The sequence below is a fragment of the Engystomops pustulosus genome, chromosome 1, assembly GCF_040894005.1.
Source record: "Engystomops pustulosus chromosome 1, aEngPut4.maternal, whole genome shotgun sequence".
Classification (NCBI taxonomy): domain Eukaryota; kingdom Metazoa; phylum Chordata; class Amphibia; order Anura; family Leptodactylidae; genus Engystomops; species Engystomops pustulosus.
The window spans coordinates 155,950,270-156,094,448 of NC_092411.1; the positions used below are offsets into that span (position 1 = coordinate 155,950,270).

Below are 144,179 nucleotides of genomic sequence, written 5' to 3' on the forward strand. Positions count from 1 at the left end.
AATTATGGTTAAAAAAATCCAGTTGGATCTGATTAAATCAGTACATTGTGCAAATGATACAAAAAGAACATGTAGATAATTCAGTAAAAACAATGCAAACTGCAACCGCATCAGATAAATCTACAATGGATTGTAAAAGCATTTATACCCCTTACAGTTTTTCTAATTTTTAAAAATTACAGTCACAAACTTGAAGTGTAACCGTTATTCTGAACAAAAAATAACTAAAATACATAATTCTGCTCCAGGCATCCCTGGAAATAATTCCTCAAAGTAATTTGCCTCTCGGTCTTCATTTAGTATATTTTTTGTGTCCCATAGCAACCATGGTAACCTGCCCCCTGTGACATCAACTACATACTGCTGACCAATGAGGCCTTTTGCATCTTAGACACACCCACACAGGTGTATCTATCTCATATGTATCTATCTATCTACCTACCTATCTATCTCATATCTATCTGTCTATCTCTCACATCCATCTCTCATATGTATCTGTCTATCTCTCATATCTATCTATCAATCTCTCATATCTATCTATCTAGTATATAGAAAGGTGATAACAGAACTCCAGACGTAGAATTGTGCAAAAAGATAAGTGAATTTATTCCATATTCAATAAAGAAACCTAAATATAACAGGTTTGAGTATAAAAAGTTTGATTTTGAGCGTTTGGCGCCGAAAAACTCCCTGGAAAAACACTACCTATCTATTCTTTCCCTGAGGAATAACTACTATCCAAGGTCCATAAAACTCTTATTGTCTTGTACATTTAAGAAAATCCACCACGACACCTATTTGTGATGAAACTTTATAACCAAGGCAGCCTGAATACACAGCTTTCCCAGATGCTCTACAACTACTTTTAAGTCTGTCATACGCTGTACAGAGAAAGTAGGGGAAAATCTGCTCATCTCTTTTCAGAAACACATCATCAAGCTCATACATTATAAATGTCAATTGGCAGCAGTGAGCAGGAAGAATGTAGCTTGACAGGCGCAGAAAGTAGCATTTTTCTCAGATGAGATGTATATCTAATATTCACCTTTATTGATTTGCACAAAGTTTGTTAAAAGCTTATTCACTATTAAAGACCAGTTTATACTCTCATGTTGCATTTTTTTTAGTAAACTATTCGCCATAATGGCCCTAACATCAATGTGAACGGTGCATTTAAAAAGAAATAAATGTTGAATAATGAGAAAGCAGCTAACCTTTAACCCCTTAACGACATGGCCCTTTTTTGTTTTTTCATTTCCATTTATCACTCTTCCCCATTTAAAATCTATAACTTTTTTATTTTTACACATAAAGAGCTCTGTGATGTCTTGTTTTCTTTGTAACAAATTGCACTTCACAATGCAGTGAAAATGGTGAAAAACCGCATTTGCACTGTTTCTTGTGGGCTTGGATTTTATTGCTTTCACTGTGTGTCCCATTCTTTGGGTCAGTGCAATCACAGGGATAACAAATTTGTATAGGTTTTATAATGTTTTCATACATTTACAGAAATTATAACCTCATGTACAAGAATTTTTTTAAAATTTTGCCATCTCCTGGCACTAATAACTTTTTCATACTTTGGTTTATGGAGCTGTGGGTGTTGTCATTCTGTGTGACTTTTAGGACTGTACAATCTTTTGATCACTTTTTATATTTTTCAAAATGGCAAAAAAGTGTCATTTTCAACTTTGGGCACTATTTTCCATTACAGGTTTAAATGCAGTGAAAAGCCATTATTATATTTTCATAGATCTGGCATTTTCGGACATGGCTAATGTATTTACGATTTTAACTGTTTATTTATATTTATATGACTTGTAGGGAAAGGAGGGTGATTTGAATTTTTAAGGTTTTTTAATATAATTTTTTTTAATTTTTATTTTTACTATTTTTCAGACCACCTAGGGTAACTTTAACCCTAGATTGTCTGATCAATACTGCCATATACTGCCATACTAGTGTATGGCAGTATATGGGGATTTTACTCCTCATTCATCACAATGTGCAAGTCACACATTGTAATGAATGGGTTAAAAGGAGACAACATTGGGTCTTTGGAAGACCCAAGGCTGTCATGGCAACCGATCACCGCCCCCCGATGACGTCACGGAGAGCGACGATCCTCACCAAAATGGTGGCGCCCATGCAAATGTGAATGTTGTAAAAATTATAACAAGGAGTTATTTTTCGTGTTCCAATTCTCTGAACACTCACGGTGTGCACCACCTATTAAGTTAAGTTTTCGCAAAGTAGAAAAAGAGGGTAGGGAATGTAGGAAAGGGAAAGGTGTGAGTGTATCTTAAAAATTAACTTTTATTTATTGCTTAAAAATCTTCAACGAGTATTTTTGCTCATATAAAACAAATTTTCTTATGGCAGTATTCTTATGGCAGTATACTAAACTGCTTGAATATTATCCAGGTCACTGGGGTGGTGTGTGTGCACCCCGGGATAGCACTAGGGTAGGGGCGCCCTTATATTTTATTGTCCCCTCCTAGGTTAAATATTTCTCCCACTTATTTCTGTTGTGGGTATCAAAGAAACAGGAACAGAGATTAAGGATTAATACAGTTCCAGTGTTGTCTTGCAGCCTGACGCGCTGCTATGATAGTAGTATATGTTTCACTGTCAGGAGAGCGATGCCGATGTATAATGAGATTTTTGTCGCTCCCTGACTAGTTGCACTGTGTCGCGCCAGCAGTAAATTGTATTGCTGGGATCGCGGCCATAAGGAGCATGTGTCGCATCTCCCTTACTGCTTTGGCGCAGACACGATCGTCTCGGCTTGCGTGCGTCCACACCGCCGGGACTAGCAAATATTTGGTGCACTGGTAACTGATTTCTATCACTATATTTATTGATTGCTACTGTCCCTGATTGAATCTGTCCCTAAGATGTGACTCTGGATAAGCTAATAGTGTCCCGACACGTGTTTCGCCGGGTCTCCCCGGCTTCTTCTAAGGGCAAAGACGCCCGGTTCCGGGCGCTTTTTATTAAGTCATTAATGATTGACGGCTTAATGAGCCAATACCAAACAGCTAGTACTTTTAATATGTTTGGTTAGTTAAAATAGTGACGAAAGTGTATCATTATCCTTTCTTCCAATGATGTCATTGTATTATATTGTATATAAACAATATTATCAGTCTCTTCTGTCCGAATCGTGATTATTCGGAAGAGACATGATATTGACAGTTGGGAAGGAGGGGCCAGTATAAAGTACAGCACTGTTGAATCCGAATAGAGGTAAGTCTTTTAGGTTATTCTTCTGCCTTAAAGTGATTTGTTATCACTAAATATTAGGAATGAATAATCATGAGAGGTACAGTAGGATGTTATGGATGTAAACTGACTATTTAATTATAGTCAAAATACGAGGGGGGAAAAAAGGGAGAGAAAAATTGTCCCTGTGAAATACAGGAATATCTGTGTCATTATACAGTTGTGTTGTCTAAGGTCCGAAAAGAGAGTAATACTGGTTTATGAAATCAGTTGGAAATAGGACAAGGAAAGGTGAATTATTTATTCCCATTTTATATGAATGTGCACATAGATGCTAACCATAATGAAGATCATAAGAAGCATCCAAAGCCAAAATTGTCATTCAGGCCTCTGGGTTTTAGGCTGCCCATCCTATAGATCCAATAACTCTCTTTCTGCAGAAGCAGAGTATCCAAATCACCACCTCTAATGCCTAATGTAACTTGGGTGATTGCCCACCCTTTGAGGCCCTTGTAGTTACAGTTATGGAATTTTCGAAAGTGTTCTGCGATGGGTGTGGGCTGGAAGATTTTTTTCCGTTTCTCGGCTTCCTTCTGCATTTTATCATAGTTTTTTATGGAGTATATATGCTCTCTAATCCTTGTTCTCATCTCTCGGATGGTTTTCCCCACATAAATCAACTTACACGGGCATTGCAAAGCGTAAATTACTCCCGGTGAAGAGCATGTAATATGCTCCTTGATGTCATAATTATGTCCATCCTTGTCCTCAAATTTTGTTGTTCGTACCAGAATCTGACACGCCATGCAGAGTCCACAGGGATAGAATCCTGCATATTTGTGGTGTGTGACCTTCTTGGTCTTACAGAAGTGACTCTGAACCAACATATTGCCTATAGAGGAACCCTTTCGATATCCACATGAGATCCTTTCCCCTACCACTTTAGCTAAGTCAGGATCCAGGGTGAGTATCCCCCAGTGACGGTTAAGGATCTGGTTCATTTCATTCCATTTATTATGTAGAGTGGTAATGAATCTGATTTGTGAATCTACAGTTTTAGGTTTTACTTGTAGCAAAGAGGATCTGTCGGTACGGAGTGCGACATTATATGCTTTTTTTATAGAGCGACCCGAGTACAGCCTCTGTCGTAGGCGTTCCTTCAGGGCTATTGCTCCGTCCTTAAACCTTTCAAGAGTGGAACAATTCCTTCTTAGTCTTAGGAATTCCCCTTTCGGAATTCCCTTGATGGTTCGGGGTAAGTGGGCACTCCCTGCGTGTAGCAGGCTGTTGGTAGCCGTCTCTTTTCTGTACATTCGTGTTTGGATTGAACCATCTTTATCCACCTCAATGTTAATGTCGAGGAAGGGAATGGAAGTTTTACTATGTGTGAGGGTAAGTCTAATATTGCAATCATTATTATTGAGATGCAATATGAATTCCCTCATACTCTCCTCTGATCCCTTCCAAATGAACACCACGTCATCTATGTACCTTTTCCATAGTACAATATGATGCGTGGATTCCTCTAGAGTGTCACAGAATACCCGCTCCTCCTCCCACCACCCAAGGAACAAATTGGCGAACGTGGGCGCACATGCTGCGCCCATCGCCGTTCCCTGGGTCTGGAGGAAGAAGCGGGCATCAAATACAAAGTAGTTGTGGCGAAGTACGAAGAGCAAGGCTTCCAAGATAAATTTTTGTCGCATTGGGCTTTTATCGTTGTTGCGTTCTAAGAAATACTTGACAGCCTCACACCCCACTTGATTTGAGGACAAGGATGGACATAATTATGACATCAAGGAGCATATTACATGCTCTTCACCGGGAGTAATTTACGCTTTGCAATGCCCGTGTAAGTTGATTTATGTGGGGAAAACCATCCGAGAGATGAGAACAAGGATTAGAGAGCATATATACTCCATAAAAAACTATGATAAAATGCAGAAGGAAGCCGAGAAACGGAAAAAAATCTTCCAGCCCACACCCATCGCAGAACACTTTCGAAAATTCCATAACTGTAACTACAAGGGCCTCAAAGGGTGGGCAATCACCCAAGTTACATTAGGCATTAGAGGTGGTGATTTGGATACTCTGCTTCTGCAGAAAGAGAGTTATTGGATCTATAGGATGGGCAGCCTAAAACCCAGAGGCCTGAATGACAATTTTGGCTTTGGATGCTTCTTATGATCTTCATTATGGTTAGCATCTATGTGCACATTCATATAAAATGGGAATAAATAATTCACCTTTCCTTGTCCTATTTCCAACTGATTTCATAAACCAGTATTACTCTCTTTTCGGACCTTAGACAACACAACTGTATAATGACACAGATATTCCTGTATTTCACAGGGACAATTTTTCTCTCCCTTTTTTCCCCCCTCGTATTTTGACTATAATTAAATAGTCAGTTTACATCCATAACATCCTACTGTACCTCTCATGATTATTCATTCCTAATATTTAGTGATAACAAATCACTTTAAGGCAGAAGAATAACCTAAAAGACTTACCTCTATTCGGATTCAACAGTGCTGTACTTTATACTGGCCCCTCCTTCCCAACTGTCAATATCATGTCTCTTCCGAATAATCACGATTCGGACAGAAGAGACTGATAATATTGTTTATATACAATATAATACAATGACATCATTGGAAGAAAGGATAATGATACACTTTCGTCACTATTTTAACTAACCAAACATATTAAAAGTACTAGCTGTTTGGTATTGGCTCATTAAGCCGTCAATCATTAATGACTTAATAAAAAGCGCCCGGAACCGGGCGTCTTTGCCCTTAGAAGAAGCCGGGGAGACCCGGCGAAACACGTGTCGGGACACTATTAGCTTATCCAGAGTCACATCTTAGGGACAGATTCAATCAGGGACAGTAGCAATCAATAAATATAGTGATAGAAATCAGTTACCAGTGCACCAAATATTTGCTAGTCCCGGCGGTGTGGACGCACGCAAGCCGAGACGATCGTGTCTGCGCCAAAGCAGTAAGGGAGATGCGACACATGCTCCTTATGGCCGCGATCCCAGCAATACAATTTACTGCTGGCGCGACACAGTGCAACTAGTCAGGGAGCGACAAAAATCTCATTATACATCGGCATCGCTCTCCTGACAGTGAAACATATACTACTATCATAGCAGCGCGTCAGGCTGCAAGACAACACTGGAACTGTATTAATCCTTAATCTCTGTTCCTGTTTCTTTGATACCCACAACAGAAATAAGTGGGAGAAATATTTAACCTAGGAGGGGACAATAAAATATAAGGGCGCCCCTACCCTAGTGCTATCCCGGGGTGCACACACACCACCCCAGTGACCTGGATAATATTCAAGCAGTTTAGTATACTGCCATAAGAATACTGCCATAAGAAAATTTGTTTTATATGAGCAAAAATACTCGTTGAAGATTTTTAAGCAATAAATAAAAGTAAATTTTTAAGATACACTCACACCTTTCCCTTTCCTACATTCCCTACCCTCTTTTTCTACTTTGCAAAAATTATAACAAAAATTAACCCCATGCTTGCATATTATTAATAATGATATTTATGAAAATTAATACTATATATTATTTTGTTTCATACCAAATGATTTAAACTGAACCTACCACCATTTACTGGCATCCTCAGGTAGGGTATGACATGCAATTTCTGGAATTCACTCTTTTATGTGAAATCTCATCTATTTACCTAAGGAAATCTTCCCCAAAGCTATATGAAAATAAGAGTCACATTTATTCATGTTTAGAGGCTGCAGTGGGAGCATCACTTCAGATGTCACTTGGTTCTATAGTACCCAGAAAGATGGTTTTGATGTCAAATTAAACATGAGGACCTCATTATCAGGCTTGTTCTGTGAACCAGAGATACAGAAAGATATAGTGAGCTGAAAATCAAATAAAAATCTAATTCCCACCTTCCACTTAACTTTCTACATCTCTGGTTCTGTAGCTCATGTAATGCAATTTGATAATATGATGAGATTCTTGTCTTTAATATGACACCAAATGTTTCTAGGGACTATGGAAGTGACACTTCCTTTCACCCTCTTAAACAGACTCATGTCAGGCAAAATATGCATTTACTCATGACTTTAAAGGGGAATTTTTGTAGGTAGACAGATGAGATTTCACATAAAAAGGTGAATTGTAGAAAATACATTGCATCCCCTACCTGATTTTAGTAAAATCTGGTGACAAAGTCCCAAGTTATAAACACATTTTCCTAAGGTTTCTCATTTGTTGGTTTGACAGCATATTCAAAAGTCTATGTCCATATGTTTGTTGGATTAATACTTGCATCTGGATCCTGACCAGGTGGAACATAATTCATCTTTTCATGTGAAGACATTTAGACCATTATATTGTATATAATTATATTGACCATTAGACCTTTATATTGTATTTTGATATACATAAAGTTAAGCTATTATTGTTCAGTACCATGGACAAGGGACACTAGAGAGTGTGCATGGTCCTCTGAATGACTTATCATTGTTAGCACTTCTAAATACTATATAACATAGAATAAGATGAAGCCTTGGTGCTGAGGACCATCTGACTATCTTACAGTCCAAACATTTTAATTGTAATGAAAAACAGATAGGAATGTTTGTGGCCACTTAACACAATGGGACACATTTACTAAGGGCCCGCGGACCGCGATTCTGCAGGAATCCTCGTCGGACAACGCACAGCGGGGATCGCAACAGGACCGGGTAAGTAAATCTGCCCCAGTGTGTAAATCTCTAATCTAATATATAAAGCTGAGTGTATGTATGTATGTTTGTATGTATGTCCACTAAAGGAATCTGTACCGTTGCGTTTACTGTCACCAAATTTTGCACAGTCGCTCTTTGTGACACAGAAAACATCAAAAACCAAGTTTTGACCTAGAATTTTCACCCCACGCTTTCCAAAATCCACTTATTACCCACCATATACAGGAGCCATTGTCTGTTGCTGCTGTGGCAGTCGGAAGCTAAGCCGTGATTGGTTGCTGTTCATCCACAGGTCATTAATATGAGCTTTGGTTACTTATGTGTGATAAGAGGAAATTTATCAGAAGTGTCTGAGGTAAAACTGTTCCAGTTGCCCATGGAAACCAATCAGATATCAGAATTTTATAAACAGCTGTGCAAAAATGAAACTTGAGCTCTGATTGGTTGCCATGGGCAACTAGAGCAGTTCTGCTCTCAGACACTTCTGATAAATCTCTCCATAGACAAAGTGACAGTCTATGGGAGTATCAGAGAGTATCAGAGACACAGACAGTAACTGTAAAGAGAGTATCAGATACACAGACAGTAACTGGAAAGAGAGTATCAGAGACACAGACAGTAGCTGGAATGAGATTGTCAGAGACACAGAGAGTTGCTGGAATGAGAGCAGATACATACACACATATGTATAGTGCAGGTGATAATAGTACACTTCATAATATACATAATGAAGTAAAGCAGCTTCTATATGTCTGTTTTCTGGTTTTCTTCATGCAGTTAATGAAATGAATGCTTCTGAGGCCTGTCCACTTCAAACAAATAAGGAGGCTAATACTTAATCCTTGATGATTAATTTGTCTGAGAAGATTAGACTGTCCTGTAAAAAGTTAAATGATTAGACACTGTACCTGGCTATTATATCTGTCTTAGAAGAGTATAGGACAGAAAGCAGATTTAAACAAACTGCTTAAAAGGGAAAAAATTGGGAAAAGGAGAACACAAGAGCACCTTTCTTGAATAAAGTATATTACAAAGTTTACTATTTTCCTCTGCACTATTTATTTACGCAATTTTGTTAAAAGTTTAGTTACACTTTAAGTGAATCAAGCTGGACTGAAATGCCAGACACAACCTTTGAAAAGGTGTGTTGTTATTTTTAGTAGAATGCAGTCATAGGATAGGTGCGATGCGATTGAGGCCATTGAGATCATGACTATGGACTGACACACACAAGTTCAAAACACGTAGGGTTGCTTTTTTATTAAAATGCAAGCAACATACCAAAGTCAACATGACATTTGGATACTGGTGAGCTGCTTGTTTCTTTTTTTCCTTTTTTACAATTTAGGGAGAATACTGGGACTCCAGTCATAAACCCAGCCCAGTGTCCCAATATTTTCTCCTGATCATTTGTACCAGTGTCTTTAAGACACCAATACTAAGGTGGGAGCTGACAGGTACTCCACAGTTCCCCCAAAACATTGCTAAATTGACAGCTGGTTCAGAGAACTAGACAAAAGCTGGGCTCTAAACCAGATCCCACCTTTGAGCTGTTGCAGTAAAGCATGGGTTCTTCCACCTGGTGGCCTGTGAGATGCAGTCCAGGTGAAATAAGGGCACTGTGACTATATTGGCTACTGTGGGGGGACCTGTAACACTATATTGGCATCTCTGGAGCCCTGTGCATGTGCAGCTTAAGATAGTATAGTGAAGACTATAGAAGTAGGAATCTACAATCAATTTTTATAAAACCTGTTTGGGGATATGTTGTTTATTGTCTGTGTGGACATGAGGGAGGCTGAATAAGGGTGTTTTGTGACAGGCTCCTCAGAGTTCCAGGTCCAAAATACTTATCCTGATGATTGTGTAGGCACTGACAGTCTATGACAAGATCGGCAGCAGGGGGTCATCTCTAATACACAGCCAGGCTACTGCTGCATCTGCTATATATGGAGGCAACTATGTTACAGGTAGCTCAAACCCATACACTTTGTGACTGCATCATTTAAGGAGCCAGACAGATGGAAAGTAGGAAAGGTTTGTCTTTCCTCTCCTTGGTAGAGGTTGAGTGTCAGTCTTAAACTGACAGTTATAATACTCTGTAATACATAAATCCTTCAATATATTACAGTAGCCTCCAAGTGGGACATTAATAAAAACATATCATGTGTGATAGCTGTATAGCCAAGTGTGCTGAAGCAAAATGGGAACCAAGAAATACAAAAGCATGTGTGGAAAATTATGCATTATCCATTGCAATTCCTTAATTATACGTAATGATTATCCAGAATATATTCAATACCTTATTCATCACCATCTGTTATATGCATAGTATAACAAGTCTCAAGGGCCTCAGGGCTTATGGGCTCTTCTGTAAGAGTTCAGCCCCCTCCCACATATAAGTGCTCACATCGACCAAAAAGGGGATAGGTGGGATCAAATTGTGGGCAACAGTGCATGGATTAATTATATCTTATTAAATTATTACGGTATGTTGTCTGATGTAACACCACCCCTCTACAAAAGTTACTCAACAGGTTAACTATCTCCACTTTACCACCAGCTTTTTAACAGTGGAGTTAACAGAGAAACAAATACTGTATAATAATACAAAACTTTTTTCTTAATTGCTCAAAGATTTCACACAAAATTGTGGCATTTAGGGCCTCATAAGTTACCTCCATTGCATTTTGGCATTGTGAAAGTATCTCTGCATTTGGTGCTTTGCTTTTCACTTGAAATATTGATAGTTTGGAGGAACTAGTTACTTACTAGTCATTAGATGGTGTTTTATTTAAATTTAGGTCCCTGACCTGGTATATACAGGTGTGTATTTTATGTTAGGCAAGCTAAGTTCCACATTGTCAATTGGTGTTGCCTAAATGTCTTACTATACCCAGTGAGTATTGTATAATGGCACCAGATGTCTATAGGTGATGTGAAGATCTGCATCTAACTGGTTTCCTTGTTAAACCTGCTTTAACCTGTGCTTCAATCTTGTGTTCTTGAATGAAATTTTGCGAATGCTGCCTCTGACTGGATATTTTATAAACAGTGCCTTCGTTATACGTCCTGCTTAATTCATACCACATGGATTTTATTTATAGTTTCCATGCATTCTTCAGGGATAATTAAAACCACAGGCACAATCAGTCAAACTTTCTCAAAGCACAAATAGTCAGCATAAGAAAATATAAAAGAAAATGTGAGAGAATTTCAATTACTTCAGTGCCAAAAATATGCATAGGTCTCACTATAAAAAATACTGGCGGGAAATGTACATAAAAATATGCATTGTTTTGGGCTACTTAGGTATCCTACAACTCTTATTATCTTTTCACATCCAGAAGGAGCCAGACAAATTTACAACAGTGCATTTTTGTGTTGTTTTTCTATCTCTTTTGAAATGGCATCTTGAATAAAATGTTAACCAATAACAATCATCAAAAGTATTAGACATCTTAAATTTATAGCCGAAAATTTATAGGCGGAAACTGAGGCAAGGCTGATTCTGTACAGTCCTTGTGTGCAGCATACCTCAAAGTTACCCGGAGTGGAATGGGGTTGAATAAAGGATGAGGTGACGATGATAGTTGTAGTAACATGGAGGCTGGTGGATTTAAATCCTCCAATGTGCCCAGTTCTGTTTTTATGATGTCATTGTGGCTAGCTGTCTCCTATATTTCCCTGGGTGTTCAGGTTGCAGTGATAATGGGGCTGCACTGATATTGGATCTTGGTGGTAATAGTGTCCCTGGCCTGATGGTGTTTGAGAGCGCACTTGATGTACTGGTGTGTTGGTGCAGCAGGGACACTGAAAAGCAGGAGGCAGTGAGGGGAGATGAATCAGAACTTACTAAAGAACTTACTGCTTTAAAAAAGAAAATAAAAAAATGGAAGATAAAAAATGGAGTCACAATACTTTGGTTACTGGCTGGTTCCTTGTCTGAGACCTAGATGTAGCTGATGAAAATGGTGAAAGTGGTGAAAATGCTTTTTACTTGTCCTCTTTAAAAACAGTTTTTTAAAAACTGAGTCCATTTGTTGGCATCCAAAATTTACTATCCAAAATCAATATCCCAGCTGTGGGGCGTAAACCTCTTCATATAAGAAACCCTTGTAGTTACCCAAGGATAACTCACATAACAACTCACAGAAAGGACATGGGGTCTTTCCTTGCAGAGTTCTCACACAAACTTTGCCACTCTATCACTATTACTAATACTCCTTTGACTCACATATTTTCCCTCCCCTTTCATAGGACCTCTACCTCTATCATCCATCAGATGGATCTCTACTCTCTATCTCCTCAAAAATTTCCACAGACTGAACAAAAACTACATCTGACAATTGGTTTTACTGATGGATGTAGCTCCTTCCTTTTTCTGGAAACATCTGTATGTTCAGCTCTCAGACCATCCTATATAAACAAGCCACTAGTGGTCAGCATTATATCCTAGGGACAAAAAACATTATATTACGTATCAGCAGATAACAATACATTAGTTATTTCAAGCCAATTTGACAGCACATCAGCAGTAAATGGTGGCAGAGGACATAGAGACTCAAGAAGAAATGGTGTTTTGGATAGATCTAATAACCCCAATCTTACCAGAAGGCATTGTGCTGAGCATTGATGCCAGGCTTCCAGTGGAAAGAAAACTAAAATGGTTTTACCAGGTGTGATCAAATGTAATCTCCTCTTCTCTGCTTAACCTACACTACCTCATCAGTAGTACTGTAGGCCCAGGCTCTTGCAAGAAGCATTCAGGAGTTTCTAGTCAAATCTTGGGACATGTTTCAGAGATCCCTCAACAGAAAATTTCCTGTTCCCTGTCAGCTTAACACTATCCTTTTGGTGGTAGCAGACATAGAAGAACTGTCCAAAGAAAGTTTATTAGAAACCCTCTAATCTGCTGGTAATTATAACAGAGGTCAGAAGGAAATGATTAGAAGCCCATTAATCAATTTCCCTGGTAGAGATCTTGTGTACGTACTTACCAGTAGCATAATCAAACATGAGGGACTTTCTAATATCAGCTTGAATCTCAGAGGTCTCCAATAAGGCTTGTACAGAGGACTACAAATTTCTAACCTCAAAGTCCAGCTTGCATCTCTTTCTGCCGTCCTAGCACAAAAACTTGCAGATTCATCCTTGGTTAAGAGGTTCTTTCAAGCAAATCAACCGGTCAAAAAAACAAAACAAAGCTAAAGACAGTCATTCTTCTTCATCTTGATCCCGGCACTGTCCTCCGCTAATCTTGACACGCCAAGACCACATAGAAAAAAACGTTATAATTAGCAGCTTGGAGCATGGGGACAAGATGTCCAGTGCTTTGGGCTGCTAATTATGCAATTATAAGTTTCTTTTTTAGGTGATCCCAGCGTGTCAAGATTAGCTAAGATAAAGATTAGGCTGGGATCAAGATGAAGAGGAGCGAAGGTGAGTATCTTTAGCTGTTTTTTGGTTTTTTGAATGGTTGATATCCTTTAAGAGGACTTCTAATCTAATATTGTCAGACCATACACAAACCCAATTTGAGCTTTTCCACAAGATTCCTTTCCCTTATCTTGGCATCAAGACATTTACCTTGGCCAGAAGGGTGGGGGAATACAGGCTTGTTGTTCCCAAGGTGAACTCCAAATTTCAGTATTATAAAGAGATTTGCCTGCCTTTTATATGTCTTAACCACTCAGCAGATAATCAGATAATTCCTCAATTGATTGATATTTGCAGGTGTGTCCTTCTATATCAGCAAAGGCTTAAGGAATTTGAAAAAATCAATCTCTTGATCCATTATCAGGGTAAAAATAAAGGGAAAGCTGAAAGTAAGGTGACCATTACCTGCTGTTATAAGGTTGTTATTTTGTCCGTTACTGGGCTCTGTTTTAGATTCAACTCATTGTTCAGTCAACTAGAGCAGTACTAGCTGCTTTTCAATGCATGGATGTTCATAAGGCATCACTAATTCTGTTTGCATCCTAATAAACTTTTGTAAAATTAACTGAGCATATTTTGCTTCCAGTTCATAGGGACACCCATGTAGTGCGGATGTGGAGGTTGATGGAAATTCATATTGCCAGAAAGTGTTATCATTAACTTTTCAGTTCGGGTCACCAATGGCAGGAGTCTTGCATTAATCTGCATTATGGTTTCCATTATAAACCTATTTATTTTTAACATCCTACATATTAATTAATGAAACATTTGTATCTGTTATGGTATTTGTATCCAAAAAAACATATATTTAAAAAGAACCTGTCATGCAAATTAACCCACTAAAAACTATGATTAAAAAAGCATTGCCCTTAAATGGTTCCTTTCTATGGCTGCAATGTTAAAAAATCTGCCAGATGTGCAACTTACCTGATATGAGTCCATCACACTTAGTCCAGTGAAGCCCTGCATATTCAGTGGTTGCTGCATTGCCCTGCCTACTTGTTCCTGATTGACAGGTCTCACTGCTACAGAACATGCTGTCATGTGAAACATTGAGAGAGAGCTCTGTTCATCTTTGGCCACTTCAAGTGACTAGGGTGATGTCATCTAAGATCCTGTTACATTTACACAGTCTAACCCATGTATGTATCTGATCACATGAAATCACAGCATACCTCCATGGAGTCTATGGAAGCATGCTGTGATAATGTCATGATATTTACATGTGAGTAGATACATACATGGGATAAAAGCTGCAAATGTAACTGTGTAAATAACCTTAGATGACATCACCCTGGTCACATGACATGCTGAGAAGAAGCATGGGACACGGGAAATTGTAGATGGGAGCAGTCAGCCAAGGAGGACACGCTCCCACTGATGCCAAGTAATATAAGATAATGTTGATTTATGAGAATTTAAGGGAAACTTGGCTAAATCAGAACTGCCTCAATTCTTCATGGCATAGATTCAACAAGGTGCTGGAAGCATTCCTCAGAGATTTCAGTGAACTCATTGTCATGTTCAAGAAACCAGTCTGAGATGATTCCAGCTTTATGACATGGCGCATTATCCTGATGAAAGTAGCCATCAGCCCTTCTGGCACCAACAACCATGCCACGTTCAAAGACACTCAAATCACCTTTCTTCCCCATACTGATGCTCGGTTTGAACTGCAGGAGATTGTCTTGACCATGTCTACATGCCTAAATGTTTCCGCCATGTGATTAGAAAATAAGTGTTAACGAGCAGTTGGACAGGTGTACCTAATAAAGTGGCCGGTGAGTGTATCAGTGTATATCTGTACATAATGGCCCACATATATTGAAGTGCTTGCACCAGTTTACTGTCTGACTTTGCACTGAAAAGAATGAGCAAACTGCTTGCACATGTATTTATAACGTGTCTTTGCCAGTTTTGTGTAATGGCTGCACTGTCCGACAAAACAGAAAAAAGTGCTTAGTCGGACTATGCGTCACAATTCTGCCCAACATGGCCCACATTTCTGTTTGCGCCACAATTCTGCAGCAAGAAAACCACCATAAATGTGGGCCAAGGACGGCATATACTGTATACAGCAGGATAAGCAGCCTCTAAAATAACATAAAATAAATCTCAAATCCCATAATGTTACTTATCCCATAAGGTTGAGTGTTATCAGTATAACAGTAGGGGTAGTAATAATAATAATAATCTTTATTTATATAGCGCCATCAAATTCCATAGCATTTTACAGATTATGGGGAGCATATAAGACATGTAATAAGATTGCCTTATGAAACAGTAGGAGCAAGGCCCTGCTCCCACATGAGCCATTCTTTATAAGTGAATGGAATAAAAATAATTTAATAAATAAAAATGCTGCTGCTTGAGCCAGTCATCAGCTGTCATATTTTATACAAAGTCCAAGGTGAATGTGACTGCAGAGATGCCTGTAGCTTGGTACCTTGCATTTGCTGGATAACAAATGAGAGGAGTACACAGAATTTGTTAATAAAATGAAAAGTTTAAATTGCATGCAATTAGGGAGTTCAATATGCCTGCCTAAACAGATTTTAAGAGTTTTAAAAAAAGTTTTAAAAAGAGTTTTAAGAACTTTGGAGGTTGGGTATTAGCCCAATAGACTGGTGTAGGGAATTCCACAGAATTGGTGCAGCTCGGGATCTGCAATATGCCATATGAAGATTTTACTTCTCATTTATATGCCAGTGGGACATTGTAACAAATGTCCAGAAAACCTAGCTTGTAAGACCTGAGGTTGTCACGGAGATAGATCGTCGCTAATATCACTGGGAGGGACGATCTAAGCCAAAATGACAGCACCAATCTCAGCCTGTAAGCCCTCTCCATACACCAACAGCTTATATGTGACGTACAGATACATCACATGTCATTAAGGGGTTAAATACATCACAAGATGGCCAATTTGCTGCGTAGAAAACAAGCTCTTATGTCGCTCTGTACACAGAAAAATAAAAAAAACTTATGGATTTTTGAGGGTGGGAAGCAAAAAATAAAAGCACAAAAATGAAAACCAGCAATGGTGTTAAGGGGTTAAAGAAGACCTGTTATCATGTACAAATGGAATTCTTTTTGCTATATTGCAATATTCTGATGACAATAACTTTTTATACTTCAGTGTATGAAGCTGTGTCATGTACAAGACAAGCTGACCTTTTCATTGCTAACATTTTGGAAGAACAATTAAATAGACCCTGACACTGGTATGGTCTAGTTTAGATCCTGCTATGACAGTCATGAGATCCTAGGAAAGGGTCCCAGCGACCATGGGTGAAGGGTGTCAATCGAATTCAAGGTGGCAACGCCTATATCCCACAGTTGAGGTTGCTATGACTGCAGGCTCTTTGCCTGCTATTATATTATCGCTATTGTATCTTGCCAAGAACTGGGGAAATAGAAATGAGTATATGTTAATGTTTTTGTACAAAAGTATTACAACATTCTTTGGGTCCTAAAAATGAAAACATTTTAGAAAAACTTTAACCCCTTCCCGACACGTGCCATACTATTGTGCTGAGTGTATGGAGAGGGCTCACAGGCAGAGCCTGTGGCGGACATTTACTGCACATTGCACCACCGGTAACATAGATTGCGGGTGTTAACTATTTAAACTGCCATATACTTCATTACAGTATTATTTCAATATATGGCAGAAGTAATTAGACCCCCTATGATTCAAGTACCATAGAGGAGTTAACAAAGTGTAAAAATAAAATAAAAAAACTAAAAGTTCAAATCACCACCTTTTCCCCAGAAACAATATAAAAATAAATAAAACAAGTCATACACAGTTTAGGCATCACCATGTCCTGAAAGTCCTGATGTAATAAAATATAAATTGATAAAAATTGATCAAATTGATTATCCCTGGATAAGAGAATTGCGCCCAAATGTCCTAAACAAAACACTTTGTTGCCATTTTGTAACTCAAAACAATTTGAATAAAAAGTAATCAGAAGATCGTACAGTCCCCAAAATTGTATTAATGAAGACGTCATCATGTACCGCAAAAAAATAACATATTACACAGGTCTGTGTGCCCGTATTTGTACCAAACCAAAGAATAAAGGAGTACATTATATACTCCAATTTTAGCTGAGTTTTTCAGCACAAAAAATGTCAAGAAAAAAAACTAAAAGTGTACTCCCAACGGCCTCCTGGCAGGCCCTCTTCTATCCATTGCTAGGAAGTACAATTGTTATGCAGAAAACAAGCCCTCATACAGTTCTTTACATGGAAAAATACAAATGTTACAGATTTTTGAAGGTGAGGAACCAAAACAAAGAGGTTTTTTTAATAGATATGCCCTTGCAGATTAACTGTAACAAAAAAAAAAAAGAACAATATATCAAATATTACTTAACATATTAACTTTCAATGCCATTTAAGAAACAGAAAAGTATTCCCCTGTGTAAGTGTTACACTTGAATAGATGTTTTCCATCAATCTGTGCTTTGAGCCATGTTGGAATAAGATGGATGAAGTAGATGCCTGTTCTTCTTCAGAAGATCTCTCGAACACACCTCGAACACACAGCTGGTTGCTATAGAAAGTAAGCACACACTGAACACATAAATTATGATTATTAATAAAATGGGTAGAACTAGCCTGAAGGAGGGGTGCTCTTAAATACTGCAATTAACACAGCTCGTGCTGGGAAGGTGTGTATCGTGATGACAGCTTGTGTAGACCTCATTACTCACCTTGAAGTGGTTGCCATTCTATGTAATCATCGTCCTGTTGGCTCTAACAGAAGGGGGAACCCACCTTACAGGCATGTCAAGGGCAGAGCTTTTGGAACATGTAGCTTCCGATTCACAAAGTATGCCTAAAGGCTTTTTTGCCTTGGTAAATTATTATGTGTAACAGCAATAAATGGCTGCTACTCTGTCTTGGAGAATACACAAGTAAACTTGATATGTATAATGGCAACAACCTGCATAGACATATGCAATCCACATGACATTTTGAAACAGCAATATGCAAATAACATAACAGAAGTATGTAATGTAGTTAGATTGATCTAAACAAGTTCATAGCAATGACTTGGCAGATCTGTTTGTTTTGGAAATTTAAATTCGGGGGTAATTCTTATGGATTACCTGCATAGATGAGTCCTTGTTAAGCAAGTATTTCCCAACATTCCAGCCAACTCATCCCTTTGTTGAGTGTTTAATATAGCATAGGGAGTATGAATCAAACAGATTTGTTTTAGCAACATACCAGCATGGAGATTTCCACAACATAAATTCATTGTTATGCCAAAAAAATAACTCTGACGGTGTGGAAATTCTTAGGTAATTATATTGATTGTAGTGTTAAGCTTTTTCACATGCAATATTTGAATATGACCTTACCAACTGGCCTCCATAACCGTCTAGAGATTTTAGAGGATCTAAAATCTTAGCGCATATAAACAGTAAAATAACAAAACTTACATAGAAACTATTTCCTAGAGACTTTTCATGACATATGTGCTCATTTTTGCACCTAAGACGGTCTCCCTTCAAAGTTCGCTACTGTATAGTTTTCTGCAGTTATCACCTGAATCCAGATGTGAAAGTTGCAACTATTCTAAAAAGTCTCAAAATAGTAACAAATTTTGGTGCAAATCTAAGGTTTCCCCAAAGCTGTACAAATTAGCTTAGAACTGATTGAGACTTTTGTTTGAAAAAGATGTAAATTCACTAAAGACATAACGCCACATGTATCAATAAGGAAAAACTGCTAAGATACATCTGACCAGCAGATAAGCCAAGAAAAAATAAAAACAGACAGACAAAGTTGGACTTACGTCTCATTCCCACGGCCATGTTCTCACACGGACCGGATCTCAGGTGAGCATGGGGCCGGGAGGAGGAGGTGGGAGGGGTGAGCGCTCATCAACCCTCCTCTCTCCGTTGGCAGACAAACAGCCATCTCACTTGGTGGCGGTGCAGTGACACACCATGTGTCACCAGAAGCCATAGAGGTCTATGGGGGCTGTTAAGTGGTCACAGATTATGACCCCAATAACGGCCATGAGCCCTTATGATACAGTACATGTGCCCCAATGTATTAGATTGGGATCAGTACCAAAACCAATCTTACTACATAGATATAGTACCTTAGCCAAGATTAGCATAGAGAAATGAAGCTTGCATACAAATCCCAACTCCCACCAACCCAAAGTCAATTCCTTATAGACACACCTTTACCTGCACCATCAAAAGGCTGGCCAATTCTTCTTTGCAGCATAGCTCTAGCTCAGTCAGGTTGATTGGAGAATGTTAGTGAACATCAATTTTCAGGTCAAGTCACAAGTCTCAATGGGATTTGGGGAAAAAAAATTCCAAGAGGTTTGACATTCTGCATTTAATTTCTACAAGTATTAAATAATAAATAAAAGATGAAAGTTTTCTCAGACCCACCACTGGACTTTCCTATGAAACACACAGCTTTGCAACCTATGGGAAACCTACCATCAAAATCATGCATTATAAACAAAGGACACTTACTCATAGGTCCAGGTGCCATGACTGTGGTAATCATCTTAAATGTATTATCTATGGCTTCTTTTCGTCTTAAAAGCAACTTTTAAAATTATTCTAATGAGCCTCAAGGGCTCCTGGGGGTGTTACCTGAGCCCCTCCAAGTTGCAGCTGCATGGGATGTTTCACTTTCACCCAGAGGAATAGGATTTTAGAAAGGAGGCAATAGATAACAAATATAAGAAGATGAAGTCACAGTACCAGGATGTATGCTTACGTTTCTCTGGTTTATCATGCTTGCTTTTGATAGTAGATCTCCTTTAAAGGGAACCTATCAGCAGAAATTGACCTAATAAACCACTACCAGTATGGATTGCCTCCATGACTAGAAAACTGTTTATTTTCCCACAAAGCTATCATCACTTCCTCCTGCTCTATAACATGCTGCCTGCAGATAGGGCAATCTATTCAGCTCCTACAGCTGTCTGCTGATAGGATACTGTGTAGAATCTACTGAGCTCCTCCACAACATGCTCCTTGCAGATTGGGCACTAAATATAAATTACTGAGCTTCCCTGTTCCATAATATTTGTTCTCGGCTCATCCTGTTTTATAGGAATGGAAAGTTAAGCCAGGAAACTTCCAGCATACACCTGAGGGTATATACACACATCGGTTTTCTTCTTAGTATTCCCTTTATTTCCTATGTGTTTTTCACATTTCAGTTTGATTTTATCATATTTGCAGATCACCAGCAACAATAAAAGTCTGCAAAATGAATCGGCAAAAAGAACTGATGACATTTTTTTTTTTACTGAAGATGCTGTTGTACCATTTGTTTTTTTGTCTAATTGTGGCATTGTGGTAGTTTTTTTTGTGGATGTGAAAAACAATAAAAAGAGAACAATGGACTTGAAAAATAATGGAGGCGGATACAAAACTGATAAAAAACCAGACTGACCTAAAATAGTCAGTATGTTGTCTTTGAAAATCATTGATGGCATACCGGGGTGTGAAAAGAAGGGGTGTGTAAATAAGCCCTAAGTCACATTAGAGATTGAAAACCATAAGTGATGCAAGCAAATCTATGTTAGCTCACATCTGCATGAGGGAGTGAGGAGGGAGCAGGTGGGAGGGGTGAAAGGAGAACTACCAAATGTCAGAGCTGTGATGACATAGGGTTCTAAGAGACGCCCCCATAAATTAATCCTTCTGCTGGCAACATCAAGTATACTTTTATCAATTTTAAAAGTAAGTGGAACCAGTAATGTTAATTTAAAAAGCAGATTGGGAATGTGTATGTATATATCCGTACAGAGCAATAAGCCGAATAATTGCTGTAGTACAGTTCCTCCATATCTTTCTCTTAAAGTAGTGACCATTCAATAATAGAGAAGAATACCATTCATTAAAACTAGAGGTGTACAGGGGACTTTAGACTGTTATCAGGTTAAAATGTAGTCTTTGAACAGTGCTCTTCAAGAATTCAACTGAAGGAACAGACAGCATTATGTTTCATTGTATTTCCTTTGCAGGCTGTAAAAACAACTTTGTTTCTGTAACTTTAGAGAAAATATCATTTTAATTTAAAAAACTGCAAATATATGACATGGACATATTATAAAACATATAAACATTAAACTTCTGTGAGCATTATAAACAGAGTCAACACTTACAAAATTTAAATAAAAGATAAAAAATAGTATTCCAGGTAAAAGCATTGAACACATACAGTTCTGTAGAAGAGTCTTTTGCAACACTTTTTGGTCACCTTCAAACCATGATGTATGAGGAGGAATGTGACGTTCATTGAAAGGAAAACATACAACTTCATCTCAGCTGGAGTCCCTTTCTTTGGAACAACAAAGCTTGCCATCAGGATCTCAATGATTGAGCCTAAAAGTGTTCCTCAGGGCGATGTTCAAGTTTCACTGCAGCTTTGTGTAACGTCCTCAGATCCGCTTTCTTTGCGTCCTCCTGCCCGACTAAAATAAGATGCTATAACTTATCACCTGGTAGAACCTGAAAGCATAGAAAATATCTTCAAGCTACTTTTTCAGTACAAAACCTCATATTGATTTTACTTTGGGGAGTGTTCACTATCTATAATGTGTGTCTGATAATAGAAGATGAATGTACAATATTGCTAGGACTTCTACTAGTATTGGATGGGCTTCTCAGTAGTGATCTGAGGCAATTGCTGCATCAATTTTAAGTAGCCCCTCACATTCTTCTGTATGGGAAAGCTATAATAAATTTATTTGTGATGGTTCATTTACTTGCTCTTGCTCAGTGAGCGAGGTAGTTATGTTGAAACGTAAAATGTCTGTAGCTCCTGTAACACCCCCTGCTCCCATCTTCCCTGGTTTCTTTAGTTTTTTATTGTAATCACAAAACGGAATCACACCAGACTTACTGATGACTTCTAGTTAAATACAGGCCTTTGCATCCCCTTTGCATGACCTCTGGTAAAGTCTTTTGTATGCTGGTATTGTACTGAACTTTAAGGTACATTCAGACAACCGTTTGCTGAAGAGGAGGAGGGATGAGTGCTGCTCAACCCCTCCCCTCTCCATAGAGAAGCGCAGGGCCCGTGCTGTAACATGTCAAAATATATTTATCTCTCCGTGCACCGTCAAGATGTGGTTAGACAATGTCTGCTCGCCGCACCATGAACGGGGCGCCATAGGCGTTAATGAGGACCGATATCCAGCTCCAAATGTTGTGGCTGGATATCATTCCCCATTACGGGCTTGTGAATGAGCCCTAAGTTCCAGACTGCAATAATCCCCAGTAATGTGTCTTGAAGGAAGCTATGTTGTTAACCCTTGTCACAAGGATAAAAATATTTTTTATGGAGTTTTGTTAATTTTTCTTAAACGAACATTAAAGTATTTTAACATAAAGCATTGTTAAAGGTACAAGAGAAAAGTAACCACATATAATCCGATTAAAGTGTTTTGTTCATTTTACACTGGTTATGGATTCCCCTGATAAAATTATACTCATGAACTAAAAACATTAATACTTTTGTCAATTTAAGCACAAATTTTAATATAAAAACAATACATAAATTAAAATGTCACAATATGTTAAAGGGGTTATCCTATGAAAGAAAATTTCAATCTAGAGATGTTAAAGGGAAACTGTCACCAGGGACCTCATTTTAACTAAAGACAGGTTTTAGAAGGCTATTACAGCTGTATTGCAAATATACCTTTGTGCTTTCTCTTAGCATTTGCATCACAATATAATTGTTTGTTTTAACTTACCTCGCACCCTTAAAAAATCCTTGACTAAATTCCAAGGGATGGCTTTGGTTTGGATGTATTTCAAAAAACAACACGTGACTTGTCTGTGCCACACACTCTTTAGCTCTCAGCCCCCACCTCTGTGCTCCTGTACAGCTCCTCCCTCCCCCACTGATGTCAGTTTACAGGGCTGTAAGCTCTGTTCCTGTAAATGAAGGAGCAGGAGGGAGGAGCTGTAAAAGAGCACAAAGGAGGGACTGGTGTTGTTCTTTGAAATGCATCCAAATCAAAACCAACCCCTGAGACTAAACAGAGGATTTTGTCAGTGTGCAAGGTAAGTCAAACCACACAATTATATTGTAATGCAAAGAAATAGATAAAACAGAAAGGTATATTTGCAATGTATTTGTGATGAGTTTCTGTAACCTGTCCTTTTAACACAATAAAGATAATTTTTAACCCTTTTCTTCACAATTTTACTCAGTTTTATTGCTGTTTTAGCTCCTGTCACGCCTATGATGGTAATTGCATGCTAGCAAAAAGTGTGGACGAGGACTCTCTAAGCAGACGCATTATGATCCACTAGTTTTGTGAGCTGACAATGTGGTTATATTATCAGGGTCCATACAGGGTTTATACACACTTTCATTTAGCTTCTGCACATTGTACTAGTATCTGACACATAGAGAGAGTAAGATGAGACAGATCAGAGATGATGAGATCCTGAGATGCATATTACACACAATGACACAGTTAGCTCTCCTACATATCTGCTATTCCACAACACACTAGATATGCTGTTCCTCCCCAGATAAAGAACTTATCTGCCTGTAGCTTGTAGTTCTCCTCATGCTGCTGCCAGCAGGAAGTCAGTGTATGTATCAGTGTAAGAGCTCTGTCCTAGACTGCAGGGGGGAGGGGCTAGAGACAGAGAGCAGAGAGAGATAGAAATCTCAGCAGCATGGCGGTCACACAGAAATCCAAGATGGCTTCCTCAACCCTCAGTTAGAATTCACAGGATCGTGTCTAGGGACAACTGACATTGTGTACACCAGGCCTGATAAAGACAGGTTGGACTTACACTCACCGGCCACTTTATCAGGTACACCTGTCATACTGCTCGTTAACACTTAATTTCTAATCAGCCAATCACATGGCGGCAACTCAGTACATTTAGGCATGTAGACATGGTCAAGACAATCTCCTGCAGTTCAAACCGAGCATCAGTATGGGGAAGAAAGGTGATTTGAGTGCCTTTGAACGTGGCATGGTTGTTGGTGCCAGAAGGGCTGGTCTGAGTATTTCAGAAACTGCTGATCTACTGGGATTTTCACGCACAGCCATCTCTAGGGTTTACAGAGAATGGTCCGAAAAAGAAAAAACATCCAGTGAGCGGCAGTTCTGTGGGCGGAAATGGCTTGTTGATGCCAGAGGTCAGAGGAGAATGGGCAGACTGGTTCCAGCTGATAGAAAGGCAACAGTGACTCAAATCACCACCCGTTACAACAAAGGTAGGCAGAAGAGCATCTCTGAACGCACAGTACGTCGAACTTTGAGGCAGATGGGCTACAGCAGCAGAAGACCACACCGGGTGCCACTCCTTTCAGCTAAGAACAGGAAACTGAGGCTACAATTTGCACAAGCTCATCGAAATTGGACAGTAGAAGATTGGAAAAACGTTGCCTGGTCTGATGAGTCTCGATTTCTGCTGCGACATTCGGATGGTAGGGTCAGAATTTGGCGTCAACAACAGGAAAGCATGGATCCATCCTGCCTTGTATCAACGGTTCAGGCTGGTGGTGGTGGTGTCATGGTGTGGGGAATATTTTCTTGGCACTCTTTGGGCCCCTTGGTACCAATTGAGCATCGTTGCAACGCCACAGCCTACCTGAGTATTGTTGCTGACCATGTCCATCCCTTTATGACCACAATGTACCCAACATCTGATGGCTACTTTTAGCAGGATAATGTGCCATGTCATAAAGCTGGAATCATCTCAGACTGGTTTCTTGAACATGACAATGAGTTCACTGTACTCAAATGGTCTCCACAGTCACCAGATCTCAATCCAATAGAGCATCTTTGGGATGTGGTGGAATGGGAGATTCGCATCATGGATGTGCAGCCGACAAATCTGCGGCAACTGTGTGATGCCATCATGTCAATATGGACCAAAATCTCTGAGGAAGGCTTCCAGCACCTTGTTGAATCTATGCCATGAAGAATTGAGGCAGTTCTGAAGGCAAAAGGGGGTACAACCCGTTACTAGCATGGTGTACCTAATAAAGTGGCCGGTGAGTGTATATATAAAGTTAAAGCATAAATGTAAAGTAATTATTTTGCCAAATTATTATATGTGATTCCCCCTTTGCCTACTTTGTGCTGCTAACCCTTTTCTTTCCAAAGTTTTCAGTTTTGAAAGTGTTTTACAAAACACTGTTACCAGAGGTAAAGTGGGCGGAGACTAATGTCTGTCAGTCTATGCCCTCAAGCAGAGGCCAGTTAGCTTGCCTTGTGTACTCTCTCAAAGTATTTTAGCCTTAAATCCATTTAGTTTCCCACAAGTAAATACACTGAGCACTGCACAGTGCACATACAGGATGTATATGGTGACCAGCCTAGCAGTTTCTATAGCCTGTGCTATGTAAGCACTGAGGGTTAATAGCTTATCTGCACAGTGCACAGAGCGCTGATGACAAGATGTGTGAGAGCAGCAGCAGCATCCAGATCTGCTACGTACACAGATAGAGCTCTGTCACATGACCTATTACAATGACCTATTATTATACAATCAAACTGTATGGGGCATCCTCTTTGGAGTTGGGAAGGTAACAAATGTGCAATGCTGCTATCCTGCGTATTAAGAGAATCAATCGTTTAATAAACAATCGTTTAACAAATAGCAAAAAGAATGGACTCTGCTCTCTTTCAGAATCAGTCGGTTCGTGCGACGGCCCGGCCCCCGATTTCGGTCGATTGAAAGCCGGCGCTGATGCACTAAAATCTGATCGCATGCGACACAATCCCCTTCTATATCCGTACCAGGGCACAATCCCTGAAAACCCGACGGAAATGAGGCCACGGGACCCTTAGTAATTAGGCCCCATTATATTGTTGTTAGTTAAATTTTAATATCTCTAAAAAGAACACTTTTGTAGAATACATACTAAAATATGGTATATGTCACAAGGTTTGTGCTGGGCCCATGCACCAAAAACAACGCTATAGCTGATATTCTAATAAAGTGATGGTAATTAGCCTTTATATTAAGTGTGAAACTTCTCACAGATACAAATTAGATAAAAAATTCTATTGACTTTATATTTTTGTTTAGGTCCACCATTTATAAAGATCGTAACCAGCCAGAAAAATACATTTTTCACTATAATGATGACAATCATTAAATGTGTGAATCCGCAATTTTTGCTTAAAGTATACAGCCAATATAAGATAAACTATGCCTGTGTCGTTGCTGTAGTTTTTATCTTATAGACCAGGGGTAGGGAACCTATGGCTCGGGAGCCAGATGTGGCTCTTTTGATGTCTGCACCTGGTTCGCAGACAAAATTAACCCACACAGCGCTGCCTGCATCCTTTTTGTGACCCAGGTGACAGCGCCTGTGTCATAGAGTAGAGCGGCATGAACTCCTCTTTATGCCCCAGGCGCCATTGCCTAAGAAACGTTGCTCACGGCACCTGGGTCATAAAGAAGAGAGCGGGAGTGATGAGAAGCCACTGAAGGGAGAGCAGATAAGTGAGTATTCCCTTTTTTTACTGTGACTATCTATCCACTGGGGGCATGTATGGGCTGCCACTACCTATCTACTGGGGGGCATGTGCTGTGACTACCTATCTACTGGGGCCTGGAGGCTTGTAATGGGGCTATGTACTGGGGATCATGAGCTGTGGCTACCTATCTACTGGGGAGCATGAGCTGTGACTACCTATCTACTGGGGCCTGGAGGCTTGTAATGGGGCTATGTACTGGGGATCATGAGCTGTGGCTACCTATCTACTGGGGAGCATGAGCTGTGACTACCTATCTACTGGGGGGCATGTGGCGTGACTACCTATCATCTTGGGGGCATGTGCTATGACAACCTATCTACTGGGGGGCATGTTCTGTGGCTACCTATCTACTGGGGGGCATGTGCTATGACAACCTATCTACTGGCGGGCATGTGCTGTGGCTACCTATCTAATGGGGACCATGAGCTTTGGCTACCTATCTACTGGGGGGCATGTGCTATGACTACATATCTAATGGGGGGCCATGTGGGGTGGCTACCTATCTACTGAGAACATGTGCCTGGGCTACCTTTCTACTGGGAGGCATGTGCGGGGGCTAACTATCTACTGAAGGAATGTGCTATCTAATGAGGGCATGTGCTATGACAACCTATCTACTGGGGGGCATGTGCCGTGACTACCTATCTACTGGGGGGCATGTGGCGTGACTACCTATCATCTTGGGGGCATGTGCTATGACAACCTATCTACTGGGGGGCATGTGCCGTGACTACCTATCTACTGGGGGGCATGTGGCGTGACTACCTATCATCTTGGGGGCATGTGCTATGACAACCTATCTACTGGGGGGCATGTTCTGTGGCTACCTATCTACTGGGGGGCATGTGCTATGACAACCTATCTACTGGCGGGCATGTGCTGTGGCTACCTATCTAATGGGGACCATGAGCTTTGGCTACCTGTCAACTGGGGGGCATGTGCTATGACTACATATCTAATGGGGGGCCATGTGGGGTGGCTACCTATCTACTGAGGGCATGTGCCTGGGCTACCTTTCTACTGGGAGGCATGTGCGGGGGCTAACTATCTACTGAAGGAATGTGCTATCTAATGAGGGCATGTGCTGTGGCTATTTATCTACTTGGGGCATGTGCTGGTGCTACCTATCTACTGGGGGCATGTGCTGTGACTACCTATTTACTGGGGGGCATGTGCTTGGGCTACCTTTCTAATGGGGGCATGTGCTGTGGCTACCTATCTACTTGGGGGCATGTGATCGGGCTACCTATCTACTGGGGGAATGTGCTGTGGCTACCTATTTACTGGGGCCATGTGCTGTGGCTACCTATCTACTTGGAGCATGTACTGGGGCTAACTATCTACTGGGGGGCAAGTGCTGTGGCTACCTATTTACTGGGGGGCATGTGCTTGGGATACCTATCTACTTGGGGGTATGTGCTGTGGCAGCCTATCTACTAGAGGGGAAGTGCTATGGCTACCTATCTACTGGGGACCATCTGCTGTGGCTACTTATCTACAGGGGGGCATGTGCTGTGGCTACCTATCTACTGGGGGGCATGTGAATATTGTATGGCTCTCACAGAATTACATTTTAGAATATGTGGTGTTCGTGGCTCTCTCATCCACAAAGGTTCCCGACCCCTTTTATAGACTATGCTCGTACCTTTACGGTAGTTTTAAACTGATAAGTGCCATCTTCTATAGATTATTTTACTTACCACCCCAAGGAAGTAATATTGGTTAGCGTTCATAGTTAATTTTAGTGATGAAAGAAAATTAATTGATTTGGGTTTTATGGGAAGAATCATATTAATTGAAAATGAAGGGAAAGACTGAACCCACAGTGTGTTAAGAAACCATTAAAAAGTGGTGGAGGAGGTGTCATGATTTGGGAAAGTTGGACCTCTGATAGTATGTCAGAGTTGATGCAAGTGTGTATAAAAACCTTCTTCCTTGCATTCTTCTCTTAATCATGCAGGACAATGACCTGTGTCATAGAGCAAAACAGGTAAAGCAGTTCCTTCCAACAGAAAACATAAAAATAATGAGATGGCCTGCTCAGAGTCCTAAAGCCAATATATAACCTATGAGCCCACAAACACACTGTGCATGAGAGCTAAAAAGGAAGTTTTATAGCAAAGCATATTACATTATTTCTATTTTGCAATAGTTTAAAAAGTGGGAATTTCTGGAATATTTGTATGTTTAACCCCTTAATGACCGCCCTATCGGCTTTTTACGGCAGTCATTAAGGGTACTTCTTCTGACGCGTACGCCTTTCTACGGCGGCGCGTCAGAAGAAGTTTTCGGGACACCGGGTCTCGCTGGTGCCGGTGTCGGGCTGTGATATCACAGCCCAGACCCGGCACTAACACTCAGGATCGGAAAAACTCCGATCCCGGGTGTTTAACCCCTTACACGCCGCGGTGAGCTTACCGGGGGATCCGATCCCTCCTGCCTCAGCCCCGGGTCCCGACGAGTGACCCGGGGCTGTCGGCTCCTCTCTGTGCCGGGTTCCGCCTCCTGGCAGGACCCGGCTTTGTGTAACTGAGCATGCTCAGCATGCTCAGTTACTTACAGTATACACTGCAATACAAGTGTATTGCAGTGTAAAGGCTTGAATAAGCGATCGGATGATCGCTTATTCAAGCCAAGAAGTAGAAAGTGTAAAAAAAAGTTTAAAAAAAAATTAAATCTTTTTATAATATAATTAAATAAATAAATAAAATAAAAGTCCCATAATCTCCCCAGTAACACATAAAATGCAAATAAAATAAATAAAACACAAAACACGAACATATTTGGTATCACCGCGTCCGTATTAATCTGTACAATAAATCTAAATCAATATTGAACCCGCTTGGTGAACTACGTAAAAAAAAACTCAAAAAACTTCCCATAATATACAATTTTCCATCAAACACCATCACAAAAAATGTTCTAAAAAGTGATCAAAAAAAGTTACATTCCCTAATATGATACGACTGAAAAGAACAACTGTTTTCGCAAAAAATAAGCCCTCAACCAGATCTGACAACAGAAAAATACAGAAGTTATGGCCCTGAAAAGTTGTCAATAGTAAAAACTATTTTCTCCAATATTGGTTTTGCTCAGGATAATTGAGCAAAAATAAGAAAAACTATATAAATGAGGTATCACCGCAATCGTAGTGAACCAGAGAATAAAGATAAAATATTATTTTTACATTACGGTGAGTGGGGGGGGGGGGAAATGCTAACAATCCAAAATAAAAATTGATGATTTTGTTTGTGTCCCCCTTGAAATAGTTAATAAAATCTCATGAATAAGCTTTAGACTCCCAAAATAAATTATCTATACATTGTATCTCATCCCGTACATAATAAGCCCTCATATGTTCGCATTACCAAAAAAAATAAAAATTTATAGGTCGTACAATGTGACAATACAAATCTGCAGTGAATGGCGCCTCCATTCATTCTATACTCGGCCGTGCGCCCGTACAGCAGTTTACCACCACATATGGGGGATCAGTACACTCGGGAGGAATTGGGCATCAAGCGTTGCAGTGCGTTTCATCATTTAATTTATTCTGAAAATGTCAGTTTTGGCTTAAATGAATGTATTTTCCCAAAAAAATTCTATAGTTTCTAAATCGCAGGTCCATATTTTTTAACCCATGTGAAACACTTAATGGGGTAAATAGACTTAATAGAAGTTGTTTTACATATGTTGAGGGGTGAACTTTCTATAGTGGGGTAATTTATGGGGTTTTACTATTATTTAGGCCTCTCAAAGTCACTTGAAAGCTGAGTTGTCCCTCAAAATGTGAGTTTTGGCAATTTTCATGAAAATAAGAAAAATCGCATCTAAAGTTCTGCGGCTCATAACATCCTAGAAAAATGACCGGAAGCAAAAAATATCATCCCAACATAAAGCAGATATTCTGTAAATGTTAATTATCAAACTTTTTGGGTAAATTTACATCTTGTCTGAAAACCAGAACATTTCAAACTTGGAAAATGAAGAATTTTTACAAACTTTTGCCAAATTTTCACTTTTTTTCAGAACGAAACGCAAAACTTATCACTTAAATTTTATAACTAACATGAAGTACAATGTGTCACGAGAAAACATTCTCAAAATCACCCGGATATGTTAAAGCGTTCCGAAGTTATAACCAATTATCGTGAGACAGGGCAGATTTGAAAAATCGAGTCTGGTCATTGAGCTGAAAACTAGTGTCTGTGATAAGGGGTTAAATATACAATAAAAAATAAAAAGTAATAATATAAGAATTTGTATCCATGGTACCTAACCAAAAAGTTTTAAAGCTAAGATTAAGACAATTATTTCCCCATTATGACCCTTTGAAATATAATCCAAAGCCACTCCTTGATATATGCCTATTGCAGCCTATTGCAGTGTGATCATAACAAATACTACTCAACGTCTTTCATTATATTATTTCAGAGAATGATTTCCTGCCTAGGCTTGATGTCTGTATGTTAGTTTTATAAGGAGACTTAAATGAGCCAATCTAGACCAGCTGTGACTTCCATTCCTGGCATCCCTTCTTCACACTCCTCCAGTGCTCTCTCCCTGTTGCCCGATAAATTCAACTGTGACTTCTTGAGCTAGCAGATTCCCACTCTAAGAGGTTCATGGTATCTCAATTAGCACTGTAAATGGAGTAATGTTTCTTTTAATTGTTGTGTATGCCAAAAGGCGTCAGTCGTCCTATGAGTCCTTTGAAAGGGAAGGAATGTTCCAGTGCATGGCCACATCTTTCCGCAGACAAATCATTTAAAAACAATGGGATATATCTTACATACTCCCTTATTTTAAATTAACAAACATAATTAATAAACATAGACATTTCATACAAATGTAAAAAAAATTGCAGCACTATCTATCTTGCTCCCTTCCTCCCGAATGATCCAAGTTTTGTCTCAAATAAAAACTGAAAAGCCTAAACAGAAATCTGGTTACATTCAGGAGCTTAGCCCTGGCCTGTTACTACTTCCTAATATCATGTGACATCTGGGTGCAGCAGAAGATACACTCCTCTGACAACTTTACACCAGCATAACAAGACTGTTAAGGTCCACCGCCTTTACTAAAAGCTACCTCTAAGCTGTTTCCCAACCAAACAATAGGACAGACCACCAGGAACTGCAATAATGACACATGACAATAACTTTAATCCTATCATTATACTAAATTTATCACGGATGGAGCAGAATACTATGTCAAAAAATGTGATTATTCTAATCTCATAAGTGTATCATTATCTTCAATCCAAAGCTAAGTATCTTAATTTTATATAATAATTTATATTAAGGCATTGCAGTCTTCGTTCCATTGTTCACATTCACTACTGTGCTCAGATACTATCAAGCACATAACAGACCAGATGATCTTTTTCCTCTGTTGTTTCCTTTCATTTCTTTCCCAGACTCATCCTGTCCTTACCATCTGTGACTCAGAGTACTTCAAACTGCTGTCGTCTTTTCCCTATGTTAGTTTCTCTCCAAGCAGTCAATTCATTTAGCAGTGAATTTCCGGGTAGCATTAAACAAGTGTGACATGGTAAGTAACTTAGCCATGTGAAATAAGGCATGCTATTAATCACAGGAAATAATTGTCCTTGGAGTCCTCTGAAAAGTATCAAGTATTCCAAAATAATGTTCTAATGTTAAGAGAGTTTCACACTAGAAAACACAGAAAACATATGACTGTGCTTCTTAATGACAAGTAGGTTTGGGACAACTTTCCTTCTATTACAACGGTTATGTGTAGCTACATTTTTCAGAAATGTTTTAAAAGTATAGGTTCACTGAACTCTGTTACAATATTTAATATGACATCACTAGAGACATATAAACACATTAGAGATTGAGCAGAGAAAGGCTTGTAAAATGGTGTATACATTTTTCGTTTCAAGCAAGTACATAAAAACGCAAATTTTACAAAACGGGAAGTGTCAATCAAATAGGCAAAAGTTCACATAGTACAGAGATTAATTCTGTGATCTCTGCATCAGCAGAATGCAAAATATAATAGGCTCATCCTTCTCTATGGGATCTTATAGTGTAATGTACTAATTTCTCAAATATTTCATGCTTCAGGGAACATCACAAACAAACTTCTAATTTCGTCGCCACGGTCCTGCTCCTCCCTGTACTATGCACCCGAAATAAAGAAATCTACTTTTTCACAGCAATGGTGAGTGCCGCTTCTTCCTCTTATCGTTTGTGCAAACTTCTAATTTCTTTTCATTTTACAAACTCTCTAAACTTTCTGAATGATCTTGTGCACTTGTAATTCACAAAATTCATATATATGGAACTGGGCCAAGGATAACTGATTTATAAAATGTTCATCTCTAAATAACCTTAACATCTTATGACTCGTTATCATTAACCATAAAAATATAAATGTGGCTTCATCTATGGTACAAAATATTTGTAATGTTTATTCAATTAGTACCCTGCTACATATGTTGTTTATGTTCTAATTAGTTTTAATATTTTAAAGTTTGTATTTTATAAATCATCTTAATGCAAACTACAGTATGTCTCTATTGCCACTGTATGTCTTTGTGATTCTCAATAAGGTTTCCCTAACACTACATTTAGGAAAACCTATAAACTCAAATATTTAAAGATTACTCTTATACCTAACTTGTTTAAGACTTGCAATAGCTGCGATGTGTTTGCAGATTCCGATTAAAAAATGTCTATATTTGTAAGTGCATAAAGAAGCACTTTCCTCTGAAATGATACAGTATATTTATTATACATATTTATGCAACATTTCTTGAATATCAGTAATTAATTAAAATAAACCTCTCACTTAAGATCTATGGTAACACATTTAGAATTTAATTTGGTGAAATTACAAGCTATAGATTAATTTTTTGATAAAATGATACGTTACCCTTTTTGTGTAATCGTACACTTACAGTTTTGTTAATTTGTTATCTACTAGTCTAGCTATTGATCTAATTCCAAATCTATTTGCATATTACAATTCCAGTAATGGAAAATTGGGATGTTGTTACTTTACATTCCTTTGCAAGCTATGTTTTCTTACTGGATTCATGGGATGGCACCTTAAACCAGTGAGAAGAACATTATATAAATAAGAGTGATTGTGTAACTGCTTAACATCCTAGTAACTCAACTCTTTATGGTCTTATAAAAGCATGTATATTATGGGGTATTCATCTCTGAGAAGGCCTCGTAGGTTTATAGGCAGCAATTAGGGCATGGTATGTATCAGAAATCCGAAAGCAAAATATACAAGACATTTTTAAAAGGTGAAATAGCTCTCCCACAACCATAAACGGCACTTCTCACCAGCAATAACAGAGTGAATTTGGCATAACATCAGGTTCCCACAGCAACAAACATAGGTACATACATTGGTTTTCTAAATATGACATTTTATTTCACGTCATAAAAGTATATAGACTTTTAGGTTTTATTCAGAGTAAGCATGTCCCAAAGCAGACACTAAAGCATTGCATTTCACAATACTATCCCATTACAGCCAAACTGATTCAATAAGTGACAAGTATGATCACTGCGTAATGCTGTGAGTGATGCAGTAAAACAGAAATTATTTCTGAGCTTAATATCCAGACTGTATTTTATTACTTATTGTCATTGACTAGTAGTGTGTATTTTGTTTACTAAAGCATGAAATAATTTTGTATTTAATATTTATATATAATATTTTGAATGGTATATATTTCATCCCAACTCACTTTCAGATTCCAATTTATACTATAAAAGCAAAGCATGCTGCTAGGAAATTTGTAACTGCAGAGGATTCATTACTTATGGTGGCCCCCCTCCATTTTAGGTGAAATCTATGCTGGGTGCCGGTCCACAACATGCAATAAGCAGACATGAGAGGATCATACTGGGTGATCATCCTGGACCACCTTGCTATAAAAGGGTGCGTCCACACGTTCAGTTTTTCAGATGCAGTTTTTGAAGCCAAAAGCAAGTGTGGATGATAATGGGTTGAGACAAATAATTGAGAGGTGCTACTTCGCCTCCTACTTTTACTCCATTCCTGGTTGGGCATCAAATACTGCACCTGAAAAACAGAACGTGGGGTCGCACCCTCAATGTGCATATGAAAACATGTTGTCTAGATGAACATTTTCCATCCATAGTCCAGTTATTTCACTTTTCACTGACTGTAATGATTCACAGAGTTTGGAATTTAAGATCAGATTGTTCTGTCCGATTCATTGAACATACTACAATTTTAGAGAACTATTATGTCTTTATGTTCAGTACATTCTGCTATTTTTTAAATTACTGTCCAGGATCTTGTCCACAGATGATATGGACAAAAAGCATATGAAGGAGGACTTAACCTATACCCAAATGAGTTCCACTACTAACAGAGGTAATTGATCACAGTGTGGAAAATATTTTGTATTCCATTATTCAAAATTCTATTTAAAAAGAAAGGAAACTTTAAATTGGCATGCATGTGAGATGATGTAGGTTGTTACCCATGTGCCAGTCAAAATCTGGTACATTTCTACAGGCTATATCTTTGTGACCCATTAAAAAAATGAGAGTATAATATAGGAGACATGTGAACTAAAAGAAACAAACTTGGCTCATGGACAAAAATGTTAACTTGTAATACAAGAATGACATATACAATATGAAACAGTCATTGGGTTAAATGTTAATAGCGCTTCTGGGTAAGATAGAACCACTCTAGGTGTCTTATTCCACCGATTCCATGAGATATCAGAGAAGGGTCCCTAGAGCCATCCAAGAGCCCATACCAAGGAGATTAACTTGTCACCTCAACACAAGCAAGCAAGGTGGTAAACACAGCTTTTAAAGCTATATAGTTACTTTGTACCCCATATTTAATCCTCTAATCCTCTAAGCCCTTTCAGCTACTCAATGGATCACATTTCTAAACTTAGAAACTAAACATAAAAAAATAAATGTATTCTTTTAGATGAATTAAATAAATCTTGAAATGAAAAATATCAATGAAACCTCCCTGGTAGACAAGTCTGATGCAGCTAACTAGCATAAATTTAAAGTAAAATTTAAATATAAAATGTTTTCTTGTTTGATGCCCTGAAGGGTGCCCAAACCTGTCATTATAGTTCCCACCACCTAAAACTGACTAGTAGGAACACCATAGTCCCTGTGGCATGATGACACAAAGATTAGTATGTCACTGATGAAGAGATCTTGAGTTTGCTAACACAGTAGGTTTCCTGCACTAAAAATAAAATGTATTTATATATAAAATCCTTTGTGTGAAAATGGTATTTACAAATAAAATAAAATATGACAGAACACAAACATTCATATGGAACAAAACAAGTGAGGGTCCTGTTTGCAAGAGCCTACAATCTAAGAGGAAGAGTGAGGTGACACAAGAGGTATAAGAGCTTGTATTGTGGTCCAGCTATTCTTTAAAGGTAATAGAACAAAATAAAATATAATATAATAAATAGAGGTACTGCTGCTTTACCCAGTCATCAGCCATCATCTTATATATAAAGTCCAAGGTGAATGGGACTGCAGAGAAGCCTGGTGGTTGCTGGATGACAGATGAGAGGAGGACACAGAATGGGTTAGTAAAGAGAGTTGAAACTTCATGCAGTTAACAAGTGTGATAGGCTTTCCTAAAAGAGATGGGTTTTAAGAGCAGGTTTGAAATGTTGGAGGGTGGGTATTAGTCTGATGGTCCGGGACAAAGAAATCCATAGAATGGGTGCAGCTCTAGAGAAGTATTGGAGATGTAAGTGTGAGGTTCAAATTAAGGTAAAGATTAATCTAAGATCACAGGTTGGGAGATAGTTTGAGATGAAAGAGGAAAGATAGGAAGGTGCAGCGGTGTCCATAACTTTCAACCCTACCACTAAAGGGAGCCCATGTTTCCGGTCACTTAGTAGGAAAAGGCTTAAATTTCACTGAATACAATAGAAAACTGTCACAAACCCTTTTGAACTTTCCCATTCCCGTAGTATTAGGCACTATGGTAGTTTACCATAAAGACATTGGAATACCTTTAATCTCTTTGTGCCATGCCATGAGCAGTTACTAGATTTTGTTTTTGCTCTTATGAATGTGGAAATCCATAACCAGTGAAATACAATCTCAAACATAAAAGTAAAGAGTAATAAAGTATGCCTTACCTACCTGGTTCCTTGTTTTGTGTGATTTCTGAAGCCATACCCTCCATTGGTCATACAACTTGATGCTAAGGTTTGAGCAGCCATAGGCATGTTTCTTGACCCATCCGAAGAACTGCTTCAACTCTCGACGTAAGGTGGAATTCTGCTCCCCACTTTTTGGATCACATACCCCAGTGATCCTTTCTATACAACATAAAAGAATAGAAATGCCTCGATAAACACATCATACTTAAATCACACAGAAAATATCATAATATGTGGTAAAAGTTGCAGTAAAAGATGTACAGGAAAGTATGTTAATCTAGGTGTGAACAATGAATTTAGTAAAATTTTATGTTATGGAGCTCACCTACAGTCTAAGGTCAAGTGTCCAATGGAAGATTCATAAAAAGCAATATTAGAGGAGTCAAAAGAGGTGATATACAATCCATAAACACGTCTAAGGATTTCCTCGGATACTTGAAACCACTGATATTACTTCAGTAAAACCCATAACAGACATTTTTATGTTCATTTTGTAAATCCTGCAGCTCACAGGTGATATTAACCTCATCTCAGAAATGATCTGCATGAAACATACCACATCTGTATACAGGATAAACGGCACAGTCCCAGGATAAATTATGTAGTTTTAATACTCATCTATATTTGTCTTACAGGTCAGAAATAATATTTTTAAAAAATGTTTCATCAGTTCAATTTGAAGCCTACCCAATATAGATACATATGTATTTCTAAGTAACTTGTCATGGGAGTTTGTAGAGCTGTTTTCTTCAAATCCTGTTTATATCCAGGATTATAAAAACCGGAAAATAATAACATGGAGATCAGTTAATAAATAAGAAACAGAGGCCTGTTGAAATTTGCTGGCACCAGATAAGGTATAAAAAACAAGAGGTATTTCCCCATTGGGAAATAATTTTGAAAACTGGCCTTTTCGCAAGAACACCAGGTGTCGGAGCATAGTTAAGACATTCTTGACTAGGATAAAGAGCAGTCTGTAGACTATTAAGTGTTCAGCCAACTCTGCAAAACCCTATCATCAGGATGGATGATAACGTTATGCCATGAGCTAAGTCAATGTTGTCAGTGTGAATGCAGCCAGGTTGTAATCTAACTGCTAAAAAATGTGGAAAATATCTACAAAGAAGTTATGACAATACTGATCCTAAGCACTAGGTATGTGTTTGATATGGGCATATAAATTATATGTTTGAAGTATAGTACATGTGCCATACATGCGCAGACCTCTGGCTTCTCAGTTGAGTGCTGTGCACTGAAGACAGGAGAGTAGGAGGGATTCAAAGGGGCTACAAAGTAGTCAAAGCTCCAGCTCCATAGCGCGGCTACTCCACGCCCCAGGAGCCTCTTAATAAAATTTGTGTATAGATCAAATAAAAGATATATAATGTTCTGGGCCACTAAAGGATTAGCAAAAAAAAAGTATAGCACTTAAATACATTAGATGAACCTGCCACAGGGTCTACCTTACAAGTAGGTTTCCTTTAATACACAAGTGAAATTGTCTGAAATCTGGTTCTAAACATTTCTGTTAGACTGTATCTGTGGCTAATTCTATTACCTAACATTTTATGGCAGTGTTTGCTGGCAACAATGACTTTATAAGGGATATACAAAAATAAAATAATTTTACAGTTCACCAGTTGGTACTAGAAGGAAAGGTAATACTGAAATAGTTGTAACTGGCAATCCTTTTATAGGAAATGTCCAAGTTTGACCACTATTCCTCGAACATATATAACAGATTGCTTCTTTCATTTGAGAAAAATGAAGAGAAGCAGTTGAATATATGGGATATGTATACTACAGAAACAGTAAAAATTCATAGTGCACACAAGATTATACATCAACATATATGGAAAGATTCTGCTGTACCAGATATTATCAATTTAATTCAATGCCATAAATGTTAACATTTATAATTTACTAACATGTGTTGTAAGTTTTAGGGAGAGTTTTACAAACCATTACTACTTGCAGATAACATAGACAGGGTTCTTTTTTTCTTTTTGTTTTCATCAAGTCAAAATGACTTGAAACACAATAATAAAGCATTATTGTAATACATACAATATTGTTCAAATATCTCTGTATAAGGCTGCATTCACACAGGCATTGTGGGGAAGTATATCTGGTTTACCAAATGACATGATTGTGTCTGATCATAGAGTAAGTGGTTCAGGACTGCTATCTGTGTGAGATGAGTCAATTATGATATTCTTGTTATAGCATATGTCCACTGCCATGAAAGCATGCTTCATGTTGTGTTTATCCCATGAAAAGCCAGTACCAGCAAATAATTGGCGAACTACAAATGAAACTTAGAGGGCTAGATTGATAAAAAAAAAAAAAGTGTAGGGAGCACAATATATTTCCTTACATCTGTGATAAGGGGATGCAAAATTGATCCCTGATTTTACACATATTCTGAACTAGTGAAAACAGAATGCAGGTACACAGGATACAGAGGCAGGCCATAAGAGTTTATAAGCATCATTTCAAGGCCACCCAGTTTCTTGACCTGAATATATGTGGTGGCTACGATAATTGTTTAGGATAATACGGAAACATTCAACTATAATCACCATATCATAATGAATAAAAACAAAAGGGTCATTACTTGACTTATCTCACACAGATAGTGGACCTTAATCTCTAAACCATGATCAGTCTTTCATATATAGAATCACATGATTTGGGATGTTTGAGTGATACTAAATAAAGGTTATTTTTTACTAATTTGTTAATGCAGAATTTACTCCATAATAACAAGCTTAGCTTCGTTGTATTACCAAGAACCATTCTCGGTAATTACATACGGCTGTACAAAAACTTAGCGCTACAGACACAGAACCTATCTTCTAAAACCTTCAATTATTTATTCCTCAGACTTAATGCAAAGAAGAAGATAAAATAATCTTACAGTTTTTCAGACAAAACACATTTGCAGCTATTCACTGAGACCCCACAGGTGACGTTTCCGACTCCTTCTTCCGGCATGCATACTGTCTACACTGGTACGTATAAATAATGCAGAATTCACCTCATACCCAAATTTCATATGCTGTCCTAGCAAACCGCTCATCACAGTGAAATTAAGGATATATAAAGAGGGTTCACAGGCAGAGCCGTCTTCATACATGGTGGTATAAAGCAAAAAACACCCATTACAAGCAATGACCACAGTTGTTAGCCATTTAAATGCCAGCACCCCACATCTCTCCTCTCCCCAAGATACCATAAGGGGGGCAAAACATTTTTTTTTTTAATTTTATAAAAGTTTATGAAAGGACCCACATTTCCCTACAACTGATATAAAATAAGCAAATAAAATCATAAACATGTCAGGTATTTCCACATCCCAAATGCCCAATCTATGAAAATATAAAAACAGAAAAAAAATTCAGAATCACCATTTTTTACACCCACATAAAAGGTGTGCTTTTTTTTGTCAATTACACCACATTTTGATTTTCTTTCAGCTTACCAGTATACAGCATGGACTATTAAATGCTGTAATTATGAAGTACAATTTGTAACACAGAATATAAGGACTCATACAGTACATGGAAACGACTGCAGCATTAATTATATTTATGAGATTACAACTCTATTTTAAAAGTGTTAAATATACATACACGACAACATAAAGGACAATACCTTTCAGATAATAAACAGTAACACTGAATCAAAAATAATTTCTTCACAAAAAAACTTACCACTTCTTGGAGTAGATGCAGCAGTTGGATTACTCCAATCACTCCAGATTCCTGCTTTTTTAGATCCATATATTCCAAAAGGGTTACACCGAACTTGTACAAAATAAACCGTTCCTGGTTTCAGGCCTGCTAGACGACAGGATGTCTGGTTACCCACATCATCGACTACCTGAGAAGAATTCATACAATTTATTAAGTAGGCTGTAGATATATGGAACAAACTCATTCATTATACTTATATATTATGTATTCTTATGTTTATCTTAAATATAATATAGAAGATAGATTACACAGCTGTAGTGAACTGCAATAATATATTCAAAATTATTTCAGAGCTACTATAAACCCTTATCATACTAAAGGGTGTTTTCACGAATGAATTGTATACCTTCCATTCCATGCTGTCTTCCACTCGATAGCGAATCTGATATTTGGCTTGAAAGAGGAAATCTTTTAAAGCAGGGGGAGAACTCCAACGGACGCTGAGTTGATCTTCCAAATCCCCTACACGACTCACATGGACATCTGATGGGGGGTCTGTGGTAACTGTAAAAATTAATCAGGTACTGTTAGGTTATGACATTGTAAAATTGAAAACAAATGGGTCACAACAATAGACTGTTAGGCTACGTATGGGGGACGTACATACGGCCGATGTATATATGTCCCCCATACACTTCTATGGCCTCACAGCGCTGTACGGGAGCAGTACAGCTCCGTACCCTGTAGAAAGATAGGACATATGCACCATATATTCCTATGAAGAGGGGCGGGGTGAGCGGTGCTCTCCTCCTCTCCCCGGCAGTGCCGTGTGCCCGCCGTGCTATGATAGGGCGGGCAACGGCAGTGTGAATGTAGCCTTAGGCTGTATTCAAATGACCGTTCCGGGAGATACATATATATATATATATATATATATATATATATATATATATATATATAAAACAAATATGTTCGTTTTAATGGGCCCTTAGTTGGTTCCAATCTGGCAATAGCTAACCTTCTATAATATAACTTCACTTTTTTTAACCACTTTAGGAGGCAGCCACTTAAGGCTCAGCCCCATTTTTTGTATTCTGACATGCGTCGCTTCATATGGTTATAACTTTTGAACACTGTTACTTATCCAAGCAATTTTGAGATTGTTTTTTCTCCACATGTTGTATTTCATTTTAGTGGTAAATGTTGGCCGATAAGTTTTGCGTTTATTTACAAAAAAAAAAAAAAAAATTTGCCACTTTCTAAATTCGAAATCATCATGTTTACCATGATCTACTACCTAAATAGGTTGCTGAATAACATTTCCCATGTCTACTTTACATTTTCATACTTTTTTAAATATCTGGATAATTTCTTTTGATGTCACGCAGCTTACAAATCGAATATTGATTTTCCGTATTTTCAGAATTTACTATTTTGGGGATAAATACTGTTTTGGATGAAATTTTAAATATTTAGCATTAAAACCCCCTATACAATCAACCCATTTTCAAATCTGCACCCCCTCAAACCATCAGAAACAGTTTTTAGGAAGATTGTTAATCCCTTGAGATCTTCATAGTAATTAAATCCAAATGGAGGTGAAATTCCGAATGGTCAAATTTTGTTGATTTGGTCCTAAAATTTACACATTTCCAAAGGATAAAAAGAGAAAATCAATCTTAAAATTTGTTATACAATTTCTCCTGAGTACAGAGACCCCCCACATGTGGAAGTTACTTATTTTAAGTGCGCACAGTGAGAAGGGATGGAGCGCCCTGCAGCTGCCAGGAAAATTCTAGCCTTTATGTTATTGCGGTCATTTTTTTGCGGGATGAGATGCTTTTTGCAGTGTTACCATTTTGGGGTTGGTATCCCCTATTGTTAAAATTTATGAACTTTTTTTTGTAGGTCAGGAGTAGAAAAGCATCAATTCTGTACTAGATTTTTTCCTTTTTTTTTTTGGTATTCACCGTATAGCCTAATAATCATGTCATCTTTATTCTATGGGTCGATACGATTACAGGGATACCATACATTGTTTTACTAAATTTGCCAAATAAAACCCTAATGTGGGAAAAAAATCTATCATTTTTGCATCTCCGTCTTCCAAGTGGCATAACATTTAAACTTTTTTGGCTACGGAGCTGGTTGATGACTTGTTTTTTGCTGGGCATATTGTACTTTGCAACAGTATCATTCTGGAGAACATGTGATTTTTTGATCGCTTTTTATTGTATTTTTTTTGGGATTGAATAGGTAAAAATCATACTTTTTGGCAGGTATTTTATGTTATTTTTTACGGAGTACATCAAACGGGTTCAATAACTATTTAGTTTTATTCTATGGGTTGTTACGGATACTGTGATAGTATATATGTGGGTTTGTGTTATGATTTAGACTTTTTTGTGCATTATACGTCTTTATATGTTTTGGGGCTTATGGGCATTTTTATTGATTTATTAGTGTATTAGTATGTTTTTTATTGAATAACTTTTTTTTGTTTTTTACTTTTTTCCACCATGGGACATGAACAAGCAATCATCTGATTGCTTGTTCATGATAATACTCTGCAATACTAATGTATTGCAGGGTATTAGCAGTGTCAGCCTATGCACATGCAAGGTGACACTGTTTCTTTAAGATGACATCACTGACACAATCCTAATGGCACTGCCTTCAGGCAGCCCTGGGGTCCCGATCGGATCCCATGGCTGCCATAGCAATGATCGGCGTTCCCCCAAAAACAGTGGGCCGATCGTGAGAGGGGAAAGATCCTCCAAAGGTAATGTAAAAGCTGCGGTGGTGCTGACTGCGACCCCGGCATTTAACAGGTTAAACACCCGCGATCAGAGCCCACTCCGACCCCTTGTGTTACCCAGAGGTTTCAGCGGTAGATTACCACTGACATCCCACAACTCCCGATGCAGGTTCGGCTCTGATGCAGAACGGAAACGCTATTAGCTGAGCGGCAATAGCAGGAGCCCGCGCCGTACTTGTATGGCGCAGAGCGCTAAGGAGTTAAGAAAAATGTTTGACCCCTAATAATGCTACAAAGGAGGGATACATTAGCATTCTTTAGAGGTCAATAACTCTATTGGCTTTTTTATAGACATAGAATATCAATACTGGAATACTGCTGATTCCTAAAGATTGTTTAGATGATCACCAAACAAATTACATTGAAAATAGGTTATCTTTAGTTTTCAAAGATTTTTTACAGCAAAGAAATGCTAGTATTTAGCATAATAATGATAAACAATACTAAAATTTCCAAAATATAATATGGTATAATATGGTCATTGATTGGGCATGTTTCATCCAGTTATTGATAGAACTACAGTACGGCAAGTATAGTGGAAAGTGTCATTGTGGTATAAAAAAAGGTCTACATAAAGTCATCATTTCCTCAAAGCAAAGAATGTGCTTCTATGTATCTTACCCACATCAAGAATGTCCAGAGTTATTATGTCAGAGGTAGTGGAACCCAGCCTGTTTGAAGCCTCCACCCATATCTCATAGGGTGTAAAGAGGGCCAGATCTTTAGGGATGTGGCAGGAATACTGCCCCATTGTATGATATTCTTGGCATGTGTTATCTTTGCCATACCACCTGGAATGAATACAAATTATTGATGTTTGATCTACAGAATTACAAAACCATCATTTTACAGGCCATAGGTTAAGTTAAAGTATAGCAGCAAGAAAAAGTAATGCTTAGAAATTCAAGGATTTAACACGAATAATAAGCTATGGGATTCAAAAAAATGATATTCCCATTATAAATTGTAAATGTGCAAAGCTTTAGGATATCAAATACCTGAGCTTGTATTTCAAAGTGTAGTTAGTGTGCAGGTAGGTCTCGCCTTCACTCCCAGGAACCCACTTACAGGTTAAATCTTTCATATTCCTTGACCAGCATGTGATATTCTTAGGTTTCTCTGGTGGCACTAAACCAAAGTAATAAAAACAGATATTGCATGTTAGAAATCAATTTGATCATTAAACTAAAATGTATTAACTACAAGTAAAAGGTGGGACATGGAAATTTTATTGATGGACATTGACATGGGAAGACCTCATTCTAAATTACATATTATTGGGTAAAACAGATTGGGGGATTTTTATCATACGCTGGCGCTCGTGCGCCAGCGTATGATCGCCCCGCCGCTGCGAATTCGCAGCCCGATACATCAAGAGGCTTCTGCCTCTTGATGTATCGGGCTGCCAGTCACGCAGCGTTTATCCTACGCCAGGCAGGGCCTGGCGTAGAAAAAACCGCAGCCGGCGACTTTTCACCTATGAAAAGTCGCCTTCAGCAGCGAGTGCGTAGCATCTCTGTCCCCGCGCCGGCCCACTCCCGTCCAGCCGCGCCCCCCCCTTCACGCCCCTTTATGCCCCACTGGCGTGAAGGTGGCGGATTGGGTTAAATAATCACAAAAGCTAGCAATAAGCTAGCATTTGCGATTATTTCAGGGCCTCTGCGCCACTGGCGGTGCGCAGAGGTCCTGATAAATATGCCCCATTATGTCTTTTAGAAATAGTATACTTTGACACATTTTTTATTCATAATCATCTGAAATTCTGTTATAATATCTTTAGACTACAGATTGTTGACCATTAAAGTGGTTGTCCACATTTCCTTTATACTTGCTGTATCAATTCCTCATGGTTTTCTATATCTCTGCTTGCTGTCCTTTTATAAAAAAGCTTCTATGTTTCCTTCCAGTGGACATAAATCTGACCATGGTCACACAGCTGCACAGCTCTCTATATCACACAGCTCTCATTACTCTCCATGATACTAACGAACCGTGCACCTGTGTGGCCATCGTTAGATTTCTATCCACTGGAAGTAAACATAGAAAGCAAGCAAAGACCTCGAAAACTGCAAGGAATTAATACAGAAGTATATGGGAAAATTGTATAACTTTTCCTTACAAAAACCATATCAATTATTTGCTGAAAGTGTCTTTATTTGCTTTAATTGTCTTGTTCTGATCCCTAAGTCCTAATAAATTATACGTACGTACATCATTTTGTGGAGCACAATCCTCCTTTATTTGGATTTATATTTTCCATATGGCTAATATAGAACTAAATACCAGCTAGTGACTTGTTAGTGACATCAAGTAAAAATTAACAAACAATTTTCAAGCAGTCTGTTTTAATTTTTTACTAGATCCTTGGTGGTCTCTACTTTTGGCTTCCAGACAGCCAATCATTGATTGAGATGGGAAACAACTAATGCCAGAGTTGTTGTATTGACTGAGCAGTTTTTGTTCCCCTTATCTTATATCAGGGATATAAACAGTATAACATTTATAACAAAAAGTATTTGTATATATTTCCTAATTTTTATGTCGAGTTCTTTCAACCACATACATAGCCTTACTGTTACTCTTTCTGCAAGTCGATTTGTGAAGTTTATGATCATTTTGATTTGCCCCAGTCAACTTTGCCAATTGTAATTGCTATTTTAGTGAAGTGAAAGATTCTCAGACATTAAGTGTGCAAGAGAAGGTTTGGAGTCTAATATTCTGCTCTGAAAAAAATCCAGACTCAGCGTTTTTATTAAAAAATATATACAGGTGGTCCCTGACTTAAGGGCACCGGACTTAGAGACGACCCCTAGTTACAGACGTACAGACAGACCTCTGTGGCCAGTGTGACCTCTGAAAAAAGCTCTCTGGATGCTTTACTTTAGTCCCAGACTGCAATGATCAGTTTTAAGGTGTCTGTAATGAAGTAATTACAATTATAAAATATACAGTTACAACTTACATACAATTTCATTTTAACTACAAACCTCAAGAACCTATTTTGTATGTAACACAGGGGCTTAATCTAAAACATACTAAGGGCAAGAGTCAGGATTATTTTGGCACAGAGTATTAGCTCCAAACCTTTTTTTGGACATAACACTATACCCTTTGTTTGTGGGATTGGGTAACCCAAGGCTGCCCCATGGATAAAGGCTATACCAGAAGCATAATAACCCAAGGAGGGGAGTGTATATCCAAGTCTTTACACCCAAAAGTAGATACATGTCATACTGCACCACATTAGCGCTTTCCTTTTTTTTTATAGATATCCACAATCTGTTCAGACATTAATTTAGAAATCACACAAATTTTAAAGGTAGCACTGTGTGATCTACTGTGTATGTACTAGTAATCAATGACATTAACTTAAACATTGTGGGGATGATGTATCCTGCCAGTTTTTTTACCTACAATTGACAAAAACGTGTGCAAGAAAAATGGCAGCGGTTATAGCTGAAATATGTGCCATTGTAGGACTGATGTAGATTTCATTTTTGGCTTGCAAGTGCTAAATTATCAGAACTATTAAGAAGTCCAAACCTATTATTCTGGCTTGTTGCATGCTAGCTGCTCCAATCAATAAAAATGGTACACAAAGCAACTGCACTTAACCAAACCATACACAATGCAGCAGCTCAAGTATAGTCCTTAGTAGTATAGAAGACTATACTTAAGCTGCCTTTATTTAAAAAAATCAGTTTTGACCAGGAGAAGCTTTCTGAAAACCAATGAATATAGAGTCACATAAAGTATTCTAAACAAGAAGATTATCATTTCTCTTGTTTGTTTTGTTTCCTACAATGTAGTGCTGGCACCCTGGCTGTACTCTAGGTCTTTGTATACAGATAGGAAAAAAATTAACACTATGGCCCCAAAGTAGTAAAAGAGTAACATGCTGCTCATCTCTATGAGAGGGCTGGAATGGACAGCCAGGACCATGGATAGAAGACCTAATTCATAATTATTTTTTCCTCTTATTTGCTGATTTGCCGAACCCTGGAAGCCCCTTTAACATCTTGCTTGCTTCAGAAGTATGCAGAACACTCTGCTGTTCAACACTCCTTATAGTGTTTCATTAAAGTTTGCTTTTAGATCTACTCTATCCATTAAACTAAGCTATAGCATTATCTGCTAGGAAGGAAAGAAAATTGTTGAATTTGCGCACATTTTCTTCTTGACCATTTCCTTGTTTCTGAAAGTAAGGCCAAATGGAATGTGAATAGTAAAACAAGAATAGAAGGCTAGATAAATTTATAATCTGCATGTCATCCATCTGCCAAATAACAAGTATAGCTGTGGACAGAGGTGGATTAAACAGTAATAGCTCAACCTTCCATTGTCTTTAACGAGGTAGCCCCAGGTAAAAGGCAGAGGAAATGCAATAACAAGCATTCAAAAGCTAAGACTGGAAAATCTGAGTCCATTGACCTGGGTAACAATGTTATTTTAAGAAAAGTTGATTTTGCTAAAATAAATCTCGGAGATACAGACACATTCCTCAGAATGAGATCTTCTATTATATTATATATACATCTGTGATGAAAGCTATTCCTTGTGTTTTCTGCTTCCCCTAGTGATTGTAGAATGTGTTTTAATCCCCTGTCATAAGATTCTGACAAAACTGTATTTTTTACACATTATCTAGTTTGTCCCCTGTGGATGTAGAAAGTTGTTCATGGCAAATGGAGCTTTCAGTTTCTTCACTACTCGTGTCCTCATAGAAGAGTTCATTACTTAAAGATATTTGTGGGTAAAAGAAATGAATGACGTTCAAAACACACTGAAATGTGCAGAAATCTAACAAATCAAACACACGTTTATTAGAAAACAGTCCTTGCTGCTTTTTAGAGCATCCAATCAAAGCTTAGTTTAAATTTTACTGAAATATTACTGAAAAGTGAAAGCTGAAACTTTATTGGTTGCTATATGCAACATGACTAGTTGTGACAAATGTTTTCCAAAGACAATGAAGAAGGCAGTAGGATCTGATACCACCAATATTCTATGATGCATGGAAACATTCGAAGAAATAGATTCCTAGTTACAATTTGTAACCAATCACAGCTCAGCTTTCATTTCCAAAACTTCTCTGAAAAAATGAAAGCTGTTCTTTGGTTGGTTGCATCGTTTTACATGTAAGCATTTGTCTAATGAGGCCCAAGTTTAAAGTGTTCTTTTATTTCTTTAGACAATATTGGACATACACAGATTTTATTAATAACTCTCATTCATCTGCCAATGTGTTATTTATTTCTGTCTTACACCAGAAGAAACATGCAGATTCTTGTATGAGTTGTCCTATGTTGCACATGGTTGTGTTACATATCCATATAATCCATGTTCTATGAAACAGTAACAGGACACTCAAATATAGTGGCTTTGACCATCAATTCACAATAAAACAGGTGACACTAAAAAAGTAAATATCATACCAAAAAATAAAGTGTTTTGACACTTTTTCTTTTTAACATTTTATACATTTGTATTAATCACAACAAAAAATCTTGTTAAAAAGTACCTGTGCTTCTACAGTGCTCTCTCCCTCTCCCATTGTCCTGTGCTTCCGCCTGGAGTGATGTCAGAAAAATGTAACTGATCACGTTTCCTACATGACTGCAAGGTCCTGTAATCTATTCAGTTCTGCCAGTTACCTTATATACTCGAGTATAAGCCGACCCGAGTATAAGCCGAGACCCCTAATTTCAACACAAAAAGCTGGGAAAAACATTTGACTCGAGTATAAGCTGAGGGTGGGAAATGCATTGGTCACAGCCTCCCAGTATATAGTCTGCCAGCCCCTGTAGCATACAGCCTGCCCAGCCCCTGTAGCATACAGCCTGCCCAGCCCCTGTAGCATACAGCATGCCAAGCCCTTGTAGTATACAGCCTGCCCAGCCCTGCAGTAGGAAAAAAAAAATAACACTGTACTCACCTTTCCGACGTCCCCATAGATCCTCTTCTGTCTCAGACTGAGACAGAAGAGGACCTACGAGTGACGTCAGACAAGTGAGTTTTTAATTTATTTTTTTAGTTGATTTGAGTATAAGCCGAGTTAGGGTTTTTGAACACAAATTTTGTGCTGAAAAACTAGGCTTATACTCGAGTATATATGGTATATGTCAGGACGGAAACAGGGGATGGGGTTGCAAGCTGCAGCTAGAACTGGGTCAAAAAAAAGGTAGGTGTGTGTGTGTGACAGAGCTGATTGTGTTCATGTGAATGTATGTAGCAGGTTCAGTGTGTCCATGTGTATGTGTGTATGAGTGCTGAGTGTGTTCATGTGAATGTGTGCAGCAGTGTAGAGTGTGCTGTGCTTGTGTGTGACCAACAGTGAATTTTTAATTGGTTTCAAATATATGTTTTCTTGACCAAATCAGGTGTGCATCTTATAGTCTAAAAATATGTTAGAGAGAGAACCCTTTTAACTTCCCTAGTGCACTAACCCCACAACGTTATAAATAAATAAATACCACAGATCAATTAATCACATATAAATAAGCAACTGATAAAGCATCCCCTAACTGTAACAGTGTTAATGTCAATGTATGTCTTTAGTGATAACGTGCTGTTTACACAATTTTGTGGGCCTTGTATTTTCCCTTTTCTTGTGATATATTATGGAAATTTATGTTGTGATTAATAAAGAGATAGAGATTTTTGTTAAGAAATTATTAGTCATAAGCACTTTATTTCTTTAGTTTGGTTAATTCCATATTATCTCAATGGTAAATCCTGTAAGATGCCACATGATGCCACAAGTTATCCTCTAGGTGCTAAAAGAGCTAAACACACAGGGGAAATAATTCATTGTAATAAAGTATTAATGAAGTGTTTTACAGCAGATTAAAAAAGGTTTAAACATAATCTGAACGAAATCTTTAGTTTTATTTATAGGCAAATGAGCACTTTGTGCTCACCGTACTAAGCTTGGGCACCATAGCTGTCTAGCTGGGGTCATGTGAATGCAGACTAATGGATACTATTTTTCAAGACAAACTGAAGATATTCATCATGAGTCATTGATATTGTAATGTGCCGTCATAATATGGTAAGGTGTTATTGATAAGATACTTCTACAGTTGGTTTAGGGCTATTTTTTGCAGTATGAGCTGTAGAATTTATTTATACCTTTCTGGGGACATATGACTGACTGAATAATGCTTTATGTTACCCTTGTTTTTATAATATGGGTTGTTGAATTTAGCAATACTAAACATCACATTTAACAACATTTTATTTGCTTACATTATAAGGAATGTGAATGTATTTTTTATTTTATTTTGTATTTTTGCAATGGGTTTTAACTATACCGATTATTTTACAATTATAATGGTCAGAACTCATGACTTTACCTTTCCTACACACTGCTGTTGACTGATTATTTGCAACATGAAACTACTCTCCCCAATATGATAGCAATATGTTATTTTTTTGTTGTGGATTCTTAATTACCATATATACTTGAGTATAAGCCTAGTTTTTCAGCACAAAAAAAATGTGCTGAAACCCCAAAATCGGCTTATACTCGAGTAAAAAAAATATAGGTTTTAACAGGTTTTTGTGGTAAAATTAGGGGCCTCGGCTAATTCTTGGGTCGGCTTATACTCGAGTGTATACAGTATTTAGTTATTTTAATAGTGTCATTGATGCTGATTTGTAGCTACATCATAAATTTGCACTGTCACAATAAACTTGTCCGCTACCTTATATATGGGCATTAGGTACTGATGAAAATATCATCCCTGATCCATTGTCAATGTGCAAAAAACACCCAGATTTGTTTTATTGCTTTTCTTTAATAAATATTGCTGTAACTGTTTATGTATTTTACATGTGGTTGCTAATTGAAAGACTATAGAAAAACTTTTACTACAGCAAATAAATACATTAAATTGACTAATAGTCCTTTGAGGATCAAAACTGAGGTTTATTAAATTGTCTGCCTTGGTGCTAAAGGGTCTACAGAGTTATGCTGCAACAAATCACCCCTGTTGCAATGTTGCAGACTCCAGTTGCTTGATTACCTCAATGCATTAAAATAATTCCAAGTTCTATGCTCTCCTGATTCAATTTGCCATTCAATCAGACCAGGTTATAACAGATCAGCTCCAATTCAAGAAAATGGAGCTCTTTGCCTACTGTTCCATTTTTTGTTTATCAGCAACTAAAAACAACTGACTTGTGTGGTTGCTTTTTATTTTTTGCTGCAAACCCTCTTTAATGTGTACGTCATACAGGGATTGAATAGCTGTATAGGTATGTAGGTAAGGGGTGGTTAAAAATCCCCATTATAATGATAACCATGAACTTCCCAAGCAGACAAAAAAAGTTATAAGAATACAGGATTTTGGTCCTGATCTTAAGGCACAGATAATATTATTCATAATCATACTATTTTCTGCAGAATATAGAACAATCTTTCTGATTATACTACACAACCATGATTTAAAAAAACCTGGCAGCATGTAAAAGAGCATGATAAGCTGAACAGTTTTTGAAAAAATATTTTGGAAAGATAATTTTTACACATAGATATCTGATCTTTCTATGCTTAGAAATCATGGACAGCTATCCCTGTATGCATAGTGATACACAGAGGACTGTCAATCAAGGATAGGGTCACCACTATGACCTCACAGCATAAAAAAGCAGGGAACAATTTATAAAAGTTATACTGAATCTTTTTTTTAATTAATTTTATAAATCCACTTATCATCTCCTGTTCTACAACATGCTGACTGCAGATTGGACTGCATTTTCATAATGACAAGTTTCCTATAAGCCTTTACTAAAGCTAATTATCTGGTTTAGTATTCCTATATTTTCTAAGCCCAAGAGTAAAAAACATACATCCAACATATAGACATGAGCCCGCCAGGATTCTCCCGTCTTTGCTGTGACACACCAGGTTATCTCCTGACTGCTGCTTGGATCCATTCAGGCTATTCAAGGCCACACTCAAGACTGTGCTGTTCAGTATCTTATACAGTTCTGCTGGGAGCCTTCTCCCATTAAGGGTCCAGAACAAGTCCTCTGCTTTCAGGTTTAAATCAGAGTCCACTAAGCAAGATGCGGTTAGTGATGATCCTATCATTAAGGTTGGGTCTTGTGGGGATATTACAGCAGGATCTGTAGAAAAAGGTGAATAAACATGTTACAACATGAAATTAGGAATGAATGTTAGGGGAAATTGTTGTGGCTAAGGACAGCATGCATAGGAGAGTAGCAGGTATTTTAGCACATAAATACTGTACATACAGCTCATTATACAGTTTACAGTATGTTTAATAGCATTTTCGTAGGTATATACAACTGTTTATTTGTATATATTAAGTAATTAAATTGAGACTACCAAGACAGTGGAAAATGTAAAATACTGTACAGATGTTACAGATTGTTTTACATCCTATCATTTCACTTTTACCATCAATCAAATAGGTGACAAAAACCTCTATTACTTAGGGAAATAGCAGATAAACATTTATTTCCCAAAGTTACCAAAATTGAAAACTCATAGGTTATCTGTATTTAGCATGGACCTGATGGGTGCTCCATAAGTGCAGTTCCATCCAACACTCGTGAGGTCATATAAATAATAGTTGACAATAGCTTCTGGCTTTGTTCTATGGCTTAAGGTTGTTTTATACAGGCCGATGATCAGGAGAATGGATAGTCATTATTACCTCAATACTGCCCTGAACATGCGTATTGGAAATCAGCAAATCTTCCTGTGTAGGCAAGGATGTCCTTTTAGCAGAAATGTATGGTAAAGTTTTAAGAAAATGGTTTTTCAATAATTGGCTCAAACCCCTCTCAATAACACCCCACTGTATAAATGAAAGCAAAATCGATTTTTTTATATTGTCAGTCTGTGCTCATCATAGGTAGAATAAGCAGATCCTTAGCCTGGGTCACTGTTATTAAGAGACATGAACATGAATGACCTGATAATGATAACTTATAGTCTTCAGATGCTGAAAATTGATTTGCTTTTCTCCTGTTCTTGCACAGATTGCGGGACTGAATGAGCTCCATTTAGTTAATAAAGGGGTTTAAAATAACATGGCTTATTAGTCGCCTTTTCTGGCTTTACTTGATTCATCTGGCCTTGGCTTCCAAACTCCGACAAAACCCTGTTGAACCCCCTCAAGACCAGGTTTTCCTGCATCTCCATTTTGCTCTTTTGCACTTCGTTCCTCTGAAACTTTTAGATTTATGTTTACAAAGCAGACAAACTGTACTTCCTAGTGGCACCATGTATTATTCTGTTCCATTTACTGGGAAGCTGTAAAAAAATCCAAACGTGGTAGAATCGACAGAAAAAACTCATCTCAACTTCAATATGCAGTTGAGATGACGACCAGGAGTGTAATGACCGGGCCCTGAGGTAGGGGTGGGCCCGTAGATGTTACACTTCAGAATCTGCTGAGTGTGCTGTGCCAATACAAAAAGAGCACAGTATCGGCGCAGTGCACGGGGCAGACGCTGTCACATTGAATTGTAGAAGCCGTGGCCACCCTGTCAGGTGCACGCACCTGCGAGGACTGGAGTGATCTCTGGGTGAGCAGTGCTGCTTTATCCCTCTCCCTTCTGTTCCGACATCTGATACTGTCTAACACAGACCTGCAGTGATGTCATTGGATCATGGGTTGGTCTCAAGTCACACTTGAGCTCTGAAGCTATTGGATGACTATAATGGATGCCTCATGTGAGTTATGCTGAGGGATATTTTACAGGGGGGGATTAGAGTTAATATTGTGTGTGGGGAGGGACTAAGGGGATATGGGGCTGTTTGTTTGTATATACTGTTTGCTGGGGGGGTGAGAGGATGGGGAGCTGATGATATGTGGAAGGGTGGGGAGATAGCGAGCTGATTTTGTGTGGGGGAGAGCTGTGGCTCTAGGGGTTGAGGTCATGGTAAGCTGATGGAGTGGGGGTGGGATGAAGTTAGGGGCTGAGGTCATCGGTAGCTGATGGAATGTGGGGGAGACTGAGGGAATGGGGAGCTGATAATATGTGGGAGCAAATTAATGGGTGCTAAATTTAAAAGTTAGCAGGACACTAAAGTTCCAAGATGGCAGAGGGTGTACTCACCTTATGAGGAACTTACCAAAAACTATATTTTGGTAAGTGGGGGCCCCTTTAGGAATTTTGCCCCAGGGCTCAGTGGACTCTAGTTACGCCACTGATGACGTCTCTATTCTTTAGATCATTATTATTAGAGAGATACCAAATGTATATAATTAAGTTACTTTTTTTGCTGGGTAAGATATAACTGCTTGCAGAATTGGATCATGTTTCCATTGATACCATTTTGATCACTTTTTATTAAGAATTTTCGCAAAATGGCAAAAAGTGGCGATTCAGACATTAAGACATTTTCCTTTATACAGTTTACCACTCAGAATAAATTTTGTACATTTTTGGGACGTGCCAATACCTGATATGTTTATGATTTACTTGTTTAATTTTAGATGATGTCACCTTGGTCACATGACATGCTGAGAATAGGCATGGGACCTGGGGAGCAGAAGATGTGAGGAGCTGGCCAAGCAGGACGCACCTCCTCTGTTGCCAGGTAATATAACATAACGTTGATTTATTGGGATGTTAGGGAGACTATTTTTAACTAAAAGAAGGCTGTCAGCTAGTTAGGGCCAAATGGAAAACCTGTCACTAACTGGATTTGTGAAAATGTTGTGACAGGTTTCCTTTAAAACCCCCAAATTTTCAGTTGGTTTTGCCATGGTCAAACACACTCCACTTAGGAATGATTCAGGACCATGTGGATTGTGTACTTCTTTCCATTCAGGAAAAAAAACTAACGATAAATATTTAGTAATTGATTAAGATTTGAACACAGTTTCAATTGGCAAATAAAGAAAAAAGAATCATTAGACCATATCCTAATAAAAAGGGGGACCTAAAATTTAAATTAAACAGAGTGCAAAAAAAAAAGTTTATGTAAAGTTTTTCAGGCATGTGTAAAAATAAATATCAAAGAGCAAAGCAATGTAGCCTCTTAAAATTAATTCATGGATACAGAGAGTACCCTTCATTGAGAAACAGGCATAATGGTGTTATAATGCAATGTACAGCCATCTGCTCTGCAGCTTCTAAATGACACCCATGACAATTGAGACAGGAAAAGAATCATGTACTTAATTATTTGTTGTTATCAGTTCTGTTTTACTAGCAGTTATAAGAACACCCAAAAGTTGCTGGCATTTATACATATAAGCCTACATTTCATGTATACTGCGGTAACCCCAGGAATTGGTGAATTGGCATTTGTCAGTATAACATTCATTATACTGTATATATTATACATAAATAAGGGGAGGATTCAATGGCAAAAAAATTTAAATTATAGATCTGTTAGGGGTCAAGGTTATTTACTGGTTTCTAGGACCCCTATCAATTTCTTGTAACCTTGGCCGAATACAGCAGTACTCCTGTAGACTTACAGACTTTGATTCTTTCCTGTTTTTTCTCCAGAATTAACTACTAAATAAACTTCACCTTAACTTCATCCAAAAGTTCAGAATCTCAATGCCTGCTATGCTGCCCTCAGAAAGGGTAAAACAGGAGACAAATTTACTTTAATAGCAACACCATTTTCAAATGCCTTTCATTTGGGGCCCAAAAACAATTTAATAAATACACTCCATTTAAAGTGTACTCCTGTTGTACTCCTTGTCCTGCAGCCTTTATTGATTTCCACCACACCCATTTGTCTCTTTTTAACTCTGATCTGGATAACAAATAGTTAATCTGCTTTGATAAAGAGAACCTCTCCCCTTTTTGAACCCGTTTTTGGGCCGTTTTTAAGCAGTCCGCTAAAAAACACATGCGTTAAAAAATGCCACGTTTTAATTAAGATAATTGGTAAAACCAGTCAAAAACGGATGCATTTTCAAAAATCGCATGCATTTTTCAAAAACGTATGCGTTTTTTAATAGACTGCTTTAAAGCGGCCCAAAAACGGGTTCAATACACCACGTGTGCCGCTGGCCTTACTCTCATTGGAGGACCTGTCACCCTCCGATAAAGCTAGCAGACACTGTTGCGCAGTACAATAGGAACACCGGACCATGCTCAAAGCGGTCCGGCGTATTCATGAGGGGGTGGTCTGAGGTGTTGCTTCTTCCCCGGACAGCGCCTCCCACTCCATAGGCCGACGGTGACTGCCAGGCTTCATGCAGCAGGCACCTCCTCCTAGTCCCGCCCCCTCATGAATATGCCAGACCGCTTTCAGCGTGGTTCGGCGTCCTATTGCAATGTGCGGCAATGTCTGCTAGCTTTATAGGAGGGTTCCGCTAAAGCTGGAAGTTTATCACTGATAAAAATGGGGTAGCGTTATTTTAGTAAACAGCTTTTTTATGGGTGACAGGTCCTCTTTAACAATTATTCTTTTCTGTTTTTGTCCTGGTCCATGAAACCCCTGTGAAAAAGATTAGTGCACTGAAATGCATGTCAGAGTGGATGCCAGACAGTGTGCCTAACCCTTGTGTAAGTAGCCACTTAAAGAGGACCTGTCACCCCATTTATCGGCACTAGGAGCTGCTTACTAAAGTAGAGGCAGCGAGGTAGAGGCAGCGCCTCGGACCGCCCCCTCATGAATACGTCGGGAAGCTTTGCAAGCTGTCCGATGATTACACTATACCCCGCCGCAGTGTTTGATAGCGTTACCAGAGATTTCCGGTAACGCTTTCACTCTAACACTGCGGCGTTTGATCAAGCACTAGGAGCCGATAAATGGGGTGACAGGTCCTCTTTAACTCTCAATTATACTCTGCATTATACTTTTATACTCATTTTGCCACTCTCTCTGGGTAGTCCTTTCTTCCTCTCTTAATATTTTTTATATCTTTGTCATATTAAACTTTTCTTAAATAAAAATTGATTATGTTTTAATACTATATTGCACATTGTTTGCAATGGACTTTTCTCTCATAGTTGTTTATCGATATTTCTTTATCAGTTAGAGAGTATTGCAATTTAATATACATTAGGTCAGTTACTGGGTATTTTCACCAATTTTTAATTTTTTATTGTGCTGAGATACTATTTATAGATTGTCAGTTGCTGATATGTCTGATGTGAGACTACTGATTGAATCATCTTCTGGACTAGGGCTCTGGCATCTCCTAAAAATTTATGTGGACTAGTGCTTGCTTGCTTGGTATAGTCTTGTACTCAGCTAGCTAGTGTTCACTCTGTCTTCTGGTATTTTTGACCCTTTGCCTGATTCTCTAACTATCCATTTTCCAAGTGATATTGTACTGCTTTGTCCTCTTGGTTCTGACCAGTATTTAGCAATTATCCTTTTCATTATGTTTTTATTTTCTTGTCCTTTTCTTTGTGTTTTCACTTTGGTGAAGAAACCATTTGTCTCCTACTGCTTAGGGTAGGAATGGCAATTAGGAAGGTGCAGCTGGGAAGAAGATTGAGTTTTGGTCTTTGTTGCACCAGTCCATTTCCTGACAGTGCAGTACATTGCAGAAATGGGCTCGTATTAGATCATATTTTAAGATCTTCAGTGTAGGGTATCCAACTCATTTGTGCCAACTCTGCAGTAAAATGTATAAGTATAAGTAGTAGATTAAGCTCTGGAATGAAAACCATATTTAAAAACAGATATACACCTTTCAGTAGGTTCATTTGTCAGAAAACTGGCATACATTGCTGATTAATCCCCCCTCCCCATTTTTTTAACAAAATCTGTATCATGAAAGGAATGTAAGCAGATTTTCATCTATAATATTTATACCACATTGTGTAGCCATACCTTATTGACATTTAAATGTTCCTAAACTGTATCTATATTCTTACAAGAATAATTCAGTGTTTAACAAAAGAAACATCGTTCTTAGCTGAGGAATGTGGGGATGTGGTTCCAATGTGGTAATATTATGGTTTCTCATGTAAATTGCCAAAAATGTAAAAGCAGATGAAACCAATAATTAACATAATGCCATCATGTTTCTACCTCACCACTATAAATTAGCAGTTCACTTCAAGACAAAGTGTTGTGTATGCCTATGTACATGTTACCATGGGGATTATTACTGTTTGTTTTCTGTATGGTCCAGTCTCAAACAAAAAATCATAGCTAACTTAATATTTAAGTTGTACAAATTTTTTTCAGAATATTAAGTCTATTGTAATTTAGACATGATGACTCCCAGGCAAGAAAAAAAATCATAATTTTTTAACATTTTAGGAATGAAGCATATTTTAATCAAAAAGAAAATTTATCTCTCTAGGTATCACAAATGCTGTACTATAGAGCTGGATGTAACTGTCAGTTACCAAGAAATCACCTTTCCATCTACACTTTTCAATTCTTCTAACCATGTTTTTCTAAATCTCTATTTCAAAGCGTGTACAGTACTTCTATTCTTCATACATAAAATGCAGCATCAGTTGCCCCCCATCCCCCCAAATGTAGCACATTTAGGGCTAATCATTTTGGTAGTCTGGTAAAGGTATTGCTACAGCCTTCCAGATTTAGGTAACACAGTGCCTTCCCACATCACATGATCTCAAGCTATTATGCCCAACTGAAAAATGTTACTATAAAATAGAAAAAAGAAAGCGGCCCCTCATAGTGCAGCTGGTATAATACAAAAAGTGTGTTTCCCCAGGCAGTACTGGAGGAAAATTGCTTATCTATTTTGGCTAGCTGCAGTGTTAGTGCTGCTTCCTCCCTTGTCACTGTGGAGTTGCCCAAAATATGTGGAAGATAATGGTAGAGAAAGAAGGGCGGCTGCTGGAGAGCTCACAGTGAAAATTGATCAAAGTGAGAAGCAAGGTGTAAAGTGAATGTTTACTAGTAAAACCCCTTTGACGCATATGTTCTATCAGGAGACTTCAGAATCATACTAGTTATTATAAGGTTAATAGACAATAATTTTGTCAGCTTTCATACCAGTAAGGAAAAGATGCCTACGTGTTGGATACCATAAGAGTTACAATTTTTTAACTTGTACAAAACCAGTTTTAAAAATTGAGATATCCATCAATGACTTTTAAAAATGTTTTTAAAGAGGACCTGTCACCCTCAAAAAACACCCCACCAAATATGTTCCCCCTAATCCTGTCCCCAGCCCCTTTATATTTATGAATTTTTTATTAAAATTTATGTGTTATTGTCCTGTATGTTTAAATGATGTTTTCTTTTTGTTGGAAAATGAAATAAAATTTTGTATTAAAAAAAAAAAAATTGTGTGTGTAAACTTAGTTTTAATTGTTCCGACCTCTTACCAAATAAGAGGTCGGATCGTCGTACAGGTCCCCTAGCAGTCGGCTGTATTCATGAGGGGGCCGGCCGACACACACCCCCTTCACGACCCTGTCAGTCAGGGACCTGTAAGAATTGCTGGTAGCAGCACATGTATTGTGCAATTGTTGACAGCTCTATGCGATGGGGCGCGCTGACAGTGGCTGCAGAGGGGCTTATTCACAGTGCCGGTTGAATGTTCGGCCGGCTGCTGTCAGCACAGCGCGCTGCATCGCGTAGAGCTGGCACCGATTGCGGAATACATGCGCCACTGCCAGCGATTCTTAAAAGGTCCCTGACTGACAGGGGCATGAAGGGGTGTGTCTGCCGTCCCCCTCATGAATACTGCCGACTGCTAGGGGACCTGTATGATGATCGATTAAAACTAAGTTTACACACACAAATTTTAATAAAAATTTTATAAATATAAAGGGACTGGGGACAGGATTAGGGGAACATATTTGGTGGGGGTATTTTTCGGGGGGTGACAGGTCCTCTTTAAGATTAAATTGGAAAATAAAAAAGAATATCATAAAAAAACAGATGAAGAAGCACATATAAGGTTTATAAGTTTTTAAATTAGAGTGATGATTCTAAGCCAATAAAAGTAGATAGTTGAGTCAACATGCTGGCCTTCAAAGCTCTGTATGCAGCTTATAACATAGAATAAAAGTACATATATGGAAAGCTTGCATATTTCTGGTCTCCAGGTCCACAAGTATGGCATTAATTATATACACTTTCATTTGTGTAGCTGTTCTTGTTTTGTTTACCTCACAAGAAGAGAGTTCACAATCTTAGCTCTTTACATTGCTTCCACTTTCTTTTATTAAAAGTTCATATATTTCAATAAATTTTCTGCATTATTTTGCAGTTTAGCCTGCCATCTGTTGGTGTTAGGATATATCTGCATTCTCAAAAATATAGTTCATAGGAAAGCTCTACCAATAACACTGTTGTAATCAAATGCAACTAAATGCAAGAGACATAATGAGAAACCTGCAATCCTGTATCGATCGATCGATAATTCTACAAGTAGAAGCATTGTGACTCTTAGTTTCACAGTGTAATTGTAGTATGCAATTAATTCTCAGACAAGTAGATCATGTGCTATGAAAAGAATGTACAAGATGACAAGGACAATATAATGTGATGAGACAGTCTTTAGAATGGCATATTGCTTGCTTTTCTTAAATACTAATACAAAAAATGTATGTCTTATTCTACTATATTTTATATAGTCCTGGATTGGAAATATAATCCAATGGTTGATAATGGATCAGAAGGACTATTTATCGTGACCTGTTTCTGCCCTTGTAGGCCTTATAGATTCTGTATAGTATACCGTAATTAAGTGTTTCGTTTTCCAGTTTGCAAGATAACAGTTTATTATGTTTACACTGTCACTTCCATTACATGTCATTAAATTGAATTCTTTGGCAATAGGCTAAAAGTTCCTATTGTACCACCACTAGTAGCATAGATATGTAGTTTTCGTGCAGCCTGTGAAAACTACTTCTTAATTGATAGTAGGGGGTTTTACTATCCATTTTACATTTTGTTTCTGGACTTTGAATGCCCCAGCCTGCTATCTTCTAAGATTCCTCCCATTGTATATTGTTTATTCCATTCCCTATTTTATGAACTGAGGTACTAATAAACCAAAATGCATGGGTTTCTTTCCTATATGAATTGTGATTTGGAATAAAGGACAAACCCTAAACCACCTCATAGCCTCTGTCTTCTAAAAGTGATTTGAAGAAGTTCAACCTTGAAGCGGTATCTTCAGCAAGGTTAGAAGATGGGGCTTTTTTTTTGTCTATTATGGACACCCATAACTCAATGTGGGACACCATGCAAACTGTCAACCTGAAATAAAGATTACATGGGGAATATTTTTAGCCATGGGACTGTGAGACCGCAATTTAATCAAATAAAACTATCACTCTTTTACATTTAAGCAAAAGTATCCTTACATGGCAGTACACTGAGCAGCTAATGAACACATCTAGCAATAGGTCACCTTATTCCAGATGCCATACAAGAAGACGCCAGATAGAAATCTTTTCTCTCTATTTGTATAGTCAAAAGCAGTTAAAAGCCTCAGACAGCTTCATTTTACAAGACAAGGTCACTGGAATAAAATAGTCATGTCAAGATTGCCCTACATGGAGCTTAATTTCATTTGGCAAAAATACCAAGTGTCCTTCAAAATAAGGTATCTACATATTCCACTTTCTGTATGTTTATTTTCTTCTCCTGATTTTAAAACACCCCTTCTCTCCCAGGAAGTTCAGAGTTTTAAATCTAGGACAGATATATTGCAAATAATATAGAACAAGATGAATTTGTGTTAACATTAGATAATCTCACAGCCCAACATTACATGGTTTTGTATACACAGAAAGTTTTCTGCAAATGTGAGAATCTGGGTCTCAAAACCTCCTTTATATGCAAATGAATGCAGCTTTTAGGGGAGGTAAGGTTACTTGTTCAGCTGTGTAAAAGCACATGCATCGGAAGTAGACAGTTTCATTGTTGCACCGCAGTAGTTGCAGAACAATAAACTATATTCCTACATTTTGCATTATCCATTTTAGGCCAGCTTAAAGAATATGTCAGAACTGTTGTCCAACCATTGTTTTTTTTAATTTATAGTTGCAATCTAGACAATGACCAAAAAAGCTGCAAGGCCGGGTTATTGCCACTAGGTGGTATATCTGAGATCTGTCTTAAAATTTATTTTATGGGAATATTAAAAATTAAAGGTTCTGGTGTTTGAACCAAGTTTAAATGGATATTCCCATTACAGCAAATTAATGTTATTGTTTGTATTATAAAAAGTTTCCAATATATTTTCTGTATCAATTCCTGACAGTTTTATAGATCTCTGCTTGCTGTCATTCTATATAAAAACTTATCTATTTCTAGTGAACAGAAATCTGACCATGGTCACACAGGTGTCCAGCTTGTTATATCACAGAAAATTATCAGAGCTGTGTGTTATAACGACCTGTGCACCTGTGTGACCATGGTCAGATTTCTGTCCACTGTAAGTAAACATAGAAGCTTTTGATAGAAGGACAGCAAGCAGAGTTCTAGAAAACCGTCAGGGCTTGATACAGAAAGTATATTGAAAAATTGTATAACTTTATACAAACAATAACTTTAATTTGCTGTGATGGGAATACTCCTTTAAGTGTCAAACACAAAACTTTTTGTTTCTCTGATAATTTGTGTTCAGAGATTTTTATCAGCATATGTTTCTTTTTTAAATACACAAACTTTTGTTTACTATATGTAATAATTGTATTGTGGCCAGTGGCCAGTTAAGTTACAGTACTGTTCGCCCTTTTGGTGCCAAATAAATTTGGGGCCAAATCAAGTCCTAATTCCCCCTACAATAGAAAGATACATGATGTCATTTGTAGTGTTTTCTTACCTGTGGCTGTATTTGCTCTGTCTGTGTCAGGTAAACTACATTGTAGTAACTGTAACTGACATACTGGAATTTATTAAGCCTGGTGTTTTGACCATCATTTCAGATGAATTTTGATATGGTGTAGGGGTCATGCAGTAAACATTTTTCTAAAATACTTTATTAAGAAATTCTGCTTAGTTTGAAAGAAACAGACTGCAAAGTGACCCTTAGTTACAGTGTTACTTCTCCATTACCATGGTACATCTGTCTACCAGATTGAAGACAGGTCACTCTCTCCTGTTTGTTGACATAGCTGTGAGAAGTGAATTAACCCCTTAACGCTCTGCGCCGTAGCTCTACGGCGCAGAGGTATAAGGGATGTATGAAGAGGGCTCACGGGCTGAGTCCTCTTCATACAGAGGTGGGGGTTTTTGCATTTTGCACAAAACCCCCACCGCTAATAACCGCGGTTGGTGCTTGCACCGATCGCGGCTATTAACCCTCTAAACGCCGCCCGCAAAGTCGCGGGCGGCGTTTAAAAGACGGCGGCGCGTGGGCGCCGCCATCTTTTTTTCGATCGCCACGCCCCCGAACGTCATCGGGGGGCGGCGATCGGTTACCATGGTAGCCTCGGGTCTTCTCTTGACACGAGGCTACATGGTTTATGCAGGTTCGTTACAATGAGCCAGTGGCTCATTGTAATGTAAGACCTGCAAAAACGCCATATATTGCAATACTGTAGTATTGCAGTATATGGTAGGAGCGATCTGATCATCTAGGGTTATTGTACCCTAGATGGTCTAAAAAATAGTGAAAAAAAAAAGAAAAAAAAAAGTTTAAAAAATAAAAAAAATTAATAAAATATTAAAAGTTCAAATCACCCCCCTTTCCCTAGAACGGATATAAAACATAACAAACAGTAAAAATCACAGACATATTAGGTATCGCCGCGTCCCAAAATGCCCGATCTATCAAAATATAAAAACGGTTACGGCCGGCGGTGACCTCCGAGGCGGGAAATGGCGCCCAAATGTCCGAAATGCGACTTTTACACCTTTTTACATAACATAAAAAATGAAATAAAAAATGATCAAAATGTCGCACAGACCTCAAAATGGTAGCAATGAAAACGTCGCCTCATTTCGCAAAAAATGACCCCTCACACATTTCCGTGCGCCAAAGTATGAAAAAGTTATTAGCGTCAGAAGATGGCAAAAAAAATTTTTTCTTTTTTGTACACATTCGTTTAATTTTTGAAAATGTATTAAAACACAATAAAACCTATATAAATTTGGTATCACCGCGATCGCACCGAACCAAAGAATAAAGTAGGCGTGTTATTTGGAGCGAAGAGTGAAAGTCGTAAAAACTGAGCCCACAAGAACGTGACGCACGTGCAGTTTTTTTTCAATTTTTCCACATTTGGAATTTTTTTTCAGCTTCGCAGTACACGGCATGTTAAAATAAATAACATTACGGGAAAGTAAAATTTGTTACGCACAAAATAAGCCCTCACACAGGTCTGTACACGTAAAAATGAAAAAGTTATGGATTTTTGAAGTTGGAGAGCGAGAAATGAGCCGGAAAACCCTCCGTCCTTAAGGGGTTAAAACCCTTTCTGCCAGGGGTGGATTAAGGTTACAATGGGCAATGTACTATATGAAATTTGTGGTCCCCTTACATCCCAGAATTGAAAAATTGTTTGCTGCTGTGGGAGTGTCATTCTTCATTGTTATTAATGGAAAAAAAAATTTGCAAAGCACTGATTTGTGCCTTTTTCTACTCAACTTGTGCAAATAGTTGGGCAGAAATGGAGTTTGTCGCCACTCTCCTTGCTTTCCGAAAAGATAGAGTGGCGAGGACACAGACTAACTGCAACATCAGTTTTTTAATGTGAACATACGCTACTCTGATACTGTAGTCAATTGTAGCCAGGCCATTATCTAATACATGATGAGGCATCAACAAATTCCAGGCCTCAAATATTTCCCCTACTCAATATTTAACCAATAGACACTACCACAGTTATTTGGGTATGCTACGTACTACTGAGACCTCTTTTCAGGGGTTCACACTGCTGCTTTGGTCTGGTAACCAGAGCAGCACTGTGAACAGAGATATACAAAAACAATCATACAAGCACATTCAAAATATCTCCACATACTCCTAACTATAAACACACACATACAAGCATACATCATGTACTTACAGTCTATATGCATGTACACAGCCAGTAAATACATACACTGAAATACAAACATATACTACCACATACACACGTAATCACAGATACACATCATGCACCGACAATTTATACTTACAAACATGGGGGAAGATTTATCATATGCCTGGCGCACAAGTGATGAACTCCCTTCTCCTCCAGTGCCACCAGATACATCAAGAGGCTCTGGCGTACAATTATCCTGCAACCTCTGAACTTTCACCTTTTCACTAAAAATATTCAGTTATATAAAAAGCACACATATGATTTTTTTATATACTGTAGTGATAATTAAGAATCCTAAACCTCTCAAAAGATTTAGAGAAAAAAACATACATACGTAACCCCCTATCAAGGATTTCAACAAAGGCCAGACATTATTGCCTACAGTATGTCTGATGCTGTTACCTTTTAGCATATCACACGAGCAATCCACTTGAAAAGATGTTTTCAACTCCCCTGCCTTCAGGGAATTGTCTCAATTTGCCTGCAATTAGCTTTGTTGCCAGTCTATAATTAACTCTGACAGCATGTCAGATGGGCAGCTGAACAAACCAATCTTCCTATATCTAATAGTGCATCAAAATCTAGGACCTTCTGTTCACATGCTGTGTTAGTCTGAAGACCAAAAGGGAGTTAACATGACTTAACAATGGTGAGACCATTGAGACTGGTATGACTGATATCATCAAGTACAGTAACCAGCAAAAACACAGTGTACACAGTCTTAAATTATACTGTATGCTACTGACCCTGCTTATTGAAAATGGTAGGGGGCTATTGTTATACCTCCAACCAAATTGATATTGACATATTAATAAAAAATCTATCAATATGTCAAGCACATTGAATTTACAATTGTGAGGCAATGAGGGCTTGACTTTAGTGATGGGATATCTGCTTCTGTTCATTTATTCAACCAATTTACATCTCACATCAAAGTTGATTTTCCAGATGATGCCACCACACTGTACCATGAAAGGAACATCATATCAAAGATGTTAAACTTACTGGTAATGGTGAGTTTCTACTGGCAGGTTCCATTGAAACTACATATGAAATTCAGCATTAAACATTTAATCACAAATCTTTTGCAGTTTAAGAATGTCTAACTCTGCACTACTTCACTTTGAAGTCACGTAAATATGCCCCAATGTTTACTCCAAATGTTGCCATTAACAGAAAAATAGTCCTGTGTGCTAAGGCCGTGAACTAGCCACACAAAATGTAGATAACTCATGAAAAAGATAGGGCAGTCACTGACAATGGATATTGGCAGGGTTAGGGGTAAGCAACGGCACATGACCCATTGCTTTCAACTCGGAATGATTAATAATTAATGCATATAATGGAGGTGGAAGCTAAAAGTGACAGCAGGGAAAAAAATCACACTGTGTTACAGTCATCTGTCTCCACAACAGACTCCAGAGACCCCTGTAGGGATGTTAATACACCTATTACAATCAGGATTAATGTACCATGTCACATATTGGGAGGTAATATTTTGCACTTCTATTTTCCCCTTAAATTTGTTTTACTTGATTAATGTAATGTTTTTTAAATGGTTTAGTCTTTATTCTAACTGGCCTGGTACACCAATAATAGATGCTGGGAACATTGTGATTCTAACTGATTTATATGGTCTTGGTGTTTTCTTGGCTACAGTTCAGAATTTCTCAGAAGTTTCTGTCAACATGACCGCTTTCAGAAATCTCCAAGGTGAAGCAGCTCGGTGAGACAAGATTTATCATAGTGAAGCAAATGTTTTTATCTTCCTCAAGTTCCCTGGGCAGGTTTGTCCAGATTGAGATCAATGATATACACGTGTCTGTGTGTTTCATTTAATGAATGAAAGGCAGTCAAGATCCAGCCAATGACTGTCACTTTATAATTGAACTGATCACATTACCGTTTACTTCCATTTAATTTAATACATGCTACACAAGGCTGATTGATAGAAAGAATTATCCTCCGTTGGTAATAAATAGCACATTTTCTGAATTAAATAGAAACATACCGTGCAGTGTACACATAAAACTGTCTGAAAAGTAACAACTTTTGGCCCTGTTCTTATACATATGCCCTTATTTAATCTTGAAAACTGATACAGTTCTGTTTGGGAAGCTACATAGAATTACATTAACTCTTTCATGTTAAATAAGCAACAAACTGTACAAAAACAATCATTTGTTAACTGAAATTACAGTTGCAAACTTTCCTTTAACTCTATCATGATCAGTGCTAACATTAATAATTTTTTATTTTATTCTGCAAATTTGCTATTATTATTATATACTATTATGTGTGGTATCAGAAGAAGGGGACTTTTTTAACTTTTAAATCAATTAAGTACCATACAATTATGGTGCTTATTCTTTATGGCACTAAAGGAAATCTACCACCTCCCAAGTCATCCAGAGGTAAAACCAGCATTGTCTAGGGCACCTTAAACATTTTCTAAGCATTTCTAAACCATTTCTGTTTCCAAGCTCTTTGGTGTTTTAGAGGAAATTAAGTTTAAAATTAAAATATGGGAGCTAGTAAACTCTCTTTAAGAGAAAATAGATACAATGGACGTTTTACAACCCATTTAATTCAATATTCATTTAAATTAACAGTTTATGTTAAAGTGTATGCCGCTACAACTGAAATATAGGGGCAGATTTATCAAGCTGTCTGAAAGTCAGTATATTCTTAGTTGCCCATGGCAACCAATTATAGCCCCCCTTTAAAATAGTCATAAGCACTGGTAAAATGAAATTGATTGCCATGGGCAACTAAGAATATTCTGACTTTCAGGCAGCTTGATAACTCTGCCCCATAGAGTTATTCGGTATATACAATTTTTGATTGCTTGATTACAATTGTAGTATTTTTAAACTTTAGGTCTTAACCCTTGAGACTTTTATGTACTTTTGAAAAGTCCCAACTGAGACAAAAAAATCTCAACTTGACAAATGCAACAAAAAAAGTCTCAAGTGCAATAAATAAGTCTCAAAAAGTATGACAAGGAACTAGTTGACAAATGTTCATATGAGTGAAATAGTTCAGTATATAATAAGTGTGGCATGTGATCTTTCCTGCAGTTTGTCCCACCACATGAAAGGAATGTAACAGTGTCCATAGCTACAATACTGTACAGTGCTTTTGCAATGTATAAATGAACAGGCAATTATTTTCAGGATTCCTATTCAGATGGTTAGCTCGTTATTTCCTGAAAGCAAAATAGAGGGAATAACACATTATAATCAAACCTTGCCCTTTCCAGTCACATGACCAATGGGCACATATAAGATTAAGAAGCAGAGTTATTGGTCTATTGACTGGACAAACCCTGTCTTAAAAAATGCTATACATTCCAGCTTACTGACCAGAAAATGTAAATAACCAACTTTTAATTGTACAGAATACCTTATTCATATATAGCTGAAGCAGAACTATAGACAAAGAGGGAGATATTTACCAAGGCTTGTATGCCAGCTTTTTGCCAAATAAGCTCTGAAATAATCGCAATTCCTGGTACATCAATTATGTATAGCCTGCGTCCGTTCAGGCCTGAACAGGTGCAGGTTAAAACCAAACTCTAGGCCAAGCAGGCAGAGGCCTCCTGATATATCTACCACACAGGAAGAGCGGGGGAAACATCATACATTGGCATTCACAGGCACCACCATATGATAAATAACCCCCAGAGATCAGGAAATAAAGGAGATAAAATTTTGATGTCTTCAGCTACCACTATAAGGCATCCATCGGACAACAAGGGCATGTTAACCATACTTTTCAAGCTATGCCTCCAGAATCTAGACTTGCAGAAGTCAGAATATAGAACCCTTGGACTGTTTACTACTTAAGAAAAGTATTTATGTATAAAGATTTGATACGTTCATATGTAGTTTTTACACTGGGAAAGCTCCTAAAAAACCTATGAGCGTTACACAAGTTTTTTTGTGAGATTTTGTAATTGGGTCCTCACAAATAATTGATATGCCTCTTCTTGTTACCCCCTGACTGATTTTTTAAAAATCAGACAAGGAAAATAAATCAATCACTTGTTGAACAGATGGTGTGGATTTCCATAGCTGGAGTTTTCGACAAGGATCTTGCTGTGGAAAGCACCCCAGGATTCTTACCAAAACAATTATGTGTGAACATACACTTAATAGTCGCTTGTGCACTAAATAAAGTTCAATAAAAAAATATTTGAGCTTGATGTTATTTTGTCATGGTTTTGCAGTCACTAATAAATATTAAAGACTTGTAATTTTGGAGTAAAACAACATGCTGGCATAAAGTGCAAAGTATGGTGGCATATGTTCTCTAACAATTCAGTTTCATTTGGATTTCCTCTTTTAGAATGATGGTGAACAGCTACATGAATGGTTTAATGTAAGATTACTGTTAGAGATGAGTGAGCACTAAAATGCTCGGGTGCTCGTTATTCGAGACGAACTTTTCCAGATGCTCGAGTGCTCGTCTCGAATAACGAGCCCCATTGAAGTCAATGGGAGACCCGAGCATTTTTCAAAGGGACCATGGTTCGGGAATAAAATGTGTTATTTAATTGAAAAAGAATGTCTTCTGATAAGTTAGCAGATGTATGCAAACATCTTCACTGTTCTGCGCGTATATTATCTCCCGACAAGTTAACAGATGTGAAGAACAGTGAAGAATAGAATAAAAACAGTGAACACAGGATGATTTAAGTGAAAAACGCAGTGAAAAACACAGTGAAGAATAGATTACAGATGTTCTGCACATCTGCTTACTTGTCGGGGTGATACGCTGTCCCGGGATCCGCTCCTCTTCTTCCACTGAAGTCTCCCCGTGCTGCCCGATGTCTGTCTCCCCCGTGCTGCCCGATGTCTGTCTCCCCCGTGCTGCCCGATGTCTGTCTCCCCCGTGCTGCCCGATGTCTGTCTCCCCCGTGTTGCCCGATGTCTGTCTCCGCCGTGCTGCCCGATGTCTGTGTCCCCCGTGCTGCCCGATGTCTGTCTCCCCCGTGCTGCCCGATGTCTGTCTCCCACGTGCTGCCCGATGTCTGTCTCCCCCGTGCTGCCCGATGTCTGTCTCCCCCGTGTTGCCCGATGTCTGTCTCCCCCGTGCTGCCCGATGTCTGTGTCCCCCGTGCTGCCCGATGTCTGTCTCCCCCGTGCTGCCCGATGTCTGTCTTCCCCGTGCTGCCCGATGTCTGTCTCCCTGCTGCTTGATGTCTCCCTGCTGCTTGATGTCTCCCCGCTGCCCGATGTCTCCCTGCTGCCTGATGTCTCCCTGCTGCTTGATGTCTCCCTGCTGCCGTTCCGCGCATATCTTCCGACAAGTAAGCAGATGTGCCGAACATCTGTAATCTATTCTTCACTGTGTTCTTCACTGTCTTTTTCACTTAAATGATCCTGTGTTCACTGTTTTTATTCTATTCTTCATTGTTCTTCACTGTGTTTTTTTAATTAAATGCTCGATCTCGAGCAGGGGAAATACTCGTCCGAGCAACGAGCCGTTTCGAGTACCTTAATACTCGAACGAGCATCAAGCTCGGACGAGTATACTCGCTCATCTCTAATTACTGTCCATATGATAAAAATATAATTAAGAAAGTAGATACTATGACCATCGGTCTTTACTGCAGCTCACTGTAGAGACATTGGGGTTGAATTACTGCGCACAGGTATTTAAGAAGTGTGTGCGCCTGGATTGTAGCTCACGCAACCCTTTTTGTGGCGTGACGTCAGCGCGGGATTTAAATTTTAAATTGCATCGCAAGCCCAAGCCAGTACTTAATTGATTTATAATTTGGTAATATTTGAAAACAGCCATAATGAGACCAACCTCCATAACTCATTTTTAAATTGCCTTTCTTTCATATACAGTGGCTAGTACAGAGGGTCAGACATTTATGCCCTCAGCCTTATTTTATGGTCTCCCTAAACTCAAATACCCCACAGAACAAATAAAATTTCATTTCTGCCCAATATTTTCCTTTATAAAGTGGCATAATTTCTGCTTTGTTCCTACATGGTGAATTTTGTGTTTCTGCGTGCCGCAAGTAGACTTTTTGGGCTTTCTGCCTTATGCGTTTCACATGTGTCTTCACATGTTAAACATTTCCATCTACTACTTTCTGACTAAGTATAAGCGTGATGACATAAGATAGAGGCTTTGTATATTACTGCTGACAGGGAGAGGTAGGGTTAGAAAGTCACCACCATACATAAAAAGAGGGAATGTAGAATAGAGAATATCCATTCTGCAGTTATCCATATCTCTTTATGTCATAATGTAAAGAAAGACATATGGAGGTGATGTTGGAATCATAGAAATGTGTGTAGATGCAGGGGGAAAAGTACTTAGAATTATCTGTGAGATTGTTGTCGGCTTATCTCTGCTGACTCTCTTAAACACATGCACGATCAGCTCCGTCATAAGGATATGTGTTATGAATGCAAAGAAAACAAAGGTCCAAAAAGCAGTTGAATTACAGCTTGCCAATTCTTGGGGGAAGGCTCCATACACCTTACATGGTTGACAGGGACGTAACTAGGAGAGACTGGGCCCCATAGCAGAATTTTGCATGGGGTCCCATTCTCCCTTAGAAAATAAACATAATTTTACATCACACACATTTATATACACACACATTTATAAAGCTTTACACATATACATACATTTATACAGTCATACACACACATTTATGCACTCATGTATTCATTTATACATGTATAAATAAAGTATATGCACTTTTCATACACTCATGCAGTATATTCACTTCTTATACCCGCATACAGTATTTATACATCAAACACACAAACATATAGTATATACAATCACCGGCCACTTTATTAGGTACACCTGTCCAACTGCTCATTAACACTTAATTTCTAATCAGCCAATCACATAGCGGCAACTCAGTGCATTTAGGCATGTAGACATGGTCAAGACAATCTCCTGCAGTTCAAACCGAGCATCAGTATGGGGAAGAAAGGTGGTTTGAGTGCCTTTGAATGTGGCATGGTTGTTGGTGCCAGAAGGGCTGGTCTGAGTATTTCATAAACTGCTGATCTACTGGGATTTTCACGCACAACTATCTCTAGGGTTTACAGAGAATGGTCCGAAAAAGAAAAAACATCCAGTGAGCAGCAGTTCTGTGGACGGAAATGCCTTGTTGATGCCAGAGGTCAGAGGAGAATGGGCAGACTGGTTCGAGCTGATAGAAAGGCAACAGTGACTCAAATCGCCAACCGTTACAACCAAGGTAGGCAGAAGAGCATCTCTGAACGCACAGTACGTCGAACTTTGAGGCAGATGGGCTACAGCAGCAGAAGACCACACCGGGTGCCACTCCTTTCAGCTAAGAACAGGAAACTGAGGCTACAATTTGCACAAGCTCATCGAAATTGGACCGTAGAAGATTGGAAAAACGTTGCCTGGTCTGATGAGTCTCGATTTCTGCTGCGACATTTGGATGGTAGGGTCAGAATTTGGCGTCAACAACATGAAAGCATGGATTCATCCTGCCTTGTATCAACAGTGCAGGCTGGTGGTGGTGGTGTCATGGTGTGGGGAATATTTTCTTGGCACTCTTTGGGCCCCTTGGTACCAATTGAGCATCGTTGCAACGCCACAGCCTACCTGAGTATTGTTTCTGACCATGTCCATCACTTTATGACCACAATGTACCCAACATCTGATGGCTACTTTCAGCAGGATACTGTGCCGTGTCATAAAGCTGGAATCATCTCAGACTGGTTTCTTGGACATGACAATGAGTTCACTGTACTCAAATGGCCTCCACAGTCACCAGATCTCAATCCAATAGGGCATCTTTGGGATGTGGTGGAACGGGAGATTCGCATCATGGATGTGCAGCCGACAAATCTGCGGCAACTGTGTGATGTTATCATGTCAATATGGACCAAAATCTCTGAGGAATGCTTCCAGCACCTTGTTGAATCTATGTCACGAAGAATTGAGGCAGTTCTGAAGGCAAAATGGGGTCCAACCCGTTACTAGCATGGTGTACCTAATAAAGTGGCCGGTGAGTGTATACACATCATATTATTACACATACAGTATACAGCATATAGATACATGTCTAAAGTATATACACACCATGCACATCCATACATTTACACACTCACATGTATATACTCGCTGTCTTGAAAATTTCTTATCCAGGACCCCAGTAGCTGCTGAACATGTTTGGGAAATAGAAGGAAGGAAGTAGAGATGGAAGATGTCCTGAGGGCCTGCTGTCCTTTGCCCCGATATTTCTTATCTGAGCTGTGCGCTCATCTGTGTACGGTGGAAGATGTTATAAACTGTCGAACTGTTATGAACATATTATGGTCGGATTGCTGGGTCGCCTGACATTGCAGGCCCTGTGGTTGACTAAAACACTGAATTATCTCATAATTTTCATGTAAGTTAGCGATAATTATTGACATTGGCTAAACTGAGACAGATTAAGTGTTTGGATTACATTGTTGTCTTGAGATTTGATACCAACTCCATTGAATATTTGGTAATCTTCCCACTTGGATTTGGGCAGTACCAATAAAACCTCATTGTACATCTTAATAAAATTACAAACACAGAGAGATAGTAATATAGGTCAAGATCAGGGGCGTAAGTAAGGATATGGAAGATGGCACTCAATCCAATTTTGAAAATAAATGCTTTTATTCTTGTATCAATCCAATTTAATACATATACATGACGTTTCTGTCAAAAAGACCTTCCTCAGATGCGGATTGTACTGTATAGTGTCACTGAGACCAGAACAAGGCTGACACACAGCCAAGGTCTGAAGCAGCAGATACCGCTATCTCTTTTTGACTGAAACGTCATGTATATGTATTAAAGTGGATTGATACAAGAATAAAAGCATTTATTTTCAAAATTGGATTGAGTGCCATCTTCCATATCCTTACTTGCATAAGGGGTTGGGACCCTATTTTGGCAGCATCAAATACTGAAAAAGGAGTGCAGTGGAATTTCTACAAGTATATAAGATCAGGGGCGTAACTTGAGGGGGCGGTCACAACTGTGCCCAAGAGGCTTTGGGGGCCCATAAGGTCTCCCTTTCCCATATGAGAAGATTAGTACTATATACCATACATTATAGTCGGGCCCTGGCACAAACTTTACACTGGGGCCCATCAGCTTCAAGTTACGCCACTGGTCAAGATCTGTCTATGCCGCACTATGAAAAAGTATAGTGCAGCTCTAACTGCATTCTAAGGCTATGTAACGAAGGTGCAAATATATCCCATTGCTAAATGTCTCACATCACTGGTCAAAAATAGCAGCAACAAAAATTGCTATGGAAAGTCTTATTTTTGCAGCATGAATGTAACGTTTGATACTGTAAGTGTAACATTTCAGGGTACTTTATATTCTGTCATATTCTGTTATAGTCTGCTAAACTAGAAATCATGGGCATGTATTGTTGGTGTACAGAATTCTGCTGTAAATACTACCACCGGAAGTTTGTTACTTACCCAAACAACAAGGATGTTTATTTAAATCTGAAGTTCTTGAGATGCATTATGTATTTTATAAGTCAACAATTATCTAAATGTTATGGTGGCCATTACATCAGGCCTCAAACGAAAATAGTTTTTAATTTTACATTTGTTTTCAACCTTTTGGGTTGAAATACAGAAGGTAAGATATGTATTTATATAGTATATATACATTTGTAAGGACTAACTCTAAACAGATTGGATGTAGCATATAAAGTTGTATGTCATAGAGAATCTTTGTTATGGTTGAATCCAGTTTTGCTGACATGAAAGCGTTGTATAGATGTCTTTGCTTCTCGCCTAACATCCTGTAGTAATTTCCAGTTGATTAGAGTGACTTACATATGCTTAAGCTAAGCATAATTAAACAGTGCACCCAGAGACTGCAATGAGTACAACCATCTGAACCAGCGCAAAAAAGAAAAATCTAACATATTGCAGCTGAAGCTACATGGTGATATCAGATCAGAGAGAAATTGTGGGAAAATCATACTGGAATTTTTGGAATAGTTTGGAGGTGAACTTTTAGCTATATGTGTTGTACCTTAAAATTACCAAGTATAATTGGAAACCCATTAATAACAGCAAGGTTGTAATTAAAAAATGTTTATATTTTGCAAAAACACAACATTAAAAAAAAACGGTTTCTAAAAAAAATATGGGAACTTGCAAAAGTCCTAAATTTTTTTTCTTGTAGCGGTGTTTCTTGCACTTGCTTGTTTGATTCCATGGCATTTTGGAACATACTCTAATACACTGTTTTTCATGTATTTTCCTAAAAAATTCTCTTTAGTCTATCTCTAGACAATGCAGAATGGCTGAGAAATTAAGGCATCACCAATTCCTTACACATCCTGCAAGCAACAAAAAGCAACCGAAATGGTAAGTTTTAAGTTGCACCCTTGTTTTTGCTGCAGTAGTGGAATGTAGATCAAGTGAAGCCGCACAAAAATGTCACAAATAGAATGTGTTTCAAACTCACAATAATGACAGCAAAAACTATTAATCATTAATTTAGCTGCCCTAGTAACATGATGATGCTTTAAAACTACAACACAAGCACTTGGTACTAAATAAAAAACAAGCTACCACATAAAAAGTTGTACTTTTTGCTAGGAGTCTTCAACAGCAACAAAACCTACCAAGTTGATTAATATGGATGATTTGTTCTTTATATATGGGATCTAATAAGAATATGTGATTTCAGCCATCCTCCAATATCCATTAACCATTGATCTGCTGTTTAAAGATACAACTTTTTGACAAACATGTATGGACACACAGTGCCATACATGGTATAGAGGCTGTGCTTAGTATTGTAACTCAGCCCCATTCAATTGAATAGGGGTAAAATACAAATATGATTGTTGGCCATCTGATCATTGGACATTACAGAGCTGTGCACCAGAAGCAGCACTCACTGGACCTCAAGAAGAGTTAGAGAGTTGTACATGTCACACACACGAGTCAAATTCAAGTTTTTGTAAAAAGCTCTTCCAGTTTGAAATGCTTCACTGGGTTGCCCTGAGTATCACACTGATCATTATGCGATAATATAGGAAAATTATGAAGAAAATGTATTTCTCTTGTATACAAAACCAATTAGTTTATTTGTCTTCATTGAGATCCATACACAAGTTGTTGGTAAACAGGAAAGCATCACACGAGTAGGGAAAGAATTTGTTCAGCATTGACAACACCTTTCGAACCTTGGGGTACTTTGTAAAGCGTTGCCAATGCTCTAAAAATGTTCTCTCCTTGTGTAGTTCCTGTATATCAAACATTAGTGTATAGATTTTAATGAAGAGAAATAGAGTAATGGATTTCAATTATAAAAGAATATTGCATTCTTCTTCCTGTGTGAGTTCTTGCTTACTTTTCTCTCTGGCACACAAGGACCACATCATGTACTGCTTTAGCAGGGAAGGGGTTACAATTGTACCAAGTAGAGTGGAACAAATTTAAGCCAGATACTAACCAAGAACTTCTGTGTACAAAGGACTCCAAGGTTGATTTGAGCAATATAAACACTAGACAGACTTCCATGTGTACAGCACAGTTCTGTTTCTCTGGGATTTCTGTGGTAGTGTAAAATGAACAAGTTCAATGTAAGAGTGGAAATATAATAGAGACATCAAGCTTCAAAGAACAAAATCACAGATATTTCTCATTTCTGATACATATGCAGCTTTCAGCATACTTCATATGATGCAACTGTGTTTCAGTCTTCACAAGAAGTAGCTCTTTGTAATGTAGATTTAAGCATACTGGACATGGGGCCTGGTTTAAGAAATATATTAACATAGAGATAAGGTACTCGTACATACAGGGAGAGTTTGAAATAAAGTCATGCCCTGGGCAAAAAAGTGTGGCTCTTAATCGTGAAATATCATTCCAGTCACATACAGGAAATTCTGACAATTTTGTACAGAGCTGATTTCTGACACCTTCAGAGGCGTTGCTAAGGTCATAAGCGTACAGCAACACAAGGTGACAAGGTGACTACATACACTGCCACCACACAAAATACACAAATCCAGCAGCTCTGTTAGTTTTTTCTGTAGCTTTAGTCACACCTAGTGTACTTGTAATGCAGAAAGTAGTATGTTAACTGCTATACAAGGACTAGATATTACCTTCATAGTGTTACTGAACAATACACAGTATAAAAAATACTCTATCTGCCTGATGTGTAGAAATATACAATATATACATGTAAAGGGTATATTTCCATTGCACAATTCTAGTACTTTCAAGCCCCCCCCTACCCAAATCAATTATAATATATACTGTGCCTCCCCTGAATTCATAACATATACATTGCCACCCCTGAATGAATTATAATATATACTGTGCCTCCCCTGAATTAATCATAATACAGTGCCTTCCCTGAATTATAATATATACAGTGCCACTCGTGAATGAATTCTATGGTCTTAGCACATTTCATATTGCCAGTGTATAGACCACATGACCTTTCCTGCTGGTGGATCTTAGTCTACCTGTTTTGTGTGTTTTTTCTTTTCCTCTGTGCATTTATCACGGATACAGGACACCATTATACATAGGTGTCTGAATATGTATTTTTTCCAGGTTGTTTGATTCGTCACTCGCGGATAGGTGACATTTTTAACCAAATTAATTAAAGTTTATGAGTTTTATATGTTCACTGCCATGCTGGTAGAGATTTTGAATTTTCAGTGAACCTTGGATACACATCCTTGAGTTGGTTTAAAAATTTTCTTGCTTTTCTTTTTTTCCTAGATTGCTTCCCCTAACACCATTCCTATGTACATATTAAGAAATGTTTATATTAAAACTAACTTTACGTTAAACTTTGGCTAAATTAATAGTACACATGAATGCCTCTTTCTCCACCTACTTGGCTCTTATCATGCATCCTTTCTTCCTGGCTAAAATAGTTTAACTCTAAAGTCTCTGCTGAATTCCTTCCTGCTAGTTAGTTAAACACAAGCTCACTGTGTTGTCAAATTACATAGTAGCTCTATGGAGAAGAGGGGGTGAGCAGAAATGTAACCAAACAAACTAGGTGACCACCCAGAAGCTTGGGGATCTCAGGGATAAGTGAAAATTACATGTAGAGCCTACAGAGGGTAACAATCAAGATCAATCAAGTCACACAACATCCATAAATAGTGTTATTCCTTACACACACTGCTATATTGCTTTATGCAAAGTACTTTGAAAGGTTAGGTATCCTTAACATGGTATACATCATTCATTAACATATATTAACAATGGGTATAATATGTAGCATTGAAATAAATCCTATGGAAATCTCTCCACTTTGGCTTATAGATGGCAATCTTGGAAAAAAATTATTAACTATTAACATTGAGAATGTCCTAATATGTATCTTGAAAATGTTTGTATTATAAATTATGATTTAAGCAATTATATCTTTCGATTCTTCATGTGGAATTCAACGTCTGCAATTAAAAAGTGTTTAACTACACTCCTGAAATCACAACAGAAAGCCACAGCAAAAAAAACAGCCATAGAGGTACTATCCAGCTGTACACACAGTACCGTTCTATGATATTTAGTTGTGTGCATGGAAGTTAATATCCTGGAATTGATCTAAAAGATTCAATAAAATCACAAACTAAAAGAATATAGTTATTTGGCAAAAAAAAATCTGTTTTTACACTAACCTATTAAGACTTTCCTTTAATTATATATGTGGATAACAAACCAAGAACATAATTAAAACCATGTGATCAGCACGTCCAATGAATTCTCCAGATAAAACCATATCAAATAATCCAAACTCTGACATATAAACATCTATAAAATAATGTAATGTAATAGTATAAATGAACCTTGAGGAGATGTACTTAACTGGAGTGGAAATACATGTAAATGTATTTGGTATCAGAACATCTCATAAATAAAAAACAGTTGTCTTAGTCATCACATATATTTCTAAATTTCATTCACTCTCAATACTATTTCAATTTACTTTCTTCTTTTGTTGCTTTTGTGACTGTACAGCACTACAAAATAGTAATTAATCTTATTATGACACATTTTTGTATAAACTTTCTATATAATGCTTGGTTATAAGATGATTATGTATGACGTTTTTAATAAACTTGGAGAATGACAAATGACATGTATGACTGCATCCATTTATATTGAGAAGAGGTCTATAGGCTGTATTAGGTTGTCAAAGAGGACTGTGGCGAAAAAAGTCGTAGTACAGGCAGTCCCCGGGTTACATACAAGATAGGGTCTGTAGGTTTGTTCTTAAGTTGAATTTGTATGTAAGTCGGAACTGTATATTTTATCATTGTAATCCCAGCCAGAACTTTTTTGGTCTCTGTGACAATTGGATTTTAAAAATGTTGGGTTGTCATAAGAATCAGGATTAACAATAAATCTTCATTACAGACACCTGTGATAACTATTGTAGCTGATTATTGTAGCCTAGGACTAAAGTACAGGAAATTACCAATATCCAGAGGTCCGTTTGTAACTAGGGGTCGTATGTAACTCGAGTGTTCTTAAGTGTGGGACCGCCTGTATTAGCATAGAAACATTTGTACGTGTTACTATAGATATAATGAAATAGGGAATGGTAAAATGTGAATGTCACTATCCTCTAGGGAATCGTTATTTGATTATAATAACACGCTTTTTCCAATATACTGTATTTAGAGGACTGCACCAGGGCCATATTTTACAGCATGGGGAGAAATCAATACAAAACAAACAAGAGCAGGGACGTAGTCCTTCAAAGGGATCAAATGTGTGTTGTGCATCTGGATTCCTGTTGAAATTTGCCTGCAAGTGTTACAAATAGTCACAAATCAACACAAGATCTACTTGTTGTTTTTTTACTCCATGAATTATGTTTTATGAGACTAAAATATTGCTCAACAGAGATAAAAGACTGGATCACAGGCGAGCTTCTTATGTACCTATTATTTTCCTGTAGCTTTAGGGCTGACATATTTTATATATCCCTTCCTTTTTATTAACATGCTGCCTGCAGCATTTAATCATTGTTGACTTCTCACTTAGCATCACATATCAGATCACACTGGGATAGAGGTAACACTTTAAACATTTATATATGAAGCATCAAAAGAAAGAGAGCACAAAGTAAAATATTGCTAAAATAATACTTTTTACTGTCTGCCTTAAAAAAACTGTTAATTGTAAACTAATGTTGAAATGTTATCTCTAAGGCAGCAAATGGTAAATTGAAATAATAAGTATTCTGTATATTGAAATTAAATAAATTATTATTATTATTATTATTATTATTATATGGTTTTAACCTTTGAATCCCTTTGGTATCTCTGTTCTTCTCATAATCTCATTATTATTAATTATTATTATTATTATTTTAGTGTTCCACAGGTCCCTCCTGTGCAATGTATTTTTTTGTATAACACTTTTTATTTACAATTAAATAAAATTTGAAATACCACTTTTTAAAAATGCTTATTTTGTATTCATTGCTCATATTGATTGAAAAGGAAAGTTTTTGTAATATCTGCTGTACTTGTAATAATGTAGTACTACAATGTATTGATTAAATAAAAATTGTGTTGGGATCTACAGTTAAGTTTGAAATTTTATTTTCAGGTCAACATTTTTAAGTATGTCCTAGCACTTCTTTACAAGATGGTAATATGTTCCTTCTCTTTTAGAGATTTCATCCTATACAGTAGAAGTTAAATTACTACTACAATACACTAGCAGAGGATATGTTCCTTAAGGGAGAAGTTAATGACACCCTAGGTTTCAAAGTCATCAACTTTTATATCATGTACAATACCAGATATATTATCTACTACAATAATATAAAATCTGTTTATCAATTTAATTTAATGAGGTTAAAAATGAGGCTCCTTTAAATGTATTGCTTCTATATAAGTGGAACTTTGCCTTGCAACTGACATATAAGTTAATTACAATGTGATTCTATACATAAAAATAAAGTATATTGCTACTGTGCTCTTTATTATCAGGCTGCTTTAATTATATTCCTGCCCAGTGAAAATTTAGCTGGTCCAACAAAGGTTAGGAGACTCATCGAAGGGTCTGATTATTCTCTATTAATATATTTGTTCTTTTTTAAATGAAAATTGTAAACTATTTGGGACTCAAAACATGTTTATCAAAAGTTAGATGATATTTCACAAGTAGTGAGATATTAACTAGATATCTATACTAAATTGATATTAACTATAGAAACTGCCAAAGTTTATTTAATAAATAGGGCACTTTAAGGAGTTGATACTTTCCAAAACAGATTCTCATAGTTAGCCATTTACAGATTTTTCCTTTATTAGTCACCTAGACTTGGTCATCCAAAACTTTCAATACTGAATTTATAAAATTGAATGCTTAACTGTTCTTCAAGTTGTACAAGATAAATCTCTGCCCAATATATAATGGAGGCAAATTAAAACTAATATGCCCCACCATACCCCATATATCCCTTCTTTTCCTCTTCCCTAACAGCATTGATACAGTTAATAACAGCCACATGTTTAAATGCCACTGACGTGTTAAACAAGACTACTTTGTATGGGACATTGCTAAAGCAAAACAAACATATTTCCTAATAAGACAGAAGGATAGAGTAATGTTATTTTATTTAATGAGCAAGAACAGATTGCTTCACCATGTGGATCTGTTTATGAGATTACAGTATATTGAATGGAACCGCTAATGATCAACTAATTTATTCCTAAGTGCCAGGAAACAAGGAAACACAGGTTTCCAGCATGATGATGGAGTGGCTTCTGTACTTTATAGTAGGGTAGGTTCTCATAATACATACATCTGTCATTCATATGATCTATTCTAGCCATCACACCTTCTAGGAGAAAAGTGGAAGCTAGAAGAAAGCATTGCAGGGGGCAGAAGGATCACTGGAAAAATCTTATAGTGGTAGATGCATGAGAAAAAGTAAAGAACATATTTAGCACACATTGACATTCAGATATGCATTTACAAGCTTTTTAGATGGACTTTTTACATGTGTTTATGGGAAGCAGAACAATGGAGTAGAAAGGTTTAATATAATGCACTTTTATAGTGCATAACAAACTCACAATGTGCCGTTTTATGTGCGGGTTTCAAAATTGCAGTCAAAGTTGAGCAAAGTCAAGCAGTAGAAAATTGTAAAATTTTCTCACATGTATTTGTATTTTGAAGGTGTTTTGAAAGGTGTTTAGCTTATTTTCTACCCATAAGCTAACAGATCACATAGTGATCAGAGATCTACAGCTAATCAAAATTTATTAGAATTTCCTTTTGTCTTATTGACATAAAGCATTAACATACAGAAGTCAAAGTCATCATTAGGACCTGTCAATTTCCTGTAATTTAAACATAAAATGTCAATGTGAAGTATAATATATTCAATAAACTCTAATCACACGTCTCAGAACTAGACTTAATAACATCAGGTTCCACATATCTTTCCTACTAAATCATGTGAGAGACATATACACTGATGAATTTCATTATGGATTAGGGCATATGAAGTAAATGTCTGGAGTATAGTCAGAGCTGGAAAATGCTACAAAGAGTAACTCTCTTGTGATTGAACCTAGGACATGCATGGTCAACAGACAAGTGTATGAAATGTTCCAAAATATTAAAAGACTACACAATATCTATATTTTTATTTTAGCTTAATGGGTTGAAATAATGTATTTCTTTATGAGCCAAAAAAACATAGAAAGGCCTTGTAGTTGATACTTGCCTGTCTAGCTACAATGAGACTTTGGGGTCTGTTATTGGTTTTGACACATGGACTGAAACCCCCTTGTAAGCCCACCATGATATTACCACAAGATTGTACACACTAACGTATGCCTGCAGCAGACCTTCAGAAGACCTGCATACCCCCTAAGTATGACATGCATCTATGTATCTCATTTCAATTCTGCAACAATTAGAAATTGCCCTACAGCCTATCATAGTTTAGATTCAAAGACACCTTCCAGGAGTGTGCGCAGGCTAATCATATCCTTTTGCCATAAATAAACTTTGCTGATACTTGGCATTGTGGATAATAATCTACGACTTGTGCATAAATGTTTAGCCAGTGTAACCTAACTCACTCCCTGCATGCTTCTACACTTAATTTTCTTTCTTGTGAGCTTGCCCAACATTTCTCTTATTGATTTGAATGTATCCTTGTCTACATTCTGTTACATTACTACATTTCCACCTTAGTTTAAGGAGGTTAAATATAATTTACCGTTGAGCTATTTGCACTGTCACTTTCTGACACCAGTTTATAAAATCTGGTTTTACCGATAGTGTCAGTTCTACCCATAACCTCAGATTACATTGGTTCTTCTACAACAGGCTTGAAAAACATCTGAGGGCAACTCAAAAGATTTTTTTTCTAGCAAGAGGCCCATTAGTTATGAAAACACTGATTTTCGGTATGATGATATATGGTCTGTTTATTAATACTGTAAATCCTCCATAAACTTGGCGACAATGCAGTTTGTCTTGTCCAAAGGTGCATGTTTCATTAGACAAATAACTGGTTCAGGGAGCTGTTTTCAGCACTAAACCCTCTTTCATAGTAGAACTATTGCTAATAAATAAGAATAAAAATCATCTACAGATGTTATATATTACACATTGGTATACAAATACTGCAAAATCAAACTGTATCTTGCCTCCTTTTAAAATTGCATCTCCCAAGAACATTCTTTACTGTTGCATTTCTATGCTACGTCCATCACTAATGACCACATTACCATGACCCTAGGACAGATGCTTACAGTCTACTAGTTGAATAAGAAACTCATACCTATTATGTCCACTAGGACTTTCTTGAAATTTCAAAATAAAAACATATTTCAAAGGAAAAAAGTTTTTATTTTTAATTTAGTTATGTGCTCTTATGTTACTATTTCTAGATTCAATTTACTAAGATATACCATAATTTCCAAAGGGTACTTTACAATTTGGGATATTAGGAAAGAATTAAAGAATATTACAATTCAGATTCCAGCTAAAAGGATTCTTATTTCCCAATTTTTTCCTGAAAGTTTCTGTTATAATTTCTAATAAGCCTCTTAGAAGAGTTTAATCCCTGTATAGATTCTTTAAGGGCCAACAAACTACTGTATGTTGTTTGTTCAATAAAAAGAGCAAAATTAAGTATTGATCATTGTATATTAATGATTAGGGATTCATTTCAAAGGTATTATAGGAATTATGTATTTAACATAACTCTGTTTTATTTTACTGGTAATAGTTACAGTATTCTAAACTGCATCAGGCACTATATGGGGCAAAATTGTTGCTTTGGGGTATTTGGGACTTTTGGCAATCTATTCCACTTCCTATGCCACTCTAACTAGACCCTTTCAAGATCAAAGTTGCTAGTGTGTCCAGTAGTGTAAGACAATGTAATGTTAAATTCATGACCTGCCACTTTTTAAAAAGTCAAGAATTTAGACACAAAACCACTCCATTTGCCCCAAGTATTATTGCAAACCTTAATACCTCCAATGCCAAATTAATCAAGCAGGCTAAGACACAATGATGAAACTCAAAGTCAATGCCACATATCAGCCAAGCAAAAATGAAAATAATTTTTGGTGTAATGGTGTTTACATAAAAATGTACATAGACAAGCACAGGATGTTGTTGAAAAGTAAGTTGTAGCAGTGTTTGTGTATTTTATGTTGCTATCGGCATGAAAAAACTTTTTTTATAGAGATCGTATTAGTTCTATCTCAGTCTCAAGATTCTGGTGATAAAGTACATGCTTATGCATTATGTTATCCTTAATAGGATGCTATACTGGAATTACTAAGATATACATAGTTTTGCAGCGTTCAGTATATAATTCGAGATTAGATTCTTTGAGAATTACTGGTTCAATATTTTCCCTTTTACTCTATATTGACTATTCTTAAAACACCTGATCAGCTCAGTAATTATGCAATAAAGTTTTACATTAAAAAGTGGCAAGAAAGCATGTCTACACACTGAATGAGTGAATAGAATTTGTTACAATTCTGCAACTCATATAATTATATCACAATTAATTTAAAACAATCCACAAATATGTTGCCATTTTATAAACCAGTATAATTCATTTATTTTACATATGTTATGCTGTTATATTACACAATGAAATATGGATTTAGATATCTACCTTAGATTTGATGCGAGAACCTATAACAGTAGTTCAGAACCCCAGTTTGGAGACCTCTGCCATACAGTATACCATTAGATGAAAGGGCATTATCATGGTGAGCATCATGGTATCGGTCAACACAATCTCTATCAGAAATATTTTTTGTTTTTTATAGAGATAAAAAGTTAAATACTGTAGTATATCAACAATTGGAATACTATTCAAATGTACCAGAAAAAATGTATAGTTCCATTTTTCTTAATTCCTATATAATTGTGTCCTATATGTAGAGAGGGTTTTTTTTATACAAACTGAATTTACCACTAGATTTATAGATATGTTTTCCACTATCTATATATATGTAATTTCACATAAACATTACACTTCTAAAAATCACAAAATGATGTACCAATATCTTAATATTGAACTTTTTCTAGGAGCCATCACTATTATTTAAATAACATAACTATAAGTTAAGATATTAATTAATCTGTAGATTTGGGGGACAGGAATTTGAACAGTCACAAAATCGTTACAGTTTAGCCTTAAAGCTACAGTAAAATGTATATAGTTTGTCGGGTCCCTTATGTATATATAAACATAATTTGCTTATATACTTCTATTTTATCATGGAGGCAGAGTCTGGTAGCTTGGAATGTTTACTTAGGAATTCATTTAGGAAACTTCCTGGCCTGTAGATCACAATTCTACCTGTAATCAATGGAAACCATATATCTGCAGGTTTTTTTTTATTTGCCTCATCTAGCAGCCAATAGACTATAATAAATAACATACGTTTCCAAATCCCATCTGGTGCCACTTTGGACCACAAGAAAAAAATGTCTTTAATTTGGAAAAGCATTCTACTTCTGTTCAGGATTTTTGATACTGAGAAGCTCAGTGCTGGTTTCCTAATGATGAAACAAGGTAATTTAGAAACAAGGAGATGGTTTTAACAAGCACAAGATGTTTTTAACACGTACAATTCCATGTGACCCCAGGTCTGCTTTGTTGAACTGATTTTTATTACAATTTGGTCACTGAATAGCAAGGATCAGGCCACTTGTTAAAGCAGAAAAAAGCCTTGTCCCAGCAGTCAGTCCCCTTAAACAATAGAGAACTTGAGCTGAAAATAAAATTAAAGCTTTTTCAGCATTCGTTAACACGGACATGTGAGCCAAGAAACTTTGCATGATCATGCAAAATCAGTTACTAAAAAGCAAAACATAAACATTATTACATTTTGCTAATTCTATAATGTTAATGCACTTCGGACTTCTGGCTCACTGGCAGTCTTGTTTCCAGGTGCATGTAAACATATTGATAAAGGATACTTGAATTAATTGAAATTACTTAATTAGAGATAACTTAAAAATTTCCATCTTACCCTTTTCCTCTCCCCATTCTTGAGGAATACAGGTGTGTCGCTACTACAAGACAAGTAGGCTAACACATGACAATGTATTTAGCTGCTAAGTAGCAGGTACCACAACTACATATAAATTGTAATATTTAGCTGACACTCCTTTCCACACATCCTGCAATCATTAAAATGGCTTAGAGTTATCTCAAGAGAAGAAACAGGGAAAATAATCTGGGTGTTGCTATTAAGTTTCCAATTAATGAAGTCAATAGCGTTGCGGACTTCCGTATTGCCTACAGGTATTAAGGAATGTCGAGTAACATTTTGATACAGAATTGTTATGGTTGTGATTTTTACAAGCATGACACGGAATGCGGTTGTGTAAATTAGACTGCAGATACTATTGCTCCATTACAAAACCACACATCTGATAGCAATATATGGATTGGTTTTCATTAAAGGATGCACAAAACTTATACTGCAGGTATACTTTCACAAGTAAGAAAGCGAAATAGCCAGGGCACTATGGAATAATCCCTAGTTTATTTTTATATATATATATATATATATATATATATATATATATATATATATAATTATATATATTTACATGTAGGTATAATGATAAAAATACATGCATATTTTCAATGTTATATACAATCGTATATACTGACATGTAAAGTTAATTCTCCCAGGTAAAAGCCATGGTGTATATGGAACAATGCTGAAAAGATATTCTAAGATTTTTCCGGTAAATATCTCACATTTTTTGCTCAGAACCCATAACTCTATAGGCCTGGTAATAATATCATTTTGCAGGTCAATATAATTTCTTAGGCTAATTGTTAGATGTACACACAGTTGCAGGATTATCACTTCTTACTACATTCCTACAATTCTGGCCATATACCGTTTGGATTGTAGAAAATGAAGTACAGGCAGTCCCCTAGTTATGTAAAAGATAGGTTCTGTAGATTTGTTCTTAAGTTGAATTTGTATGCAAGTCGGAACGGTATATTTTATAATTGTAACCCCAGCCAAAATTTTTTTGTCTCCATGACAATTGGATTTTAAAACTGTTGGATTGTCATAAGAACCATGAATAACAGTAAAACTTAATTGCAGACACCTTTGATAAGTGTTAGAACTGTTTATTGTAGCCTAAGGATAAAGTAGAGTAAATAACCAACATCCAGGGGTGCGTTTGTAACTAGGAGTCGTCTGTAAGTCAGGTGTTCTTAAGTAGGGGACCGCCTGTATAGTATCACATACACCACACCTGAGAATAATTCCATACATATCTATTTTAGTTTTTTTTTTCAGAGATAACACAATATTATTTGGCTGAAGATGTTTGGTGTCAAATCCTATCAAAATAATTGGCAGCATGTTCTAGTAGATCACAATGCTCAGCTTGAAAACTATAACATTATTACCACTAGATGAGGTATTGGCATAGAATACAATAAAACTGCACATAACATATAGGCTCCTGGGTAAATAAGGAGAAGGGACAACAAAAAGGGCAACAGAAAAATTACATAATATACAGATCTGTATAACTACCTGTTGTATGAAAGAGGCCTGAGGAACTAATTTGGGATTAGGTATTTCAGATTACAGAGAGTAGGTACCAGATTCCTGAACAGCTCTAGCATCCTATCATCTAAGTCCAGCTGCTGCTTATTGTCGTTCCTTAAATTATTCCCAATTAATATATTCCTGCAGGCAAAACATACAAAGCTTGACCACTTGAGAACCTCTAGAAAGATGACATTTTCTGCCTTTCTTCAAGCAAGTCAAATCAGGAATTCACAGCTTTAGTTTTCCTGCCATTGCTCCCTTAATGCATATAGATGTCATTTGGAGAAGCATTATTGTACACAGATCAGTGCACTGGGGTCACTTTGCGTACGTGATCTTGTGTTTCTTAGCTTTGTATATTTTCACTATCCTTTAAAACAATAATTTTAGTAAGCATTTTAAAAACACTGCCAGTCCTCAGACAGAACGATTTATGTGAACGTACCTTTTCAATTTAACAAGGTCTGTTCCACAACTGCAGCTTCTTCATATGTTATAGGCTTTCCTTTGCAGCTGAAAGCTGTACCACTACTGTTTAAATTTACATTCCTGTATCCGGTGCTTTCATCTTTATCTCTTTTTTATGATAGAGAGTTTATTAACCTTATTTATTTCTATAGCATTTATGGAGGGTAAAACACTTTCTAAACTATCTTTTCAATTATACAAATTTGTCAGATATAAATTATGTATATATGCATGTACATATGTATGAGTGTTTAATGCATTATACATATATATATATATATATATATATATATATATATATATATATATACACACACATGTTTATACATACAGGTTATATAGTAATGCATTTGAATAAAACATTGAATTGATAAAACATGGAATAGAAGTCACATTTTATAATTCAATATATTAATTGAAGTAGTCACATTATATGTTATCATATATTTACTAATATACATAAACTGTACATATACTGTTTAGTCCATATCACCCCAGTCTATAGTACACCTAGAGAATGAATTCAAATTGTGCATAAACCTGTGGAAGCATTACCAAAAAGAAATATACAAAAAGAATATTACTTACGAGTCAAGGAGTTCACAATTAAGATGCATATCCATACGAGCACTAAAGTGATCATATTTCAAGGCTTTTTAAATCCACTTGAGCACTTTAAAAAATTCCACCTTGAATCTTGTAAATTCCAGAAGATTTTTTTGTCCACTGGTATGTACTGCTGTAAGAAAGTTACTTGTCTATGTGCTTTTATTTTAACATAGATTTCCTATATGAGCTAGAGAAATAAGTGAAGCATGTATAAAGGAAACAGACAGCTTGCAGGTTAAGGAAAACCCTTTTGCAAGTCTGAGCAACTGAGATCTGACAAGCTAAATATGCCTGTAGCCCCATTCATTTCCCCGCCCACATGGGTTGCCAAAATTACCAAGCCCTACAGAACTAGTGAAGACATTCTCTGCTATTCCTCCGCTGCCCCCTTTTTGTCATTCTCCCCTCTTTTTACTCCTTACGTCTGCTGACATTTCCTGATTTTTTTTTCCTTTTCACTCATGCTTCGTAAAAAACGTTCAGATGTGAGTCACGACCAGGAATTGTCTGAGTCGTTAAATGAGGTCACTTACAACATCACTTTTCCTGCCAAGGTTTAATTTGTATCATCATTAAAATATCAAACTGGTGATGGCGTTAGAGTGCCAGAGCAGATATCAGCAGTTTTCTTTAATAAGCTAAGAATTACCCAAAATGTTTTATTTGCAATATCCAGGCAGCACTGATGCTCTAAGTCTGAAGTAATACATCTCCCTAGGGTCACATGTACCAGGCATGTCTTACTGAAGGAAAATTTGCTATAAAGATAAAAATGTGAAAAAATACAGTTTGCAAATAGAGAATATAATTAAAGTAAAAAAAAAAATGCTGAATATGTGACAACATAAGCCCAACATAACTACATTTTAAATCTACTGTTGCCCAAGTTTTTCATCTTCTGTGATCACCTGCCAATGTTTATATACTAGTAGCAATCAACTGCTGCAATGGAACTTTTGCTGACTTGCATCACTGTTAGAATGAAAACAAGGACTTGTGGAAGACATTGGGGCACATTTACTTACCCGGCCCATTCGCGATCCAGCGGCGCGTTCTCTGCACAGGATTCGGGTCCGGCTGGGATTTAAGATGGTAGTTCCTCCGCCGTCCACCAGGTGGCGCTGCAGCGCCAAAAATAATCTTAACGCCCCGGAATGCACCATCCCATAGAAGGTGAAGGTGAGCGCTCCCCAAGCGACACATTTTCGGTTTTTAAATGCGGTGGTTTTTCCGAATACGTCGGGTTTTCGTTCGGCCACGCCCCCCCGATTTCTGTCGCGCGCATGCCGGCCCCGATGCGCCACAATCCGATCGCGTGCGCCAAAAACCCGGGGCAATTCATGTACAAGCAGCGCAAATCGGAAATATTCGGGTAACACGTCGGGAAAGCGCGAATCGGGCCCTTAGTAAATGACCCCCATTGTTATCATCTGCAGTATCGGCTATTATCGAGAATTTTTTTAAATGATATTTTCTACTGCCACATTTTGACCATAACATCCTGTTGAAAATAACCCTAACAATGGGCACCATGAAATGCATATAGGCAATAAACCACAGTACAGCAAACAATTATAACCAATCCTTATAAGGAGAGACCTGTCGATTAAGAGTAGAGATGAGTGGGATTGCTTTTTAAAAAGAACCTGTCAGGACAATTCGGGGGAATTAAAACACCAACAGATCGTTATGGACTGGTTGTTTAGTGCCCCGAATCATCTTGTCTGAGATTCCTATGTGGGTGCAATAAAAAATAAAATTATACTTACCTTCCCTCCCAAGCTCCATGTGCCGGCGCCCTGCTGCAAGAGAAGCTAGACTAATCCCAGCTTCACACAGCATAGAGCAAAGAGGTGAGCGGCGTACATAGCTGCAGATGTGAATACAAATCCCGCATCAGACTCACATCTAGGTAAGTATAAATATTTTTTTACATGAGGGCCTGGAAGAGACCTGATACAGGCTGATTTGGGACATTAAACCACTGGTCCACATGGACCTGTAGTTGGTTAAGGGCTTATGATCGGTGTGACAGTTCCTCTTTAAATTTGGTCCAAGGTGCAGGTGTGTCCCGCGGACACATTGGCGGCCATGCAGCCAATCCAGAAAATTGACACCCCGACCTACTAACCATGGCTGTGATGTGACGAAGGGTGCCCCCCAGGTCAATTACAGCCATGACTAGTAGGTAGGGACATCAATTTGCCAGATTGGCTGCCAATATGTGAATATGTGCAGGTTGTTTGGGTCTCACATGAAACCCCAACCCAAACTTAAAGTTTGGGTGCACTCATCTTCAGTGGCAAAAACTCAGGCAATGGGAACCTCTTCCATGCCCAAATCTTTATAAAACTATGGAGCCATTTATGATTCCTTAAACACAAAAAAGCTAACTTACAAGGCATGCAGAATGGTATGCTTCCAAAACAAAATTGCAACTTTGTGGCATTTTGCAACCTGCACACCACTTTTAGAGAAGACAAAGTAGGTGAGCATGGATAAAATAGGGCCGGAGCAGTTACACCTAATATCGAGAATTTTTTTTAATTATATTTTCTACTGCCACATTTTGACCATAACATCCTGTTAAAAAAAAAAAACCCTAACAATGGGCACCATGAAATGCAGACAGGCAATAAACCACAGTACAGCAAACAATTCAACCCTTATAAGGAGAGACCTGTCGATTAAGATGAGTAGCGAGTAGAGATGAGTGGTATTGCTTTTTAAAAAGATTCTGTCAGGACAATGCAGGGGGAATTAAAACACCCACAGGTCCTTATGGACTGGTGGTTTAGTGCCCCGAATCATCTTGTCTGAGATTCCTATGTGGGTGCAATAAAAAAAATTTTTTATACTTACCTTCCCTCCAAGCTCCATGTGCCGGCGCTCTGCTGCAAGTGAAGCTAGACTAATCCCAACTTCACACAGCATAGAGCAAAGAGGTGAGCGGCGTACATAGCTGCAGAGGTGAATACAAATCCCTCATCAGACTCACATCTAGGTAAGTATAAATATTTCTTTTTACATGAGGGCCATGTAGAGACCTGATACAGGCTGATTTGGGACATTAAACCACTGGTCCACATGGACCTGTAGTTGGTTAAGGGCTTATGATCGGTGTGACAGATCCTCTTTAAATTTGGTCCAAGGTTCAGGTGTGTCCCGCAGACACATTGGCATATTGGCGGCCATACAGTCAATCCAGAAAATTGACACCCCGACATACTAATCATGGCTGTGATTGATGAAGTGTACCCCCCAGGTCAATTACAGCCATGACTAGTAGGTAGGGGCGTCAATTTGCCAGATTGGCCGCCAATATGTGAATATGTGCAGGTCGCTTGGGTCTCACATGAACCCCCGACTCAAACTTAAAGTTCGGGTGCACTCATCTCCAGTGGCGAAAACTCTGGCATTGGGAACCTCTTCCATGCCCAAATATTTATAAAACTATAGCCATTTATGATTCCTAAAACACAGGAAAGCTAACTTACAAGGCATGCAGAATGGCGTGCTTCCAAAACAAAATTGCAACTTTGTGGCATTTTGCACCCTGCACACCACTTTTAGAGAGGACAAAGTAGGTGAGCATGGATAAAATAGGGCTGGAGCAGTTACACCTTCATCTTATGCTTGTTTCATGTGACATGTAAACCCAGCCATGCTGATTACCTATCACTTGGAATTGAATATATATTTAACAACATATTTTAATAGATTTTAGCCCCATGACCATATTCTTGCACTTTGAAAACATATGTAAAACCATGAGTTTTACAAAAGGTTTTAAAACAGTTTTGCAAATGTTTTGTGGACAATTTAAAAAAATTTTGACAAGTATCGTGACAAGAGTTTTTAGCCTCCCATCGGTTGTAATACAGTGATGCAGTATCTTTTTGGAATTCCTACAAGTATTTTGCATGTTACTTGTTTTTTATCTTCGTGTGGTTTTTCAAATATACTTGAGGAAGAATCCTACCCCTTTTCAACAGATTTTTCAAGTTTTTAATGGGATGTTCTTGCTACAGTTTTCCAGGAGAATTTTAGCACTGAAATGCTTCAAAATCCTCACCAAAAATACTTGTGAACATATTGCACCTTTATCTATGTGCATTTGGTATCAACATCCCCCACTTTCATGAATTGTTGATGTGCCAGTCGGTATTTTATACCATTGCCATCATATAAAAACATAAATAAGACTTTTTTCAGTTACTTTTTGATGGCGGAATCCTACTGTGTAAGGGTCATTATATATATGTCTGTCTTTTTTGTGAATAGCCCTTTACAAAATATCATCCATAGACAGCTTTTCCTGAATAGCATAAAGATGTAATTTAACATGTCAGGTACAAAACAGGTATAACAAAAGTATAATGATTGTGACATGTCCTTTGGGTCAAAGCAATATAAATTCTTCAGGCAGAGAGAACAAATGACAATGACTCCCAAGAGCAGCAAAGAAAGCACAAATAATCACAAAGTACTTCCTGAATGATCTGTGCAGCTGTACCTAAGCCACAAACCAGAGGTCAAACTCATTGAAGTACATGACAATTTCTTCCAAGGCAACATTAGCCTAAATCTAAAAATAATGTACAGGGTAATCTAAGGTCTGATGCAACATTACCTGACTTCAAACATTGTTATCTGCTTGGCTCAGTGGCTACCTCTCTCTTGCATCCATTTACTATCCATCTTAATCACCTCGCTGTGAAGGCTTAGGAAGAAAAAACATGCTCCACATCTACCTCATTCCCTTAAGAAGGATAGCAATATAATTACAAACAACAAGGGAGTCAAAGATGCTATGCAAAGATCCATTCTTTCAAATGTCAAAATTTTTCATTTCAATAACAGCATACTAATACAAGCAAAGTAAATGACATACAAAAATAAAAGTGGCTTTGTAAGGGCCAGAGTGCAGTTAACCAACCCTCCCAACACCATTAACCCCTTAACGCTGAAGCCACTTTTCACCTTCCTGGTTATAACTTTGGAACGCTTTAACATATCCAAGTGATTTTAAAATTGTTTTCTCGTGACACTTTGTACTTCATGTTAGTTGAAAAATTTTGATGGTATGTTTTGCATTTATTTATGAGAAAATCAGATATTTGGTGAAAATTTCGAAAAATTCTTGATTTTCGAACTTCAAAATGTTCTACTTTTTCCATACATAGTCATAACTGTAAAAAAATGTAATAACTAACATTCACTAAATGTCTAATTTATGTGGACATGGTTTTTTATGCATACTCTTATTTTTGTAGGATGTTATGGGCCTTTGAACGTTAGGTGCGATTCTTCACATTTTCATAAAAAACGCTAAATCCTGCTATTGAGGGACCTGCTCAGGTTTCAAATCACTTTGAGAGGCCTAAATAAAAGTAAAACCCCATAAATTACCCCATTATAGAAACTACACCCCTCAACGTACGTGAAACAACTTTTATGAAGTTTGTTAACCCTTTAATTATTTTACAAGGGTTAAAACAAAATCGGATGCAATTTTGAAAGTAAATTTTTTTTGGCTAAATTAATGTGTTTTTCAAAAAATGTACAAATTCTCAGTGGATAAAATACCAAAACGCTCCACAAAATTTGATACCCAATGCCTCCCGCGTTTAACAATACCCCATATGTGGTGGTAACCTGCTTAATGGGCATACGCCAGGGCATTAAGGGGGTAGCTGCGCCATTCAGAGCAGATTATGCATTGTCACTTTTTATTGGCTATACAATCTTTATTTTTTTGGCAATTTGGACATATAAGAGCTTATTTTCTGCGACATGAGATGCACTTTACAAATACTTCATTTTAGTGGGTCATTAGCTTATTGATGAGATTTTATTAACTCTTGAATGTATGGGTGAAAAGAAAATTGGCAATTTTGGTTTACTTTCTTTTCATATTTTTTGGGGGTCGTACATCGTTCACTAAAAATACTATATTATCTTTATTCTATAGGTCACTACGATTACGGTGATACCTCATTTATATAGTTTTTCATTTATTTTTACAATTTTACTGGATAAAAACTAATATAGAGGAAATCTCATTTGTTTTTGCATTTCCATCTTTTCGGAGACGTAACTTATTTTTTTACGTGTTGAGTTGTTCTTTTCAGTGGTACAATTTTTTCGCACATAACTTTTTTTGATCACTTTTTAGAACATTTTTGTGTAGAGATTTTATGAAAAATTTACATTTTTGGCGTATTTTTTGGGTTTTGTTTTTACGGATTTCGCCAAGCTGGTCCAATAATGTTTCTGAGTTACTGTACGGGTGTTAGAGCCAGGTGTCGCGGGTGTTGCGGGTGTTAGAGGCAGGTGTCGGCTATAATATATAGCTGACACCCGCAGCTTCTGGCGCCGGCTCCGTTCAAGAGCCGGTGCCAGAAGCATGACGAAATAGTACTGCATTTTGAGGGAAGGGGTTAATAATCATAAGAAAGGAATAATAGCAAACTGTTATTAACCACATTTAAGCCTATCTACAAAATACATACCAGTACTGCTAGGTAGTAACAATAAACCTTTTTTGTCTATAGTGCTCTGGCACTACACCTCTCACACAGCTGTTGGGATTTGGCTAGCACTGCAGCCAACCAGTGACATTCCATGAAAGTCAGCCTGGCCTATATATGGCACCTGATTGGCTGCAGCAGTCATATGCTGGAGTATGGGAGCTGAGTGAAAGGTGTAGTATACACCTATGGAGGGTATACATATAATACAACATCCCCCAGAATTAATTACATCCAATGCCCCACAAGAAAATGTATGATATCATAGACACTGTTCTCTGAAAAAAAAAGACTTTAATATTTATGTAAATTAGGCTGAAGGGCTATAGTTCAAATACGGTGTTCTCTGGTTAAATATAAAGGTTATCAGAAATGTATTTTATAAGAGCAGTTGACTGATATTTTCCTTGTATGCCTAATCCCAGCAGCACATAGCAAAATTTGTGGTACCAGCAGCAGTACAATATGAAACAAGACAGTAAATATCCAGCTGAGAGGGTGGTATTGCAACTAAGCTCCATCCATATCTATACAGCTGAGCATATCAGTTCACACCATTGTCAGGAGTGGAGCTGCTTTTTGAAGAAAGAAGCCATGTTTTTCAAACCCCTGACAACCCTGTTATGTAATTTGTTTTAATAAAAACATGAAGAACACCAGCCTCTTTCACTCTTATAAATATAAGGAAAGTCTCTATTGGCATAGTTAATAAAAACTGACACTATGGGGGATATGTGTCCTTGTGATCCACCAACACTTGTGATTATTTTCCCCTTCACGCACAAACTGCAGGATCTGGTGTAGAAATGCTCTCTGCACAGCTGTTCACCCAATAGCTGGAGATGTTGAGAAGTGGGAAAAAAATTCCAAATGGTTGAAAAATTGCATTTGAGCCATGTTCTTAGTTTTTATAGACGGTGGGCTTGGTTTTTACAGCTTTCACTGTGTGCCCCAAATGACAGGTCTCCTTTATTCTTTGGGTTGGTACGATCACGCAGATAATAAATTAATATAGGTTTTATTGTGTTTTAATACATTTTAAAAAAATTAAAACCAAAAATAATTTTGCAATGACATGTCATTTTTTGCAAGATGAGAAGGTGTTTACGTTGCCACCATTTTGAGAACTGTACGGCCCTTTGATCACTTTTTATTCAATTTTATATATGTTGCAGAATGGCAAAAAAGTGACCTTCCAGGGCGCTATTTTCCATTGCATGGTTAAACACCGGGAATAACTGTTATTATATCTTCATAGATCAAGACATTATATCTTGATAGACATTTTGGAAGATTGCGGAGATACCTAACACATTTATGATTTTTACAATTTATTTTTATATCAGTTCTACAGTAATGGTGGTGAATTTTTGGGGGTTTTTTTTACTTTTTTTTACTATTTCTCAGACCTCCTAGAGTACTTTAACCCTAGGTTATCTGATTGATCCTACCATATACTACCAAACTACAAATGATCAAAAGATATACAGCCTCAGACTAACCAAGGAAGCCCTAAAACAGTGGTGGCAAACCTATGGCACAGGTGCCAGAGGCGGCACTTGGAGCCCTCTTTGTGGGCACCCAGGCCTTCACCCCAGAATGAAGTTCACCAGACAGGACTCAAAGAATATTCCTGAAAAATCTTCCTACAATGATAGACAAATTTTCCCTCCTCCTTTCAACTGTGTTGGTGTCCTTAGGAGGCTGAATGATTGAAAGTTATCAAAGAACAAGGATAAATAAATGACTGCTTAAATTGCTGTGCTGGCACTTTCCAATAAATAAGTGGCTTTTGGTTGAAGTTTGGGCACTCAGGCTCTAAAAGGTTATCCATCACTGCCCTAGAATATCAGAAGTTAAATTATTGAAAACATAATTTAACTTCTGGTAATATGGTAATATGATGAGCCCTGAAACAAACCTTGCCATCCCCAAAAGAGTCCAAATGAGATCCGCCACGGAGTATGTACAGATTGGAGGAAAATACGATAGGAAAAATGGCAAGGACTTCCTACTTGATTTTCCCGATAAAATAGCTTTTTAAGAAAAAACCTTGCCATCCCTTAATCGGGAAGCATCAGCTCCTGTTTCCAGGAATGGAGCATAGAGTTTGGCCAAATCTACGCCTAGAGCCAAAAGAAAATTCATATTGATAAAATCCGCTACAGTCCCTGAATCTAAAAAGGCCTTGCCAGAAACAAATCTGTCATTGACTGAAAGAGATGCAGGTAGCAAAATTTTCAAAACTGGTTCAGAAAATAGAAACTGGTCTTTTAGGTGCTTGTAGTTCTCTGGTGCTGGTCTGGTGGGACAGAACTCAATCAGTTTACTGGATTTACCAAAATAGAAGCATAGTGCGATGTTAATGTGTTGCACCTTACGATCACAAGCTGATATGGTCCTGATCTGCATAGGTTCTTAAACGTTCAACATGATCGCTTTAGGTGAGGTAGAGGAGACAGGAGACCAGAGGAGTAGACTGAGGAGTATCAGATAAAGCAGACATTCATTCATGTTTAAAGGACATCTACCACCAGGATGAAGCGTTGTAAACCAAGCACACTGACATGCTGGTGTGTGCTCCCTCTGGCAGGATCAGAACTACTTTGAGCATCTTATGTCATGGTTTTTACCAAAAAAAAAGGCTTTTAAAATTTTGCAAATGAGCCTGGGGGGCTTAAGGCTACATAAGCGTCAATGGAGCCCAGAGCCCCTCATGCTGATTTGCATAATATTTAAAGCCCTTTTTTCTTAAAAATAAGGGCATAAGAAGCTTAAAGTGTAACCGTCATTTCAAAAAACTTTTGATATGTTGTAGGGCAGGTAATTTTAAGCCTTTTTGAAATTGGATTAGTTACCCCAATCTTGCTCCTTCCTCTTGTATTCTGCAGACTTCCCCTAGATGGCAGTGACTGCTCAGATAGCTGTTACTATGGACATTCCGTCTTCATAAAGAAGACTACGGGCAGGAGACACACCCCCTACCCTCCCTGCACACAGCTGATCACCTCATGGCTCAGTGCTGCAGCACTCATTTGTCACTACTCCAGCACTGTCATGTGCTGACAGGAACACTGACTAATGTAATAACCAAGCACCTTCATCTTCTCTCTCTTCAGCTTTCCCTACACTTGTGTATAACAAATAATCCACACTGACAGAAACTGCAGCCCCCCCCCCCCATCCCCCATCACCTCACACAAGGAAGGGACAGGAGAGGAGAGACTCCAAGCTGTGCTGTGCTGAAGTGTTACTTAGGTAGGTAGATAGATAATAGATAGATATGGGATAAATAGATAGATAATAGATAGATATGGGATAGATGTGAGATAGTTAGGATATGCATTGATAGCTAGCTCTGGTGTCATTGGTCAGCAGCAGGGGCTTGTGATGAGGTGGTAGGAGGCAGGCCCCTCCCCTCCATCTTTTTGAGAGCTGGAAATCCTGGTTGCTATGGGCCAAAAAAGATACTAAATGAGGACAGAGAGGCAAAATATTTTGAGGAATGATTCCCAGGGACACCGGGAGCAGAAATATGTAGTTTAGTTTTTTTTGTTCAGAATGATGGTTACACTTTAAAGAAGAACAGATCCTGGGACACACACAGTGTGCTTGGCTTACAAACTTTCATCCTGGTGGTAGATTTCCTTTAAGTGCCTGTCCAACCTTACTTCCAAAGACATAGATTTCCCCAAATTCTGTGGCTTAGGGTGACCCACTAATAAATCCTTAAAGGACATGTACCTCCAGATTACTGGTGGCAGAGTGTCCTAATTAGACTGTTTCTTCTATCTAGGGGATGGTGGAACAGTTTTTTACAAGTTTTCTGGTATCTTTAATAACAAAATATTAACTTTGTAAAATAGCCGAAGGCACGCAGGCTAACAGCGCCCAGGCACCTGTCAGCTTCCACAGCTTTTAATTCATGCATGCCCTCCACTGCAAGCCTCCTCCTGCTGCTGGCCGGGGAACTAGGAGAGAGTACACGCCCTGGCTCTGATGTCCAGGAGCAGGAGGAGGCTTGCAGCGTGGGGCGTGTATAAATTAAATGCCTGGGAGAACTGAGAGGCACTTGGGCACCGTCAGCCTGAGTGTCTCCGGGTATTTTACAAAATTAATATTTTGTTATTAAAGATGCCAGAAAACTTGTAAAAACCAGTCCTGCCATCCCCTAGATGGAATGAGCAGCCTAATTAGGACACTCTACCACCAGTAATCTGTGGTAGATGTCCTTTAAGTGCATTAGGCAACCCTACTTTACACTGGAACCTAAGAGCAAAGTAAGTGCAACATGAAGGAATACACCATGTCCTTAATTCAGTGCAGAAATCTACTAGTGGATGTTTCCCCTAATGTAAACCTGAAGCAGAAAAAGAGGCTTCTTATCACCATTGCTCCCAACCATCCCGAATTCGGCAGGACAGTCCCAGGTTTTCACCTCTGTCCTGCCATCCAGGGCAGTTGGAAGAATGACCCGCATATTCCTGAGAAGTCCTGCACTCAATAGAGTTGTGTCGCCTCTGTGTCCTGGCCGCTCAGTGTCCCTCCGCCAAGTCCCGTAAGGACACTGTGGCTCATACTGGCTGGATGCAGGGTAAGCTGCATCTTCCTGCTCACCATGATCCGGACTGTGCTGTTTCCCAGCCCAGAGCCTCCGCTATCAACTCCCCTAGCCATAATTCGCCCCCCCCCCTTCCCCAGTGTAATACTGCCTGCTTGATGACAGCAAGAATTGGAAGATGAAACAATCATTGTGCAGATACACAGTTAGGAGAAGAGTGTGGAGGCCATAATATGGAGGACAGAGGTCATAATACAAGGGTGGACAGAGGTCAGAGGCCACAATATGGAGGATGGAGGACATGTTGACAAAATAAGAAGGAAGGAGGGCAGAGGCTACAGTATAAGAGAGGATGGAGGACTGAGGCCACAGTACAAGGGGGGATGGAGTACAGAAGCCACAGTACACAGGAGGATGGAGAACATGGGCCACAGTAAAGGGAGAATGGAGGACTGAGGCCACAGTATAAAGAAGAATGGAGGACTGAGGCCACAGTACAAGGGAGAATGGAAAACATTGGCCACAGTTCTAGGGAGAATGGAGGACTGAGGCCACAGTACAAGGGAGGATGCCAAAAGGATGCCGCATGCCAAAGTCTGGACATATAACAAGACAGACAAACATATAAGACAAAGGCACATCAACAAAAACAGGTATAGGGTATGACGTATGCTCCAGGTGTGAGGAACATAGTTCTTAACCCTTGCTCCAGGTGTGAGAGTGTTAACCCTTGCTGATAGAATTCAGTGTAATGTGGACATTAATCTGTCTTCCTTTGTTTTGAAAAAGGGGGTCATTTCATTTTAGTCTTCAATTTAATTTCAATACATCAGAAAATGACATTTATAGCATACTGACTTTACCCAGATGACTCACTTTTAAGGTCCTGCTACCGTGACTTGTGAATAGTGGTCTAGACATTTATAAGCCATAAAGATGCTGGAACAATAGAATCATTGTTGTTAATATGCCTTGTTTAATGTCAGAAACCTACAAACCTAATGACTATTACATTTTTTAGAGATTCTGTAAGAAGAACTGCCCACTGTAAGAGCTAGCCTGAGGATGGATGCCCTAAACCTATACTAGGACATACTATATGTGCAGTGGAGCCCTGTAGGTAAAGGTTTCCACTACAGCCTTTAAAGGAAAGGTACATAATAACCGTATATAAAGCATATAAAAGATTTACAAAAATGAGTATTGTTATCTTAAAGGAAATCTACCATTAAAATCAAGTATGATAAACCAAGGTCACTTATTCCAAGCACTGTGGTAATCTTCTTATATTTATTCATGACCTCCTTCCTTCTAAAATCAACTTTTGGGATTATGCCTAATGGGCTCCTGGAGGTATTCCTATTTCCCCCTCTGTGCTGCAGCCTCACAGGCTGTTTAACTGTCTCTCCCTCCCCCTCTAATCCCTCAACAATCCCACTCTTTGCCTGATGTAAAGAGCTGTTCCTCTACAGCTCTGCTCTAGTCCAGAAACAGTTAACTTGCTATAATGGACAGACCACTGCTCCCGGGCATGGAGGGCTCATTGGCCACCTGCATAGAGTCCATTCACAGCTAGTATTTTTGAACATGTCTGGTCTTCTGATATTGGCTTTCATATTTTGACTATCCCTTTTGACTCAGAATGTATGCCATGTTTGCAATCTTTGTTGTGACCTGGACTTCTGAACCTACTTTTGTGATGTTTGTTTGGGAATCTTGTTCCGTGTCCTCACTTTGGTGTAGGGAGGGACTGTCTTCAAGTAGTCCTGCATCGCCTAGGATATGCAGAGGCAAGCCAGCAGGTGATAGTTTAGTTTGATCAGTTTAGGGCTCACTGTCTTGTCTGTCCTTCCTGAGTCCAGAGTCCTCATTACAACAAGGAGAGGCTCTACAAGGAAAATCCCAAACTAGCCATTACTTTACTCACCTACTTGTCTTCCACATGTGCACTTTATTATTTTCACTAGGAATGGGTCCGCACATATGCAAATGCATAAGGTACACAGGCTCATTATTAATCCAGGCTAGTTATTTTTGCTGCACGTAGAAAAATCTCTAGTATTTATCCTGCACCTCGCAGGGAACACTTTTCCAGTTAAAATTTCATACTTTAGAAAAGATTAATAAGTAATTAAATATGTTTTGTTGAGTAAATTATAAGCAAAGTGAGGACTAATTGATCCCTGCATGACCCAAGTATTCCCCTTAGCATCTACAGGTATTAATGATCTGAATTTCTTATCGTGTATCACTACCATTACTGGCAAGCTCTAACATAAATAATTTCAGTCTAGTCCTTTATCTACAGGTGGGACTGAAAGTCTATGCATAAAATGTAGGTTACACTTTTTTGGCAGCAAGCTACAGAAAGTTGTATTTCTGTTAAGTAATCCTAGCCCCAAGCACTAATGAAGATGGAGGGATGGGATTACCCAGAATTAAAACCTTGGAAGCTTGTGCATTATGATGTCTGACATTTTGACATATTATTCTTTAGAATACCAATGTGTTGTTCTTGAAACAAATAGACAGTTTGGAACTACATCTGCAGCATGAGATGATAAAAAGCTCTACCAGCCTGCCTCAAAACAAAATTATAAGGAGCTCAACACAAATGCCATTGACTGAAATTGTAGGTGGAGTCAAGGAAGATTTTCCTAAGGGATCATCAGAAAGTTGGCCAAGAAGAATGGAATTTACGTGGGACTTAAGTATTAGTAAGTAACAAGATAGTGCTGGTACAGTACAATCTTGCTTTCTAATAGTGCTATAAATATTTCTTGTTGGAATTTGTCTGGATTTAACTTTTTGCTTCGAAGCCATAGAAAGTAACAGTTAAAGACAATGAAGTTCCAGTATATGTGAAGAAAAGCATTCATTGCAACTGATGCTGTCACAATACTTCAAGATTAGAGATGAGCGAACATGCTCGTCCGAGCTTGATGCTCGGTCGAGCATTAGGGTACTCGAAACTGCTCGTTGCTCGGACGAATACTTCGCCCGCTCGAGAAAATGGCAGCTCCCGCCGTTTTGCTTTTTGGCGGCCAGAAACAGAGCCAATCACAAGCCAGGAGACTCTGCACTCCACCCAGCATGACGTGGTACCCTTACACGTCGATAGCAGTGGTTGGCTGGCCAGATCAGGTGACCCTGGGATAGACTAGCCGCTGCCCGCGCTGCTCGGATCATTCTGTGTCTGGATGCCGCTAGGGAGAGAGCTGCTGCTGGTCAGGGAAAGCGTTAGGGTGTTCTATTAGCTTACTGTTAGGCAGGAGTGATTCTCAAAGAACCCAACAGCCCTTCTTAGGGCTACAATAACGTTCTACTTTTTTTATTTTAATTTGCATCTAGTACCATTTTGTGAGGAATTAGCAGGGGGACTTGCTACCGTTGTGTTTAGCTCTTAGTGGCACACATATCCATAGCAAAGACCGAAGTGGGAAAATTTAGTAGGGGTTGGATTTCAATTAGGCACTAACTCAGTGTCATCTCATCTGGCATAGTAGTGTGCTTTGATACTTGGCTAGAAAATAGCCATAGGAGAATACAAAGAGCTTACTTACGCATACAGTAGCGTTCTATATATTTGATTTCTGGTTGATCTGCTGGTGGCTGTACTTTCTGCAGTGCATGTACTAGCCAATTCTGAGCAATTTGTAGTGAGACTTGCGACCGCTGTGTTCTGCGCTTAGTGACGCACATATCCATAGCAAAGACCGAAGTGGGAAAATTTAGTAGGGGTTGGATTTCAATTAGGCACTAACTCAGTGTCATCTCATCTGGCATAGTAGTGTGCTTTGATACTTGGCTAGAAAATAGCCATAGGAGAATACAAAGAGCTTACTTACGCATACAGTAGCGTTCTATATATTTGATTTCTGGTTGATCTGCTGGTGGCTGTACTTTCTGCAGTGCATGTACTAGCCAATTCTGAGCAATTTGTAGTGAGACTTGCGACCGCTGTGTTCTGCGCTTAGTGACGCACATATCCATAGCAAAGACCGAAGTGGGAAAATTTAGTAGGGGTTGGATTTCAATTAGGCACTAACTCAGTGTCATCTCATCTGGCATAGTAGTGTGCTTTGATACTTGGCTAGAAAATAGCCATAGGAGAATACAAAGAGCTTACTTACGCATACAGTAGCGTTCTATATATTTGATTTCTGGTTGATCTGCTGGTGGCTGTACTTTCTGCAGTGCATGTACTAGCCAATTCTGAGCAATTTGTAGTGAGACTTGCGACCGCTGTGTTCTGCGCTTAGTGACGCACATATCCATAGCAAAGACCGAAGTGGGAAAATTTAGTAGGGGTTGGATTTCAATTAGGCACTAACTCAGTGTCATCTCATCTGGCATAGTAGTGTGCTTTGATACTTGGCTAGAAAATAGCCATAGGAGAATACAAAGAGCTTACTTACGCATACAGTAGCGTTCTATATATTTGATTTCTGGTTGATCTGCTGGTGGCTGTACTTTCTGCAGTGCATGTACTAGCCAATTCTGAGCAATTTGTAGTGAGACTTGCGACCGCTGTGTTCTGCGCTTAGTGACGCACATATCCATAGCAAAGACCGAAGTGGGAAAATTTAGTAGGGGTTGGATTTCAATTAGGCACTAACTCAGTGTCATCTCATCTGGCATAGTAGTGTGCTTTGATACTTGGCTAGAAAATAGCCATAGGAGAATACAAAGAGCTTACTTACGCATACAGTAGCGTTCTATATATTTGATTTCTGGTTGATCTGCTGGTGGCTGTACTTTCTGCAGTGCATGTACTAGCCAATTCTGAGCAATTTGTAGTGAGACTTGCGACCGCTGTGTTCTGCGCTTAGTGACGCACATATCCATAGCAAAGACCGAAGTGGGAAAATTTAGTAGGGGTTGGATTTCAATTAGGCACTAACTCAGTGTCATCTCATCTGGCATAGTAGTGTGCTTTGATACTTGGCTAGAAAATAGCCATAGGAGAATACAAAGAGCTTACTTACGCATACAGTAGCGTTCTATATATTTGATTTCTGGTTGATCTGCTGGTGGCTGTACTTTCTGCAGTGCATGTACTAGCCAATTCTGAGCAATTTGTAGTGAGACTTGCGACCGCTGTGTTCTGCGCTTAGTGACGCACATATCCATAGCAAAGACCGAAGTGGGAAAATTTAGTAGGGGTTGGATTTCAATTAGGCACTAACTCAGTGTCATCTCATCTGGCATAGTAGTGTGCTTTGATACTTGGCTAGAAAATATCCATAGCAATAGGATAGCATTGTTTGGTTTTAAAAACTCAAAAAAAAACAAAAAACACAAAAAAAAACAAAAAAAAGTAAAAAAAAAAATAAAGTTATAACTCTCATTTTAAAAATGTTTAACCCGAGGGCTAGGGGTAGAGGACGAGGGCGGGGACGTGGGCGTCCAACTACTGCAGGGGTCAGAGGCCGTGGTCCTGGGCGGGGTGAGACACCACCTGCTGATGAGGGAGCAGGGGAACGCCGCAGAGCTACACTCCCTAGGTTCATGTCTGAAGTTACTGGGACTCGTGGTAGAGCACTGTTGAGGCCAGAACAGTGCGAACAGGTGATGTCGTGGATTGCTGACAATGCTTCGAGCAATTTGTCCACCACCAGTCAGTCTTCCACGCAGTCCACCCATGTCACCGAAATCGGCACTCCTCCAGCTCCTGCACCTCAGCCTCCTCCCCCCCAGTCTGCCCCCTCCCAGGAAAATTTGGCATTTGAACCGGCATACTCTGAGGAACTGTTTTCTGGACCCTTCCCACAGTCACAAACCACTTGTCCGGTTGCTGCTGAGCAATTTTCCGATGCCCAGGTTTTCCAACAGTCACAGTCTGTGGGTGATGATGACCTTCTTGACGTAGTGGAAGTGTGTAAAGAGGTGTCCGACGATGAGGAGACACGGTTGTCAGACAGTGGGGAAGTTGTTGTCAGGGCAGGAAGTCCGACGGGGGAGCAGACTGAGGGATCGGAGGATGATGAGGTGACAGACCCAAGCTGGGTTGAGAGGCCGGGTGAACACAGTGCTTCTGAGACGGAGGAGAGTCCTCGACCAGAACAGGTTGGAAGAGGCAGTGGTGGGGCCAGACGGAGAGGCAGGGCCAGAGCTGGTGCATCAGCGCCAAATGTGTCAACTAGTGAAGCTCCCGTGGCGAGGGCTCCTGCGGCGAGGGCTAGATCTTCAGAAGTCTGGAGGTTCTTTAAGGAAACACCGGATGACCGACGGACTGTGGTGTGCAACATTTGCCAAACCAGGCTCAGCAGGGGTTCCACCACTACTAGCTTAACTACCACCAGTATGCGCAGGCATATGAATGCTAAACACCCCACTCAGTGGCAACAAGCCCGTTCACCTCCGGCCGTGCACACCACTGCTCCTTCCCCTGTGTCAGCTGCTAGTCAGCCCCCTGCCCAGGACCCTGCCACAAAAACCCCATCGTCGCCTCCACGATCCTCCACAGCATCCACCAGCGTTCAGCTCTCCATACCCCAGACGCTGGAGCGGAAACGCAAATATAGTGCAACCCACCCGCACGCCCAAGCCCTTAATGTGCACATCTCCAGATTGCTTAGCCTGGAGATGCTGCCCTATAGGCTAGTAGAGACCGAGGCCTTTCGCAACCTCATGGCGGCGGCCGCCCCTCGGTATTCGGTCCCCAGCCGCCACTACTTTTCCCGATGTGCCGTCCCAGCCCTGCACCAGCACGTGTCAGACAACATCATCCGTGCCCTGACCAACGCCGTTTCTGACAAGGTCCACCTGACCACGGACACGTGGACGAGTGCTGCCGGGCAGGGCCACTATATATCGCTGACGGCACATTGGGTTAACTTGGTGGAGGCTGGGACCGAGTCTGACACTGGGGCTGCTCATATACTGCCGACGCCGAGGATTGCGGGGCCTACCTCGGTCCAGGTGTTTCAGGCCTACTATGCCTCCTCCTCCTCCCACCCCTCCTCCACCTCCTCCTCCGAACTACCATCCGTGGGCACGGCGCCATCAGTCGGTAGCTCTAGGCACAGCAGCAGTGCCGTCGCTAAGCGACAGCAGGCGGTGCTCAAACTGCTGAGCCTAGGCGACAAAAGGCACACCGCCCAAGAGCTATTACAGGGCATCACGGCGCAGACTGATCTGTGGCTGGCACCGCTGAACCTCAAGCCGGGAATGGTTGTGTGTGACAACGGCCGTAACCTGGTGGCGGCTCTGCAACTCGGCAGACTGACACATGTACCATGCCTGGCCCATGTGTTAAATCTGATAGTTCAGCGTTTCCTCAAGACATACCCCAATCTGTCTGATTTGCTCACGAAGGTGCGCCGCATCTGTGCGCATTTCAGGAAGTCCAGCCCAGATGCTGCCACTCTCAGGGCAGCGCAGCGCCGCCTCCAACTGCCCGCTCACCGACTGTTGTGCGACGTGCCCACGAGGTGGAATTCAACACTGACCATGTTATCCAGAGTTTACCAGCAGCGCAGAGCGATTGTAGACTGCCAGATGTCAACTTCCACCAGAACTGGTAGTCAGGTCAGTCAGCTTCCTCAAGTCTACAATGAGGAGTGGACGTGGATGTCTGATATCTGTCAGGTGCTGAGTAACTTTGAGGAGTCAACACAGATGGTCAGTGGCGATGCCGCCATCATCAGCCTCACCATCCCGCTGCTTGGCCTGTTGAAAAACTCTCTGGTCAGCATGAAGTCGGAAGCTTTGCGCTCGTCACAAGAGACAGGGGAAGAATATTCCCTTGTTGATAGCCAAAGCACCCTCAGGTCTGTTTCTCAGCGCATATCGGAGGAGGTGGAGGTGGAGGAGGATGAGGAGGAAGAGGAGGAGAATGTTGGTGAGACACAAGAGGGGACCATTGTTGAGTCCTTTACTGTTCAGCGTGTATGGGCAGAAGAAGAGGAGTTGGAGGAGTTGGAGGAGGAGGAAATGGACAGTCAGGCCACTGAGGGGAGTGAATTCTTACGCGTTGGTACTCTGGCGCATATGGCAGATTTCATGCTAGGCTGCCTATCCCGTGACCCTCGCGTTCAAAGAATTTATTCCAGCACCGATTACTGGGTGTTCACTCTCCTGGACCCACGGTACAAGCAAAATCTTTCCACTCTCATCCCTGCAGAGGAAAGGAGTGTGAGAATGCATGAATACCAGCAGGCCCTGGTGCACAAGCTGAAACAGTATTTCCCTTCTGACAGCGCTAGCGGCAGAGTGCGTAGTTCTGCGGGACAAGTAGCGAGGGAGAGTAGGCGAGCAGGCAGCTTGTCCAGCACTGGCAAGGGTACGCTTTACAAGGCTTTTGCCAGCTTTATGTCACCCCAGCAAGACACTGTCACCTGTCCCCAGTCTCGGCAGAGTAGGGCTGATCTTTACAGAAAGATGGTGAGGGAGTACGTAGCTGACCATACCATCGTCCTAAATGATCACACAGCTCCCTACAACTACTGGGTTTCAAAGCTGGACATGTGGCACGAACTGGCGCTGTACGCCTTGGAGGTTCTTGCCTGCCCTGCCGCTAGCGTCTTGTCCGAGCGGGTTTTCAGTGCAGCTGGTGGCATCATCACCGATAAGCGTACACGCCTGTCGACTGAAAGCGCTGACAGGCTGACGCTTATTAAAATGAATAAAGGCTGGATTTCTCAGAATTTCCAATCTCCACCAGGTGAAGGAAGCTCAACCTGAATAATTGATCCACTCCTCCTCCTCCTCATTTTCCTCCTTCTCCTCCTCTTTGTACAGTAAAGCAGAGGAAAATGGCTATTTTTTGACAGGGCCCACTGGCTCTTGCTATAGTACTTCATGCATTTAATTTTTCTGGAGGGCCACCTACCCGGTCCTCTGTTTGAAACAATTTTTGTGAGTGCCACATACAGGCACTCAATCTATTCCATTTTACTGCAGGGCCACCTACCTGCTCCTCTGGTTTGAAACATTTTTGGGACTGCCACATAAAGGCACTCAATCTATTCCATTTTACTGGAGGGCCACCTACCTGCTCCTCTGGTTTGAAAAATTTTTGGGACTGCCACATACAGGCACTCAATCTATTCCATTTTACTGCAGGGCCACCTACCTGCTCCTCTGGTTTGAAACATTTTTGGGACTGCCACATACAGGCACTCAATCTATTCCATTTTACTGCAGGGCCACCTACCTGCTCCTCTGGTTTGAAACATTTTTGGGACTGCCACATACAGGCACTCAATCTATTCCATTTTACTGGAGGGCCACCTACCTGCTCCTCTGGTTTGAAAAATTTTTGGGACTGCCACATACAGGCACTCAATCTATTCCATTTTACTGCAGGGCCACCTACCTGCTCCTCTGGTTTGAAACATTTTTGGGACTGCCACATACAGGCACTCAATCTATTCCATTTTACTGCAGGGCCACCTACCTGCTCCTCTGGTTTGAAACATTTTTGGGACTGCCACATACAGGCACTCAATCTATTCCATTTTACTGCAGGGCCACCTACCTGCTCCTCTGGTTTGAAACATTTTTGGGACTGCCACATACAGGCACTCAATCTATTCCATTTTACTGGAGGGCCACCTACCTGCTCCTCTGGTTTGAAAAATTTTTGGGACTGCCACATACAGGCACTCAATCTATTCCATTTTACTGCAGGGCCACCTACCTGCTCCTCTGGTTTGAAACATTTTTGGGACTGCCATATACAGGCACTCAATCTTTTCCATTTTACTGCAGGGCCACCTACCTGCTCCTCTGGTTTGAAACATTTTTGGGACTGCCACATACAGGCACTCAATCTATTCCATTTTACTGGAGGGCCACCTACCTGCTCCTCTGGTTTGAAAAATTTTTGGGACTGCCACATACAGGCACTCAATCTATTCCATTTTACTGCAGGGCCACCTACCTGCTCCTCTGGTTTGAAACATTTTTGGGACTGCCACATACAGGCACTCAATCTATTCCATTTTACTGGAGGGCCACCTACCTGCTCCTCTGGTTTGAAAAATGTTTGGGACTGCCACATACAGGCACTATCCAAATTAAATTGTCTCCATAGCAGCCTCCACACGTTGTCTCCATTGCTACCTCCAAAAGTCGTCCATATAGCTGCCTCCATACATCGTCCCTTTATCAAACGAGGTGTGTCAGGCAGAAATTTGGGTTGTTTTCATGGATTCCACATCAAAGTTGTTAACTTTGTCGCCACCCTGCTGTGTTATCCACAAAATATACTGGCAAACTTTTACCATTTAGGGATATTATTTCAGCGCTTCTTGCGCATCTGTTTACATTCCCCTCACCCGGCATATCCTAAACTTATAAGAACGCTACTACACTTGATCTTATACAAAAGGTTCTTAGAAGTGCTGTTTGGGGAGTAGCCTAGAGACAGGGGCTTGAATTGGCGAAAGCTCGCCTGGCAGCGGAGCGCCAGCTCCATGCGCATCATGCGCTTCTTGCGCATCTGTTTACATTCCCCTCACCCGGCATATCCTAAACTTATAAGAACGCTACTACACTTGATCTTATACAAAAGGTTCTTAGAAGTGCTGTTTGGGGAGTAGCCTAGAGACAGGGGCTTGAATTGGCGAAAGCTCGCCTGGCAGCGGAGCGCCAGCTCCATGCGCATCATGCGCTTCTTGCGCATCTGTTTACATTCCCCTCACCCGGCATATCCTAAACTTATAAGAACGCTACTACACTTGATCTTATACAAAAGGTTCTTAGAAGTGCTGTTTGGGGAGTAGCCTAGAGACAGGGGCTTGAATTGGCGAAAGCTCGCCTGGCAGCGGAGCGCCAGCTCCATGCGCATCATGCGCTTCTTGCGCATCTGTTTACATTCCCCTCACCCGGCATATCCTAAACTTATAAGAACGCTACTACACTTGATCTTATACAAAAGGTTCTTAGAAGTGCTGTTTGGGGAGTAGCCTAGAGACAGGGGCTTGAATTGGCGAAAGCTCGCCTGGCAGCGGAGCGCCAGCTCCATGCGCATCATGCGCTTCTTGCGCATCTGTTTACATTCCCCTCACCCGGCATATCCTAAACTTATAAGAACGCTACTACACTTGATCTTATACAAAAGGTTCTTAGAAGTGCTGTTTGGGGAGTAGCCTAGAGACAGGGGCTTGAATTGGCGAAAGCTCGCCTGGCAGCGGAGCGCCAGCTCCATGCGCATCATGCGCTTCTTGCGCATCTGTTTACATTCCCCTCACCCGGCATATCCTAAACTTATAAGAACGCTACTACACTTGATCTTATACAAAAGGTTCTTAGAAGTGCTGTTTGGGGAGTAGCCTAGAGACAGGGGCTTGAATTGGCGAAAGCTCGCCTGGCAGCGGAGCGCCAGCTCCATGCGCATCATGCGCTTCTTGCGCATCTGTTTACATTCCCCTCACCCGCCATATCCCAAACTTATAAGAACGCTACTACACTTAACTTGGTGCAGGCTGGGACCGAGTCTGACCCTGGGGCTGGTCATATACTGCCGACGCAGAGAATTGCGGGGCCTACCTCGGTCCAGGTCTCAAAGGCCTACTATACCTCCTCCCACCCCTCCTCCACCTCCTCCTCCTCCGAATTACCATCCGTGGCCATGGCGCCATCAGTCGGTAGCTCTAGGCACAGCAGCAGTGCCGTCGCTAAGCGACAGCAGGCGGTGCTGAAACTGCTGAGCCTAGGCGATAAAAGGCACACCGCCCAAGAGCTATTACAGGGCATTCCACATCAAAGTTGTTAACTTTGTCGCCACCCTGCTGTGTAATCCACAAAATATACTTGCAAACTTTTACCATTTAGGGATATTATTTCAGCGCTTCTTGCGCATCTGTTTACATTCCCCTCACCCGCCATATCCTAAACTTATAAGAACGCTACTACACTTGATCTTATACAAAAGGTTCTTAGAAGTGCTGTTTGGGGAGTAGCCTAGAGACAGGGGCTTGGATTGGCAAAAGCTCGCCTGGCTGCAGAGCGCCAGCTCCATCCCAAGATCCAACTAACATAGTTGCAGCACCTTTAATCTACTACTAGTTCACTGCCTCCATAATAATAATAATAATAATCTTTATTTATATAGCGCCATCATATTCCGTAGCGCTTTACAAATCATAGGAAACAAATACAAATGTATTGTAACAGAGCACAACATTTGTATGGAACAACAGGAGTGAGGTCCCTGCTCGCCAGAGCTTACGGTTTATGAAGATGATGGGGTAACACGAGGTAAAAGAATATTTAACGGTCAAGCCATTCTTCTTAGGGAATAGAACAAAATATAATAAATGGAATTGCTGTCGCTTGAACCACTCAGCCGTCATCTTATATACCAGGTCCAGGGTGAATGGGACTGCAGAGAAGTCTGGTGCCTGTTGGTTGCTGGATAACAGATGGGAGGACGACACAGGACGGGTTAGTAGAAGAGTTAAAACTTCATGCAGTTAATGAGTGTTATAGGCTTGCCTAAAGAAATGGGTTTTAAGAGCACGTTTGAAACTTTGGAGGTTAGGTATTAGTCTGATAGTCCGGGGCAGAGCATTCCATAGAATTGGTGCAGCTCTAGAGAAGTCTTGGAGACGCGAGTGGGAGGTCCGCACTAGGGTAGAGGTTAATCTAAGATCACTGGCGGATCTAAGAGCACGGGTTGGGCGATAGACTGAGATAAGAGAGGAGAGGTAGGGGGGTGCAGCATTATACAGAGCTTTATGGATGAGGGTTATTATTATTTTAAACTGTATTCGAAAGGAGACTGGCAGCCAGTGCAGCGACTGGCATGAACTGTAAGCATACATGGTCCCCTTATCAAACGAGCTGTGTCAGGCAGAATTTTGGGTTGTTTTCATGGCTTCCATGTTAACTTTGTCGCCACCCTGCTGTGTAATCCACAAAATATACTGGCAAACTTTTATCATGTACCGATATTATTTGAGCGCTTCTTGCTCACCTCCTTTGGTTCCTCTCTGACACCCATTGGTTTGAAGCCTGAGTCCAATTAGGGTATGTCGCCATGCCACTCTCTAGCCTGCTGCCGCTGCCTCTGCCTCTGCATGCCGTCCCCTATAGTGTCAGGGTCAATTATTGGATGTTTTACATGCTATCTAGCTTCATTCTGTCACTCTGTCATGGCCATGCTGTTGCCCATAATTTCGGCATAATGGTGCGATTAAGCAGCCTCAGAGGCATCCATGCATGCTGCCCCTGCTGTTTCCTGTCCATTTCCGTGGTGTTTCCATCCTTTTCTGAGGTTCCCAGGTGTTTGGCCAAGCTTCCCTGTGCAGAGCCTTGGTCCCCTTGAAAAATGCTCGAGTCTCCCATTGACTTCAATGGGGTTCGTTATTCGAGACGAGCACTCGAGCATCGGGAAAAGTTCGTCTCGAATAACGAGTACCCGAGCATTTTAGTGTTCGCTCATCTCTATTCAAGATTCAACCACTTTTAATACATACCTGCAATTACTGCAGTAGAACCAAACTTTTTTCCTGGTCTTTCAAGAGTCAAAAGGTAGATTGCTCAATGCAAGTCATGTTGAATTTCTTAATGGCACCATACGGTTATCCATATAATATATAAAAAAATAATCTGTGTGGGTATTGCTGAAAAAAAAGAAATTCTACCACGGTTAACATATCTGGCATGGAAGACTTCAAGGGCTTCTGGCTGCCACAAAATCAAACAACAGTAATTAGCAGAGGTGCCAATGGGGTTGAATATACACACCTTGTGGACACAGTACAAACTAGAATCAGCATTGGAACTCATTGCATGGGTCAAAACCCCACTTTATGCACATGGTTAAAACTATGTATCTTTTAATTATTTTTTAAGAGCATAGGTATAGATTTCTCAGTCTGTCTTCAATGAAATTCTACCAAAAGGTCGCCCGGCTTGAGACCAAAGAAACCCTTTTTATCCACCAGGACCAAAGTGAAAAGATAAAATGTAACTTTTATTTCATAACTAATTAAGACCGATTCAGTTGAAAAAAAAAAATAAAATTACAGACGGGCAGAAAATTACAGACAGGCCTCTCCAGGCTCCTGCTCCGTAGCACATAACACACCCCCTGAGCACTTGTAGCTCATAAACATATTTTTGAAACATCTTTTTTTAAGGAAAAAGAGAACATAAAAACTAAAAGAAAACTAGAACTAGATTTATGGAAAACAAAAACTAGAACTAGATTTTGTATCAAGGTGCAAAGAGGATTCTGTCAAGTGATTCTGCGTTATATGGTAAGAATCAGCCGATTTACAATAGAAATATGCACCAAAAATATCTGAATAATTTTAGCATCCATCCTGGTTGCACCCTTCTGACAGTATAGAGCTAAAAGTAATAACATAGGTTGCACGGTAATGATGGGGACTAGAGAGAAAATTTCAACTATGGCAGAATCACCTATTAAAGATGCAAAAAGTTGTGATTGCTGAATGAGTGCCTCATACACCCACAATTTCAATATTTGAAATTGTAAAATACACTTCAGGTGGTAAAATGTTTGCCCCATTTCAGAAATCTTGGGAGATTTGCAACTCATAGGGACCAAAAACTGATGTACCCTTTTAAATAAATTTGAGTCAACAAATTAAAGCAAGTTTGCTGATCATATATTTAGTGCAATGATTTTTACAGCGCACAAAAATGTTTTCTGTTTCTGCATTCTTAACTTGAAGCATATTACGAGCATGAGTGGCCCTACACGCTCCGACATGATGGTGATTTACATTTGTGGTATTTGCCAGACCTGGACAGTTTGTATAAGTTTCTAATTTGCTGACGTTTGCTCCCAAGCTCCAGAGCTTTTATCAGCATCAAAAACAGCTAACATGGTTTAATGGACACTGTACAGTCACATTATACAAACGCTTTTAAGAGTCAGTCCCAAAAGGATGGAATGGATCATTTAAACAAGACTGTTACATTTAAGCATTAAACTTCAACTTATAGTTTAGCAAAAATATTGGTATTGGTGTCCTGAAAACAGCAATGCAATAGAAAGAAGATGAAGAAATTTGGATTATAGCTTATTTCCCGGGTTCCCTGAAGAGGGAGAATCAGGGGACCCAGAGCAGGAGCTCTAACAATAATCCATCTCTGTCCACACCTTCTCGCTTCTTGTCTAGTCCTGGCAGCCAAGAAGGTGTCGCTTTAAAATAGCACAGAGAATATTGTGTCCATGGCTGTCTGGACCTCAGGAGGAAGCCTTGAGTCAAGTCTTCAAACTCTGTGCTGGGGTGAAGGCTAGGTGCCCACAGAAAGGGCTCTGAGTGCCACTTCTGGCACCCGACCATAGGTTTGCCACCACTGCCCTATACGGTATATTGAACACTAATAATAATGTACATCTAAGTCATATGAATAAGTAGTTTAGCTAAAACAGACCATGCAGTTTTACATTGTGGGACATAAGAAAAATAGTAAAAATAGAAAAAAAAGTTTATACCATAAACATGTGTAAAACACCACATTCTATAGTCAATTGCAAGGGAATGTGAAATTTAGATCCGTAACCTAAGAAACGACAGAATCTTTCTATCCAAGAAGGTAAAAACAAATAGTATCATAAAATACAGTGGGGCAGATTTACTTACCCGGTCCAGTCGCGATCCCGCGGCGCGTTCTCCGACGAAGATTCGGGTTCTGCTGGGACGCACTAAGGTGTCGCTGCTGCGCCGAGGTCCGCCAGAGTTCGACTTCTTCGCCCTGGTGCATGTTAGTGTGGAAATATTCGGGAAACCCGGTAGAAATGCGTCCGCGGAGCCCTTGGTAAATGAGCCCTATTATGTTTTGTGTGTAGTAAAGTAATTAAAAAAGTTTCCTCACTAAGAAATGAGATGGCCTGTTACTATGATATGCCTTCAATTTCTAAACCTTACGGCTCTAACTCCCACCATTTAAAGGATAATGGGAAAGCATAGAGAGTTGTATTATTTAGCCCATACATAGGGCCTTCTAGCGCTCTCTACAGCAGAGTCCTGTTAATTTCAGACATATTGCAGTTTATAATGGCTATAAGGTACAATGGAATTTCATCAGGTGTGTTAAATACATGTTTTTTGGGTTTTTTTGTCTAATAAGTTCTGCAAGAAAAGAAAATTATGCATATTTATTGGTAGGTCGATTTTTATCAAAATGATTTACTGTACTTTTACATAACAATAGTACAAATCATTCCCTGAAAATTAACACTAAGGGGGACATTTATCTTAAATCAGGACATTTGTGTGTTTTTTTCTTGATTTTTTTACTATTTGATGCATAAGGCAGCGGAGTTTATGGAGTTTTCATAACTTTATACAAAAAAGTTGCATAAAAGTCTCAAACTCTTCTGGAACTTATTCTAAAGTTTTTCCTACGCCTTGCCGAGACTAGAATTATTTGTGACTTTTTAACCATAATTTGCTCCAAAATTGCAAATTTTTCATATGTCCACAACTGGATTTGTAAGATATATAAAGATATATCAGATGCTGACACTGAAAAATTATTGCGCAACTAACTTTGCAAGGTGTGTGAAAAAGTCAAAAATTTAAGAATTAAAGAATTTAAAGATAAATGACCCCCCAAAACTTGAATAAAGACTATTCATAATGGGAGATGGAAGAATTCTACTCAGATTCTAAAACAAAATGAATAAGAGATACAAGGAATTCCAACAGAGGATTTTTTGATTTTAATTATTCATCTTTGGAAGATCTTCTTGGCTAGAACAGGGTATGCCAAAATAACATTTCTGCACTGGATTAAGTTCACATCTTTTTCCACAATGAAGCAACACAGAGTTCCAACAAAACTAAATACAAACATTCTTTGTACGATCTTTCACTAAGAAAATATCCTGAGAGACAAAATTTTCCTCAATGAAGAAAAATCTCTTTTGCCCAGGATTAATGTTCAGTTGATATGCCAATCAATATAGATTATCTTAATAACACAGAAAAATTAGCTATAGCAAAACAAACGATTGCTTTCAATACACTATGCATTAATCCCTGCGGACTGATTGTGTTTACACAGCTGCTTCTATAATCAGATAAAAGGGTCCAGAAACTTCACTAACTTCCTGCAAAATAGAAGCTGCATAAAAATATTGTACATTCATATTTATGAAACCTGTATAGACCAATATTTCAGTAGCTCTATTAGTATATCAATTCACATTAGGTTTCTTAATGCACAAAATTCCATATCAACATACCTTCCCATGACTTTAAAAAATAAAAGTAGGTTTCAGGCCTAATGATGTCATGCCACTCATTTTCTATAATGTCCCATAAATAGTGATGAGTGGGTTTGTCGAAATTCAAGGTTCGGCCGTAAATCGGGAAATAATTTGGTTCAGGACTTGGACTTGATCCTGCACCCCAATGAAATCAATGGGAGCATGAATTTTTAAGGGAACCTGTCACCACGGACCTAATTTCACTAAAGGCAGGTTTCAAAAGTCCATTACAGCCACATTGAAAATTTGCCTTTCTGTCTTTTCTAAGCATTTGCATTACAATATAATTGTGTGTTATAACTTACCTTGCACCCTGACAGAATCATGTGTTTAGTCCCAGCTGTACAGGAGCACAAAGGGGGGGGGGTGCTGAGAGCTAAGGAGTGAGCATCACAGACAAGCCAGCCGAACCAAAGCAACCCCTGAGACTAAACAGCGGATTCTGTCAGGTTGCAAGGTAAGTTAGAACACACAATTATTTTGCAATGCAAATGTAATGGACTTCTGCAACCTGTCATTAGTGAAAATGAGGTCCCAGGTGACAGGTTCCCTTTAATACCACAAAATGGCTGTAAAAGCGGGATAGTAAGGGCTAGAGGTCTGCGAAATGTGGGTAATGGCAGAGCAGTTACCCTGACAAAAATGGGCTATGGAAGTACTTAAAATAACAACATAACATGAAAAAATTAATAAGAGAAATAAAAATTTAAAAAACTAAGATAATTAACTAGGTTTCCAGCAGGAAATGTATGAAACGCGCAATGAGCAACCAATAGCCATGACATCACCTGCTACCAGCCACCAAAACATAAACTGCAGTGGATGACACACTGAATACTATGGAAACACATGAGGCTCTCTTTGCTGCTTTGGTTGTCTCAGCCTCTCCACCACCTCCTGAGTGACAAGGCCACCTGTCTCTCCTCAGAGGGAGGATGTGACACTACCATCACCTGCAGCAGCAGTACTTTCACCAAGCCAGCGCATTCCATCTAAAAGAAGCATACAGCTTTTTTCCCCCCCAAACAATGGAGAAAGAGCAAAAGTTTGCCCATCTCACCCAAAAGTCTTATGGTGTAAGTGGCTGTTCCACAATATATCATTCCCAGCTGACATAACTTTTCTTGGCAGGTCATCCTCACCCTGCACCAACAGGCTGTAAAGAAGATCAGGTGTACTCTGCACAATGCCATCAGTCGCAAAGTGCACAACCGAAATTAACATGTGGACAAGTAGGCATTACATTTCATTAACTGGCAGCTTGGTTAATTTAATGGTGGCTGGGTCTGAGGCATATACATCCACAACCCAGGATTGCCGGTTATGCCTCCTCATCTCCTGCCTCTTCATCTAGTCATCAAAGCACCTGCATTACCAGTTTTAGCAGAGCCATGGGGAAACGGCAGTAGATCGTGATGAAACTTGTCTGTCTGGGCGAAAGACCACACACTGCCCAAAGTATGGAAAAATTCCTTTCTGATCCTGAAGGAGGTTTATGGATCAACTGAAACAATTTACAAAAATAAACTTTGTAAAAAATAGAAACTTTTTTTTATAAAAACCAAAATAACTAAAAACAAGCTTTTTGTAAAAACCAAATCCACTGAACCTCAAAGGAAATCTACCATTTGCTTTTAATCATTATGAACCAAACATACCTTGAAAATTCTGTAGCTAAACTGATGCAGAAATATATCTTGTTTAATACCTTACCGAGTAATTTTGCTGAAAAAACAATGATTACATCATGATAATGAGGCTCTGTTGCCCCTCTGGCAGCCCCGGAACTCTCCTCTTATCCTAATTATGCACTGCTTCAGCCTTTTCCTGCCCGGCATAAGCCAAGAATAAGTAGTCACTGTGTTGTCGCTGAGAGGCAGAAATAATCAATCGCTGCACCATTCCCCAGCTGCTGTGTATGAGTCCAGCTCATGTTGATTAGTCCTGTCTGGACAGTTCAGGCAGCTCCTGTGTATGCGGAAGTAATGTGTTTGTATATGGCAGCCAGCCTGAATCTAGCTTTCCCAAGGTCCTGAATTTTATAATTGTTTTTGAGCAAAACCACTCAGTTCAGGGATTACACAAGATATGTTTCTGCATCAGTGTTGCTACTGCATTCTCAAGATATGTTTGGTTCAAAATGCATAAAAACAAATGGTAGATTTCATTTAAAGGGGTATTCCAGAAATCAGCATAATTTATATACAAATGAGTCAGTAAAATTTAAAGGGGTATTCCGGGAATATGAACATCTGATACAAAAACCCTTGATGATATAAATAAATGAATACAACAATACTCAATGTCATTAGTCATAAAACGGAGCTTAAATAGTTTGATTTTCTGATTTACAAAATTTATGGCCTCCCTAAAGTAGGTGGAGTTATCACTAAGATAGTTACATGATCCTTTAGTTCTCAGTAACTCCTCCTGATGATATAACAGGTAATTTTGCTCTGTTATCATAGTAATGATGTGTAACTCCCGTCACCACAACACTGGCCATACTGGATGCACTTCAACCAACCGACTACAGCCAAACATAGTGGTGATCACATGACCTGCCCAGGCAGGTGCAGGACATGTGATGTGGACATGTGACAGGCCATCTTCTGTCCTGTGTCTGCTCCGCAATGGACCGCACGGAGGAAACTAACAGACTGATTAAAGGGCCAGTAGCATTTTAATTCTTCATTACAGTCTATGTCACCAGCATTTTCCTGCTAACGGGAGCAAAATTTTAAATAACAACTAATTACACATTAGCTTATATTTTGAGTACCCATTTGTATATGAATTATGCTTATTCCTGGAATACCCCTTTAAGCTTATATGTTATTAGTTGCTATTTAAAATTTTGCTCCCCTTAGCAGAAAAGTACTGAGAACTAAAGGATCATGGGCCTTGTAGTTTCCAGTGGCGGCCATCTTGGTGATAACTCCTCATACTTAAGAGAGGCCATAAAATTTTGTGAACCATAAAATCAAACTATTTAAGTTCCATTTTGTGACTAATGACATTGAGTATTGTTGTATTCATTTATTTATATCATCATGGGTTTTTGTATCAGATGTTCATATTCCCGAAATATCCCTTTAAGCCTCAGCAATGCTTCAAGGGTGAAAATGAGTAGCATCCTTTGGCCAAGCCAGGTTGACAGACAACTCTTGCCTTTGGTGGCACAAAGCTTCCTAGCCAATTATGCAGACATGTGAGATCTGCTGCATAAAGTCTGTGCAGTCTGTACACACCTTCGCAGTTCACACCCTGCTGTTGCTCGCCTAACTGCAATGCAGAGTAACTTTGGCCTTCACATTTTTAGCCTAATATGTGATAAGCCTCTAATAGGATATATTGAGTTCTGGTTACAGAATGCCTAGAGAAGTAGAAGTACTGACCATCATCACATCACCGCTTCACTGTAAGGGGCATTCGTCTGCAGTGTTCCAATACTCCACCAACATGCTACAATACCTATCCTTTTCCTGCTGGAAAAAAAACACTTTAGATCATGATGGAGGATGTAATAGTGGCACAGGAGGAAATAGATGAGGAAGAGGTGTCAGATCAGTCTACTCAACATTGACCAGGTACTCCACTGTCCAGCAAGGGGAAAATTCTGGGGAGGTGGAAGAGGAGTTTTCCTCACAGCAAGGTGACACTGAGCGCAGCAATTGGGGTGACTGGAGTGTGGCTGGGGGGGATGTGAAGTGGGAGGAGACATCCAATGAATAATGCATGTCCTGGGCAATGAGAAGTGGCCTGTTTTTTCCCATTCAGTCTGTTATGGCTATACACTGCTCAAAAACATAGAAGGAACACTTACACAACACAATATAACTCCAAGTCAATTACACTTCTTTGAAATTGAGCTGTCTGGTTATGAATCGATACTGATTGTGAATCAATTTCTCTTGCTGTTGTAAAAATGGTATCGATGACAGGTAGAAAATATTATTCTTGCAAACTGAGTGGTTCTGTAGGTTATGAACACAAAACTTTTTCTCTGTTCTCATCCGTTTGTCTGTTGTTCTGGTCATATCATTGATCTCATCCCTAGAGGTAGCATGAGGCTGTGTCTACAACCCACAGAAATTGCTCAGCTAGTGCAGAAGGTTAGCAGGAGACAGACCAGTACATTAGGGTACATGGAGCGGTGAAACAACTCAGCAAAAGGACCACTACCTTCTCCTTTGTATACGTACAACATTCTTTTAGCACATATTATGGGGATGGCACATGCCTCCCTTTTTCAAAGAACCACTCCACTAATAAGCACAAATCCAAGGAAAAAGGAGTTCTGTTCTCTATTAAACCATGCAAATATCTTTATTACACTAATGTCACGCATAATAAATATTACAGTTGTTAATGATTTTCGGTGAGTCCAGTACAAATGTCTGGAAGCACTGCTCCAAATTCAGATAGGTATAAGGTAAATGCAACCCACACTCCACATGTACATCTATCTATCTATCTATCTATCTATCTATCTATCTATCTATCTATCTATCTATCTATCTATCCTAACACCAAATGGCACATATACAAAAGGGAAATTAGTACAAGACCAGTGTCTTACCCATAATTGCTTAAAAAGGAGTAGGCTTTAGACACCCCACACTTCCATTGCGTGCATTGAAGCTTTTTGAACTGTATGCCCAAGAAATAGTAAACAGAAGTAAACATCCTATGAAATATAAAACTACTATGCAAATCTGATAAACCAGCTAATTATTCTAGGCACCGACATAAAGTTGTGTACTCTGCTTCTATTTATTCTTAAAACAAAGTCTTTGAAGAAAATACTAAAATGTGTGCTAGGTTTTATGTCAAAATGTAACGCAAGGAACAGGGGTCAGAAAGTCAAATAGGTATTTAATGCAGTAATCCAGTAATTCAATGAAAGCCCTTACATTCAATGTATGCAATATGCGAACCTCTGAAGCCTTCATAGCACCATACCAAGTAAGGATTGCTTTCTCAATGTAAAGAACATAAGTTAAACACGTACAGATGCCAAAGCTTGATTTTTTTTTCTAAAAAAGTTTTGTATCAAAACAGTTTGTGTTCTAACTCTTTAACTCCTATGCAGCACCAAGTATTTGCCTGCGAAACAAGCATAAAGTGAGAAAGAAAATACCACTTATAATGAATATAAACAAACTGAGGGAATTTATCAGTGCGTGTATGCCAGTTTTGGAGAGGCATGAAGAGGGCCGCGACCCGCGGCACAGGGTGTTCCTGCCCTGCACCTGGGTGCAGGCTACAACACAGTTCTATGGGTGAATGGTCTGGGAGCACAGCCATCTACCGGATATATCAGGAGGCTCCAGCATGCAGGGGGCGGCGTTAATATCATAATATCATATGTGCCTCTGTATGATAAATCCCCCATAATAATTCTGCTGAGAAGGAGCCTTAACAAGGCATATGGGGTGATTTATCATTCCATACTTTTGGCTTTCCCTTTTATCAAATTTTCAGCACAGTGGTGGATTTGTGCTTTTTTGCACTCACTCCCTGCAACATTCACTGGGGGGTATTTATCATTACATTTCGTCTTTGACTTTGTTGTCTATTTCAATTTCCATTTTTGTTTTAGTTGAATTCATCAAGTGAGTATACATATATACACTCACCGGCCACTTTATTAGGTACACCTGTCCAACTGCTCGTTAACACTTAATTTCTAATCAGCCAATCACATGGCGGCAACTCAGTGCATTTAGGCATGTAGACATGGTCAAGACAATTTCCTGCAGTTCAAACCGAGCATCAGTATGGGGAAGAAAGGTGATTTGAGTGCCTTTGAACGTGGCATGGTTGTTGGTGCCAGAAGGGCTGGTCTGAGTATTTCAGAAACTGCTGATCTACTGGGATTTTCACGCACGACCATCTCTAGGGTTTACAGAGAATGGTCCGAAAAAGAAAAAACATCCAGTGAGCGGCAGTTCTGTGGGCGGAAATGCCTTATTGATGCCAGAGGTCAGAGGAGAATGGGCAGACTGGTTCGAGCTGATAGAAAGGCAACAGTGACTCAAATCGCCACCCGTTACAACCAAGGTAGGCAGAAGAGCATCGCTGAACGCACAGTACATCCAACTTTGAGGCAGATGGGCTACAGCAGCAGAAGACCACACCGGGTGCCACTCCTTTCAGCTAAGAACAGGAAACTGAGGCTACAATTTGCACAAGCTCATCGAAATTGGACGGTAGAAGATTGGAAAAATGTTGCCTGGTCTGATGAGTCTCGATTTCTGCTGCGACATTCGGATGGTAGGGTCAGAATTTGGCGTCAACAACATGAAAGCATGGATCCATCCTGCCTTGTTTCAACGGTTCAGGCTGGTGGTGGTGGTGTCAAGGTGTGGGGAATATTTTCTTGGCACTCTCTGGGTCCCTTGGTACCAATTGAGCATCGGTGCAATGCCACAGCCTACCTGAGTATTATTGCTGACCATGTCCATCCCTTTATGACCACAATGTACCCAACATCTGATGGCTACTTTCAGCAGGATAATGTGCCATGTCATAAAGCTGGTTTCTTGAACATGACAATGAGTTCACTGTACTCAAATGGCCTCCACAGTCACCAGATCTCAATCCAATAGAGCATCTTTGGGATGTGGTGGAACAGGAGATTCGCATCATGGATGTGCAGCCGACAAATCTGCGGCAACTGTGTGATGCCATCATGTCAATATGGACCAAAATCTCTGAGGAGCTTCCAGCACCTTGTTGTATCTATGCCACAAAGAATTGAGGCAGTTCTGAAGGCAAAAGGGGGTCCAACCCATTACTAGCATGGTGTACCTAATAAAGTGGCCGGTGAGTGTATATGATGCTGTATTTCTTTTTTTTCGTCTCATAATATTGTTTGGTTTTTTTTGCGATTGTCGCAAAATGTGTTTTGGCACACGTCCCTCTAAGGAGCAATTGGTCTTGATAAATTTGGTTGAGGTTTTTGTCCTATGTCTATGCCAGAGGGTGACTGGAGTCAATTTGTGCCAAAACATGCGCCTAAAAAAAAATTTACGTCAAATCGCAAATCATGAATTTAAGTTCAGTATTGGTATTATGAAAAGTAGTCTAAGAAAATAATGAATTTGGGGCAAGCAGAGTCTATTTTACAGTGACTTTGCACTGTCCTATGCTCATTTGGCACAATGGAAAGGCGCAAAACAGCATTTGTAATACATCTGCGCCAAAGCAATGCCAAACATGGATAAAAAACACAATGATCTATTCCCCCCACTTTGTCTGAGGTATCCTGTGTTGCAACTTATTTAACATTAGAATCCAGATGTTAAAGTACTAAAATTGTTGCTCTTCAGAGAGTAGTGTTTTTTTCACAAAAACACCCCATTGTTGGTGTCAGGTGCTAGGGTGGGTTGTGCAAAAAATTTCTCCTTTATTAAAAAAAAGCACATCAACTAAAAAGCAAGATTTAAGACATGCTACGATAAATTTAACAAGCCCAAAAATCTGGGAAAAAAGACAGGTCTTAGCTATGACAAAATAGATATTTATCTATCTATTACTGTGGGGGTATTTATCAGGGGTTTTGCGTCTAGACACTGACACTAGCCCTGAAATAATCCTAAATGCTATCTTATTGCTAGCACTTTTGAATATTTTCCCCAATCTGCCACCTCTCCGCCAGGGGGGCTTAGAGGGGAGCGAAGGGGGGGCACGGCCGGCCGTGAGGTGGGCACAGCCGGCAGGGAGTGGGTTGACATGGGGCGTTCCTGTAGTAGAGATGAATGCCGCCGAATAGATCAAGAGGCCGGAGACTTATGATGTATAAAAGCTGAGCCTTATCGACAGCAGGGATGTCATACGCCAGTGCACTAACACCGGCATATTATAAATGACCCTCTATGTATTTGTGTATCTTTATCTATGTATCCCTATCTATATGTATGTCTATCTTTCTGTATATGTAGCTATCTGTATGTCTATCATTTATCTCTATGTCTGTCTATCTATCTGTATGTCTATCTATGCATCTATCTGTATGTCTATCTACCTGTATCTATCACATATTACTTCACATATTACCTCACACATAAACAAATAAACAGGGAAAGTTTATATTACTGTATGAGATGCAGATAACAAGCTACTTTCAGATAGTAAATTAAATGTACAGGGTCCAAAAACAATGAACTATAATGACCACAAATCTAAAAAGTGACACAAATAAATCAATGAAACAGAGACATGTTTAATGATCCAAAAAGTGTATAAAATAATAATAATAATTCCTTTATTTATATAGTGCAAACAGATTACGCAGCGCTGCGCAGAGCTTGCCAAATCGGTCCATAAAATATGATCTGTTAAAAATAGCATATAAAATAATTTTAAAACACTCAAAGGTGTAAAATATGTTAAAATTCCCTCAAACTGACTCAACTATAGGAGATGCTATTGATGAATGTAATATATCAAAATATACATCCAGCAGCACTGACGACAACAAACAAGGAAATAAAATGTTGTTTTATTTCATTGCCTTATTTGTTCTCATCTGTAATGCAGATTTCCTAAGGTGGAGTCAATGTCATGGAGGTTTGTTCAGATAGATCACTATGTTCAGTTTGCTCAGCTCCTCTTGCTTTATTACATGTTGCATGCAGAAAGGAGACTGACCCAAATATATGTGCAACACCCCTGCCAACGTATAGGCAAGGGGATATTTGTGAATAGGGCCCTCTACCTGTCAGGGGCCACCTGGTGAGCCTGCGCAACTCACCCAAGGGATAATGCAGGGAGATCTTTGGTAATCTGCAGCTGTAGCCTCTGCTTGGAAAGGCAATAGTTAAATGGGTGTTAGATCTTATCCAATTATGTGGCTGTATTGTAAACTGGAATGTGATTGGAGAGGTGCTACCTGACCAGGGGAAGTATAAAACCTATGTGCAGTGGGAGCACATGGTCTTAGTCCAGTCTTAGCTGGTCTGTCCAAAGTCTTTCCACAGAGCAGAGAGTCTGTCTTTGCCTGTCAGCAGTCCAGACCACATGATCCTAGTGAAGAGAGAAATATAGTGTGGAGCACACCTTTAGTGCTGCCACAGGAACCAATCCCAGGAACAGAGTCAGGAGACTCTAATCCAGAGCTGAAGCTGCCACAGTTTGGACACAGCTCCATCTCAATTCTCCCAGCCTACTACTATCTACTGCCAGGCTGGCGATCTATTCCTAAGGACCATCCTCTACGACCACTCCAGTAACAGAATCTGCTGTTCGACTGTTTAGTCCCGTGAGTTGATTTGTACAACCTTGTGTCCGTCTAATCCATGGATACGGCTGCCTACCACCATGGGCTCCCCCATCCATTACCCAGGGACCTATCTTAAGATACTTAGGGGTTGCCCCAAGGAGAACCAGTACATCAGCCTCTCCCTCCATATTTCTTGCACACACCACCTGCTGGACACCTGCCAGGCTGTAGGTCAGCCCTTCGGTCCCCATACCAAGCACCACGACTTCAGCGTGCCTAGGCCGTAACCGCCAGCCACTCCGGTATTCTGGGCCCCAGCTGCCTCCAGACACCAAGAAAAGGCTTTACCCCCGGAGGGGGATGTTGCATATGAAAACTGCAGCAATCTGTCTTAGTGCAGTTTGCCTCACTAATGTGCAGTTTGTACAAGACAATCCAATAGTGGCTCTTAGTAAATCTGGTCTGTGACACAATAGTGTAGAATCACAGAGATAAATGTGGCGCAAACTCCAACTTAGCACTACTATGCCCCTTTAAATAAACAGTTTTCTAAAGAGTAGGACAAAATACAACTGCAACACAGAAGACACTTCAAAAATACTTGTGTGAACTTCAAATAACCTTTTTTGTGCAAAAATTGGTGCACAATAATGGCACAAAAATGTATGTGGGCCACTGTGTGCAATCTACTTAGCTCACTGCTGACAGAACACAATTTTCTTAGCTTTTATTCTCTTTACAATAGCATGCAGCTTCCTGTACAGGCGCGCCCCTACTTAATAACACCTGACTTACAGACGACCCCTAGTTACAAACAGACCTTTGGATGTTGGTAATTTATTGTACTTTAGCCCTAGGCTACAATAAACAGCTATAACAGTTATCACAGGTGTCTGTAATGATGCTTTATTGTTAATCCTGGTTCTTATGGCAATCCAACATTTTTAAAATCCAATTGTCACAGAGACCAAAAAACATTTGTCTGAAATTACAATTATTAAATATACAGTTTCAACTTAAGAACAAACCTACAAACCTATTGTCACGGGTGCTCCCGCGATCCCTGTCACGGATCGCGGGCGCATCCGTGCTCCTGCATGTGCCCCCGCTGCTGCCCGGTGTCTCTTACCTCTCCCGGCTCCTGCGCTTCCTCGGACTGCGGTGCGCGCGCGTCCCCGCCTCCTAGGGCGCGCGCGCGGCTCCGGACGAAAATTTAAAGGGCCAGCGCACCGCTAATTGGTGCACTGGCTGAACACCTCACCTTTAAGAATCTGCCTCTTCCTGTGTTCCTTGCCAGATCTTTGTGCCTCATAGCCTTAGAGAAAGCTTCCAAGCGAGTATTCCTGCGTTCCCGTGTATTCCTGCGTTCCTGTATATTCCTGTGTATTCCTGTGTGTTCCCGCTCCTGAGTCCTGTGTTACCTGAGTTCCTCCGTGTTGCTGTGTTCCGTGTGCCTGTGTTCCCGTTCCCACCTGCCTGGACCTCCCGTTGCTGACCCCGGACTTGGACCTGATGTTGCATCTCTGCCGCCTGCCCTGACCCTGTGCCTGGACCTGTCTACGAGATTGTCATCCGCTAAGGTACCTCGACCTCGGCTGCCACCGTGGGCTAGTCACACCTGGGAACGACCTAGTGGTATCCTGCCGCAGCAAGTCCAACCCGCTTTGCGGCGGGCTCTGGTGAATACCAGGTGCCGCTGGGCTCCGGTTCCGGGTGTTGGCTAGTTACATCTCCCGCGGTGGTCCAGAGGATCCACTGATCCTAACAGTAAGATCCGGCCATGGATCCCACCGAGGCTTCTTCTCCCAGTCAGCCTGATCTCGCCACCATCGTGATCCACAAGTCCCGGCAGATTGCAGCACAGCGGAATCAGCTAGAGCAAGTCACCGCCATGCTACAACAACTACTTGCTACCCAACATCAGCAACAGTCTCCAGAAGCGGCCGCTGCGACCCCTGCTACCCCGGCTTATCATCCTGCTGCTGAACCCAGGCTACGCCTCTCTTTGCCCGGCAAGTATGATGGAGATCCTAAGATGTGCAGGGGCTTCATCACCCAGTGCTCCTTGCACATAGAACTCATGCCGTCGCAATTTGCCACAGAGCGGTCCAAGGTGGCATTTGTCCTCAGCCTTCTTTCCGGGAAAGCCCTGGCCTAGGCTACTCCGCTTTGGGACAGAGATGACCCGGTTGTGTCTAGCCTCACTGCGTTTCTGTCAGTCTTCGAGGAACCAGCACGAGCCTCCTCTGCGGAGTCTGCATTGTTGAACTTGCGTCAGGGCAACTCATCGGTGGGAGAGTACGCAGTTCAATTCCGCACCCTGGCTTCAGAACTGGCTTGGAACGATGCAGCCCTCATCGCTACATTTAAGAAAGGGCTCTCTGCGCAGGTCAAGGACGCACTGGCAGCTCGGGATCTTCCATCTACTCTGAGTGACCTCATCACCTTGGCCACTCGAATTGATGTCCGGTTTAAGGAGCGAGCTGAGGAACTACGATCCGAGTATCCCCAAGGCCGTGTTAGACGCATTCCTCGCCTGGTGCCAGTCTTCCAAAGGCCGCTCCAGGTCCCGCCTGAATCTTCTGTTGAGGAACCCATGCAGGTTGACCGAACCCGGCTCACTCTACAAGAGCGTTCCAGACGACGTCAGGAGAACTTGTGCACGTATTGTGCCAGCCCACAGCACTTCGTCGGGACTTGCCCTGTACGTCCCCAACGCCCGGGAAACGCCAGCACCTAGGCTTCTCAGGAGAAGAGCCCCTAGGTGTGAATAAAGCTTCTCCACGCTTGATTCTCCCTGTACTCCTCAGCATTGGCACCGGTACTCCGGTCCAGGTTTCTGCTTTCCTGGATTCGGGCTCCACAGCGAACTTTGTAGATGCTGCACTGGTCGCCCTGCATCACTTCCCGGTGGTTCGTCTTGAGAAGCCCTTGTCCATTGCCTCAGTCAGTGGCCAGATTCTCTCGGTGCCTATCTGGTTTCGCACTGAACCCCTGCTCCTTCAAGTTGGTGCATTGCATAAAGAGAGACTCTCCTTTTTTGTGCTGCCACAGTGCACTTCCACTCTCCTGCTGGGTCTCCCCTGGTTGCAGCATCATGCCCCTGTTCTGGACTGGTCTTCTGGGGAGATTCTCCGTTGGGGTCCGGATTGCCCCTCACGCTGCATGACGGTTCCACATCCGCTTCCTGTCAGAACTGCTACCTTGTCTCCCAAGCCCCTGGAGGGACTTCCAGCTCCGTACCGGGACTTTGCAGACGTGTTTTCTAAAAAACAAGCCGAGATCCTTCCTCCACATCGTCCCATTGATCTGCTGCCTGGATCTTCTCCACCACGGGGTCGTGTGTATCCGCTCTCGGTTCCTGAGACTGCCGCTATGTCGGAATATGTTAAGGAAAATCTGCAAAGAGGTTTCATCCGCAAATCCTCCTCACCAGCTGGCGCTGGTTTCTTTTTTGTCACAAAAAAAGATGGCTCTCTCCGCCCCTGTATAGACTATCGCGGTCTTAACAAGGTCACCGTTAAGAACCGCTATCCTTTGCCGCTTATCACGGAGCTATTTGATCGTCTGCGGGGTGCAAGAATTTTTTCCAAATTGGATCTTCGTGGGGCCTACAACCTTATCCGCATCAGGAAGGGTGACGAGTGGAAGACCGCCTTTAACACCCGTGATGGGCATTTTGAATATCTAGTTATGCCCTTCGGACTTTGTAATGCGCCAGCAGTTTTCCAGGAGTTTGTAAATGATATTTTCCGGGACTTATTGTACAGTTGTGTCGTGGTGTACCTGGACGACATCCTTGTGTATTCTGCCAATCTGGAGTCCCACCAGTCTCATGTACGGGAGGTTCTCAGCCGCCTCAGGACAAACCACCTCTATGCCAAGCTGGAGAAGTGCCACTTTCATCAGAGGAGCCTTCCATTCCTCGGCTACATAATTTCTGATAGGGGTTTGCAAATGGATCCTGCCAAGTTATCTGCGGTTCTTCAGTGGCCACGCCCAGTGGGACTGCGAGCTATACAAAGATTTCTGGGCTTTGCTAATTATTATAGGCAATTTATCCCACACTTCTCATCTCTGGTCGCGCCGATGGTGGCGCTTACGAAAAAGGGTGCTAATCCCCGTGTCTGGCCACCAGCAGCAGAAGAAGCCTTCACGAAATTAAAAACTGCTTTTTCCTCCGCTTCAGTCCTTACCCGACCGGATACTGAAAAGCCGTTCCTGGTGGAGGTTGATGCCTCCTCCGTGGGTGCTGGGGCAGTCCTTACCCAGAAGGGTCCCAGGGGACGAACACTCACTTGTGGTTTCTTCTCCAAAACCTTCTCCTCCACGGAGAGAAATTATTCCATTGGAGATCGGGAGCTTCTAGCCATCAAGCTGGCTTTGGAAGAGTGGCGTCATCTGCTGGAGGGAGCCCGATTTCCAGTCAGCAGTTTCACGGACCACAAAAACCTTCAGTACCTTCAGACGGCTCAGCGTTTGAATCCACGTCAAGCCCGGTGGTCCCTCTTCTTTTCTCGCTTTGACTTCCGAATCCATTTTCGCCCTGCAGAGAAAAACATCAAGGCTGACGCCTTGTCCCGTGCTTCTGATGTTATGGGGGAGGACTCTGCTCCGAGGCATATTGTTCCTCCAGAGAGACTTGTGCTTGCCGCGCCGGTGGACCTCCGGCAGCTGCCTCCCGGCAAGACTTATGTGCGACCTGGTCTCCGAAAGAGGATTCTGACCTGGGGACATTCTTCTCGTGTGGCTGGGCACCCTGGGGTGCAGCGCTCTGTGGCCTTAATTTCCCGATTCTACTGGTGGCCTGATTTGGTCAAGGACGTTCAGGATTTTGTGGGTTCCTGTGCCTCTTGTGCCCGCAACAAGCCTTCACGACTTAAAACTGCTGGTCTTCTGTTGCCGTTACCCGTGCCTACCAGCCCATGGTCTCATGTGGCTATGGACTTTGTTACGGATCTACCGCCATCTTCTGGCAACACCGTTATCTGGGTGGTGACTGACCGCTTTTCGAAGATGTCTCACTTTGTCCCTCTACCAGGTTTGCCTTCTGCTCCACGTCTCGCCAGCCTCTTCTTCCAGCATATTTTCCGGCTTCATGGTCTCCCTCAGCACATCGTCTCGGATCGAGGAGTTCAGTTTGTGTCCAAATTCTGGAGATCTTTGTGCAACCAGTTGCAGGTGAACTTGGACTTCTCTTCTGCCTATCACCCACAGACTAACGGCCAAGTGGAGAGGGTGAATCAGACTTTAGGTTGCTATCTCCGCCATTTCGTCTCTGCCCGTCAGGACGACTGGGCATCTCTTCTACCATGGGCGGAGTTCTCTTACAATTCCCTGGACTCCACTTCTGCCGGTTCTGCTCCCTTTTTTATTAACTATGGACTGCATCCTCGGCCTCCTCTTCCGTTACCGACGTCTGCAGATGTTCCTGCTGTGGAGGACCTGGTACGTGATCTGAAAGCCATCTGGGAGCAAGTCCACACCTCATTGCTCCGAGCTACAGCCCAGACCAAGCATCAAGCAGACAAAAGACGCCTACCATTCCCTGTTTTAGCTCCTGGTGACAAGGTTTGGCTGTCCGCCAAGTATGTTCGGCTGAAGATCCCGAGCTATAAATTGGGACCTCGGTTCTTGGGTCCATTTGAAATTCTCGGCCGCATCAACCCGGTGGCTTACAAGTTGCGTCTGCCTCCCAGCATGCGCATTCCTAATTCTTTCCACGTTTCTCTCCTTAAGCCAGTTATCTTCAACCGCTTCAACCGACAAATTACTCCTCCTCCGGCACCACAAGCTGATTCCACCAATGTCTTCGAGGTGAAAGAGATCCTGGATACTAAGACTGTGAGAGGTAGACGGTTGTTTCTGGTAGACTGGAAAGGATTTGGTCCTGAGGAGAGATCCTGGGAGCCAGAGGATAACATCCTGGACAAGAGCCTGCTCCAACGTTTTCTCAGGCCCAAGAAGAGAGGGAGGCCGAAGGGGGGGGGTACTGTCACGGGTGCTCCCGCGATCCCTGTCACGGATCGCAGACGCATCCGTGCTCCTGCATGTGCCCCCGCTGCTGCCCGGTGTCTCTTACCTCTCCCGGCTCCTGCGCTTCCTCGGACTGCCGTGCGCGCGCGTCCCCGCCTCCTAGGCTCCGGCCGAAAATTTAAAGGGCCAGCGCACCGCTAATTGGTGCACTGGCTGAACACCTCACCTTTAAGAATCTGCCTCTTCCTGTGTTCCTTGCCGGATCTTTGTGCCTCATAGCCTTAGAGAAAACTTCCAAGCGAGTATTCCTGCGTTCCCGTGTATTCCTGCGTTCCTGTATATTCCTGTGTATTCCTGTGTGTTCCCGCTCCTGAGTCCTGTGTTACCTGAGTTCCTCGGTGTTGCTGTGTTCCGTGTGCCTGTGTTCCCGTTCCCACCTGCCTGGACCTCCCGTTGCTGACCCCGGACTTGGACCTGACGTTGCATCTCTGCCGCCTGCCCTGACCCTGTGCCTGGACCTGTCTACGAGATTGTCATCCGCTAAGGTACCTCGACCTCGGCTGCCACCGTGGGCTAGTCACACCTGGGAACGACCTAGTGGTATCCTGCCGCAGCAAGTCCAACCCGCTTTGCGGCGGGCTCTGGTGAATACCAGGTGCCGCTGGGCTCCGGTTCCGGGTGTTGGCTAGTTACATCTCCCGCAGTGGTCCAGAGGATCCACTGATCCTAACACCTATCTTGTACATAACCTGGGGACTGCCTGTACTGTTTTCGGAGAAAAGCTGTGGAAGTGGTGGGTATTTGAACCCTACCAATTTAATGTTGTGGGCCAATTAACATGAGGATAAAATTCAGGACTTTATGGTTATGCTATCAATATAGTAAGCCTAGAAAAACCCTGTAAGTCTAAATTACAGAGGCTGAATTGGAGAAGCAGTAAAATCATTATAAAAATACAAATATATCCGTGCTTCATGTTATCAACATCTATGGCCTAGTCTCTGTGAACGCCACATAGCTAAAACTAAGCTAAGCTAACACAAAGATTCATGTACAACACCTACTGTACATGTATGCCTTAGTCTCTTCAGCATCTTTCTTCATAGAATCTCCACAGACCAAAATCTGTTTTTAGCTAGAAATGTTAAATATATATGATGATTTATAAATTCCAAAATGTAAATCTTCTCAAAAAAGAACAAAGCAGGTCATATATACTGTACAATCTCACTTAAAGGGAATTAATTCCATAATTCCCACCACACCAAACACAATGATGTGTAAGAAGCTCTGTGACCACAAACCAATGATATAATAATTTCTCCAGCAATTTTAAGTAAAAGCAAATTTCCCTGAAAGTGCTGTAACAATGGAGCCAATTTTGCAGATTTGTTTACTTATAACCACAAGTGCTCTTGTTCTCCCAAGACATTTTTTTTACCTGTGAATTACATTTTTAGCCATTAATTTCCTCAAGTGCCCCTAAGCCCATGCAGTTTATTTTTATCCCATGCAATAATAAGGCCCTCTGAGGTATCACACAATGTACAGTCATGGCCAAAAGTTTTGAGAATGATACAAATGTTCATTTTTACAAAGTCTATTGCATCAGGTTTTATAATTGCAATTTGCATATACTCCAGAATGTTATAAAGAGTGATAAGCTTAACAGCAATTAATTGCAAAGTCAATATTTGACTAGAAAATGAACTTTTTCCCCCAAAATACATTTCAACTTCATTGCAGGCCTGCCTTAAAAGGAGCAGCTAACATTGTTTCAGTGATTGCTCCATTAACACAGGCGTGGGTGTTGATGAGGACAGGGCTGGAGATTAATCTGTCATGATTAAGTAAGAATCACACCACTAGACACTTTAAAAGGAGGCTGGTGCTTGGCATCATAGTTTCTCTTCTGTTAACCATGGTTATCTTTAAAGAAACACGTGCAGTCATCATTGCACTGCACAAAACTGGCCTAACAGCGAAGAGTATCGCAGCTAGAAAGATTGTACATCAGTCAACAATCTATCGCATCATCATGGAATTCAAGGAGAGAGGTTCCATTGTTGCCAAAAAGGCTCCAGGGTGCCCAAGAAAGACCAGCAAGCGCCAGGACCGTCTCTTAAAAGTGTTTCAGCTTTGGTATCGGGCTACCAGCAGAGCTTGCTCAGGAATGGCAGCAGTCAGGTGTGAGTGCATATGCACGCACTGTGAGGCGGAGACTCTTGGAGCAAGGCCTGGTTTCAAGGAGGTCAGCAAAGAAGCCACTTTTCTCCAGAAAAAACATCAGGGACAGACTGATATTCTGCAAAAGGTACAGGAAGTGGACTGCTGAGGACTGGGGCAAAGTAATTTTCTCCGATGAATCCCCTTTCTGATTGTTTGGAACATCTGGAAAACAGCTTGTTCGGAGAAGACAAGGTGAGCGATACCACCAGTCTTGTCTCATGCCAACTGTAAAGCATCCTGCAACCATTCATGTGTGGGGTTGCTTCTCAGCCAAGGGAATCGGCTCTTTCACAGTCTTGCCTAAAAACACATCAATGAATAAAGAATGGTACCAGAATCTCCTCCAAGAGCAACTTCTCTCAACCATCAAAGAGCAGTTTGGTGATCAACAATGCCTTTTCCAGCATGATGGAGCACCTTGCCAAAAAGCAAAGGTGATAACTAAATGGCTCAGGAAACAAAATAGAGATTTTGGGTCCATGGCCTGGAAACTCCCCAGATCTTAATCCCATTGAGAACTTGTGTTCAATCATCAAAAGACGGATGGATAAACAAAAATCAACAGATTGTGACAAAATGCAAGCATTGATTGTGCAAGAATGGACTGCTATCAGTCAGGATTTGGTCCAGAAGTTGATTGAGAGAATGCCAGGGAGAATTGCAGAGGTCCTGAAGAAGAAGGGTCAACACTGCAAATATTGACTTGCTGCATTAACTTATTCTTATTATCTGCCTTGTGTCCACATGTAAGCCTCCCCCAGAGTAATTCCAGAAATATGTCAAAGAAGTAGGGTGGGACTGTACACATCCCCTACTAAGAGGTGCCATCTCTGTGTCTGACATCCATAGGAGTTGTTAGCTTTCCCTCTCCCACTACTCCATTCCTGTGTCAGTACACACTATAGTTTTCATATTCAATTTAACAATAACCAAGCTAGGAATAAATAGTCACTGTCTTCTTCTCATCTTTTAGAGCAAGGGATTGTGTGAGAGAATTCAAGAAGTGCTTGCAGATATGAAACTGCAGCTCTGCATGTGACTGGAATATCATGGACATAACGGCAGACTGTTACTCCAGTCACATCTGAGTGATATCTTAGAGGATATATTATGGTAGATAGAAGATTACAGCTTTGGATGTCACTGGAATATTAAAGTTAATCTAATGGCAAATATTAGCCTGCTGCTCTAGATGTGACTGGAATATCAGAGATGATATAATGGCAGATTGATACTTCAGTCAAATCCAGATCTGAAGTCTTCTCAGATGATTTAACAGTAGATAAATGATTGGAACTCTGGATGTGACTGAAGTATCTGAAATTATATAGTTAAATACATAGTACGGTTGAGAAAAGAAATGTCCAGCAAGGTCAACCAAGGTAGTAAAGGGAAGGAATTGAAGAAGCCTTTTTTTTCTGCAGTCGGAAACAGTGTCATCTTACCTTTTGATGTAATTTAACCTGAAACAACTGTCCACCAAATTTTTGCATCGACCATTTATATATTAAAATAAATGAATGCGGTCCCCCTTTGTTGTCTCTTTTCTAGACTTAAACAATTTTTTAAATCTTTCCTCACACATTAGCTTTCTTATACTAAGAATGTCCCTAGTTACCTATAGCAACCAATCAGTGCTCAGGGCTCATATTAAAGACTTGTAGAAAAATATAAGCTGAGCTGTGATTGGGTGCTAAATGCAACCTGATTTACTGCCACAGCAGACAATGGACAATGCCTCCTGTAATTTGACATTAGGTTACTAAGCATATTTTGGACAGTCTAGAGTGAAAATTTTCACCTAAAAATGTAGTATATTCTTCCCAGAGTCACAAGAAGCAACTGTGCAATGCAACTGTGCAGATTCCTTTAGCGGACATACATACACATATATACTCAGCTTTATATATTAGAAAAAAAAGCAGAAATCATTAGAATCACCATTTGTTTTTTCACATGTAACAAAATTAAACATAATTGATATCACTGTGTACAAAAATGTCGGAACTTATACATATAAAAGATTTATATAAAAATAAAGTTATGGGGGTGAGAAAATGGTAATTGTCAAATTGTATAAAAAGTAAACCCAAACAAACTATGGCATCAAGCTTACATACCGGGCTCTGGGAACACATGTAAGAGCCCATAGGAAAAACTTGGGACCATGTACTATCAATTTCCCCAAAACAATGTTTGTATGAAGGTCTAAAACCAGGAAATATCTGAGATGGGAGCTGGCCCTTAACCAATGTGGTTCTCATCTCATTTATGTAATTACTGAACTTAGACTTCTTAGTCTTGTCTACAGGATACATAGAGATGTGTGAATGGGCTAGGTTATCCGTGATAGCTTATGCCTGTTGTTGTAAAGGATTTACACTTGGCTAGCATTAAGCAGAAATTAATCTAAGGAATGCTCTCTATGCTTAATGCGAACACGCCTGTCCCACCCAGCAACAGTGCCTTTGAAGCTTGTTGTGCTTTTGGTTGAAAAGAGATCCTAGTTTGTGACATTTTTACATATGTTTTATACAGCATTAGGGAGGTTATAAGCAGTCAAGTCATTCTTGTTGCACTTTATCCACAGGTTATTATGTAAAGGAACATGATACATTTCAATATTGTAATTACAGATATCAAAGTATTCTGAGTTGCACACTTAACCCTTTTGGGAGCTACCTCACAGTCACGGATCGATCCCACGTCCAACAAATAGTAAAAATAAAAACAGTCTGACCGGAGCTCCTTTTATGTCTTCTTATGTATCCTTTAGCGAATCCACAATTTCGTTCCACTTTCCCTCTTGGAAACTTTTCTAGTGCAGTTCCACACAAGCGATATTTGGATGAGGATAGACAGTCCAGCTGCGTTTTCTCAAAACATTCCACCCTCTCATCCGTATTGTAGACACACCCCCTATAAATGAATGAATGAATGAAACCATAGGGGGTGTGTCTACAATACGGAGGAGAGGGTGGAATGTTTTGAAATATATCAGATTGGGGAAAGGTGTGCAGCAATAGGGGTTATACATTTATCGTCCTGGTAGAATATTTTGTTAGCTGTATGTATACTACTATATTATGTTTACATGTAATAGTTGTAAAATGGTCCAATATACTTAATTTGCATTAGAATAAAAGATAGTAATTGTGCTATAAGAAAGGTATAAAAGGATTGAAAGGACATTAGCCAGCAACGCCCCGGAAGAAGCCGTAGTAGCGAAACCCTGGGTCGGGGGCGAACTAGCGAGACTGGCGTCCACATGGTGGTTTTTATGCACATTTTTTACTTTTCCTTTGTGAGTATGTTTTATCTAAATAAATTTTAATCTGGTTGAACATACTGCACTATTGCTGCTTAAATCTTTTCTGTAGTAGCCCTACATTTATTGAGTGGTTACAAGATATAAGAAAACGCAGCTGGACTGTCTGAACAGTGGTCTATCCTCATCCAAATATCGCTTGTGTGGAACTGCACTAGAAAAGTTTCCAAGAGGGAAAGTGGAACGAAATTGTGGATTCGCTAAAGGATATACAAGAAGACATAAAAGGAGCTCCGGTCAGACTGTTTTTATAATTACAGATATATTTGTCAAAGTTAATGAAGAGATCATTTTAACATATTGGGTAACCATCTACGGACATCTATGTAGCAAGCTAAGGTAAAATGCTCCCAAATAAACCGTTCATCAGTTTCTGTCATATATTGTTCAGTGTGTCAGTTTTTCACATTAGTTTTACATCACAGTTTCATCCTTAATGTGCATCTAAAAATCTGATGAATGGGGCTTATGGTTTTTATAGCAATGTATGAGGGGAAAACTGACCACACTTGGATGGTGTGCACAGATTCCTTTACTTAAATGTGTCTAGTGCATAAAAACGGATGAAACCTGGGAAAGACAAAATGCATGCAATTATAATATATGATGCAAGGGACTCCTATTGTACCCTGTCCCATTATATTCAACAGGTTTTTGCAGATATAAGTTATTTTAACACACATTACAACATCCATACTAACCCACACAGATTAGAGCTGAACTCTAGCTCAGGTTGGACCTGTTGTGGTTAATGATTTTAGTTACAGTGCTCAAGTGCTGTGCCATAATTACTAAGAGGCTGTACCAAAAAAATGGATTATAAAGTGATTAAATAGCTATGTGAGCTCACGGCCCCTAGAGACTTCTATTGTGCATGAGCATGAGCACACCATATCTCACCATTTCTGAGGCAGGCCCCTGGAAATGATAGAGCAGGTTCTATTTATGCCCTGATTTGGAGCACGGCAGCTCCTTTCCTTTGGAGATAGGAGCGGTAAAGAGCATTCCTCCCATCTCCAACCTGCCAAAATCTTCCTCAAACTTTCCTCTTTTATGGCTGTATGCATGCAACCTCAATATTTAATTCATTTAGTAATATTAAAATAAAGAAGAAACAAAAATGTATGACCAAAATGTCATCTTATGTTCCAGACTAATGGGTACAATGAAAATAGTGTGGCAGCAAAGTAAACTAAGAAAAAGGCATTTGTTCCCAGAAGTATATGGATGGTTTGAAGGAAGTTCAGCTGCCAAAAATAGTTGCTGTATGATTTTTCAGAACAGTTGCCTGGTTAACTGACAGCTTAAGTATTGTAATATTATATATTCTGATATTCCTCTTATATCCTCCATTAATATGTATAACTCATTTAACTTTTGAATGTGTATGCTTTACAAGCCAAATGCTGCCCAATGTGTTTCCCCATCTCTATAGCCCACGGCAAAGTTTATTACAGGTGACCTTTACAAACTCAAAAGGTGATTCTCTTTTCTGTTTGGATTCACTTCAAAGGAAACTTGCTAACTTACTACTATACAGCAGGATGTGAAATGCTGGCAAGTCTGTTGGGTAAAACAATAGGGTTCAGAAGAGGTGGCAAATTACCTTTAATGTGGTTCTATGAAAAAGAATGGCAGAAAACAACAGGACAATCAATTTGGCCTACTCTACACAAATAGGTTTAAGCCCAGCAAAGATGGATGAGTCTTAATTGTTTCATGCATCAACAATATTAAATATCAAAAAAGGACAAAGCAATAAATCTCAGTAGTAAGATGCCACAGATCAATCAAAGCTAACTAATACACTTTAAAACTTTAGATTTAAAAAATGATTAGTAACCAATGAATATTTTTTCTAAAAAATAGAAGGTATTTCATTGATTTCAGTATTAATAACAATAACGTCAGATTAAAATCACACACAAAGCATTTTGCTGCCTTTTTTCAAAGCGCTCATTTCAGGTTTCAAACAATGCTGACAGATATTCCTTGATGGAAGAATTGTCACCTTTAACCTCTTAGCTACTAATGCTGTATGAAGAGGGTTCACGGGGTAAGCCCTTGTCATGCAGACGTGGGATTTGAAGCATATTGCTAATACCGCTAAAACTCTTTGATTGCCACAGCAGCATTTAAAAGACTTGTTTACGATAGTCACTACCCGTGACATCAACGTGGAGCTGCGATTCGTTGCCATGGCAGCCTGTATGGAGGCTGTATGGTTTCTGCAGATTCGTTACAATGTGCCAGTGGCATTTTGTAATGAACCATGTGTAAAAACATCATATACTGCAATAAAGTAGTAATGCAGTACATGGTAGGAACAATCAGAGTGTCTAGGGTTAAAGTACCATAGAGGGTCTAATAAAATAGTGAAAAGAAAATATTTTTAAAAAGTAAAAAAATAAGAATTAAAAATTCTAATCACCTCCCTTTCCCTAGAACTGATATCATATTAAATAAACTTTAAAAATCAAAAACATGTTAGGTGTCGCCATGTCCCAAAATGGCTGATTTATCAAAGTATAAAAACGGTTATTCCCGACTGTGAACCCCACACAGGGATCATACCAGCATAAGGGCCTATTTCCATCACCTACAAGTGTGTACCTACCTGCTCCCAACTAGAAGCAATTTCTTATATAAATACGTAAAGCCCCTATTTTTGTCAATTATACAAATGGGGTGACTCCTGCCAAGAAATCTTCTAAGGAATATACAAATTTTCTTTCGGGTCTGTTTGATGTAATCAATTATATCTACACATTGGTAAAACATTACCAAGTCTACCTGTAACGAGGATTCTTGGTCAGCGTCATATTTTATTACTTTATTTACAGAAAGGGAGCCCTTTTAGGACTGCCAAGGCAATAACAATTCATCAACAGAACTGTCCTAAGACAGAATGGAGCCTTATTAGTCAGGCCTAAAACATAACTTTTATTTTACTTGTAAAAGATTCAATCATAAATTTGTGACACACTTAGTTAAAAACCGCAAGTGTGAGGCTGTAGACTGTCCTAGTCTAATAAGTAATGCTGGGTGTGAAATCAGCCTATAAGTATCTATCTCTGGGTCCCTGCAGCGGCCCGTTGATTAAACAGCCTCAGACTTAGCAAATTAAAAGCCAAACAATAGCCCCCCCGACATGTTTCGCCGGAGAACCAGCGTCATCAGGGGATCGGGGCTAGTGAGTTGTGGGAGGAGCTAGGGTAGGTATTTATAAGTTTTAGGGCGGTTCCTATCATGTATAGACACCAATACCAGCAATTTGTTGTTAATGTTGCTTAGCAACGTTTGACTGACACCGTGATTGGCCAATCATCTCTTAGCCTTCATTGGGATTACCAACCCCTCTGTAGAGCTATAACGTCATTGGTTCCAGTCATCGGTGGATAGTGCATGTTAATTGGTCCATTTTGCGGCGGATTCTATTGGATGCCGCCAATTATGAGGCCATCAATAGGTGACGTCCGATATTGATGATGTCACTGGGTCTTGCGCATATGCGCCACAATTCTGTCGCAACCCGTCAGGAAACTCGCGCATGCGCGGGGACTTAGTGTATGGCGCGACAGAGCTGACATTATGGCGCACGGCACATCAGATGTTGCGCTAATGCGCCAAAAGTTGCTGCAGTAGTTCCAAGGGTTCGCGCGTGCGCGGGGACTTAGTGTATTGCATATTATAAAGTCTTCGCGCATGTGCAAGGAGATAGAAAGATTCTTGCCATGCGATCGTCATTTACCGATGGAATATGTGTCACGATGGCTTGGTCAGGTGGGTGAACCGTATAAGGTAACATACCATGCCACTCGGTGCAGCAGGAGTACATACTTGCAACGTTAATGAGTATTGCAGTCTTTGGTAAACGCCAGTTCTTTTAGAATATGCGTTGTAATTAGTAGTAGTGTGTCAACTCATTAAATGACATTGCTGGGTTGCGTTGGATGTAACCTCAATACCAATTATTGGGTCGTTCAGATGACAGGGGCAAAGCGTGGTCGAACATTGTCCTGTCTTTGGTGTATAAATTACCAACCTACCATTAGCTCCGTCTGTGTGTAATGGATTATTCTGGTGTATTAAAGTATACAAAATTGTCCAACAGGATATGGATTGTATTTCTTAAAGGAATGCAGAATAGGAAAAACCCTCATTTAATCCTTGCGGGCTCAAAGAGTTAAGTTGGTATATCCATCTAGCTTCGACTTGAAGAAGTTTCCGATCTAGATCGCCACCTCTTGGGCCCAATGTCACTTTGCAGAGGCCCCAAAATCTCAATAGGCTAGGATCGCCATGATGATGCTCGTGCATATGCCTGGCGATTGGGACCTCCGCATTAGTTCGTACGGAACTCAGGTGTTGCGAGATCCGACGTCTGAATTGTTGTGTAGTTTTCCCTACGTATAGTTTGGGACACGGGCATGAAGCAATGTATATGATGTTACTACTCTTGCAGTTTATGAACTGTCTGATCGTGTATTCACGGCCATCACATGGCCTTGACCTTTGGTACTTGAGAGCAAAAGCTACAGTTTCCACATGGGAAGGATCCCTTTGTATCGGATTGGAGCCAGGTGGGTTGTACAGCATCAGTGGGTAGGTGACTCTTGACCAGATAGTCCCTTAGGTTCTGACTGCGTCGATATGTGACGCTCGGATTCTTTGTCAGTACCTGACAGAGGTCTGGATCGGATCTTAGTATCTGCCAATGTTTTTTGAGAATGCGTGTGACTTCGGACGCGTATCCGTCGTAAGTGCCTATACAGCGGATAACTCTCTGAGAGGGTTCTTGTGGGTAAGTATCCCTTAGTAGACTTTCTCGAGAGGTGTGCATAGCTCTACGGTAAGCCTTCTGTAGGGGTTTCTTTGGGTATCCTCGTCTCCGAAATTTAAGGTAGAGGTTATCACACTCTCTCTGGAAAGGGGCTTCGGTGGAACAATTCCGTCTGGCCCTCAGATATTGCCCTATGGGTATACTCCTCTTTAGTGGCATTGGGTGCCAGGTGTCCCAATGAAGCAAGCTGTTCGTTGCTGTAGGTTTTCTGTATATTTCTGTATTGACACGGCCATCAGGGTCCAGGGAGATGGTCAGATCTAAAAAGTGTAAACGATTAGGGTGTATTTCGTGAGTGAATTTCAAAGATTTTGAGTCTGGCCAAATCTACAACTGGAAAAATCATAGACCCATCAATACGAGGTATACCGACATCTCTGAATCAGAACAATCAGAGTCCGACAGCAGTAGCACTGTACGCAGTCAAAGAGCCGGTACCAAGAGGAAAAACCCATATCGCAAACCATACCAAAAGAGCAAGACTGCAAATATATACAAATCT

The 144,179-nt window shown here is 39.7% G+C and overlaps 1 protein-coding gene across 4 annotated transcripts; it reads right to left on the reverse strand.

The window, feature by feature from the left end:
• Positions 1-21,471: 21,471 nt before the first annotated feature.
• Positions 21,472-90,155, reverse strand: CRLF1 (cytokine receptor like factor 1). Of its 4 annotated transcripts, none has more exons than XM_072126576.1 (8): positions 89,752-90,155; positions 52,491-52,769; positions 44,636-44,765; positions 44,259-44,428; positions 41,226-41,383; positions 40,838-41,006; positions 37,102-37,280; positions 21,472-21,880 (listed from the first exon to the last, which is right to left on the reverse strand). In XM_072126576.1, the coding sequence occupies exons 1-8, from the start codon at positions 89,804-89,806 to the stop codon at positions 21,848-21,850; spliced, it is 1,173 nt and encodes a 390-aa protein (XP_071982677.1). In that variant the 5' UTR covers positions 89,807-90,155; the 3' UTR covers positions 21,472-21,847. The 4 variants fall into 4 exon arrangements, with proteins under 4 accessions (XP_071982677.1, XP_071982676.1, XP_071982679.1 ...); XM_072126575.1 differs by having other exon boundaries at positions 37,098-37,280; XM_072126578.1 differs by having other exon boundaries at positions 21,472-21,917; positions 89,752-90,154.
• Positions 90,156-144,179: the final 54,024 nt, after the last annotated feature.

Coding starts and splice junctions, on each gene's coding strand:
- CRLF1 (XM_072126575.1), bottom strand. CDS start 89,806: ATGATCACTTTAGTGCTCGTATGGATATGCATCTTAATTGTGAACTCC. Junction 41,384..44,258: donor TCTGGACATTCTTGATGTGG/GTAAGATACATA, acceptor TAATTTTTACAG/TTACCACAGACCCCCCATCA. Junction 41,007..41,225: donor AAGACAGCATGGAATGGAAG/GTATACAATTCA, acceptor AATTCTTCTCAG/GTAGTCGATGATGTGGGTAA.